Source organism: Lithobates pipiens, unplaced genomic scaffold (assembly GCF_037356315.1).
Source record: "Lithobates pipiens isolate NorthernLeopardFrog02 unplaced genomic scaffold, aLitPip1_a1.2 Scaffold_16, whole genome shotgun sequence".
Taxonomy (NCBI): Eukaryota; Metazoa; Chordata; class Amphibia; order Anura; family Ranidae; genus Lithobates; species Lithobates pipiens.
Window position 1 is genome coordinate 213,368,140 of NW_027507748.1, and position 144,179 is coordinate 213,512,318.

Below are 144,179 nucleotides of genomic sequence, written 5' to 3' on the forward strand. Positions count from 1 at the left end.
GCCATGCTGTAGCTGTCATTCAGCTATAGCGCTGTCATTCAGCAACTTGATATTTAATAGAATTTAGAAAAAAGTGCGGAAGCTAAATCTGCTTTAAGATTTTTTATTGTATAACATTATTGGCAATGATTTCTTAAGAAAATTGCTCTATTCAAATAGGAGGCAACTGCATAAGTCAACAGGGAGGGATATAACCTCCGTCAGTTTTTTTTTTTTTTTGCCATCTGTTCCCCATAGGAGAGAAATCCCTTCACTTCCTGTCCTATACCCAAAACAGGATGTGAGAGGAAATCCCTCCAAAGTGGTGCAATCCCCAGTTGTTCCTATTGGAAGATTTCCACTCTTAAGCCTCGTACACCCGATCCGATTTTCCACAGACAAAACATCAGACTTTTGTTTGAAGGGTGTTGGCCAGGAACTTGTCTTGCATACAAACGGCAAGGAATTGACGGCCAACAAACACGAATGTAGTGATGTATTAGACGTACTATGAGACTACAAAGAGGAAGTTCAATTGTCATGTGCCACCCTTTGGGCTCCTTCTGCTAATTTTGTGTTAGTAGAAGTTTGGTGAGTGTTTATTCGGGCTTTTCATTTCACGCTTTTTATTTTGCGCTTTTCAGTTCATTTCTGAACGGCTGTTCGTCAACCAGACATGTTGTGGAATCGGAGGAGATAACATGTTATTTATTATTGGCCTTGGAGTTATTGCTTTGAGCCAAGTCCAGTCCAGAAACAGGAGGAGGAGGATTTCTTGGACCAAAAATTGGTTGCTTTATCAATCGTGACCAATTGTCATATGCCTTTGCTGCGGGAGCTCCAGGAGAATAAGCTGGATGATTTTCGGAAATTATCTCCGGATGACAGCCCCCTGCTTTCACCAACTCTTGGCATTGCTGACCCCATATTAAGAATCAGGACACACGCATGAGGCTTTTATTTTATTTTCTGGTTGAATAATGATTTGATTTGGTAAATGTTCTATATTTTTGGATGCATAAAATGCACTTTTTGGTTAAGTTCTATTGGCAGATAGCATGTTTAATTTTCTTTGTTTTCTTTTTATAATGCACAATAAAAAAAATTGTGGAGAATAATACTTGGCTATGTGTTTTACTTTGGGAGTAAGCAGTTACATTTTAAAAAATACAATGTAAAATTAACACCAACATAGTTGTATCTTTGATGTTCAAAACTACGGGATAATGATGTTGTGGTAATTTGAACCCAAAAAAATAAAATAACAAGCATAATAATATTTTTAATATTCTTGATATCACTAGAAAAAAAGCCTTTGAAAATGAATTTGCCATAACTCCATCAGTATCACCAGCAAAGCAGCTTGATTATTATCCCATTAAAGAACAAGAGAATATGCGCTGCATTTCAAGATTTCATAATTTGCTGTGTCACAAATGTTAATTCTCCATTACAAACGCTAGTTTACAAGACCGACCGCTTCTGGCTTGTCCTTGCTTCCGAGCATGCGTGTTTGTACTTTGGACTTTTGTCTGATGGATTTGTGTACACGCGATCGGAAAATCTGACAACAGACATTTGTCCGCGAAAAATGTATAAGCCTGCCATAGTTACATTGTTAGTCAGGTTGAAAAAAGACACAAGTCCCTCTAGTTCAACCACAAAAAAATAAATAATAATAATAATAATATCATACAATCCCATATACCCAATTCTATACCCACAGTTGATTCAGGGGAAGGCAAAAAACCCCAGCAGAACATGATCCAATTTGCTAAAGCAGGGAAAAAAATTCCTTCCTGATCCCCCGAGAGGCAATCGGATTTTCCCCGGATCAACTTTACCTATAAATGTTAGTACCCAGTTATATTATGTACACTTAGGAAATAATCCAGGCCCTTTTTAAAGCAATTCACTGAGCTGGCCTAGAACCGCCTCTGCAGGGAGCCTATTCCACATTTTCGCAGCTCTTACTGTGAAGAAACCTTTCCGTATTTGGAGATGAAATCTCCTTTCTTCTAGACATAAAGAGTGCCCCCTTGTCCTCTTTGTAGACTGTAAAGTGAATAACTGGACACCAAGTTCACTATATGGACCCCTTATATATTTGTACAACATTTCTCTGCGGAAAATCTGACAATTGTCTGATGGAGCGTACAAATGGTCGAATTTTAGGCCAAAAGTCTGTCACCACACAATACCCAGCAGAAAATCTGATCGTGTCTACGAGGCTTTACTGTTCTGATGTCAATCCAAAATTTGAGATTTTCTTTCACTTTCACTTTCAATTATAATGCTAAACAGGACAAATAGAGGATGAATCTCCCTTATGGGGGCAGAGGCAGCAATAAAGACTGACGTGTTCTAATCTCTCTCCACCCTGTCCAAAACGGAGAAAAAAATGCTTAGGTATACATTAATTATCCACTTCAGCCCCGGAGGGATTTACCCACTTCCTGACCAGGCCATTTTTTGTGATACGCCACTGCGTTATTTTAACTGACAATTGCACAGTCATGCAACGCTGTACCCAAGGTATTTTATCACCTCTGTGGTTTTAATTTTTTGCACTATAAACCAAAAAAGACTGACAATTTTGAAAAAAAACAACAATATTTTTTAATATTTGCTTTAATAAATATCCAAATTAAAAATGTGAAAAAAAAATAAAAATTCTTCTTCTCAATTTACGTCAATATGTATTCTTCTACATATTTTTGGTTAAAAAAATTCCCAATTACTGATTGACTGGGTATCCTGACTATGAACCGAACACCCCCCAGTTCGGTTCGCACCAGAACTTTCGAACGGACCCCAAATTCATACGAACGTTAGAACCCCATTGAAGTCTGTGGGACTCGAACGTTCGAAATTAAAAGTGTTAATTTTAACGGCTAATATGCAAGATACTGTCCTAAAAAGGGTTTAGGGACCTGGCTCCTGCCCCAGGGGACATGGGTCACTGCAAAAAATACTTTTAAAAACGGCCGTTTTGGCGGGAGCACTGATTTTAATGACGATTAAAATGAAAAAAAAAAGTGAAATATTCCTTTAAATATGGTGCCTGGGGGGTGTCTGTAGTATGCCCGTGAAGTGCCACGTGTTTCTGGTGTTTAGAACAGTCCCTGCACAAAATGACATTTAACGGAAATAACGTCATTTAAAGCTGCTTGCGGTTTTAATGTTATATCTGGTTCCTGCAATATGGTTGAAAATCAATGAGAAAAATGGCATGGGTAGCCCTCCCTGCCCATTACCAGCCCCTTTGGGTCTTGTACGCATATTAAGGGGAACCCCGTACCCATATTAAAAAAAGGAAATACGTGTGGCCCCCAGGCCCTATATACTCAGAACAGCAGTATACAGGCGGTGCAAACAAGACAGGGACTGTGTAGGTTTGTTGTGTTAAGTTGAATCGGTTTGTAATTTTCAACTGGTACATTTTTAAAGTGTAGCTCCAGTCAAAAAAACTATTTTTAAGCTTTTTGGAAAACATAGGGAAGGGTTATCACCCCTGTATAATTTGTTTTGCCGTCCATCTTTTTCAGAGCACGCAGACAGCACGCACAATCTCCTAACACTGACTGAGAGCTCTATTTAAAACGAGCAAGATATTTAGCTAGATAGGTGGATATAGCAGTGTATACTGTGTTTGGAGCACGCAGACAGCATGCACAATCTCCTAACACTGACTGAGAGCTCTATTTAAAACGAGCAAGATATTTAGCTAGATAGGTGGATATAGCGGTGTATACTGCGTTCAGAGCACGCAGACAGCATGCACAATCTCCTAACACTGACTGAGAGCTCTATTTAAAACGAGCAAGATATTTAGCTAGATAGGTGGATATAGCGGTGTATACTGCGTTCAGAGCATGCAAACAGCATGCACAATCTCCTAACACTGACTGAGAGCTCTATTTAAAACGAGCAAGATATTTAGCTAGATAGGTGGATATAGCGGTGTATACTGCGTTCAGAGCACGCAGACAGCACGCACAATCTCCTAACACTGACTGACAGCTCTATTATAAAAGATAGATATATCGCTAGATATATAGGTGAATATAGCGGTGTATACTGCGGTCAGGGCACGCAGACAACAACCACTACAGAAGAGCAAGAACGAAAAATCGGCCGATAACGATCGGTGTATACTGTGTTGAAGGTACACAGAACACCCATTAACTGCTACAGATGCCAACACACTACACAAGGCCGCCGCGCTGGCGGCCTTATATAGTGTGGGGCGTGTACTACACAGCCTGAGCTATGATTGGCCACAGGCATCCTGCCTGTGGCCAATCATGGCTCTCCTCGCTGCCGGCGCTGTGATTGGCCAAGCATGCGGGGTCACAGTGCATGCTTGGCCAATCATGAACCAGCAATGCACTGCGCCATCGCAGTGCATTTTGGGCCGTGAGCGCCACACGAATTTGGTGCGAACGGCCCTTAACGTTCGGAATTCGCCAAACGGGCGAACAGCCGATGTTCGAGTCGAACGTATGTTCGACTCGAACACGAAGCTCATCCCTAATCTTGACACACACATAAGGTCCTTTTCACATTGCCCTGCTGCGGTTTAACCGCAACGCAGGTGCAGCGCAGTACACCTACAGTTTTTGTACAGGTTATCTGTGGTTTCTCATAGACTTCTATTAACCTGCATTTTTGGTGCATATTCTGAAAGCACACAAGTCCTGCATGCTACATTTTTAATAGAAGTCTATTAAATAGAACATAATACAGTAGAAGGCTATGGAAAACCATGAGAACACTGCACTGTACTGATAGTGATATGTCCTCTTTAATCAGATATGGTCTATTTGCCATTCAACCTTTGAATCTACAAATATAGGGCTTTATATTACTACTTGTAATTCAAAGAATCTCAACTATAGGTAAGGGAAGATCAATTTTTATTTACTCATGCATTTGTCAGACATAAATATTATATATGTACACAAATATTATTGTAGAAATTCTGTCAAAATGTGTAACTGCTAATAAATTATTTCCACCCTGCGTTTTATTGTCACTGTGATGCGATGATAACATTAATCTTAAGGCTTCATGCACAATTTAACTTGACAGATAGTAACCCACATTTAAAACGTCAGTTTTTCCACGTTTACATGCCACGTTTAGCAGCGTTTTTCTGCGTTTAGAAGCCTTTCTAAATGGGCAAAAATGAAAAACGCGGCTAAACACGGGTTACCACGTTTAGCCGCGTTTAGTCGAGTTTGGCGTCTGAACTCATTTTTTTGCTTTAGAAGAAACGCTGTTAAGCGCAACTGCCTAAAAACGCTAATAAGCGAGACTGTGTTCATGGTCACATAGGATAACATTGAATGAGTTCAGGGGCAGTTGAAAACCGCGACCAACTGCCTCTGAATGTGTGCTTAGCAGCGTCCCGTGTACATGAGGCCTAAAGAGGTGTTAAACCCAAACCAAACATTTTACATATTGCAACTTACCAATCAGTAGATGAGGTGGCTGCAATAGTTTTTTCCCCCCCTCTGTTTCACCTGGTGATCTGGCCAGTTACATACTTCATGTTTTGGGGGGCCCCACTCTGTATGACAGAGCATCAGAAACATCTCTCATTGGTTGAACTAGATGGACCTGTGTCTTTTTTCAACCAGACTATGTAACCATTGGATAGACAGCATTGGTAATCTGGGGGAAGGGAGTGTTAGATTTACTATTAGATTTAAATACACTAACAAATTAAAGCCGCGCTGTATTTTGCACTTTTTAAGCAGTTACAGCAAACAGTTTTTTTTTTTCCTCTTGGGATAAAGGTTTTACATAAATATATAAAAGTTAATCATTGTAAGCACCCTGGTCCATGGTAAATGGTTTGTCTCATCTCTTTAACTGCTACATCTGCAGGACAGTTTGTTCTTTTGAAAAACAACAGCCTTACTGGCTGGATCACCAAGTGCAAATAAAGGAAAGAAAGCCTAAAAAAGAAAACGAATGTAGCCATCACATCTAAGAATTGCTAAGCTGCAATATATTAAATATTAGCTTTTTGGTTTATTACTGCTTTAATACAGCAGGATAAACTGTGGCTAGGACGCCAGTAAATGGATAACACCATCAAGGGTGCTAATGGGCTTAGAGATGCACAAAGTTATGTAAGGGGCAATCAATGTGAAAGACACACAATATGGGAAAACATACACAGCTTTATAATGTGCTCACAGCACTGAAAGACAAAAACAACTATATAGTACAAACATTTCCATATGATGTATGCAGTAAAATATATATTTTGAAAAAGTTTACAAGGTTATTATCCTGACTTTAACAGTTTTAGCTATTAGATACAAGTATGTTTGCTTGATATGAATGGAAGACAGAAAATCGGAATAAAAATACAAAACGACATGACTATTTAAGAAAAAAAAAAAAAGAGAGGCGACATTACAGCTATTTGTACAGAATATAAAACAGATAATATTTAAAATAGACGTGGAACATGCTTGGAATGTGTTTAAGAACCGTCTGGAAAAAGACCCTTATTATTTTTTGTTACAAACTGTGCCCTATCTGGGCACTATATAAATAAATGGTAGTGGAAATATTCAAGCAATATCAATGTTTACTACTCTCGAAGTCCCATGCCAAAAGGTAGATTATTACTGTGACGATGACGGAGGTTGCTGATTATCATCACGATAAAATCTCCCTCTGGAAATTCCACCTGAAATCATAAGACCCAACAAAACATGCTGCATCAAGAAAATTAGTATTATAATTTAAAATATTATCTCTCCCTGAAATCCTCTGAATTCTTTCTATGCGCTAAATCAGGCTTTTTCAACCTTTTAACCCTAGAGGAACCCCAAAAATTATTTTCATGTCTCGAGGAACCCTTACTAAAACCCAATCATCAGAGCTCAATAGGAACAATGCTCCTTATAGCGGTCCCCCTTAAAGTGGTGTTCAGATTGCCACCCTTAAACACAGCTAAAAAGATATTTGGTGCCATGCTGCTGGCTTTTCTAAGTGGTGCTGAACCTTGAACTCTGTAGGCACCATAAAATAGGTGGTTCATCAGCCACAGCTCAAGGAACCCTTAGCAACCTATGGAGGTAACCCTGGTTGAGAATGGCTGCTCTAAATGATTGTACTATTCTAAATCCCTCTTGTACATACTGATGTTGATTACACAAAAAGTAATAGGCTGTTGCCTATAGTCATCCATCCATGTTCTACCTTGTAAAGCTGGAAGATGGAACCTGATTGGCTGGTATGGGCAATACCCTCCACTTTTCTTGGGTGCAGTTGTTACATAAGTTGTCTTAGGAACAGAGTTGATTTACTTAAGGCAGATAGACTGTTTAATTTGCAAATGCAGTTGCACTGTGCAAGGCCATTTTCCCCGAGATTAGTAAATGAGCAGAAGCTTCGCTGACTTCCATCATCCATTCATGTGCAAGCAAAAATTTAGTTTTTTTGTAAATATTTCTTGCATGTGATTGCATATTCCTTCACTTCATTTACTAACCTCAGGAGCAAGCTCCCTTGCAGACTTGGAAAGTGAACAGTCTATTTGCCTTGTGTAAATCAGTCCCAATATATTTCCTTTGACAACGCCCTTTTTGTTTCTTGCTGTGCTGTCACATCTGTAAAATTCATTCCAGGTACCTGGGTGTCCATCCACCCACAGAAGTAGAGGCTTACCTTGTGCTGAACTTTCCATGTTTTGGGAGCATCTCACCCTCCTATAGGACTTTACTCCATCCGTGCTGCAATATGAAGACACCGGTATTGTTTAAAGCTAAAGTTTAATCTACTTTTACAACCCCAATTCCAAAAATGTTGGGATGATGCATAAAATCTAAATATACAAACAGTATGCAATGATTTACAAATCTCATGAACCCATATTTTATTCACAATAGAAAATAGAAAACATATCAAATGTTTGAAGGTCATTTTGAAATTGATGCCAACAACATGTCTCAAACGTTAGGACAGGGCAACAAAATGCTGCCAAACTAAGTAGTACCAACAAGGAAGAGCTGGAAGAACATTTAGTAATTAATTAGGTTAACTGATAACAGGTCAGTAATATGAATGGGTAAAAAAGGGCACCTTAGGGCTCTTTTACACGAACGATCTGTTGAGGTCCGCCTGTCAGTTTTTTAGGCGGACCTGAACGGATGCTCCATAGACCTCTATGGCGCATCGGATGTCAGCAGTGACATGTCTGCTGGCATTTGACCCGCTCCGATCCGAAAAATTGTGATGGAGGAAAAACCTACTTTCTATCGGCCTACGGATCGGATCTCCCATAGAGGAGACCGGCGCTCTGACAGGTCCGTCCCTGCACAGTGTGCAGAGACGGACCTGTTATCTTCCTGCTCAGCAGGGATCGACGGAGCGATACCCGCTGAACAAGCGGATGTCCATGCGGTGGATCAGCACAGATCCTCCCCATGTGAAATAGCCCTTAGAGAGTCAAAGGGGTTGATTTACTAAAGCTGGGGCATAAGAAATCTGGTGCAGCTGTGCATGGTAGCCAATCAGCTTCTAACTTCAGCTGGTTCAATTAAGCTTTATCAAAAAAAACTGGAAGCTGAAAGATATACCCAGGTTTTAAAGCAGCATATGCTCACATCCAGATGACGTCTTTTTCAAGGAAAGCCTTGCATATTTCAGTAGGACAATTTTAAACTACATACTGTGTCTATGACAACAGCATGGCTTGGTGGTAGAAAAGTCTGGGTGTTTAACTGGCCTGCCTGCTGTCAAGACCTTTCACCAACTGAAAATATTTGGTGCATATGATGTACTGAAAAATACAACAAAGAAACCCCAGGACTGTTGAGCAGTTACAATCCTATGTCAGTCAAGCATAGGACAACATTTCTCTCCCAAAACTCCAGCAACTGGAGTGTTGTTAAAAGTAGAGGGGGAGCTACAATCTGGTAAACATGGCTTTGTCCCAACTTTTTTGAGATGTGTTACTGCCATCAACTTCAAAGTTAGGTTTTTCTTAAATGGTACATTTTCTCAAATATGTTTTCTATTGTGAATAAAACATGGATTTATGAGATTTGCAAATCATTGCATTCTTTTTTATGTAGATTTTACACCGCATCCCAACTTTCACACAGCATTCCTCCACCACCACAACCCTCCTTACTAACATGATAGATACTTTTTTAAAACCTTTATGTTTTCATTGCATACTTCATTTTTGACCCAGTGGTATCATCATGTGTACTCTGTGCTTCTCTTTGCATTGCAGGTAGATCATGATATACACAACTTTCTGGAAATATAACAGCACCTTATCTTAGGAAATGAGTTGTGTCTGACTTGCTGCCACTTCTAATGCACACCGTGAGAAGCTCATATGGTAAACAATGTCAGTACAGGAAAGGAGCCTGTAGAACCGTGAAAGACTTAGGTAAGGTAAGGCTAAGTCAGTTTCGAGTAGATGCCAATGAGTCCAACCTGCCACTGGCAGTTCCCAGCTCCATCCATCTGCCATGCCATCATGAGAAGATCTGAGGCTGGGTTCACAACAGTGCAAATTGAATGCAGGTTTCCCCACATCCAATTTGCATGTCAGGAGATTGTGACCAGCTCTCTATGGAGCCGGTTCACACATCTCTGGAGCGGCTCCGGTGCGAACTGCACAGTAGTCCTGTACATTTTCTGGTCCGTCTCAAGTCCGAATTTGGCCAAAAGTTCAGGCTGAAATAGGTCCTGAAACGATGAAAGGAGGTGCACCGGACCCCTGCTGTGAGCCGCTCCATTCCGTAGTGTGAACCCAGCTTTACTTTTGCTACAATCTTCTGTTTATTTTAAGCCATAAAGAAAGCATCAAGGGAGTGAGAATTATAGCTAAATTCAGTCATTCTACTCGGGAAGTCTAACCACTGGAACCATACAGATACAGAAGATGCTAGAAGTGAGTCAAATCAGGAATATAGGAATATTCATACAAAAATGAAACATCAGTTTTGGCTGGATTTCGATTTTAAAGTTGACCTGATGTCAGTAAACACATAAAAGACATATAAAAAGAGTAAGCCTTATGAATTGCATTCTCACCTAAACTGTCCATGACTATGACTATTTTCAGCATTATAGCGAGTAGGTTCAGATGATCTTCGCTGTAATCCTGCATCGGAAACTCCCTCCCAGTCCTCTCTGGTTGGGGAGTAAGAGGAAGTACTTAGTGGTCTCTCCAAACTGCCAGTTACAGGGCAAGTCAATTCATGACCTTCTAGACAGGATGAGAAATAAGCTTGTCAGTTGTGTCATCAATTGGGAGTGCAACTTGTACTTATTTGACATCACATTAACCAATTCTGCCACCATAGGCAAATAGGCCTTTTATGCTAAAATCCGTTCATGTTTACTTTGCAGTAAAATCGAGCATGGTGGGTCCTCCTGGGAATAATTGGTGAATCATTGATAAAATAAACAATTTGCCATATGAAAAGGGTGAATATTTTAAAACAACCGGTGCTAAAAAATGTAACTTTGGCTATATTGGAAATAATGCAAATATTACTGGGCCCCAGAAATCACATGCAAGAGTGAGATGTTGGGGTACAACAATGAGCTTGATTAACAGGGGGAACACACCGTGTATGGACGAGTTAGGCTGGGTTCACACTAGTGTGAATTGGATGCAGGTTTCCCGTATCCAATTTGCATGATAAGAGAGTGTGACTGGCTCTCAATGGAGCCGGTTCACACATCTCTGTGGTGGCTGCGGAGCAGATTGTGCAAGGGTCCTGTGCATCTTTGGCTCAGTTTCAGGTCCCAATTCAGGCAAAAATGTGGGCCTAAGGTGGCGGGCAGGTGCGTTACATCAGAGGGTGGCGGGGTCACCCATACATCACTGGGGAACCCCACGGGTTCCCTCATCAGCGTCAGAGGGGCGGGGTCAGGTGACGGGTGGCCCCGTCCTCCTAATATAAGAAACGTCAGCGCTGGGATCCCCGCAGTGTCTCCGCAGTGGAGACAGAAGACGGATGTATGGACAGCGCTGGACTGAAAATCACCCGTCGCTGGATCAGATCAGCCATCGCTGGACCCCGGAGAGATTATCATCCGTTGCTGGATAGCAAGAGTGGATTACCACCGCTGGAATCTTTTTTTTTTTTTTTTTAATATAGGGATTTTTCAAAAGTGTGTTTGTCTTATTTAACCATTTTTACACTTTCTTTGTGAAATGGTAGGGGTACTTTTGTACCCCCTTACCATTTCAAACAGGGGGGGGGGGGGCGGGATCTGGGGGTCCCCTTGTTAAAGGGGGCTTCCAGATTCTGATAAGCCCCCTGCCCGCAGACCCCCACAACCACCGGCCAGGGTTGTGGGGATGAGGCCCTTCTCCACATCAACATGGGGACATGGTGCTTTGAGGGGTCACAGACCCCCAAAGCATCCTCCCAATTTTAAGGGCATGTGGCCTGGTACGGTTCAGGAGGGGGGGCTCTCTCGCCCCCCCTCTTTTCCTGCTGCGTTGCGTGCTCGGATAAAGGGTCTGGTATGGATTTTCAGGGTGACCCCCACGTCAATTGTTTTTTTATTTGATGCGGGGTTCCCCTTAATATCCATGCCAGACCTGAAGGGTCTGGTATGGATATTTAGGGGGACCCCCACGTCAATTTTTTTTTTAATTTGACACGGGGTTCCCTTTAATATCCATACCAGACCTGAAGGGCCTGGTAATTGAATTTAGGGGAACCCCCACGCTTTTTTTTTTTTTTTATCAATGAATGAATTGTTGGCTAATACAGAGAACACTCATTGAGTGTTCTCTGTATTACGGGAGCCGACAATGGAAAGTGATTTTAAAAGACTTTTTTTCCTTGCGAAATGACACTTTGTGCAGGGACAGTTCTAAGCACGGGAAACATGCGCCCCTTCACAGGCATATTATAGACACCCCCCCAGGTACGAAATTTAAAGGAATATTACACTTTTATTGTTTCACTTTAATCATTATTAAAATCACAGCTCCTGAAAAAACTGACGTTTTTAAAACTTTTTTTTGCATTGATCCATGTCCCCTGGGGCAGGACCCAGGTCCCCAAACACTTTTTAGGACAGTAACTTGCATATTAGCCTTTAAAATTAGCACTTTAGATTTCTCCCATAGACTTGTATAGGGTGTTCCAGCTTTTCGAATTTGCCGAGAACAGCCCAAATTGTTCACTGTTCGCTGAACAGGCGAACAGGCAATGTTCGAGTCAAACATGAGTTTGACTCGAACTCCAAGCTCATCCCTAATCCTGACTAACAAAAGTGAAATTCATGCTTGTACTGAAAGACATCAAAACAAGACACATGGAAGAACCACTGCTTTTAGTTAAAAGGACAAAATTCACCCTTGCTAACATGTTTCCTCTCCTGCTCGGCGATCCAAACCCTCTATGTGACAGCAGTTACTTCTTGAAACGAGCCATTTGCTACGAAACAGGTTTGATTCCAACTGATTTCTTGTGCTGCAGACCTATCAGTCACCCCCCTCCTTCTTTAAACTGGCAAACTGGTCAGCTGACCCTTCTTTCTGGGCATAGAGTCTGCCTATCTAAGCTCATAAACTGGGGAATTCAGCACCTATATCACTATTCTGCAGTATAAATATGGCTATTAAAGTGGTTGTAAACCCTTACAAACCACTTTGACCTACAGGTAAGCCTAGATTAAGGCTTACCTGTAGGTCCAAGAAATATCTCCTAAACCTATACGGTTTAGGAGATATTTGCCCGAAGACAGGCACCGCTGTCTACGGTGCATGCGCCGTAGACAGCGGCGCGCAGGCGCACTGAGCGTGGCTTTGTCAATGACGAAGATGCCGCGCGATGCCGCGAGTGTCGGCTCCTGTGCGCATGCGCGGGAGGGACGTCATCGCTGCTCCGGCGAATCACAGCGCCGGAGAAGTGAGACCCACGGAGACCCACCAAGAAGATGGACGCTCGGAACTACAGGGGACAGCGGTGACTTTGCTGGCTCCTGTGTCAGGTAAGTGACACATAATGGACTACTATGCGATGCATAGTAGTCCATTATGCTTTGCCTTTGCAGGGAATGAAAGAGGAAATAAACCCATCAGGGTTTACTTCCTCTTTAAATCCCTCCTATACAGTGCGGTGATTCAAACAGGAAAAATCACCATGAAAGAACAATTTGCGGTATTAAGAACTATTTTATAGCTGTTTTTAAAATCCTCAGAAATCTAGGAGACCACAGTTTATTCTGGTGTTGCCCAGAATTTAGATTGAAGCAAAGTGTTTGTCAGGTTTAAATAAACCACTGAAATCAGAAATTAACTTTAATTAGTGAGCATATTATGTGCTGTTAAAACGTGAAAAATAAGATAGGTAAGACATGCTTACTGCGGCTGTGGGTTTTGGCAGGTAAAGGTGGTGGATTCTCCACACTTTGAGATCTTTGAGTTGGTGGAACTCTTGCAGGCATAACAAAAGTCTCATAAGTCTTGTTACTGATGTCCAGTCCCAGCGTGCCCTGCCTGGAATAATGCCTGATTGAAGATGACAACACAGGATTCTGGGACAGTGATAATGGGCTCAGCTGAAAATGGGAAAAAAAGAAATGACAGAATGTAAAAAGCCGACTTTTATGGTGTAAACGTAACATTAAAACTGATCACATGAGCAAATTTCTGCTACAATTTAATTTTATTGAGAAATTTAAGAACATGCAGAACAAGAGACCACCCACACAATGGGTTGCTATTGGTTGTACATAGTCTGCCAATGAAGGTGGGTTCATGTACAGTTTAACAGTAAACAACATTTTGGGGATTAGATTACATGACCTTGCGATGCAAACCGTGGGCCTAAAATACTGACTGAGACAAGAGATAGCCAAGATTCCCATACTTTTAAGAATTCGGAATGGGAATCATGTAAAATGCTGGACATCTTTTCCTTAATCATCATAGCAGCCAGGCAGTCCTGCACTGCTGCTAATGAAACAGTGGGTTTCTTCCAAGCCTTGGCTAAAATACGTTTCCAGCTTCTGTTGATATGAGAACAGGTCCTGGATAGGACATTGTAATAAATCAAATTTTGCATCTTTACGGATGGGTACATGAAATAGAGTGCGCAAAAGTCTAAAGACCTGAGACCAGAATCCAGTTAGATGTGGGTATGTTCACTAGATGCAAATGACATTAGCCACAGCCCCTAAAACATCTGTCGCTGTGAAAAAGATTTGTGTATGCTATATGGGCCAGATCCCAATACTATATATATATATATATATATATATATATATATATATATATATATACAGGGCCAGATTAAGAACATCATGGGCCTGGTGCTGAGGATTTTGGTGGGGCCTTTTATAAACAATAAATAAATAAAAATGCAAACTATTTTTTGTGATAACAAATTAAATTAAAGAGAGAGAGGGAGGATGAGAGAGAGAGAGAGAGAGAGAGAGAAAGGGGGTGAAAGAGGTGTGAGGGGTAAGGGAGGGAGGATGTGAGAGAAAGGGGGGGTGAGAGAGAGAGGATGCACATGAGCATGTGTGGGAATGACATCAACGCAGCCTGGCCAAGGCAAGTGACGGAAGGCACAGAACCCAGAAGGAAGACCGGGTGAAGATGGAAGTGCGCGGGGCCCCGCCGGTTGATCACAGCACAGCACTGGAGGGCTCAGTCTGACAATTTAAGTGTACCCTAATGTGCTAATATGCTGTGCATACTTGTACATTATGGCATAACCTACCCCAGGGCCTCTAAAAAGTAGTAATGTTAGAAAAGTTTACTACCGCTTTAATATCACGAGCTTCTCATGGGGCCCCCTACTGACCCTGTGGCCCTTGGGCAGTGCCTAAGTGCATAGTTGTCAACATTTCAAAAATATTTTCAGGGACGCTTTTCTTTACAAGTGCTATATTTATAATAGCTGACATCCCCCATGTTCCTCTATACATCACAATAGTAATTACAAAATGAAATAAGTACTAATAATGGGGCAGAACAAATATGAGGACTGTGAGGTTTCCTTTAGTTGAACTGACAAAGGTGCCCATTCTAGAGCTGGTAACATTGAGGATATTCAGTATAATTTTAAAGAACAGTTTTTGTGGGTAAGAGGCATAGGGGAGGAGTATGGATGGTATACAAGTGGGAAGTATGTGCAGGTGAGGGAGAGGAATGTGGAGGGTCTAACAGTGGGCACTATGTACATGAGAGGAGTGCAGAGGGTATGGCAGAAGGCACTTTGTACAGGAGAGGAGTGTGAAGGGTATGACAGTGGGCAGTATGCACAGCAGAGGAGTGTAGAGGGTATGACATTGGGCACTATGTATAAGAGAAGAGTGTGGAGGGTATGACAGTGAACTATATGTACAGGAGTGTGGAGGGCATGACAGTGGGCACTATGTACAGGAGAGAAGTGTGGAGAGTAGGACAGTAAGCAGTAATTACAGGAGAAGAGTGTGGAGGGAGGGTATGACGTGGGCACTATGTATAGGAGAGGAGTATGGAGGGTATGACAGTGAGTAGTATGTACAGGAGAGGAGTGTGGAGAGTATGACAGTGGGCGCTATGTATAGGAGAGAAGTGTTGGAGGTATGACAGTGGGCACTATGTATAGGAGAGAAGTATGGAGGGTATGACAGTGAATAGTATGTACAGGAGAGGAGTGCGGAGGGTATGACAGTGGGTAGTATGTACAGGAGAGGAGTGCGGAGGGTATGACAGTGGGTGCTATGCATAGGAGAGAAGTGTTGGAGGTATGACAGTGGGCACTATGTATAGGAGAGGAGTATGGAGGGTATGACAGTGAGTAGTATGTATAGGAGAGGAGTATGGAGGGTATGACAGTGGGCAATATGTACAGGAGAGAAGTGTATGACAGTGGGCACTATTTACAAGAGAGGAGGAGTGTGTAGGATATGACAGCGGGCGTTATGTATAGGAGAGGAGTGTGTAGGATATGACAGTGAGCAGTATGTACAGGAGAGAAGTGTGGAGAGTATGACAGCGGGCACTATGTATAGGAGAGAAGTGTAGAGAGTATGACAGCAGGCACTATGTATAGGAGAGAAGTGTGGAGAGTATGACAGTGGGCACTATGTATAGGAGAGGAGGATGAAGTAATCTGGGAAGGAAAAATGTAAAGGTTTGTGGAAGGATGTTTAGGGACTGCATAGTGGTTAAGTGGGCCAGACATGGATTGAAATTACACCAATTAAGCAGAGACCAGCCATAGTCGATCTATGTATGGGCTAGCTGGTTTTACACAAGTCAACCTATTAACCGACTTGAGTACAACCAGCCTGTCAGGTTTTCCCCAAAACAATCAGTGCTGCCAGCTATAGTTGGCAACATTAATCATTGTATTGACTGGCAGAACACAATAACACTGCGGGAGTGATTGCCCTATTCACAGGTCAGCGGGTGAGAGGGTGTGTGGGGACAGGCTGGGGAGAGATACTAGTCAGTCCCTGGGTAGGCACTGGTTAGTATCAGAGTCAGATACACACAGGTTCCATATGCTATGATTGTTAGAGCGAGAACAATAATTCTAGCACTAGACCTCCTCTGTAACTCTAAACATGTAACCTGTAAAAAATGTAAAGCAAAATCGTGCTAACTTTAGTGGTTTTTTTTATGAATGAAACTGTTTCTTTCCAAATAAAAATTAGAAAAATTGCTGCGCAAATATCGTATAACATAAAAAGTTGCAAAGACCACCATTTTATTCCATAGGGTGTTTGCTAAAACAATATATAATGTTTGAGGGTTCTGAGTAATTTTCTAGCATAAAAAAAAAGATGATTTTTACATGTAGGAGAGAAGTCTCAGAATGGGCCTGGGTGGCAAGGGGTTAATTATCATAAGTTATCTACAAATAATTATTATAAGCACTGTGAGTTCATCCTCTCCGTTTGCTGCAGAGTGTTCCAGCTTGTATTTATACTGCCGCTCTGTATGCAGCTTCTGACAGGCTGCGCAAGGAGCCCTGTATCTCAGGAACCATAGATGATAGCAGCCCCATATTTGAACCAGTGCTGGAGTGGGTCTTTAGCTACCTACCCCCCAAAGGTGGAGTCTCTGTGACTCCTGATCGCCGAGCTACAATTCTCGAAGTCGATCTTTTTTTTTTTTTTTGGCAAATGGGCCTATCTTGAGAAAGGGGCCTGGAGCTGCAGCTCCAATAGCCCCTATGTTAATCGGCCCTGTATATATATATATATATATATATATATATATATATATATATATTGTGGTAGTGAGGTACCCCACCAGTGTTTGGATAGAGGATTCTCAACCAGGCAGGTTGAGGGGCTCCAGTTCATATGCTTATTTGGGAGGAAACTGGCTTTTCAGTTTCCTCATTGTTTACTAAGATCCGTTTTGGGATCTGGAGCCTGGGGATTTCGTAGCGATCCGGGTGGAATGAAATCCCCAGTCCTGGGTCCAGGTTTTGAGATCCACCAGCATACTGATTGTTCAGGTGTGTGCTGGGTTATTTGTAGACACCTGACCATGGTTCTGGGCTCCACCTGCCCGAGGAGTCCAGGCAAGCAAGGGAGAAGTGTGCATGTCTGCACAGGTTGGTCTGTCAGAGCAGACAGAGGGTCCAAGCTTGTGGGCTGAAAAAGGAAGCTGGAAAAGAGTGCTGTGGTACTGGGTGTACAGGAAGTTATAGACCCGAGAGGGCTGAAGCATAAGTCTGAGCAGCAGTGCTGCTAAAGAGAGACAGGTGGCTTGGTATTTTTGGTTTTACTTACATTGTTGCTGTGGAAAGCGGAAACCCCTATGTGGGCAACACTTCTGTTATCGGACATTTTCTTTCTTTAATAAAAGTGGGCCTACAAGCCTTTAAAATGGCATATCTGGCGTGGACTCAGCTCAGTGGTAAGCTCTACCCTTAAGCTAAAACAACCCCCAATGTTAAAATATACATATATATATATATATTCTAACAGTACCTGTTAAGGTTTCTATACACTTAATATTTTGCTCATGTCATAGCTACAGTAGGAAAATAATTGACTCAAATTGCCTTAAAAAGTATGTCTGTGATCAGTCTGCCCAGTTAGAATTACTGTTCTTTTTCTGTTGGTTATTGGAGGTCAGCCAATAGAAAAAACTATGCCAGGACATGGGGAAAAGTTGGATTTAATATGGTAAAGTTAAAAAATACTACAATGGTCAAACTCACATTGGGTGAAGACAGATACAACATAAGGCCTTTCACTGTGGCCACACTCCTATAATCACCTAAAGATCCTGACAGGGGAAGGGGGAGGCGGTGAACGTTCAACCAAGCTCCCCGGAACTTGGCAGCACATCCGAGGCTGTCCACCACCATGCTCGACATGCAGATCCTAATGCATCCTGTTCAGCCAGATGACCCGAGGAAGGAGGCCATGCCTCTGAAACGCATTGTCATGGAAACTGTGTGACATCCTCACTCTCTTTCCGCCATGTATCCTGCTTGTGTGTGTCCCTGTGCGCATGCGTCCGGCTGGAGCAGACTCATGCACATTAGGATCTGCACATTGAGCGTGGTGGTGGATAGCCTTGGATGTGCTGCCAGGATCCGAGCAGCTAGGTTGAAAGTCCACGGCTCCCCCTTCCCCTGTTGGGGTCTTGAGGTGGTTATAGGAGTGCGACCACAGTGGAATCCTTATGCTGTATCTATCTTCACACAATGTGAGTTTGACCATTGTAGTGTTTTTAAACTTTACCATATTAAAGCCAAGTTACACTAGGGCAGCTTTGCGCTCTCTTCTTTTGTGTTTTGTCTAGATGTGTTCCTGCCACACAGAGGATCCATAGAGAGCAGCAGCACCCTTTGACTTGTCTAATTATTACCAATAGCCAGCTGGAGGGCTATACCAAACTGTTTATTAGCGCACCTGCTAGTTTTTTTCTTTTGTGTGTGTATTTTTTGTAAAGATGTTTTATCACACAGAGAGAGAACATGGAATTTTCCATCATTCTAGGGGCTATATTGTAGATGACTTGTATGTAGTTGTTTAAATCATGAATGTGAGGCAATACTTTTTCTGATGTTGTTTGATGAACACTGTTGGTTTAATAATATGGTTTAAATAAAGATTATAACTTGTTATTATTTCCGCAGTTTCCATATTTCTTTGTAATAGACCTGGCATTCACTTTCCACACCTATTTTTACTTATGTGGGTCATATGATATGCATAATGCCATCAACTACTATAACCTTGTAGACCATCTTGTCAGATGCTGGTGTACATCTTTTTTGACTGGTAAATCCAAAATGACCTTGTTACCTGATATTTAGGATGAACATATGCATCTTTAGGTATAACCTGTGCTTAAACAGGATGCAGACAAATTCAAGGTGTCTAATGGAGCCCTGGATTGTACACTTTTCAGCCCATCACATAGGCCTTCATTCATGCTTGTACCACCAGCAGAAGCTGGCACAACCCTCTACTGAACTGCTCTCATCATTAGGTAACAGTACTGAAACCTGAAAACTGGGCTCCCGGTGGCCAGAGTGCAGCCAGTGAATTGTAAGTAAATGTATGCAGATACTGGTGGTATGTAGACTTTTAGAAGGGACCATAAGTTGGTGCAATAAACAAACGTTACAGTTTAAAATATGAGCTGTGTTGCTGAAGGGTTAACAATAAAGGTTTCTGAAATCTGTTAACAAAAAAAAGTCCCATTTACAAATCGTACTTTATTTAGAGTATAGAAGAACTGCTGATTACAGCTCACCTTTTCTGCATCCTCTTCATCACTATTGCTTATTTCCTCTTCTTGATGGAACCAATCAAAATCCAGTTCAGCATTAAAATTCCCTTCTCCAGCTTTTTCCAACTGTGGCCAATTAAAAATGAAATATTATAAAATGCCTTACTGTAAGGTAATATTAAAGAAGAACTCCATCTAGAACGATATTTCAGTTTTGTATTATTGTCAGTGAGCTGAATCACATGCCCATGTCTAAGATCTCTTGGGGATTCCCAGTTCTGCCAATGTGATTACAAAGCCTAATAAGGGTGTCAGGCTTTCCCGATGACACCATAGTATAGTAGTAGAATATACAAATAATTTGGGTAAAGCATCTTTGAGGGTGACACTGAGAGATAAATTGGGACTTACCAGTGAAGTGAGAGAGAGATTAAAGACATTTGCTGCTGATTCAACTCACCAATAGTCACCAACAACTGAAATATCATGATGGTGTTCTTAATCCGCTCCTAAACTACATACCAATTCTTCACATTCAACATGTTTCAGGCTTTGAGCTAGCATCAAAGGGGTTAATCCTGCATGGGTCACTGTTAAAAGAGAGAAGGTATCAGGTTAACCTAGGCTGGTTGTCTTGTAGGCCACTGCAATGTCGATACTCCAATAATGTAAAAGCAAAAAGCCAAACGCAAAACCTCTGAGGGGTTCTCACTCAGCTAATTAGTTTGACAATCCATGATCAAATCAAACAATAGTGAAATCCCTAATGACAAGCACAATCACTGAGATGAGCTTTAAAACCATTTACATTGGATCCCAACAGAACAGACTAATTTCATGGTTTTATCTTGAAAATATGTCACTCTGTCCATTAATGTCAATGAATAAAGAGAATCAGCCTGTATTGTAAACAAGAACAGAGATAGCTGATATGTGGAATGAATGTTAAGCCCACCATACAGTGGATATAGAAAAGAATGACCCCCCACATTTTGGTGCTTTGCAGCCTGAAATGAAGACCGACAGACGCTGGTTTTGTTTTATCCAGCTATATTTACTCAGTGCAACTTGTAACATCCAAGTGAAAGATATAAAACCAACATGTGAGAGAAAAATATAAAAAAAAAAAAAATATATATATTTTGTTGAACCACTTCAATTACAGCCTTTAGTTTGTTGGGATATGTCTCTATTAACTTTGCACACCTAGACTTTGCAATATTTGCCCGCTCTTCTTTGCATAACTGCTCAAGTTCAGTTAAATTTGATGGCAACCATTTGTGGACTGCAGTCTTCAAGTCATTTTACAGATTTTCAAGGGGGTTTAAGTCTGGGCTCTGACTAGGCCATGCAAGGACATTCACCTTTTTATCCTTCAACAACTGCGTGGTCATTTTTGCTGTGTACTTTGGGTCATTGTCATGTTGGAAGGTAACACTTCTTCCCAATGACATCTTTCTGGCAGAGGGCAGCAGAGTTTCCTCAAGAATTTGATGGTATTTTTCCCCATCCATTTGTCCTCCTATCCTGACAAGTGTTCCAGTCCCTGCTGCAGACAAACATCCCCATCACAGGATATTACCACCTCCATAATTTACTGTAGGAATGATGCTATTTGGATGGTGAGCTGTATTGGATTTCCACCAGACATATCGTTTGGTGTTAATTCCCAATAAACCAATTTTATTCTCATCTGATCTTAACACCTTTTTCCATGTGAGAATCTTCAAGGTGCGTTTTGGCAAAGCTCAGTCATGACTGTATGTGGCCTTTCTTGAGGAGTAGCTTTTTTCTTGCAACTCTCCCATACAAGCCACATTTGTGGAGAATTTGTGATAAGATTGTCACATGTACACTCTTTGTCATAAATTTCTGTAACTGCTTCAGAGTTGCTTTCGACCGCTTGGCAGCCTCTCTGACCAGTTTCCTCCTGGCTCTTTCATCCAGTTTGGAGCAACGTCCTAAACCAGGGAGGGTTTATGTTGTACCAAATACCTTCCACTTCTTAATAATAGACTATACTCTGCTTCTAGGCATTTATAAAACCTTTGAATTTTTTTGTATCGATCTCCTGACTTGTGCCTCTCCACAACTTTATCCCAGAGATCTTTTGACAGTGGCTTGCCACTCATATTGTTTGCTTCAGTTGCAACTATAATGCTCCAGGAAAGGTCTTTTCATGCTAAGATAATCAAAATGACCACAACAGATCACAGTTGCAAGTCTAATGGCTGTGTGTGCCATTGAGAAGGCGATTTGCTACACCTGATTAGGTTTACAAGTGTTTTTTTAGGGGGGTGATTCTTTTCTATACCCACTGTACAAGGATCGAAATTCGGATGGTTCAACAGGGACCAGCCAAAATTAGATCCATGTGTGACCACAATGGTTGAACAGACGTCAATCTACCCATCAACTTCTGTTCAACCTCCCTGTCTGATAAAAGCTTCTCCATCAGCACTGTGGGCAATAAGATGCAGCACTGATCTGTGTATTCTCACAGCGGGGAGACTCCCCCAACAGTGCAGTGGGAATGATTCCCCCATCCACCTCGAATGTGTGGATTGGGGAATCGGTTGAGTTTTTTTTTTCGTTCAGACCGCTGGCTTAACAGAAAAAAAAAAATGAATCATGTATAGCCAATTTTAGAAGAATTTGGAGCAATTCATGAAGGCCTGATAGACTGTTTATCATAGAATGTTGGAATTCCATATTTTTAGAAAACTCCAATTTTGCTAGATACAGTATTGACTGTAATATATATTTTTGCTAAAGAAGCCATTTTGTAATTTGATGTTATTACAATTGTTCCATCTGTTTCATCCTGCAGATGATTTAACTTTATAAAATGGATATAAAATTGAACAATGCATCCTTTCCAGCATGTACAATGTTGGTGTACAAAATACCCCAAGAAGTTTCATTCCCTGCTTGTGTGATTGGCTGATGGCTTGTTCCAAACATCCGCACTGAGGCATCTCTGCAATAGGGGTGTCATTCTTTTTTCTTTTATCCAAAACTGTTTTCATTAGTAATGGGCATCAATGCTGACAATGACATTAACCTACAGTATGTTGTACATATTCTGTCAAAGGAATAGACAAGACAGGGTCCATAGCATAAAGAGAAGGAATGTATTACATCCAACGAGGAGTTACATAAGGATTACATAAGGAGTGCTGTTCTTGTTAAAATATTCTTTAAGGCTGGCCATACATGGATCATTTTTTTATCGATTAGGCCAGCGGGCTGACTGAAAAAAACAAACAGATTCCCTAATGCACAAAAGCAAGGTGAATCAAAGACTTCTCCCACCTGTGCTATTGTATTCTGACAATGGGGACTCCTCTGCTGTCAGAATACAGAATAGCGATGCAGCTGATTGGCTGAAGGCACTGATCAAATGAAAATGTTGAAACATTCCCGTGTGAGAGAAGCTGATCATTAAATCTCCTTCTCTCAAGCCACAGATGGATTGAACAGCCATAGATGTCCCTGACAGTCCCTGACAAATTTCGATCCATGGATGGCCAACGTAATGGCAGCCATAGACGGTTTGAATCAGTAGGAAATGGCCGAGATTCGAACTGTGTATGGGCAGGCTTAATGTACCAAGTTGATCGATCGATCAATCAACTTTGGTTCCACCAGCTTGAAGGATTTTACTTGCGATTATCACTAGCGGTTGATATAGCTGCTCGCAATAATCACTGTCTTCTCCTAGAGGAGATGGCTTCCACCGCCGGGAGAAGACAGTGGCCCGGCAGAAAAGATTCCCGCATCAACCGATGATTGCAGGAAATAAATTTGCACCGTGTATGGCCTGCCTTAGGCTCACGCACTTCTACAGGAGTACATTTTCTCATTATAATACAAGGTGGTTATGATAAAGACTGACATACCGATTCAGAAATCTCACATAAAGTAGGACACCTGCAAAACATTTCTTGAAATCCTTGCAGTGCATATAGTTTACTTAGAGGGAAATGTTGTTTTTTCCTCTACAAAATCTACACTGAAGGAATATGGAGATGGCTACTGCTGATCTCTCCATCCTAAATGTATAGATAAACTCCAGGCAAACAACTAACTACACAAATGAAACACATAAAAATAAGTTATTTTACCTGCTAAATGATTTGCATTTCTTTACCCCCATTCCTGAGATTTACACAATTCTGCCACCCAGCACAACCTTGTCTGCCAGAACAGGAGACCCCATTCTTCTCTGCTGCACCTAAGTATCACTAAGTGACGGTTCACACCAGGGCGGTGTCAGACATCACATTTGATTCGCACCACACTGCTGTGCAGATCACATGCAATGTCTGTGCGATGCAAATTCAGCCATACAGATAGTATGGCTGAATTTGCATCGCATTCGGACCAAACTCGCACAGGACCCTTTTTTTTAAAATCTGCACCAGAATCGAATCGCATGGGTGTTTCCACCCATGTGATCCGATTCCTGTCCGAATTCACCATTCGCACTGCGATATGCAAAACCAATCTGGAGGTGTCATTAACTTTCACCCGCAGCGGTTTGTATAGGGCAGTGTGAACCGCCTAAGAGTTCTATGTGATGCGGGATCCGGCACTGGAATCTCGCTGGTTTCCGCATCGCATATGTGTGAACCAGCACTTAAAGGTCTTGTCCCTCCCTCAGCATGTGACTGTGTACATGTGTACAACTAACAGGCTCCTAATGCTGCTTCTCCCTCCTCTAGTCTGAGCTCTGCTGGCGCTGCTACAGGGGACCACAAGAAACAGATATCAAATCAAATGCAGGTACTTGGACTGCAGTAAAATACATTCACTGATGTAATAATGAATCCAGAGCTGAATTTATTTTTCTCTTATATGTGATATATATATATATATATATATATATATATATATATATATATATATATATATATATATATATATTATACATCTATTTATCTATCTATATATTTTATACAGCCTGGAGTTCAGTTTTAAAATTATATATATATATATATATATATACATATACACATACACACACACACACACAGTATATATCCATTTATCTATTGAATTTATTTTTGTCGTTTATATATATATATATATATATATATATATATATAATGTATTTTTGTCTTTTATATATTAAAACTGAACTCCAGGCTGTATAAAATATATAGATAGACAGATAGATAAAAAGATGGATATATATATATATATATTTATCTATCTATATATTTGATACAGCCTGGAGTTCAGTTTTAATACTTTCTGAGACACAGACCTGAAAAAAAATTCAGATTAGAATTGCACTGTAACCTTCTAATCTGTATGATGGTTCCAGGTCCATAGTAGGGCCAAACACAGCTGGCTGATCAGCTTGCAAAGTCCCAACTAGTAGCCCCCCGATTTTTTCCAGTACATGTTTCCTTTAAATATAAATAGATTTTTTTTGTACAGTAATAAAAATACATTTGATTATAGTGAAATCTTGATGTTCTCTATGCACTCGGAAATAGTAAGTAATGTTTCTAGGCATAAGGTGGGAGTGAGAGACATGTGGTTACCAGTATTCACAGATGCCTTTGCTCTCAGGAGAAGTCGTACACAATCTGGTTTGTTATATCTGACCCCATAGTGCAGAGCTGTCTGTCCATCTGCTGTTACTTTTTCCAGAGTTCCCCTGTGAAAGCAGAGTTATCCATCCAGTAAAACAGAGCATCTCAATATGTCCAACAGTATATGTAGTTGTGCTCTAGGCAATTCTCTACTAATCATGCATAGGCAAATGTACGAACCCATTCTGGATCAAGAAATCCACCAGCGGGAGGCAGTTCCTCTCACACAGAGAAACAGCGAGGTGAAGTGGAGACTCGCAGAGATCCTGCAGGGGAAGTAGGCAGAACATGTGTCAGACGGACACAGGTAACATAGAGAGTGCTGTGTGACTTTATAGTACAAGAAGAGGATACCTGATGGAGTGGTTTGCTCAGATCTGTCCCATTCGCCATGCACTGCAGCAGTGCCATCAGGTCATGCCTCTGAATAGCATCTCTGAGCCCATGAAGACCACTGCTTTTATCTCTGTTCACGAACCTGTGCTCCACATACTTGGCCACAATATAATCCTTCCTGGTATTCCTATTGATACACAGAGATCCCTGTATAAATTACAACTTAAAGCTGACAACATGTAAAGGCATTGATCAGTGGGTGTCCAACATGTCAACATTTTACTGACATATAATCACACACATAGGTTGGACTTGATGGACTCGTGTCTTTTTTTACCTCACCTACTATGTCAAAATATCTGCTTCTCCAAATGATCATCCAGCCAACCAAAACAGGAAGCAACTATTTATTTGCAATAAAATAATCATTCAACATGCATGCTTCTTGGCAAACCAATATCCATTTCCTGAACAACAAAATTATTATTTCAGAGGTCTAAACAGGGGGAATCTGCGCCACACGGGGGAATTAGGGTGTGTCGAGGCACCCCTGGCACATCCTGTGTGCACGCCTATGGACAGGACTTTGGAGGCACCAGTGTGACTAAGTGTCCTTTGGTGCCTCCAAAGTCCTGTCCTATTTCTTCTTTTGTGTTCTACACAGGAGCGGACTGACCATTCGGGCACTCGGGCACTGTCCGAGGGCCCCATGCCAGTAAGGGGCCCCATCAGGGTTGCCAGGCTCAATAAAACTAGTGACAGTATGTAAAAATCTGTGTTTTTAAAAAAATCCCAAGATTATAGCTGCCCCGCCTCTCCAGTACCTTTTCAGTGTGTGTATGTGTATTCTGTGTGTGTATATTGTGTGTGTGTGTGTGTGTGTGTGTGTATACTGTGTGTGTGTGTGTGTGTGTGTGTGTGTGTGTGTGTGTGTGTGTGTGTGTATACTGTGTGGCCCCATAATCTATTGCCTGGGGGGCCCCATAATCTCCTATTGCCTGGGGGCCCCATAATCGCTGATTGCCCGGGAGCCCAATAATCTTCTCCTTTTGCCCGGGGGCCCCATGAGTTGTCAGTCCACCCCTGTTTCTACATGTATGATGTTAGTATGATAGAATGCTGGCAGATATTTGCCTACAGTGCAGATGTACTCCACTATAAAACTGCTTGCTTATGACTGATAATCATCCAGTTGATTATTACAAGAGAGACACAAAATATAATTTACATTAGCCTAAAAAATATCCTATACATTAGCCAAAAATCCCATGCGTGTCTCCTGGGCATATGGCATGCTTTAGTTGAAATATTTGCATTAGGAAATAAACAAATCATTACAATACCCTCATTGAAGCTGAAAACAACACTGCAAGTGTTCAAAAACACTCAACAAAAATATGCATGCCTAATACTTTGTAATTGCTCTTGCACATGTCATGCATTCAGATACTCCTACAATATGATTACATTTTTCTGACTGTCTGAGATGGTTTTTGAGGACTTGCTTAAGGATCTGTTTCTTCTTCTATTATTCTTACTTATCTCATGAAAAGTAACAATAAATTATAGTTCTTATCTTTCTTTGTAAATCCGAACTATGTTAAACCCCAAAACAATAAAATATTTAAACAAAAAATGCATAATGCCAAAAAAACGCTGCTAAACACGGCTAAACAATGTAACAAGCTTTTAGCCATGTGTACCCGCTTTTGGCGTTTTTACATTATAGGCAAAGTTTTTACTGTAAAAATGCCATAAAAACACTAACGCCCAAAAAATGTGCATAAACGCTACTCAAAAAAACATGATTAACGCATGTTTTTACAGCTGCTTTTTTCTGGCAGCAGCGTTGGCATTTTTTAAACTTCCCGTGTGCATGAGCCCTAAAGCCAGACTGTCGCTTTGCCTTGAAAAGGCATTTACATGCTTACTTTTCACCCAACTCCAGTCACATCTTTTTTACTACTAAAAAGAGTGGTGAAGAGTTAATATTCTGCTAGGTTTTATTGCTGTCCTCAATTCACTAAACACCCTGTGACATTAGAATACAAATATGCAGTGTCACCAAGCCAGGAAAGCAAAGACAACCTTTACAATCTTGCCAATAGAGAGTTACAAATAGCAATAAAAATACAGAAAGACATTCTATCCCTCCTTCAATTTACTTCAAGGCTAAAAAAAAAGGTTTTGGTGGAAGTAGGCTTTAATATGCTTGTCCTCATTGCCTTTAACAATAAATAAGATCCATCCGTTTTCACAGAAATTCCAGGGACTCCAGGTACTATTACTTTTTTAAATATAATATATTTTCTCTGCTCCGTACATTGTGCATTCATTTACCTATAATCTAATATGTCTGTGAAAATGCTAACAGGAGGGGAGAGCATAGAGATGCCTTGAAGAGTGTGCTGCTGCTCCTTCACTGTCCAATCAGCAGCCTGTGTGTGCAGCCTTGACCAAGCTGTACTGCTCAATTGCCTGACTTGCCTTGATTACAAGGTTTGCTGAAAAGAAATACACATCTTTTGACAGCTAAAACCATTTTTGTATCTAAGCTGAGTTTTTAGGCTTCATGTACACAGGACGTTTTTACAACCTCTGCTGAACGATTTAACTTGACAGATAGTAACTCACATTTAAAAAGTCCGTTTGCAATATTTACATGCCACGTTTAGCAGCATTTTGCAGCGTTTTGCCGCGTTTGGGTTTAGAAGTGTTTCGGGAAAAAAAAGCGACTAAACGCGGGTTACCACGTTTAGCCGCGTTTAGATGCGTATGAGGTCTGAAACCTTGGAAACTTTGGCGTCTGAACTAATTTTTTGTACCTTAAAAAAAAGGCCTATAAGCGCAACTGCCTAAAAACTACAGTAAACGAACCTGTGTACATATACACATAAGATAACATTGAATGAGTTCAGGGACAGTTGAAAAAAAGTGTTCAACTGTCTCCGAACATTTAGAGGCAGCAGTGTACATGGGGCCTAAGCTGTCGCTTGACCTTTAGCTTTACATGTTTGATGTGGTGCATTCAAATCGGAAAAAATAGTGAATGAGATTTTAGATTTTTCCACCATATCACCCCCATCATTGGATAAAGTTTCAACTTATACCCTAAATCAGAGGTCTCCAAGCTTACTAAGTAAAGGGCCAGTTTATTGTCCTTCAGGCTTTAGGGAGGCCAGACTATGGCCAGTGGGAGTAGAAAATGCCCCAGCATTAGTGCCCCATTTTAATGGAAGAAAAAGTGCCCCATTCTTGGTATGAGTGGCACAATAGCATAGCTCCCAACTGTTCCTGATTTTGAGGGACTGTCCCTGATTTGGAGCAATGTCCCTCAGTCCCTTTTTCCCCTCATTTGTCCCTAATTTTGGTCTGATCTATATAGTATATAAAATGCACTTTTTATCTTTCAAAAAGTGTTTCCCAGTGCTCAACCTTTTATCAAATTTCTTGGATATTGCTACATTAGTAAAATTTATAAGCCAATATAAAGGAATAATAGTGGTATAAAAAAGGCCTTGTGGATTTAATTAACCTTTTTTTCAGTTAATTCTCCTTCAAGGAGGTGTGGCAGGGGGTGTGTCCTATACCTACATACATTTGCAAGTAGGTGTCCTTCATTCCCATCTCAAAATGTTGGGAGGTATGCAATAGTGCCCCATTGATGGTGTCAGTTGGAGGAATGGTGCCCCATCATTTGTGTCAGTTGGTGAAATAGTGCCCCAAGGATCATATAAAACCAAGCAAAGGGCCACATCCGGCCCCTGGGCTGCAGTTTGCGTACTGCTCTAAATATACAGTATATGTCCCATTACATTGTTGTCTTGCATGCAGTCGTCATAATTCACAATCTATACCTTGGTCATCCACACAAAGACTTACATATCACTGCTAGATGTGGGCTTTGGATTTGACGTAGGAAGTGCAGCTTCAAAAACCTCATTCAGTTTGGCGTTCCCAATTGAAACTGCAAGCTTTAAAGACAGGAAAATGCCTGGGTATGTGAATTGCATATATAGAATCAGACAGGCTTAAATATGAACAACAAAACACCTACCAGCAATTCAGATGTGCTTAGCAAATCCAGAGTTAAAGACTGGACCCGTGAGTGCCGCACCCCAAGATCACGATGAATCCCAGAACACTCAATGCAGATGAGAACGCCTAGGTTTGTAGACACCCAAGAGGGATCTGCCACAAGAACAAAACAGATACAAAACAAATTAGGCAAATAGGCAAGATGGGTAACAGTTCAAAGTATTAAATGGAAGATGGAATTCGCAAGAAATAACAAGACATAACAAAGACAACATTGAGTGTCGGAGAAAAAAAAAAGTGAAATTCAAGGAAGGCATTTATCAACCATTTGGGGACCTTAGGCGTAGGAGATGTGCCCTTAAAAAAAAGTCAACAATGTTATTTGGTCTGGTCGTATCTCCTATCAGCGGTTACTGGCTATCAAAATAATGTGTTTTACACAGCAGTAGTGACAGTCAAAATGCAGCTGTCTGTGTAAAATGACACTTCCAGTGCAAATGTCAATAAGTAATACAGTCTAACAATGTACTGATACATTATATTCACGCTTTCATTCATATTGCAGATCAAAGGTGCAATCTTTGCTCTTTATACAATATTAGTTAACCTCCCTGGTGGTATAATTATGTCGGTACAATGTTTTGCATGGAAATTTGGCGTTTTATATTGTAGGCCTGTAATTTTCAGTAATAACACACTTAAATCTGTCCAAACAAGAGTCTAGTAGATATCCCGGGGTATGATAAAGTTTGAAACACAAAATCATAAATTATTATATAATAATTATAACAATATAATAATAATAAAATGTATTCAATAATGTAATCAAATCAAAAACACTGAAATTTGCTCAGTTGCTGAATTGCCTGTTGTCACTTTCAGTGTTAGATGATGAATTTCCCCACGATTCACTGTCGCTCAATTCTGCGAGTGATTCTAATTTATTATCGCTGTTTTCTAGCTGGTCTAAAACCACTTTTGACGTAAAGGGGCACTTTTTAGTTGCTATGGACAGTCTCAAATTTCCAGGCAGGAAGAACAGTATATATAATATAAAACTGCATGCAGGGCACTGGACAAAGCATTAGGGACAAAAGGGATATGAAATAATTTGATACAGTAATGTATTCTGTAATATTGCAGTGTACTTTATGTATTGTGTGTTTTTCACTTTTTGAATTTGGCGCCGGGCTCCGTCCCCGTGCGGCACTGTGATAGATTGAGTGGAGACACGGCTCACACATACAGCAGAGGGACATCGCAGGATCTTGGGGATAAGGTAAGCAAGCTGTACATGAATCCTGCTATGCAATCCCAAGTGTGGCTCGGAGTTACCGCTTTTGGTACAGAAAATTCACACCGCCAGGGAGGTTAAATTGTTTGTAAGCCTAAACATTTTTTACCAAAATACATTCCATACATTAAGGTAAAAAATGTTTAGGTGTCAGGATCCCCCCTCGCCTCCCCCCCCCCCCCGCTTTTACTTACCTGAGCCCTCATTTGATCTAGTGCCATGTACATCTACAGCTCCTCTCTCCCCTCACTTCCGGGTCTCTTTGGCTTTGCTGGGGCACTGGGCAGTCCCGGTGCTGTCAATCAAAGCCAGTGATGAGGGAGCGGGGGGCAGGGCCAAGACCTGCTGTTTGTGTCAATGGAAGCAGCAGCGGGGCTCTGGAGCGAGCATGCAAATGTGCCCCCATGGGAAGCTGCTTCACTGGACAGAGGGGAGGAGCACTGGTGGGGGACCCAAAAAGAGGAGGTTTGCTGCTGCTCTGTGAAATTCCATTGCATAGAGCAGGCAAGTATAGACATGTTTGTTATAAAAAATAAAAAAAACCTTTACAATCACTTTAACCACTTGCTGTACACCGTATAGTAAAATGATGGCGGAGTGGTGTGGCTCTTGTTTTGGAACACCGTCATATGACGGTGCCCAGTTTGATCTGTTCCTGGTACACGGCATGACCCCGCTCTCTGCAAAGAGCCACGTCGGCTCTTTACCCATGTGATCAGCTGTGTCCAATCACAGCCGATCATACGTAAACAAGGAAGTACTGTTTATTGTCTCCCCTCACCTCCTTCTGACAGAGTGTGAGACAAAGAGAGCTGACCAGCGGCATCTCCTCAGAGGGAAGATGTGTAAAGGTAATTAGGGCACTGATTATCAGTGCCCTGATTACAATGCAGCCCCAACAGTGCCCATCAGTGATGCCACCAGTCTGTGCCCATTAATGCCACCAGTATGTGCCCATCAGTGACACCAGTCTGTGCCCATTAATGAGGCCAATCTGTGCCCATCAGTTATGCCAATCAGTGCTGCCTTTCAGTGCCCATCAGTGCCTGCCCATCAGTGCCACCCATCAGTGCCTGCCCATCAGTGCCACCCATCAGTTCTAATCAGTGTTGCCCATCAGTGCCATCTATCATTGCTCATAAGTGCTGCCTATCAGTGCCCATCAGTGCCACCTATCAGTGCCCATCAGTGCTGCATATTAGTGCCTCTCCATCAGTGTCACCCCATCAGTGCCACCCCATCAGTGCAGCCTATCACTGCCCATAAGTACCACCTATTAGTGCCCATTAGTACTGCCTATCAAAGCACATCAGTGCTGCATATCAGTTCCACCTATCAGTACCCATCAGTGCTGCATATTAGTGCCTCCTCATCAGTGCTCTTCAGTGCTGCCCCATCAGTGCAGCCTCATCAGCGCACACCAATGAAGAAGAAAAATTACTTATGTACAAAAAATTTTAACAAAAACTAAGAAAAACATTTTTTTTCTCCAAAATTTGGGATATTTTTTTGTGTTCAAAGACCCCTTACAAGTAATTTATTTAAACCCTCATTACCCCTAGTTAACCAAAACCACCTCTCTTTAAATCATTCCTTCCCTTCTCTCCTTAGCTACTATATTTCTTACATTCATTGTGTTTAATAATTTTTTCAGTGTTGCATAAAAACAAAGGTGCAAAATAAAAAAAAATAAAACATTTTCATTTCCAAATATATTGGCCATGCTTTGTAACAGAAACATCAAAAGGTATACTTTTTATTTACTGTATCACTGCTTATTTTAAAACTTAGGGCTCCTTCACACAGACGTGTCCGTGTACGGAGCCCGCTCTGCTCAGCGGGGGATCGCTCCGTTGATCCCCGCTGAGCAGGAAGATGACAGATTCATCTCTGTACACTGTGCAGGGATGGGCCTGTCAGAGCGCCGCTCTCCCCTATGGGGGATTGGATGAGGATGGACCGTAGAGTCCGTGGTCACCCCATCCGATCTGCAGACAGATGGAAAAGTAGGTTTTTCCTCCGTCACACTTTTTCGGATCGGAGCGGGTCGGAAGTGAGCGGACATGTCACCACTGACATCCGACGATCCATAGAGGTCTATGGAGCGTCCGTTCAGGTCCACCTAAAAAAACTGACAGGCGGACCTGAATGGATCGTCTGTGTGAAAGAGGCCTTAGCCCTTGTACACATGATCGGACATTCCAACGGAAAATGTCCTATCGGACCGTGTTGTTGGATAATCCGACTGTGTGTGGGCTCCATCGGACTGTTTGCGTCGGAATATCCGACGCACAAAGTTTTAGAGCTGGGCTATAAAACTTTCCGACAACATGATCCGATCGGACTTTGTCCGATTGTGTGTAGAGAATTCCGATTGGACAAAGTGCCACGCATGCTCAGATCAAATTCCTAGACCAAAGCTATTGGCTACTAGCCTGAATGTAGTCCTGTCGTAATGAAATAACGCCATCACGTTACGTACGATCAGATTTTCCGACAACTCTGTCCGACCGTGTGTATGCAACACCAGTTTCGGACAAAATCCATCAGACAAAATCTGACGGATTTTGTTGTTGGAATGTCCGACCGTCTGTACAAGGGCTTAGACGGGTCAAAATGAAAACAATTCGTTTTTCTGTCTTTAGAACATATAAAACATAAATAAGTTCTGCAATACACTGTTGCCAACTAAAAAGTCTAGTTTGTCAACAAAATAACATATATGTATTATTTTCTTTTCTTTTTTTTATGTTTACAAACTTTTATTGAGGTTAAATTGTGGTACAATAAGAGGTTTCAATTACAGTAAAAATAACATCTAAAAAGGTTATTCAGTTATATAGTTATTGAAAAATTGACAAGTAGAAAATATATATTGATACAATCTATCAAGGGTATTGTACAAATAAATGTTTGTACAGTAGTGTAAAGAATATATATATGATGAAAAAATAAATACTAAAAGAGCCAATGAATTGCTACACATATGGTGTGAACCAGTCTCATATGAGGTATAGATAGTCCTTTGATTTTAGTGAATACAGGTATACCCCACTTTTAAGTACACAATGAGGTTTATTTACTAAAGCTAGAAAGTGCAAAATCAGGCTCACTTCTGCATAGAAACCAATGAGCTTCCAGGTTTTATTACCAAAGCTTAATGGAACAATCTGGGGTTAGAAGCTCATTGGTTTCTATGAAGAAGTGAGCCTGATTTTGCACTTTCCAGCTTTAGTAAATAAACTCCATTGTGTACTTAAAAGTGGGGTATGCCTGTAATAGACAGTTATGAAGTGTGGGATGTATTGAAGAACCTGATATCGATGTTGCAAAATTACTTAATTGATTCCATATTTGTGAGACAAAATTCCCAGAATATGTAGGAAAATGAACCAAGTAAGTTCCAACCTCTAAAGCACACACAATTTTCTCTACGGTATTATTTTGTTTTCTTAAAGTGTTATTAAACCCACAACAGTAAAATCAGTCTGTATATGCAGTAAAGCATGCTTGTTATACTCACTCACAGAACCTAAGGGGTTAGTCCTTCGTATTTTGTAAAAAAGGCTGTTTGTTCCTATTTTCTCTGATCCTCCCCTTTTTCCACAGTCCCCAATCCATCTCCTGATAGAGCAGAGCCCTGAGAGTAATCTGCACATGCTCAGTTTGGTGTGTAATGCTAGAGAGTTCTTTTTTTTTTTCTTAGGAGGGTGCATGTGATCGGCACAGGGCTAATCAGCACTGTCCAGACAGAGGGTCAGGAGTCCTGCAGCCTCATAGGACAGTCAGAAGAAGAAAACAAAATCTTCCTACAAGCTTTAGCCAGACACAAGAAGTCACAAGACTGCTATATACTGCTGATGACAAAAGGTATTTAGCAATTTATATTTCCTAAAATAATTGCATTTCCATGTTCTGTGTACTGTGAGAGACCAGATATAATGAATGCAGGGTCCTGGGTTTAGTAACACTTTAAGTAATGACAAAGCTATAGCCAAATAAACAGTCCCATAGTGGAAATGTAAAAATTGCTCAAGTCCGTAGGGGGTATATAGGTATGAGAGCTGAAGTGGTTAATAAAGCTCACCGGGGGCTCCGCAGTCACAGCATACTTGGTTCCCAGGTAAGGACCTGATCTCATTAATGATCTGCTTTGTTAGTTGTTGGGAGCTGTCACTGGAGCTTCCATCCCCACCAAAGGCTGCATTCAGCGATTCATCTTTACTGTTCTGCAGTACAGATATCCACCTTCGCAAATAAAATAAAAAAGAGGAGTTTAGAAAAACATTTTAAGCAGAAGATGAGGAATTAGAAGAAAAATAGATTTCATAATACTCACACGAATGCCTCGGATTCATCCTCAGCTTGAAAGTGATAAGTTCTGTTATCTAAAAGTGCAGACACAAGTGCTTTAGGGTTATTTATTCATACAATCCTGAAGATGTTTTCAACCAATACCAAAAATAAAAAGTCACTGTAAGGCTCACCATATATGTTACAATCTCACCATATAATCTCTGTAGAATAAATATTAGATCAATCACTGTTACTATCGCTAAATATTATACATTTGTACTTGTCCCTCTGGCTTATGAAAAACACCAATATGATACTTGTACTAAAGAAATATCTCCAAAATATGGAAAATATCTGTTTCCAGTAGCAGAGTCTGGCTCTGTGAAAATTAGCATTTCCTGGTCACCACTAGAGGGTGCTGTTTGGAGATGTATTGAGATGAATGAGCCAATCATCTGTTGGGAGCCAGGAGGCTGCAGGTAGTATTACAAGAAACAGGATTTCAGTAACCAATCATAATGGTGTTGCTTTCAAAGGCTGTTAAAATGATTATTTGATGGAAGTGCAGATTTACTTTAGGCTAGACGTTAAATGTACAGTATTGCAGCAGCATGACTCCAATGTCCAGAATGTTACAGATATCACTATTACAATGACAGCTACATTCAACTTCACAGTCATTCTTGTTGATTATCTGTGAAAGAGAAGGGAAGGAAGTGAGACAGCACGTGCCCACTCTGGTGTAGTAACCACAATGTCTGTTCTTCCTATGTCTGTCTTCTATCAATTCTAGCTTTGTCACGATAACTGGTTTCAATAGCCAAAGTTGAAAAAACAGCAAACTGTGGTCTATGCACATACTTAGTCCAGTAATGGTTTTACATTGGCAGTGGTGGTAGTATATAAACACTACTGCTTCATTAGGCTTGGTACAATGTGGACAAGCCATTAAATGTCAGGACTGTCTAGCCAAGTCCAGACCTGAATCTTAGGTGAGAAGTGTTCATGTTCCAAGGATCTTTCACATTCCCAGGAATTTAACCAGTTCGGCTCCAGAGCAATTTTGTTTATTTGTCACATATTTGTAAAAATCTTAATCCTTGGCTATAAAATTACTTAATCCCCCAGAACATTATATGTTGCCTGAAAGCAGAGGCCCTGTAGAAAAAAAAGACGTAAATTGTAATTGTAAGTTGTAAATTTCTATGTCACATTTGTTTGCAACTGTTTATTAAACGCCAATTTTCAGGAAAAAAATATAATAAAATGAATTTTAGGGCAAAACAACACCATATAATACCTATTTTGGTTAAAATATAAAAGATGAGGTTGCATCGAGTAAATAGATACCAAATATTCCATGTCTTAAAATTGCGTGCGCCCGCAATAGTGCCAAAAATGATGGTGCCTAAAAATCCCTATAGGTGACGCTTTAAAAGCCTTTACAGCTCATCAGTTTAGTGTTAACTAGGAGCTCTTGTGCTAGAATTATTGTTCTCACTCTGACGTATGCGGCAATATGTCACACACGCAACTGTGGTTTACATATGCGTGTACACCCTGAGCTTATGTTTGCAATGAGGGGTTTTCGACAATTTCTTTTATATTTTAAAATATTTTATTATTATTTTTTTCTTTCTTTCTTTTTTTTTTTTTTTTACTTGATTGCTATCACAAGCGGTTAATAAACTCCTATGTGATAGCATTGAGCAGGTGACTGGTACTCTTTATGGAGACATTAGAGGACTAACAGACCCCAATGTCTCTCACTCTCACTCTTTGGACGTACATGGTACGTCCAAAGAGATGACCTAGATAGCTTTGACACAGACTTCAAAACTAAAACAATTGTATAATATTACCATTAATAAAAGGCAATACACTAGGACACATATGTCAAATCCAGCCTGCCAGGCCTTGTTATGTCGCCTTCCCACCCAGTTTTGAAGCCTGGAACATAGCAGAACTCCATTCCACCACCTCCAGCTCTCACCCTCCACTCCTTCTCCCTGCTGTCACTTGTAAACACAGAAGCCTTCAGTGTTTACAAGGGACAACTTTGCTTTCAGCGGCTTCCGGATGTAACAGATCCCTCACTACTGGGACAGCTCTCCAGAATGTGAGAGCAAGAACAATCCTCCTGCAAGGCAGTGCCGCCTACACTTGAAGTATAATAGAGCCAAATACACGGTTAGTAGAGAGAGCTGCCTACATAGGAACGGTACTAAAGCCGCCTACATAGGGAGTTACTGGAGCAAGGCAAGGTAGGAAGGGAGGGGGAAGCTAGGTTTTGCAATCTGTGCAAAGCGCACCCCAAAACCCTTCACTCTGTCCAGAGCATACCCCAGAACTCTGCACTCTGTAGGTAGCGAACCCCTCAACTCTGCTTACAGAGTAGTAACATCCTGAACACTGCACTCTGTATGTAACACACTCCTGAACGCTGCTCTTTGTACGTAATGCACTCTGGAACTCTGCCCTCTGTATGTAGCATAATTCTGAACTCTGCACTTTGTACGTAACGCATTCCTGAATACTGCACTCTGTACGTAACACCCTCCTGAACTCTGAACTCTGTATAGTGTAATCTTGAACTCTTGCACTCTTGAACACTGCACTCTGTACATAGTGTAATTCTGAACAATGCCCTCTATACATAGTGTAATCCTGAACTCTGCACTCTGTAAGTAATGCACTCCTGAACTCTGCACTCTGTACATAACCGACTCCTGAACTCTGCACTCTGTACGTAATGCACTCCTGAACAGTGCACTCTGTACATAGCATAATCCTGCACACTGCACTCTGTACGCAACACACTCCTGAACGCAGCTCTTTGTACGTAACGCACTCCCGAACCCTGCCCTCTGTATGTAGCATAATCCTGAACTCTGCACTTTGTACGTAACACACTCCTGAACTCTGCACTCTGTACATTGCCTACCCCAAATGCAACCGGCCCTTTGAGGGCAAACATACTACTGATGTGCCCTGCGATGAAATTGAGTTTGACACCCCTGCACTAGGCAATTGAATGGCATGTATGAAACAGCTCTGGGGTTTTTATATATTAGGGCTCACGCACACATGACATTTTTTGACTTCCCTGGATGAAAATGAAGGCTTAAAAAAACGCGCCTAAAGCCGCCCGTTCATGTGTTTGGTAGTAATGCATTTTATTGCCCAGAATATTCATTTATTCTGGTTATTAAAATACTTTAACGTGCAAATGTGACCAAACGCGTCTAACAGTAAAGCCTGTTTATGCGACCAAACACTTTTCTTCAGAATGTACAAGTGGTGAGGTTTTTTTTCCTGCCTCTAAATGCCTGCAAACGCCTATGTGTACATGGACACACATGGGGGGATTTATTAAAATTGGTGCACACAGAATCTGGTACAGCTGTGCATAGCAACAAATCAGCTTCTAACTTCAGCTTGTTCACGTAAGCTTTGACAATAAAACCTGGAAGCTGGTTGGTTACTATGCACAGTTGCACCAGATTCTGCGTGTACCAGTTTTAGTAAATCTTCCTTATACACTAGTGGTTAGTGGGTATAGGAGGGTAGAGGCAGAAAAAAAAAAGACCTGTAAAAACAGCATTTTTGATGTCCCATGTGCATTACACTCTAAACATCTCCATCTCTTTAGTGTTGACACACTATAGAGCAGTGATGGCGAACCTTGGCACCGCAGATGTTTTGGAACTACATTTCCCATAATGCTTATGCATTCTGCAGTGTAGTGGAGCATCATGCGAAATGTAGTTTCAAAACATCTGGGGTGCCAAGGTTCGCCATCACTGCTATAGAGGATTGCTGTGTTAACAAGGAGAGACAGCAGAAAGGACAATAAACAGCTGTGTACACAACACTAGTTATAGGAACCTGTGATTTTCCAAGGCAGGGCAAAGTAAACAGGTTCACTTAACTTCCGCCCCCCAAAGCTGCACATATTCACCTTTCTCTACAGCTGGCCATACACATAAAGATCATTTTCATGCAGCATGCAGGCGAAACAGAAAAAATAAGAGATTCCTCCATTTAGGCTTGGATGGACAAATCTCCCACTGCTGCTATTTTATTCCAACACCTGGCCCAACCAGCTGTCAGAATTAATTAACTGTACCACTAAGCATTCTCTGAATGGCCCTATGTCAAGCAGCCAAACTCCTCTATTCAGAATGCATTAGGCTGGCCACTTAGCTTGGGACCCACAAGCAAATGAAGCTCGATGGAGTATCTGTGTCTACTTCAGTTTTTCCAGCTTCCAGGGGCATAAAACCAGGTATGGTGTTTACATTGTTAAACTGGTCCAAGTTGGATCAATGTAACTATGAAAAAATACACTCACTGGATACTTTATTAAGTACACCTTGCTAGTACCGGGTTGGACCCCCTTTTGCCTTCAGAACCACCTTAATTCTTCATGGCATAGATTCAACAAGGTCTTGGAAACATTCCTCAGAGATTTTGGTCCAAATTGACATGATAGCATCACACAGTTGCTGCAGATTTGTCGGCTGCACATCCATGATGTGAACTCCCCGTTCCACCACATCCCAAAGGTGCTCTATTGAATTGAGGCCATTGGAGAACAGTGAGCTCATTGTCATGTCCAAGAAACCAGCGGTGAGATGATTTGAGCTTTGTGACATGGTACATTATCCTGCTGTAAGAAACCATCAGAAGATGGGTACACTGTAGTCATAAAGGGATGGACATGGTCAGCAACAATACTCAGGTAGACCTTGGCGTTTAAATGATGCTCAATTGTAACTAAGGAGCTCAATGTATCCCAAGAAAATGTCCCCCACACCATTGCACCACCACCAGCATGAACCGTAGATGCAAGGCAGGATGGATCCATGCTTTCCTGTTTACACCAAATTCTGACCCTACAATCTGAATGTCACAGCTGAAATCAAGACTCATCAGACCAGGCAACGTTTTTCCTATCTTCTATTGTTCAATTTTGGTGAGTCTGTGCAAATTGTAGCCTCAGTTTCCTGTTCTTAGCTACCAGGAGTGGCACCCGGTGTGGTCTTCTGCTGCCGTAGACCATCTTTTACAAGGTTCGGTGTGTTGTGCTTCCAGAGATGGTATCCTGCTTACCTTGGTTGTAACGAGTCGTTATTTGAGTTACTGTTGCCTTTCTATCATCTCAAACCAGTCTGCCCCTTCTCCTCTGACCTATGACATCAACAAGACATCTTGGTCCATACAACTGCTGCTCACTGGATATTTTTTATTTTTCGGACCATTTTCTGTAAACCCCAGAGATGGCTGTGTGTGAAAATCCGTCTGGCACCAACAACCATGCCACATTCAAAGTCACTTAAAGAGGAACTGCAGTCTGCTCACATAATTTGTAATAAAAACATCTTTACCATTCTGAAGCTTCCCTCCAACCACTTTGCATATTATTTCATATATACTGTGATTCTGTACTTGCCAGATATGCTGCAGAAATCTCCCTCCACTGAATCTGACTGCATCTATTTTAACTGTCGGCGGCTGAAGCTGCTGCCTGTTCACTTCTTGGATTTATACAGACACACAGAGGCACACCTCTAGCTCTGCAGCCCTGCAGCTTTCAATGGACCTCTTATGACTCATCCCCCCTCCCTTTCTGGCAAACTCTCACGAGATTGAGAGAGAGAGAGCTGTGCATGATGTCATAAGCCTAGGCTAATGACCAGACAAGAAACAGGAAGTGGGCCGTATAAATTATTTACTGGCAGAAAAAAAAGTTTTACTATCCAAAGTTAAAACAAGGGCAGAAGATTTAATAGATGGAAAGTTGAAAAAACGAATAAAGATCTGCTTTAAATTCTTGCCCATTCTAATGCTTGGTTTGAACTTCAGCAAATCATCTTCACTACGTCTAGATGCCTAAAGGCATTGAGTTGCTGCCATGCGATTGGCTGATTAGCAATTTGCGTTACCAGGCAATTGAACAGGTGTACCTGATAAAGTGGCCCGGTGAATGTATACCAAACCTGGAATTCTTCTTTAGCATCAGAGTTTCCTCCTCTTCTAGCAGAATAAAAATAACTTTTCCTGTAGCTTAGCAGAAATGTTTAGCTTTTCTCACAGGTCTAAACACGTCTACGTGGACAACCTGTCTCTCCACAACTCACGTGTGATTAAATAGAAGCTGCGCTTGTCTTCTGGATTTGGTCGCACCTGGCACGTCAGTAATTTAATTTTCACCGGAGGCCGATTAATCTAAATAAAACAAAAAGCATGAAATGTAATAAAAATATGCAAGAACACACAGCACAAATACCACATTTGAAATGTAGTAGAGGAAAATACATATTTCTTTATTCAAATGGATTTTCAGAAAACATGACAACTGAGATTGTAGCTCCCAGTTGCTCTGTACTTTACCAAGCAGTGGCCCAATTCCCTTTAATAAAAAGAATTTTAAGATGGCCACACAGAATTTTGTTCAAATGTTTTTGTTTTAAAAATGTTCGTTTGATTTTCAATCGCAGTGAGAAGAAAATTAAAAGGAACAAGATGGAATTTTTTTCTTGAACAAACAAATTTCTAACAGTGTATGTGGTTTTTGTTCAGGTTATTACCTTCATTCCAAAGCTGAAAGATAAAGCAAACAACATTTTGAAGTACTTTCGAATGACATTCGTAAAGTCATCGAATGTATTGAGAATTATCTTATAAATGTGTATATGATTATTCGCACAGACATTTGTTTCAAAATCTACTAGTGTGTGGTCAGCATTGATGAGGAATTTTAGCCAAAACTCTTTTGAAGCTAAACACTGGTCAAAATTTATTTTATATTTATATTATATTTTATATTATCTCCTTGCTTACTTTAGTCTTTTTATTAGTTTGATGAATCTTATCTAATGCAGCCTCAAGCTTCCCATAAATATTGCTAAAGAGCAGCAGTTTGTGAAACATAAGACTAGACACCTCTGCCCGTCTCCTTGAGTGGGGCTACAGTTCTGTAACTGCCCCCTTGTCATTCTTAGAAGGCAGCGCGGATGTCCTTATGTCAGCGCTGCCTGCAGTGGGGGATGCAGTCTGTCTATAATCCCAAAACCCTCCCCCTGAAGCACCCTTACAGTAGAACTATAGGCAACATTTTTTTTACATTTTGGAGTAAGGGAGGGTTATAACCCCTGTAAGGTTTATTTTTGTCATCTTTGTGTCATTGCAGAGATTCCCTTTCACTTCCTGTCCCATGGCCAAACGGGAAGTGAGAGGAAATCCCTGCAAATAAAGGAAATCTCTTGAGGAACCAAAGGTCATCAGAACTAGGGTCTCCACTGGATGATTTACCCTCTATTACTTTTCTAGGGACAACCCATTGTCAGGACTATTGAGGTTAAAAATAATTAATTCCTAAGGCATATACATAGAATTCCTAAGGCATATACATATACATACATATCGTATACTTTTCATATATATTTTATGAACTCAGAAGCCATCTTGTTCCTTTATTTTTTTTTTTAAGAGGCTAACTTAAGTTCATTGTCTTTAAAACTAATAAACCCTCACAAGAAGGTTTTAAGTGTCTTATTTTATGTTCTCTCAGATCATAAATTCTATTTCTGTCAGCCAGAAGAGATAAAAAGAAGGCCCATGGCCAGTGTTTAGACTTGACATTCATTTTTCAAATGAGCTGACAGGCGTATTTTTTTTCTTGCCTCCTGTGCACGGGACGTTATTCAACCTCTCCTGAACAATTTAACTTGACAGCTGGAAACCGGCATCTAAAAACAGCTGGTTAGCCACGTTTACATGTCGCGTTTACCTGCGTTTAGCTGCATTTGCATCTAGAAGCATTTGAAAAAAAAATTATATATATATATATATATATATATATATATATATATATATATATATTATTATTATTTTTTTTATAGAATATAATTTTTCAAAATAACCAAAAATGGCTGTAATCAAAATGCGGCTAAACGTGAGTTACCGTGTTTAGCCATGTTTGGTGTTTGAAATGCCTCTAAACACAGCTTCTGAACGCATTTTTTTTGGGTTCCAAAAAAAGCCTCTAAACGCAACTGCCTAGAAATGACTATAAACGAACATGTGTACATGTACTGATACAATAACATAAGAGTTCAGGAGCAGTTGAAAAAAAATGCCCAACTGCTCCTAAACGACCATTTACCAGCAACAGTATACATAAGGCCTTAAAGGAGAGAAATTATTTTACAAAAAAGCTGTACCTAAAATGTGTTGCAATTTTCATTAGCCATAAATTCCTACTATATATTATTACATTATAATAGAGCAAGTATATGCTACACATTATATATATACTGTATATATATATATATAGATATATATATAGATATATACACACACACACACACTATCTATTGTTGAATATATACTGGAAATAGTTGTTTAGATATTATAGTGAATAGAGCATGATTGTAACATTATGAATATTTTTAAGTGTATGAAGTTTCTGGGAGTAAGAATTCTCCTGAAATAATACATGGAGGTTTTTAAGTACTCCATTAATTGCCGCAAGGAATTTAAAGTATAAGGTAATTTATGTGGGCTAAACTATATTTCTGAGTTTTAGCCAATAGGTCTAGGAAGTTGACTTCAGCGGGGGGCATCGATTGTTTCAAAAAATTATTAGATAAGCACAAGCACAGCGAAACATACAGGAATATACAATGTAATACTGACATATAATCACACACATAGGTTGGACTTGATGGACTTGTGTCATTTTTTCAACCCCACTTACACCTACAGTTTTTGATATTTTATGTTCTTTTTCTTAGCTTAAGTAAAAAGGTTATTCAGGAATTAAATAAAGTACATTTTCTATACAATTTTGCCACCAATTGGACACTGTGAATAAAAATTTGATATTGCACCTATAGATTTTTGGGCAGGAAATAAAGTGTTTGGTGTCACTTCCGACATGAAAGGCATTTCCACGCCCATTCCTGGGGGGACATAGATTGAAGACACATAGCCAAAGGGGATCTTGAGGACGGGGAGATAAGAGGAGAAAAACAGAGCGGAGAGAAGTAAGAAAGAGGGTAAAAGATATGCTTTGGGACACCCAGCTGATATCCCTCAAAACAAAAGAGTCTTACTCTCTGGTAAAGTATTCATTTATATTTTTACCTTTTCAGTAATTGAAGTTGTTTGAGCATATGCTTAACTAACCCAATCAATGTTGGTTGTGTCAGTTTTGAAATGAATTGAATTCTAACTGCAGTACGAATGTTTCACTTTTAAACAAAGATACATATCTTGTTATATCTCAACAAAACTGACTTCAAATTCTTAGAATTGGATTAGTTGTAGTATGTGTTGAACCAGATTCAGCCTAAATTTATCTTTATTTAAAATAAGTTTTGGTTAAATTACCAGTTTTATATGGTTAACAAAATTGTCCATATACTGTAAAAGAGTTTTAGGCTCCTTTCACAGGGACGGACCGTTCAGGTCTGCCTGTCAGTTTTTTAGGCACACCTGAACGGATGCTCCATGAGGTCTATGGAGCGACGGATGTCATCGGTGACCATATCCGCTGGCATCCGATCCACTCTGATCTGCTAAAATCAGATGTGTGGCGATACGTTCATATCCATCCTGGCAGATCGGATGAGATCTGATGAAAACAGACATGCTGTCCATTTTCATCCGATCCCTCCATAGGAATCAGTAGTGCTCTGATAGGCCCCTCCGCGATCAGTGAGCAGAGACGGACCTCCCAGTGGAGATCAATGGAGAGATCTTCTGCTGTGCTGGCGGACTCTGCTGAGCGGATCTGCCTCGTGTGAATGAGGCCTTAAGCTTGAAGGTCTTTGTTTTGAGAAAAAAACACGTGTTAAATTCAACACCTAGTTTGTTTTCATAAGTCTGTAAAGCCACAGAATAAGCCATTGTGAAATGTAGACATGGTATTTTGTAACGAGAGCTTGTGGTAAAATTTTTCATCATCTGTATTACCCATACATTTGATATTTGAAGTAATATTTTTTGTATTATCATAAATTATATTTGATATTATTTTACACTGAATTTTTATTCAATATATATTTTTTAGCACATCGATGTATTCATTCTTGTCTTCAAACTAGCATGGATAAAACAAATTTGAATTAATTTGTTTGATTTGGAAAGAAGTGAAAATCTCCTAAACCATAGATTTTTTGCATAATTCCATAAATATAATATTGTTAATATTTCAGTATGAACATCTGACACCATAATTTGGGATTTTCTTTTACTTTCACTTTCAATGATAATGGCAAACAGGACAAATAGAGAGGGTGAATTTCCTTAACGTGGGCACAGACAGCAATAGAGACTGACAGGGGTTCTAATTCCTCTCCACTCCACTAAAACTTAAAAAAATGTTTTGCCATTAGTTATACTTTAAATAGAGTAGGTGAATCTAGTCTATCACCATGATCTGTTCCTGCTTATAACCCTTCTTCCAGTGGCCAGAAAACACAGAGGGCTAAATAGAATCCAACAAAGTCACACGGAAATAAACTTATGAATGTATAGCCACAAGAGTTTTCAAGTGTTTAAGGGTTGGTTCCCACCAGAACACATTGGTGCGTTCCATGTGCCTTTTCTGCACCATGTTCAAAATGCACTGCCTTTGCGAGCTGCTGTGGGTGAAAATACATTAACGGTATCCCAAACACAGATCGCAAACACAGTGCGTTTGCGGGCACCAGATCCCATGGTACTGCAATACCATGTGATTTGGTGCATTTTACAAAAAAACAATGCATGAACTACTTTTTGTGCAGTCTGGTGCAGGGGCAGACTGACAGCTCATGGGGCCATGGCCAAAGTAAGATCATGGGGCCCCCTGAGTGCCCGCTCACAGTCAAGTCCCAGAGAGAGAGGGGGGAGGGGAGAGAGGGTGAGGGGGTAGGAGAGAGAGGGGCGAGGGGAGGGGGAAGAGAGAGAAGGAGGGTAAGAGAAAGGGGGGATGGAAGTAAGGGTGAGAGAGAGAGAGAGGGGGATTAGAAAAAGAGGGGGTAAGGGGTGAGGGGGTGTGAGAGAGAGGGTGAAAGAGAGGAGGAGGGGTAAAAGAGGAAGTGAGAGAGGGTGGTGCCTCCATTTGCAAGGCCTGCCACTCGGCGTTTTGAGATGGTACTCGGAGCTGGGTGCTGTCATCCTGCCCGCGCTCTGAGGCCTTTGCTGTCCGCTTATGGTCACAATACCATACCATACTACGTCTCTATGTTATGCATAGTAGTGGAGGAGTGGGGTTCTATAGTCCTATCTTGTTTCTGTGTTGTCCTGGTACAGAATGGTGAGTATGTTTTCAGCCCAGGGGAAAACTTTGCAATAAGAAAACATATGCAGCCATCATATCCGGTAAGGAGCAATATAATATATTTTTGGTTTTGGGCATATATACTCCTTAAAGTTTTGTATATAATTTGGAAAGATTATACCTTCTAGCAGGTTTTCATTGCTGTCACTTCCTGTTCCAGTGACCACCTGGGCATTGCTGTGTTTGCTCTTTCTCCTCTCAGGAGTGATACAGTTATATCCTTATGAAGAATCCACTAAAACTTGGTAGCAGGGCCAGTAGTTCCTGTGGACTCACCATTGAAATACATTTACAATAGATTTCAAAGCTAGGAAACAGTTCAACTCTAACCCATGCCTTAGGGCCCCTTCACACTGATAGTGTCATTACCTTGCAAGATAAACACAGAAAAAATGTTTCCCTTTAAATCCTATGGGACTTTTCATACCACTGCGTTACAGGTGCGGTGCATTTTGAAAAGTTCTGCAGCGCACTAAGATGGCCACGAGGTAATGACGCTCATCCACTACTAACCACATCGGCCGTAATAAAGCCACCTGGTGAGCTCTTCTCCCTGCCTTCAGCGGGCATAGCATCCTCTGTCCCCGTCCCCCCCCCCCCGGATCGGATGGGGCGCAGAAAGGGCGCACGACACGGAGCTCCATCACGAAGCACGCTGCACGCACAAATTCCACGGCCTTCCCATCAGACGTCCTGCCTTGAGATACAGGCCTCTGACATGGAGCCCTCACTCCCATCACTATCAGGTGAGCCAGATGCTTGCTCAGACACAGAGAGCCTGCATGGGGCCCAGCAGCCTTATCCAACACCAGCACTGAGAGATGCAAACCTGCTGGCCAGTTTTAAAACCATGCTTCAGTGTGAATTATCTGCTGCCACCTCAAAGCTGGCTACACACCTAACAAAAGAGATCCGGGAGCTAGGCAGTTGCACAAATGCTCTAGAAAACAGAATGGATGCTGCAGTGACTGTGATAGACCACCATGAGCAGGATCTGCAGGACCTTCGTAAGCAACTGGACGCAGCCCTTTTGGAATTGGAGGAATATGAGAATAGGTCCCGATGGGGGAATCTCAGCCTGCAGGCCTCCCAGAAACCATTGATGACCTAACCTCCATTGCCACTGCCCTGTTCCAGGAACTGGTTCCAGCCATCCCTATAGAGCGTATGGAGTTTGATCGCATCCACAGGGCTCTGGGGCCAAGGAGAGACATTATCATCAACTTCACATACTTTTGCACCAAGGAGACCCTCCTTAAGGCAGCATGCGACAAGCCTGATTTATGCTTCCAAGGGCACGAGTACCAGCTCTTCACAGCCAGGTGAGGGCCTTGGGTCCCCAGCCTTCCTCCAAGCAGTTGGGCTGTGAGTGGGAGTTAGTCGGCTGCCGTAAATGGGCCCTTCCTATCACCCCACCGCCTTCAAGATCCCCTCGCTCCGACCCAGGATGAATGATGGAACGGGTGAGCCAGCCTGCTACTCCTCTTCTGCGAAGCTGACTAATGCCACGTACACACGACTGGACTTTTCGAGGGACTAGGTCCGACAGACTTTTGACAGAGTTCTGACGGAGTTCTGACAGAGTTCTGACGGACTTTCCAAATGAACGGACTTGGCCACACACAATCACACCAAAGTCCGACGGATTCGAACGTGATGACGTACAACCGGACTAGAATAAGGAAGTTCATAGCCAGCAGCAAATAGCTGCCCTCGAGTCGGTTTTTGTCCGTCGGACTAGCATACACACGAGCGGATTTCTCGGTAGGAACTGGGTCCGGCGGAAAAATTTGAAACATGTTCCATTTCTAAAGTCTGTCGGATTTTTGCAAATCAAAAGTCCGCTGCAGCCCACACACGATCGAATGGTCTGCCAGAATTGTTCCCTGTTGGACCTTTGATTTTGAAAAGTCCGGTCGTGTGTACGCGGCATTACTCGCTCCCCAGATGTGGTTTACCCCTGTTGAGCAGACGTTTCCTGCTTGACTTGCAATGACTGTACCCCTTTTTTTCCCCCTTTTTATCTATTTACTTTTTATTTTTTTTGTATAGCACTAATGACCAATTTAGCAGGTCCTATATATTCCTTTGTTGGCCTGTTGCTTTACTAGTGGACTGGCCCTCCCAGGACTAATGTTATTACTCAGGTCCTTCCTGATGAATCTAGGGTCTTGACTTGGGTCTTATTACTACCTTTTACCCTGGCTCCAGGCACCTGGGAGGTTGGATGGGAGCTGTACCTCAGGTGGCATCTGAGCCTCTTTGGAGGCCTAAGCCGAGAACTTTCACATGCACTATTTTTATCCTTGTATAACTTAGCTGAAAGATCTGCTGTATCAGTGATATCAGTGCTGTGCCCATATCAGTGGTCTTCCAGTTGGATTATTGCCCTGTGCCTCGGTGGGCCCTCACCCCCCGCTGGGGGTAGTTCGTGTCACTGGAGGCTCCGTGGCGCCCCTGAGTGGGAGCCATGGTTGGGGACCACTACTATTGACCTCCCTCAGGTGTTCTTCGTGGTGATTGTGTACTAAAAACCATGCTTTTCTCTCATCTTTCCTCCCACTCTTTCTTTCTCTTCTACCCCCCTCTTTTCCCTTCTCCTCTCGGACTCAAAGGGCCTCATCAGGAGATCAGGGTAGGTATTTGGCAAGTGCAATTTTCTATGATTATATGATTTCTGTCTCTCCCAAAAGATGGCGCACAATGTGTTGAAACTATTCTCACAAATTATCCATGGGTTTAATTCTCCCATCAAACAGTTAAAGGTCTTCCGCCACTTAAAATCTCAATTCATAGATGTAGTCTGTCTGCAGGAAACCAGGTTCTCCCAATCCTCATCTCCCAGGTATTTGTCCTCCCATTATCCAGTGTTTTACATGGTCTCCGCTTCCGAGACGCACAGAGGGATGCTGATGGTGTTTTGGCGTAATCTCCCATTGAAGTTCTCTACGGAGATAGCGGACCCTAGGGGTAGATATCTGCTCTTCAAAGGCACCCTGTGGGATCAAGAGGTCACCATGGTGGGTTATTACGCCCCTGCTTCAAGCTGCTACCAGGCACTGTGTCTTCAATTCTACTCTAGACAGGCAAAGCTCCAGGGAAGTACCTCCACCCCACAATGCCTCTCAAGAACAAGCTCTGTGCACTCTCTTTCAATCATATGGCCTGGTGGACGTGCGGTGCGAGCAAAATACGTCTTCTCGGGAATTCACCTTTTTCTCTAATCCTCATCTCAGAGTTTTTGCAGAATAGATCATGTGTTCCTGCATCTTAGCTCCCTGCCACTGGTGCACAAGATTATCATTTCAGTTCTCTAGTTTGGCTTCCTTTCTGTCGTCCCTATACAGCAGACCTGCCTCTTTTGATCTGGGCAAGGCTGAGAGCTTTTTCAAACATTTAGTCTTCCTTTGTTGTCCTTGATGGCCCAAGACACACTGAACGCACCCATCTCTTAGCAGGAGGTCGCCCAAGATATCAAATCTCTTAAGCCATCCAAGGCCCGGATGAATTCACCGGTCTGTATTACAAAACATTTGCAACCTTACTCACACCCTACCTGACCTCTTATTTCAACTCATGGCATGATGGAGCATGACCTTCACCAGGCTCACTTAAGGCTCACATCTCTATGATCCCCAAATCATCTTAGGAGGCCACTGACTCACAATCTTTTTGTCCTATTTCTCTGTTTAATGTTGACCTGAAGGCTTTGGGGAAAATTCTAAGCACACGAGTCAACAAATACCTTCAGATTCTCATCATAGGGGCCAGGTGGGTTTTGTGCCTGGATGTCAAGCAGGAGATAACGTCTGCAAAGTAATCCACCTTCTCCATATCCTCTGTCAGTGTAAAAATCCCAGGCGTTTTGCTCTCTCTGGATATTTATAAAGCATTCTTGGGACTACCTCCAATATGTTCTGATTTGGTGGGGATTTGGGACACACTTCCTATCGTGGATCCAAGCCCTCTATTCCTCAACGTCAGCATCTGTAAAATATGCAGGCTTCTTCTCCAACTCATCTCCTATATTTCAGGGTACTAGGCAGGGCTGCCCCCTGTCCCCAGCACTTTTTATCTTGGTGCTGTCCATTTTTCACAGGTGCAGGCAACCCAAGAATGCACCAGAAACGCATCTGAAACACATCCAAATCGCAGTAAAAATGCATATGTGTTTGTACCACAATTTTGCTACAGAGGAGTGTGAAAGGGCCCCAAGTGGTCATCAAGAAGTAAGGGAAAATCTTCCCAATGCAGATACAAATACTAACAGATGCAAAGACTTTAGTCCTACTCCACTCAATCTAAAAATAAAAAATAAATGTCTTTAGTAGAAATCAACTTTAAACTATACCAGGAGTCTCCAAACTTTCTAAACAAAGGACCAGTTTATTACCCTTCAGACTTTAGGGGGCTGGATCATGGCCACTGGGGATTCCAAAATGTCCCAGTATCAGTGGGAGTAAACAATACCCCATGACTGGTGTCAGTGGGAGGAATTGTGCCCCATCATTGATGTCACTGGGAGGAATTGTTCCCCATCATTGGTGTCATTTGGAGGAATTGTGCCCTATCATTGGGAGGAATAGTGCACCATCATTGGTAGGAATTGTTCCCCTTCATTGGTGTCATTGGGAGGAATAGTTCCCCATCATTTGGAGGAATCATGCCCCATCATTGGTGACATTGGGATGAATTGTGCCCAATCATTGGGAGGAATAGTGCACCATCATTGGTGTCATTGGGAGGAATTGTCCATCATTATTGGTGTCATGGGGAGGAACTGTGCCCCATCATTGGTGACATTGGTAGGAATTGCACCCCATCGTTTGTCTTTGAGAGGAACTGTATCCTTCATTGGTGTCAGTGAATAAAACAGTGCCCCAAGGGCCAAATAAAAGCAAGCAAAGGGGTGCATCTGGCCCCTGGGCCGCCACCTGGAGACCACTGAACTTTACAATCAATATATAGGAACAAAAAATGTGACCATGCTATTGTCTGTTTAAACAAAAAATAAATGTAAGGAGGATATAAAAACATGTTTTACTACTGAGAGTCAAATCACTTTTTATTTTTAGATCAAGCTTGACATCTGTACATGATAAACTTTACTCCTAAACAAGAAATGTTCAAAGCAAAACTTGTTTCCTAAATCCATGGGGTACGGTGCATGACACACATAATGAATTAATTTAATGGTATGTTGGAATTGTGCATTCAGGATCTATGAAAAGATGAATTATTGCTGTAAGGCACTAAATGAAATCCTCCATGCACTGAATCCCATCCCTCATAATCTTCCTTAGGCCAGGCACAGCGCATAAAGCTGCATTTTCCGAGGCTTTTCTGGTTTAGTGGGTTAATTATAAAATACAAGCATTTCTAAAGAAAACATTTAGGATTTGTATAGAAATATTAAAGCATGTATGGTCTCGCCAGCTTGATGTTAGTTATCTTATTAATGAGTGTTTAACCTAAAATAAAAACGTGTATACTATATATATATATATATATATATATATATATATATATATATATATATATATATATATATATAGTGGAAACCTTATATGCTCATTAAAGTGAACAAAATCCAAGAACAAAACTGTAATATACAATAGATGTAGGGACTGCATTATTTTTCTTTAGGCTTCATGCACACGAGACGCAGATGCAAACTCTGCTGGACACATGTTTTTAAAAGCTGAAACCGGCGTTTAGAAATGCGTGTTTTGCCGCCATTTTTTAACCGCGATTTAGCGGCGTTTTACCGCGTTTGCGTCTAGAAGCGTTTAGTTAAGCTAACATCATAGACCCTCCCCAGCTCAAAAAACAGTATTATTAACTATTTCAGCAATTTTGTGAGACCAGAGTGAGTAGCAGCAGCTGTGAGAGCTGCAGTGTACTTGTATTTAGCGTGTCACTTGCCACGGCACCTACCACAAGTTGTGGATTGTCCACTTGCCACGTGACTTGCCACATCACCTGCCACGTCACTTGCCACGTCATCTGCCACAAGTTGTGGATTGTCCAACTGCCACGTCACCTGCCACAAGTTGTGGATTGTCCACTTGCCACATCACCTGCCACGTCACTTGCCACGTCACCTGCCACAAGTTTTGGATTGTCCACTTGCCACGTCACTTGCCACGTCACTTGCCACAAGTTGGGGATTGTCCACTTGGCACATCACCTGCCACGTCACCTGCCACAAGTTGTGGATTGTCCACTTGCCACGTCACTTGCCACATCATCTGCCACGTCCCTTGCCACGAGATGTGGATTGTCCACTTTCCACGTCACCTGCCATGCCACCTGCCACAAGTTGTGGATTGTCCACTTGCCACGTCACCAGCCACATCACCTGCCACAAGTTGTGGATTGTCCACTTGCCACGTGACTTGCCACATCACCTGCCACGTCACTTGCCACATCACCTGCCACAAGTTGTGGATTGTCTACTTGCCACGTCACTTGCCACATCACCTGCCACGTCACTTGTCACAAGATGTGGATTGGCTACTTGCCACGTCACCTGCCACGTCACTTGCCACAAGTTGTGGATTGTCCACTTGCCACGTCACCTGCCACAAGTTGTGGATTGTCCACTTGCCACGTCACCAGCCACATCACCTGCCACAAGTTGTGGATTTCCACTTGCCACGTGACTTGCCACATCACCTGCCACGTCACTTGCCACGTCACCTGTCACAAGTTGTGTATTGTCCACTTGCCACATCACTTGCCACCTGCCATGTCACTTGCCACAAGTTGTGGATTGTCCACTTGCCACGTCACTTGCCATGTCACCTGCCACAAGTTGTGGATTGTCCACTTGCCACGTCACCTGCCACATCACCTGCCACAAGTTTTGGATTGTCCACTTGCCACGTCACTTGCCACGTCAGCTGCTACGTCACTTGCCACAAGATCTGGATTGTCCACTTGGCACATCACTTGCCACATCACTTGCCACATCACCTGCCACGTCACCTGCCACAAGTTGTGGATTGTCCACTTGCTACATCACTTGCCACATCACCTGCCACGTCACTTGCCACAAGATGTGGATTGTCCACTTTCCACGTCACCTGCCATGCCACCTGCCACAAGTTGTGGATTGTCCACTTGCCACGTCACCAGCCACATCACCTGCCACAAGATGTGGATTGTCCACTTGCCACATCACTTTCCACTTCACCTGCCATGTCACCTGCCACAAGTTGTGGATTGTCCACTTGCCACGTCACTTCCCACGTCCCCTGCCACGTCACCTGCCACGTCACCTGCCACAAGTGGATTGTCCACTTGCCACATCACTTGCCACATCACCTGCCACAAGTTGTGGATTGTCCACTTGCCACGTCACTTGCCACGTCACCTGACACAAGTTGTGGATTGTCCACTTGCCACGTCACTTGCCACATCCCCTGCCCCAAGTGGATTGTCCACTTGCCACGTCACTTGCCACGCCCCTGCCACAAGTGGATTGTCCACTTGCCATGTCACTTGCCACGTCACCTGCCACAAGTTATGGATTGTCCACTTGCCACGTCACTTGCCACGTCAGCTGCCACGTCACTTGCCACAAGATGTGGATTGTCCACTTGGCACATCACCTGCCACGTCACTTGCCACATCACCTGCCACGTCACCTGCCACAAGTTGTGGATTGTCCACTTGCTACGTCACTTGCCACATCCCCTGCCACGTCACTTGCCACAAGATGTGGATTGTCCACTTTCCACGTCACCTGCCATGCCAACTGCCACAAGTTGTGGATTGTCCACTTGCCACGTCACCAGCCACATCACCTGCCACAAGTTGTGGATTGTCCACTTGCCACATCACTTTCCACTTCACCTGCCACGTCACCTGCAGCAAGTTGTGGATTGTCCACTTGCCATGTTACCAGCCACATCACTTGCCACAAGTTGTGGATTGTCCACTTGCCACATCACTTTCCACGTCACCTGCCACGTCACCTGCCACAAGTTGTGGATTGTCCACTTGCCACGTCACTTGCCACGTCCCCTGCCACGTCACCTGCCACAAGTGGATTGTCCACTTGCCACATCACTTGCCACAAGTTGTGGATTGTCCACTTGCCACGTCACTTGCCACGTCACCTGACACAAGTTGTGGATTGTCCACTTGCCACGTCACTTGCCACGTCCCCTGCCACAAGTGGATTGTCCACTTGCCACGTCACTTGCCACGTCACCTGCCACAAGTTATGGATTGTCCACTTGCCACGTCACATGCCAGTCACCTGCCACAAGTTGTGGATTTTACAGTTGCCACGTCACCTGCCAGGTCACTTGCCGCGTCACCTGCCAGGTCACTTGCCACGTCACCTGCCACAAGTTGTGGATTGTCCACTTTCCACGTCACTTGCCACTTCACCTGCCACGTCACTTGCCACAAGTTGTGGATTGTCCACTTGCCACACCACTTGCCACCTGCCATGTCACTTGCCACAAGTTGTGGATTGTCCACTTGCCACGTCACTTGCCACCTGCCATGTCACTTGCCACAAGTTGTGGATTGTCCACTTGCAATTGTAATTGTTTAAAATATTTTTCTAATGGTTTTTCATCATTTGCAATCATTTCTGAGATTTTTAATGTAAAAAAAAAGGTCACCTTTAAAAACGCTTATAAACGAAAACGCGGCAAAACGCGGTAGCGGCGTTTTGCCGCGTTTTACCGCGTTTTGCCGCGTTTTGCGTCTCAAACGTGGAAACTTTTGCGTCTGAACCCATTTTTTTGCTTCTGGAAAAACGAGGTTAAACGCAACTGCATAAAAACGGCAAAAAACGAGACTGTGTGCATGGACACATAGGATAACATTGAATGAGTTTAGGAGCAGTTGAAAAAAGTGTCCAACTGCCTCTGAACACGCGTTTAACTGCGTCTCGTGTGCATGAGGCCTTAGGGTCCTTTCACACGGGGCGGATCAGTTCTGATCCGCCCCGTGGATATCCGTTTGCTCAGCGGGGATCCACGCTGAGCAGGGAGAGGACAGGTCTGTCTCTGCTCACTGTGCAGGGACGGACCTGTCACAGCGCCGCTCTCCCCTATGGGAGATCGGATGACGACGGACCGCAGTGCCCGTCGTCACCCGATCCGATCCGCAGACGGATGGAAAAATAGCTTTTTCCTCCATCACACTTTTTCGGATCGGAGCGGGTCGGATGTCAGCGGACATGTCACCGCTGACATCCGACGCTCCATAGAGCTCTATGGAGCACCCGTTCAGGTCCGCCTGAAAAACTGACAGGCGGGCCTGAACAGAACGTCAGTGTGAAAGGGGCCTAAGGCTTTGTTCCTTAATTTTTACCCAGTGATCCTGAGTGTAACACACTTAGCAGGGAGAGTTACTAAAATTGGTGCACACAGAATCTTGTGCAACTGTGCATAGTAACCAATCAGCTTCTAACTTCACTTTGTTCCATTAAGCTTTAACAACAAACCTGGAAGCTGATTGGTTACTATGCACAGTTGCACCAGATTCTGTGTGCCCCAGTTTTAGTAAATCTCCCCCCCATTATTGTTCTAGTATGAAAACGCTCACCTGCTCCACTTTTTTCTATGGAGGAGCAGCATTGTCACCCTGGGATAGGAACTGTTAGAACTGCAGAATTCCCCCTCTTCTTAATCCCCATAATATAAAGGGGAATTATGCTCACTGATAAGAATGCAGCAGATGCAGAGGAAGTATCAAGATTTCTGCCAGGTCAACAGGAATTTTTTTTCTATACTGAACAGATATACTGTAGCAAAACACTTTCAGTTGTACTTTTAACAGACCAAAGGGAAGCTAATAAGAGAAGTTTATTATTAGGGTTTACATATACAGTAAAACGTTGGTTTCAGAGTGTTTTGTACGACAAGCAAAATTTTTTTTTTTAATTTTGACTTGATATACAAGCGATGTCTTGATATATACAAGTAGCGTCACGTCTAAAATAAAACAGCATAAAACAGAAGAGAGGCGCTTCTAAGTGAAGCAATATGGTTCCATTTAACCACTTCAGCCCCAAGCATTTTTTGCGATTCGGCACTGCATCGCTTTAACTGACAATTGCGCGGTCGTGCGACGCGGCTCCTAAACAAAATTGGCGTCCTTTTTTTCCAACAAATAGAGCTTTCTTTTGGTGGTACTTGATCACCTCTGCGGTTTTTTTTTGGGCTATAAACAAAAAAATAGCAACAATTTTGAAAAAAACACATTATTTTTTACTTTTGCTATAATAAATACCCCCAAAAAAGATATAAAATAAAAAATGTTTTCCCTCACTTTAGGCCGATACGTATTCTTCTACATAACTAAGTATTTATTGATTGGTGCGAAAGTTACAGCGTCTACAAAACAGGGGATAGATTTATAGCATTTTTATTAGAATTTTTTTTACTAGTAACAGTGGCAATCAGCAATTTTTATCGTGACTGCGACATTATGGCGGACAGATTGGACACTTCTGGCACTATTTGGGACCATTCACATATATACAGCGATCAGTGCGATTAAAAATGTATTGATTACTGTGTAAATGTTACTGGCAGTGAAAGGGTTAACCACTAGGGGGCGCTGTAGGGGTTAAGTGTGTCCTAGGGAGTTACACTAACTGTGGGGGGGAGGGGCTATGTGTGACATGACACTGATCACTGCTCCCGATCACAGGGAGCTGTGATTAGGGTCACTGTCACTAGGCGGAATGGAGAAATGCTTGTTTACATTCCCCGTTCTTCCTCTCCGTGGTATCCCCGCAGACATCAAGTCCGCAGGACCCACGATCACACTCACGGAGCTTGTGGTGGGCATGCTCGCAAGCTGCTTCTTAAAGGGCAACGTACAGGTACGTTAATATGCCTGTATGTGCCCTTCTGCCGACGCATATCGGCTTGAGACGGCCGGCAAGCAGTTAATGAAGGTACAAGAGGCTGAGTGCGATCATAAACGCAAACAGCGCAGCTCGGCCCCACCCCCTCCTCACAGGATTTGATTGACAGGAGCCCCCGCGGCTGTCTCCATGTCCTGTGAGGAGAGAGAGGAGAAGGCGTCTGCACATGGGCACAGTGCTTGATTGAATTAGGACTCATGTAAGTATAAGCGGGTTGAGGGAGCGATACAACTGATGGGACATTTTTTACCTTAATATAAGGAATGCATTAACGTAAAAAATGTCCTGCATTTACAATCACTTTAAAGTGGAGCTAAAGGTAGGAATACTTCCTTTGGCTCCAGCAGTCTGACGACCACAAGCTCCCTCATTAGCATCTTCTTCCCAGCTTCCTCCAGGTGCTGACCTTGAGCTATCATGATTGGATGATACAGGATGATGTCACTCCCACCCATGCGTGAGCATTATTAATGCCAGCACCCTGGCATCAAGCCAGAAATTTAAACTGTGTATACAAATGTGACTAAGGAAGACATCACGTATGACGAAACATGTAGGGCGGTGTTATGCACTGACATCATTACGCCCCACATGACCTCGGATGTACGGGTGTTCACGTTTTTTTTAAGCTTGCCGGCTGTTTTTATGTTGTCCGCTCTGTTTTAGCAATAGGCTATCGATTTTTTTAAACCATATTACACTATTGGAGTGTATTTTGTCCCTTCGCACTGGTGACTTGTGTCACAGTGCACTCCACAGACCAGACTTTCCATTCCCAATCAGGACATCACGGAGGATTCTCGCTGCATTTGGAGTGCTCCAAGAGGACAGAGGCTCCTTAGACCCTGCAGAGGGCTAAATTTGCTGTCGCATTAGACCTTGCTCTTTAGGGGGTCCACCAGTTCGAGTAAGGGTCCCCACACACCGAGTGGTTTTTGGTCTTCTGATCTTAGGATTTCCCTCCCCCTATTCCTGTCTCATCCTCTTTCTGTTCTCGGGTGAAGGTTGAAGGATTCTTGGACTTTTTACTTTTACTTTTGGAATCATACTGTAATTTTTGTTCCTGCCAAGGACTCAATTACTACTATTTTCACTGTTGATAAAGATTTTTTCATATAGACTTTCATATTCAGATTCTTCACGTTTTGTTCACTCAGAATTTGTTTTTCGTTGCAATAGTGCACCTTTTGTGTTTTCTTATTTGTCACACAGGATCACTTATGTTACAAGCGTAACTTATTTGTATACACATTTTTGCACTATAGAGATATTTGATTTTTGTTGCAGCTATATATATATATATATATATATATATATATATATATATATATATATATAGAGAGAGAGAGAGAGAGAGAGAGAGAGATAGATATATATATATACATATATACACTTGAAACTCTAGCACAGTATTTACCTTATATTTTTTCACTTTTAAAAATTTAAACTGAGCTGCACATGCACAACTCAGGGTACATTCTGTATAAAATCGTGAGCAGGCAGACAAGATTATTTTATTGCTAAAAAGACTTTGCATGTCTCTTCTGCAATAAAGTCCCTGTCTGTTCATAAAAAATGTATTTTCCTTTAGTACTGCTTTAAGCAATGCTGAGCATGCAGTAATATTCGAAAGCAATATGACTTACCGTACTGTGAGATATTGTGAGATACCCATACTTTACACCACATTTCCTTTTCTGCCAGACTTTACGTATGCTAAAAAATAAATGACAAGACAAGAATAAAAGTAGTCTAATGTGAAAGCGTTATGCTGACAGCAAAGAGATGACAGGCATTTTCATGTGGGAGATTACGGTATCAAGCAGTAACAAAAGCTTAAGAAAGCTACCATTCAGTAATATGGGTCCATGCACACTGGGCTTAAAAAAAAATGCCAGTTCCCTTGGCAGAAAAAAACCCTTCATATTGCGCATTTTTTGTACACGCATTAAGCTTCTTTTTTTTTTTTTTTACCAGAAAACTCCTCTCAAATACGCAAACCAGAAGAGTTTTTTTTTCACCAAGGGTTTAAATACTGAGCTTAAAATATGTCTCTACACATCCTAATGTGCATGGACGCATAGGATGACATTGAGATTCCTCTACAGTAAAAGTGCAAACCTCCTGTAGAAGCAGAGTAAAGTGCCTATCTTATACAGTTGTGTTCATAAGTTTACATACCCTAGCAGAATTTATGATTTCCTGGCCATTTTTCAGAGAATATGAATAAATCGCAGGTTTTGGCGATCTGAAATACTTTGAAGTGCAAAGGAGGGATTTGGGGTCTTTTAGACCCCTGATCCCTCCATAAGGAGTACCTGTCACCACCTATTACTGTCACGAGGATTCACATTCCTTGTGACAGCAATAAAAGTGATCAACGTTTTTTTTTTTTCCAGAGACAATGTAGAAAAAAAAGAAAAAAAAAATGAAAAAAAATGTTTTAAAGCTCCCCCCGTCCCCGCGAGCTTGCGCAACAAAGAAAACGCATACGTAAGTCACCCCCCGCATATGTAAACGGTGTTCAAATCACACATGTGAGGTATTGCCGCGATCATCAGAGCGAGAGCAATAATTCTAGCACCAGACCTACTCTGTAACTCTAACCTGGTAACCGCAAAAAAAGCGTTGCCTATGGATATTTTGATGTAGTTTGTCGCCATTCCACAAGTGTGCGCAATTTCAAAGCATGACATGTTAGGTATTTATTTACTTGGCATAACATCATCTTTCACATTATAGAAAAAAATTGGGCTAACTTTACGGTTTCGTTTTTTTTTTTAAATCATGAAAGTGTCTTCTTTCCCAAAAAAATTGCGCTTGAAAGATCGCTGCAAAAATACCATGTGACATAAAATATTGCAACAATCGCCATTTTATTCTCTAGGGTCTATGCTAAATAAAATATATATATCTAATATGTGGGGGTTCTAAGTAATTTTCTAGCAAAGAATACGGATTTTATCTTGCAAGCAACAAATGTCAGAAATAGGCTTAGCCATGAAAGGGTTAAGATTTGAAAAGCGTAAACACAGTTGATTGATAATAAATGGCTTCAGCCAAACATTATGAGTGAAAGAAACGTTTTTGCGTTATCATTCATAATCTCTGAAAAATGGCCAAGAAATCATAAATTCTGTCAGGGTATGTAAACTTATGAGCACAACTGTATATACACATTTTCAGACCCAGTGTCCTCCATTCGTTTAAATGTGTAGGACCCTACATGTACTGACCAATGATGGAATACTTTTTGCAGCAAATACAGTAGCTACATTTAGGACAAGAGAACAAAAGGGTGAAACACACCAGGTGGTGCACTGAAGAAAACGCCCTCCTCAAAGTGGAAGGGGCAGGCTCAGCACGAGCAATATTGAAGTGGATTCTGACAGCCGCACTCCGACGAAAGCCTTTATTGTAATGAATAGTCAACGTTCATATGACCACAGAAGCAGGACACACATCTGACGCGTTTCACAACATCATTGTTGCTTAGTCATAGCTAAATGACCACATATTGTTTGACAAATAAATACCAGATTCAAACATGTCACATGATGCATTCAATGATTTTAACTTGCAAACACATGTGGCCAAAAAAAGGGGGGGGGGGGGGGGGGAGAGATACATACACACATGCAAAGCCCCTGAGAAAACATGTAAAAAATGGAAAACATGGAAATATACCACAAAACGAGATGGTTAACAAAAAGAAAAAAAGAAAAAGGGATTGCTATATACACATGTACATATCAAAGATATGCATATATAAGAAAATCCAATATCTCAAAATGGTCAAAAAAGTAAAAACAACATAATGAAGACATAGTAAACCACCACCATGTATAATACAGGGGTAAACGCATGAACCTGTGTACATCGGCTATCTCCTCAAAGGAACATGGAGGCAGCAGCAGAGGCCGTTTGCTCCTGCTCCTGCCAATCAACTCTTGTAAGTAGGGGGTGGGGCCGAGCTGCGCTGTGTGTGTTTATGGATGCACACAGCCTGGCTCGGCAGTGAGTCCGCAGGTGTGCCACCATATGAAGCAACTTCCTTTAGGGGGGCACAGAGAAGAGGAGGACCAGAGAGCGTGGTTGGGGCCCTGCGAGAGAGCAAAATGTGCATATGCGGGGCCTGGAAAAAGGACAGTGCTCCTGTACTGCTAGGGGGTGCTCATCATAAAGACTGGGCCATCCATGAGAAGAGGACAGGACAGAGCTGTAAAAAATATCAGAAGCATTTGGAGCAGGTTTCACATGGTGCACAAATGTTCTACAGGTATGGGAGGTGTGTAAATGCATATTTTCAAAATTGGATTAGATTAGAATTATGTAATGGTGTTTGTGGACTGCATAGTTGTTTTTTTTATAAAGATAAACAAAACCTTTAATAAAAAAAAATATCTTCTGAATTTGCTTGTCAGACTATTTTACAGCTCTGACAGCTCAAAGCAAACCATGTTTAATTGGGATCTAGGTAATGCCTAACACGGTGCGTGCTCGCTCCCGAGTCCCGCTACTGCGTCCATTGACCCAGAAATTTGGCCCCGCCCCATGTCACAGTCTTTGATTGACAGCAGCCAATGGCGCCTGCTGCTATCAACCTGTCAAATGAGGAGAGCTACAGCTGCTGGAGCTGCTGCGCTCATGCACATCGCTGGATCATGCTCAGGTAAGAAAAAGGGGGGGGATCATGGGGGCCAGCCCCAGCACAGAAGGTTTTTCACCTTAATGCATAGAATGCATTAAAGTGAAAACCTAGAGACTTTACAACCACTTTAACTTTAGTACGGTACATATACAAATCCTTGTCTGCAGTGTATACAAAGTATCATTGAGTATTTCCTAAATATGCAGTGCATGGAATAGAAATCAATTAAGCCGTACCCTTCACTCTTCTTATATAGAAAACCAGACTTCTCTGTTCCATGCTGTTTGTCCCCTTGCTGTTGGTGCAAGTTGTATCCAGAATCTTTTCTATTTAATCCATCCTAAAAATAGAGCAAGTGCAATATTAAACTGAGGGCTGTGTATTAAAGAAATGTTCCAATATGACAAAACGTCTTCTGAAGAAATGTCTATCACATTCTTTTCCATTGTTAACGTTTATCAGTTACGTGTTTAATTCTAATGAGCTCCTTACCTCTTTAGCTTCTAATTGTAGTTGCTTCTGAAGATTTTCTCTAGTTTCTGAAAGTTTTTTTAGCTCTTCATCCTGAGTCTGGTGAGTCTACAAGTACATCACAAAGCATTCCCTTTAGTAAATGAAACAAGCACAAAAGGTATGGCAATACCCTTTATCAAAGAAAATGCCCTACAGAACTCCTTTGAGAATGATACTCACAGTATGCAAAGAAGTAGATAATTTCTCAATGAAAGGAAGGAGACTTTGTGTAGCATTTAATCCATCCTGAAAAAAGCTAAATCCAAAATTATTATTACAGTGTCATGTAAAGCCTTAATTAGAGAGCAGATCAAAGCAAACACTACACACACTGATGGGGAAGAAGCAATACCATATGACATAAAGGAGAATCAGGAGCAATACATTTTGGTACGCCATGTAGATGCAAGAAGCTCCTTACATGTAAACAGCAGGTCTGGGGGATTTTCCCTGTTATACCAGAATTTGTCTTAGGTTGTTACTGGCAGCAGAAGGCTCACAGAATTGCACCCTGGGCCATGAGGGGAACTTCACAGTGCAAGAAGGTATCAGTGAGGATATGCCATGGTTGCTCTGCGAGGGTGGAGGCAGCTCTTGAAAGGCAAGCTTGATGAGATGGGGAGGAGAGGGTGAGCTGTGGACGAGAGGAGAAAAGATAACCTATGGATGGCGGGGGGGGGGGGGGGGGATGAGCTCTGGACAGGGGGAGGGTGAGCTCTGGACAGGGGGGAGGGTGGGCTGTGGATAGGGGGAGAGGGCAAGCTGCTGTGAACAAGATGAGAGAAGATGACCCGTGGATGGGGGGGGGGGGGGGGGGTGAGCTGTTAATAGGGGAGGAGAGGGTGAGCTGTGAGCTGTGGACGAGAGTCGGTAGAGGAAGTTTTGCAGTCGTCCAAAGGGACTGTGAAGACTCTGAGGTTGTTCTGCAGAGGCCAGAGCAGGGGGGGGGGGGGGGGGAGTGTAGATTGTGCAAAGTGACAGCTGTGGGCAGGGACATTTTTAAAAAAACAAGAGAGCTATGGGGGGCGCTGGGGGTGCAGAGGTGATAGATGAGGGTTGCAGAGGTTGAGAGCTGTGGATTGGGGTGAGCTGTACATAGGGGTTCGAACGTGAAATGTGGATGGGGTGCAGAGGTAATTGTGGACTGGAGGTGCAAGCTGTGGACAGAGGGGTGTGCAGAGGTGACATGCTGATAGAGGGTAAAAAGGAGAGTTGTGGATGGGGGAAGGGGGGAGTCATGCTAAGGTGAATTGTGGAATGTGGGGGAGAAGGTAAGCTGTGGATGGGGAGGGAGAAGGTGAGTATTTGACAGTGGGGAGAGGGTGAACTGTGGACAAGAGTAGAAAAGGTAACCTGTGGATGGGAGGGGGGGGTGAGCTGTGAATGGGGGAGGAGAGGGTGAGCTGTGGAGGGAGAGGGCGAGCTGAGGACAGGGGGAGATTGTGAGCTGCAGAGGGAGAGGGCGAGCTGTGGACAAGAGGAGAGAAGGTGTCATGTGGATGGTGGGGTGGTGAGCTGTAGATAGGGGGGAAAGGGTGAACTGTGAACAGGGGGAGAGGGTGAACTGTGGACAAGAGGAGGTGACCTGTGGATGGGGGGGGGGGGGGGGGTGAGCTTTGGATAGGGGGAACAGGGTGAGCTGTGGACGGGGCGGGAGGGTGAACTGTGGGCAAGATGAAAGAAGGTGACCTGTGGATGGGAGGGTGAGCTCTGAATGGGGGGAAGAGGGTGAGCTGTGGATGGGGGGAGAGGTTAAACTGTGGACGGGAGGAGAGAAGGTGACCTGTGGATTGGGGGTGAGCCATTGTACCAACAATCCGATGTTAGTACAGTGATCTCCCCTGCTGTTCTATTGTGTTCTGAACACTCCAGTCAGCGCTCTTAGCCATTGGCTGAGAGCGCTGACTGGGAGCCGGTAGGCAGACCTTTGTCAGCCATGCTCCTTCGTTCATCCAGCTTCTGATGGACCTCCTGCCGTACACATTGGCTGAATGTCGGTTTCTATTGAACCGGCCAACTCCGACAACACTCGGGCCATGTGTACTAGGCTTAAGGCAGATTCATATTTTTTTTAAATAAAAATAAAATAACCCGATTCCCCCATCCACACATTCGAGGTGGATGGGGGAATCCTCCCGCTGTGCTATTGTATTCTGAAAGCAAGGAGACTACCCCACCTTCACAATACACCAATCAGTGCTGCCGGCAATAATCGAACTGAAATTTTCCAATAGAGTAGTTGTACAGAAGTCGATCGGTAGATGGACTTCTGTACAACCACCTTGCCTATACATGGATTGAAAATTCATCCGGTTCTCTGCTGACCTGGCAGAATATCGATCTACGTATGGCCTACGTATGGACTGTACAAGTATTTGATCTGTGGATAATAGCTTTCTATTTCTGGGTTAAGTCTGCAAAGACCACTGTGCGCGTATCTTTTCTTCTGTGTTATCTCGTGTGATGGTTGCAGTAGACACCGAGTCTGAGTGTGTGGGGGTGTCATATACCAGATGTCAACCGATGGTACCTAATCATATACCTCAACATCTATTCTCACATTATACCTAAAACATAACGTTTTTCTCATGATCCTGGATGACAAAGCAGGGGGGAAAGATACTATCTAGTTAAAATAAACATATGGTATAAAATAGTATTTTACTTTTTCCCATCCCACACACAGCGTTAGGCTGCTTCCCATTCAATATACTTCATAGGGCTGGAACCTGGAAGTGACACTTGCGGCACTGAGTGGTCCTTGTAGAGAAGCTAACACAAGATAAGGTGGAAATGCTATTAGCTGTCATTTTGTGCCATACTTACTTTCGCTGGGCATGGAAAGCTTTGATAAGACACTCTAAGAAATCAGGGCCTTGTTTCAATTGCAGCTCTCCTAATTTGAGAAGATACTGGGAAAAGAGCATAATAAAGAAAAAGAGCAATATAAGAAGGGGCAATATATTTTCAAGGACACAGAAGCGGCAGGCTATTTACAGCCTGTCTATCCCTGCCTAACCTTGCTGCCTATTTTGTGCATTGCTCACCTCACACGAGTGAAGCTGAAAGAGTTTTCTCTCCCTGTCGGCATCCTCTGTGCTGTCTGATTCTGCACGAGACCCCCCTGAGCGAGCTTTCTTTGTCCTGCAGGGAGAGAAGGAGATTTGTAGATTTTAGTCCAGCCTTATCATTCCTATCACATGCAAAGAGAGTGGAATGTTCTACAATCGCCCAAGAAGCATTGTGCCATGAAAGTAGCAGTGGTTAGGAAGGAAAGAATATGGAGATTCTGTGTGTTCTCAACTCTATCTGTTTTATAAGAGCAGAAAAAAGCAAAAATATGGAAGACCTTACACCATAGCTCCCAACTGTCCCTGATTTCGAGGGACTGTCCCTGATTTGGAGCAATGTCCCTCTGTCCCTCTTTCCTCCTCATTTGTTTCTCATTTTGATCTGATCTGTATAGTTGTATATAAAATTCACTTTTTATCTATCAAAAAGTGTTTCCCAGTGCTAAACCTTCATCTGATTTCTAAATTGCTGCATTTGTAAATTCCAAACGCCAGTATAAAGGAATAGTAGTGGTAAAAAAAGCACTTGTGTGTTTAACCAATCTTGTTTTCTGTACAATTCCCCTTTAAGTGGGGCGTTGCACGAGGTATGTCTTATGCCTGCCTACTTTTGCTGATGGGAGGTATGCCTTATGCCCCATAGACACAATGGGACTATCTGGCGGACAATCCGGGCGTCTGTGTGCGCCGGACTTTTGAAATGAACGGACTTGCCCGCACACGGAGGAAAGTCCATTCATTTTGAACGCGGCTCCAGGTAGACGGGACTAGCAAAGGAGGTCAATGTCGCCGCCTCCATCGGCGAAATTGACACGTCGCCAGCCCCGTCTCCTTGTATGGACTTATAGGGGAAGCCCTAAGCCGAAAAAACAGCATGGGGGTCCCCCCAAAGTCCATATCAGACCCTTATCCGAGCACGCAGCCCGGCCAGTCAGGAAAGGGGGTAGGGACGAGCGAGCACCCCCCCTCCTTAGCCATACCAGGGCGCGTGCCCTCAACATGGGGGGTGCTTTGGGGAAGGGGGGGTGGCCGTTGGTTGTTTGGGTCTGCGGGCGGGGGGCTTATGGGAATCCGGGAGCCCGGAGCTGTGGAATAGATTATTTTAAAACCTTGTGTTTTGTTTTATTTACACTTTTTTCACAAGGTGAATGGGTAGGGGTACATTGTACCCCATACTCATTTACATAGGGTGGGGGGCCGGTATCTGGGCCCCCCTTATTAAAGGGGCTCCTGGATTCCGATAAGCCCCCTGCCGGCAGACCCCGACAACCAACGGCCAGGGTTGTCGGGAAGAGGCCCTTGTTCTCATCAAAATGGGGACAAGGAGCTTTGGGGTGGGGGGCCGCAGGGCCCCCCCCTTCTCCAAAGCACCCCCCCCCATGTTGAGGGCATGTGGCCTGGTACAGCTCAGGAGGGGGGGGGCGCTCGCTCGTCCCCACCCCCTTTCCTGACCGGCCAGGCTGCATGCTCGGATAAGGGTCTGATATGGACCTGGGGGGGGGGCCACGCCGTTTTTATGGCGTAGAGCTTCCCCTTTAAGTCCATACCAGGTCACGGGGCCAGCGAGGTGTCAATCTCGCCGCCAAAGCTAGTCCCGTCTACCTGGAGCCGCATTCAAAATGAACGGACTTTCCTCTGTGTGGACAAGTCCGTTCATTTCAAAGGTCTGATCATAGTCCAGCGGTTTGTCCGCCGCACCTAGTCCGGTCGTGTGTGGGCAGGTCCGCTCATTCTGAAAGTCCGGTGGACCTCCTCTTCAAAGTCCGGAGGTTTGTTCGCTGGACTAAGTCCACTAGATAGTGCGATCATGTGTACGCGGCATTACCCAGAGAAACAAATCCTATTTGTCTTTTCTAGATATAAGACAAACCAAATCAATTTTCAATGCCCAGGTCCAGTCACAATTTTTTCTTTAACCGCTTCCCGACCACCCCATAGCAGATTTACTGCCACATGGTGGCTGCTAGAATTATATATATATATATATATATATATATACACAATCTCCGCCAGGACTCACTGATCGTTTATTACACTGACCGAATGCCAGTCTGCCTAAGTAAACAAGGCAGATTGTCATTCTGTGAGTGCATAAGACGTTGGATCCTGTGTTTCTGTGAAGCAGAAACACTGATCCATGTCTTCCACAAGTAAAAGCACCTCCCCTCACTACACTGAAATATTAGCTAGGCATGCAGTTAATCCTTTGATTGTCCCCGATGTTGAAGTGTTACTAAACTCTAAACAACAGTAAAATCAGTCTGTATATGCAGCATAACATGCTTGTGTTTTTAGGATGCATTAAGGTGAAAAAACTTCAGACAGTGAACAGCCCCCCGTTTTACTCACCTGAGTCCTGTAATTTCCACGCTCTTCCTCTCTGTCTGGGGTTCTCGGCTCTTGATTGGATAGATTGATAGCAGCGCAGCCACTGGCTCCCACTGCTGTCAATCAAATCCAATGACGCGGGCGCCGGGGGCTGAGTCCTACATTCTATGGATGCAAATGCTGGACTCAGAAGGGGGCAAGGTAAACCTCCGGGACAGCGCTTCTCCTAGGGGGTTATACGATGCAAGGAGGAGCTGATAGCGCTGCCGAGGGACCCCAGAAGAGGAGGACTGGGGCCACTCTGTGCAAAACGAACTGTACAGCGGAGGTAAGTATGACGTGTTTGTTATTTAAAAAAATAAAAATAATAAAAATAACAAGCTTTACAATCACTTTAAGGGGTTAATCCTCTGCATTGTGTAAAAAGGGTGTTTTATCCTGTATGTATAGATCCTCCCCTCCCTGCACTGTCTATCTGGGGAAGGCCAGCTAACACAGGCTGAGTAGTCAACCTACACATGCTCAGTTGTGTCTTTTATGCTGGAGAGAATAATTACTTGTTCTCAGAGATCAGGTCACGTGATAATTGGCATCACACATGTGAGCGTGTATACAGGCTGAAGTGGAAGTCTCCTCCTAGGTGAACTCTCAGCATTGGAGAAACTCTGCGGTTTATCACTGACCATGGTATACAGATCAGCCAAAAAGGCATATATTTATTGTCATATGTCTGTCTATCGCAGATTTTTATTTTTGCTCTAAAAATGAAAACAAAAAAGAGAAACAACAAAAAAAAAAGAAAATGTACTTTCTGCTATAAACCCCCCCCCCCCCCCCCCACCCCCAAAAAATGTAAATACACCAATTTTTTCAGGAATTTAGGCCAATATGTATTCTGCTACATATATTTGGTTAAAAAAAATCCCAATAAGCGTATATTATTATTATTATACAGGATTTATATTGCGCCAACAGTTTGCGTTTCGCTTTACAACATGAGGGCAGACAGTACACTTACAATACAAATCAATACAGGAGGGATCAGCTGCTTGTTAGAGATTACAATCTAGAATATATTGATTCGTTTGCACAAAATTTATTGCATCTACAAAATAGGGGATAGATTTATGGCCTTTTTATTACCACGTGATCAGCCGTGTCCAATCACGACTGATCACGATGTAAACAGAAAGACCCGTTGATGGGCTTTTCCTCACTGACTTCTGACAGACGCGAGTAGAGGAGAGCTGATCGGCTGCTCTCCTGACAGGTGGGGTCTGTGCTGATTGTTTATCAGCGCAGCCCCCCCCCTCGGATGTAAACCCAGGTCCACCAGGATTCCACCACACTGAACCACCATTTATGCCATCCTAAACCACCAGGGAAATGCCAATCAGTGCCTAGGCAGCTACCAATCAGTGCCCATCCCCAATGCCTGCCAGTGCCATAGGTGATGCCTATCAATGCCATCAGTGACACATATCAGTGCCCATCAGTGTCAGGTATCAGTACCCAGCAGTGCCGCCTATCAGTGCCCAGCAGTGCCACCTATCAGTGCCACCCATAAGTACTCATCAGTGCAGCCTTTCAGTGCCTATGAGTGTTGCCTATGAGTGCCCATCAGTGCTGCCTATAAATGCCCAGTCCTGCATATCAGTGTCGCCTACCAGTGCTCATCGTCAGTGCCACCTCATTGGTGCTGCCTCATCGGTGCCCCCTTATCAGTGCCCATCAGTGCCGCCTGATCAGTGCCCATCAGTGAAGGAGAAAACATACTTATTTACAAAATTTTATAACAGAAACAAAAAGAAAAACGTTTTTTTTCACAATTTTAGGTCTTTTTTTTATTTGTTTAGCAAAAAATAAAAACCACAGACGTGATCAAATACCACCATAAGAAAGCTCTATTTGTGGGAATAAAATTATAAAAATTCTGTTTGGGTACCGTGTAGCATGACCGCGCAATTGTCATTTAAACAGTGATGAAAGCTGAAAATTGCCCTGGGCAGGAAGGGGGTGTATGTGCCCTGTATTGAAGTAGTTAAAGAGGCACACCAATTCTTTTGTTTATTTTAGTATTTCAGCTACATACAGATTTTAGTTTTTTATGCGTTATAGAACAGTCTACACAGAAAAATGTGTGGTCATAAGGAGGACACTGGAAAACTATCCAGAACTGAAATGTGGCCCTTCGTAGAGCGCAAACAACCATCAGGGAACTTTCAAAGGGCCAACACGCCTGAAATGACTTCTTAAACAACCTTTTCTGTACCTTTCCACTCTAATAACATTTCTTGGTTGAGTTCATCTTTTATGGCCACAGCTGGGAGGGAGGAACTGCTTTAGATTACTTTACACAGGATGTTTTGTGTAAATATCACCCTTGCATAGGAACATTTCCGACTCCATTATCCCCTCTCAGAAGCTTTAGTAACTTTGCATCTTCTTTTATAAAAGCCAGTCTGTATTTTAGGGCTCATGCAAACTGGGCTTAAAAAAAATGCTGCTTTATCTCTGCCTGAAAACGCACCTCTGTGTTAGTCTATGGGGGAGATTTACTAAAGCTGGTGCAGCTGTGCATCAAACCAAAATAAGCTTCTAATGTCAGCTTGTTCAATTAACATCTTCAGCACCAGAAGATTACCCCCCCCCCATGACCAGGCAATTTTTTTGCAATACGGCACTGCGTCACTTTAACTGACAATTGCGCGGTCATGCGACGTGGCTCCCAAACAAAATCAATATATTTTTTTCCCCACAAATAGAGCTTTCTTTTGGTGGTATTTGATCACCTCTGCGGTTTTTATTTTTTGTGCTATAAACAAAAAAATAGCGACGATTTTGAAAAAAAAAAAAACACATTATTTTTTACTTTTTGCTATAATAAATATCCTCAAAAAAAATGTAAAAAAAAACATTTTTTTTCCTCAGTTTAGGCCGATACGTATTCTTCTACATATTTTTGGTAAAAGAAATCGCAGTAAGCTTTTATTGATTGGTTTGTGCAAAAGTTATAGCGTCTAAAAATAGGGGATAGTTTTATGGCATTTTTAATAGCAGCGATCAGCAATTTTTATCATGACTGCGACATTATGGCGGACATATTGGACAAATTTGACACATTTTTGGGACCATTGGCATTGATACAGCGATCCATGCTAAAAAATTGCATTGATTACGGTAAAAATTTCACTGGCAGTGAAGGGGTTAACCACTAGGTGGTGCTGTAGGGGTTAAGTGTATCCTAGGGAGTGATTCTAACTGTGGGGGGGGGGGGGGGGGGGCTGTGTGTGACACGTCACTGATCTCTGCTCCCAATTACAGAGAGAGCTGATCAGTGACAGTGTCACTAGGCAGAATGGGGAGATGCTTGTTTACATTAGCATCTCCCCATTCTTCCTCACTGTGAGACGATCGCGGGTATCCCCGCGGACATCGGGTCTGCAGGACCCGTGATCATGGTCACAGAGCTCCCGGTGGGCACGCGCGCCTGCAAGCCGCCTCTTAAAGGGCAACATACAAGTAAGTTAATCTGCCTGTACGTGCCCTTCTGCCTCAGTATATCTGCATGAGTCTGTCGGGAAGCGGTTAATGCATCCTATGACTTAAGGAAAAAAAACACCTGGCAGTGACCGGCTACCCAGTCCCCCCATTTTACTTACCTGAGCCCTGGAATTTCCCACGGCGAGGATGCGCTATCCCTCTGCCCGGGGTTCTCGGCACTTGATTGGATAGATTGATAACAGAACAGCCACTGTCTGCCGCTGCTTTCAATCAAATCCAATTATGTCTGGGCTGAGACATACATTCAGCGCCTATGGACCCGAATGATGGACCCAGGAGCGCACCCGCAGGGTAAGCCCCGGGGGAGCGCTTCTCCTAGGGGTTTATCTGATGCAAAGAGGAGCCCAGAAGAGAAGGATCGGGCCACTCTGTGCAAAACAAACTTCACAGTGGAGGTATGGCATGTTTGTTATTTAAAAAAAAAAAAAAAGCTTTTCAATCATTTTAAGTTAAGTTATTATTAGTTTAATTATTATTTCACATTTTAGAATTTTTTGGGTTTTTTTTTGGCTCTTGGAATTTCGAATTTCCAAATATTCTGAAAAATTTGTTAAATGGGTTATCGTTAATTCGGAAATATTCAAATTAACGATAACTCGTTTAACAAATTTGTTGAAAAACTAATTTGGAACAAACGTGTCTACTGAAACACTTTTCACGCCTAAACATGTGTGCAAAATGTGGCTTTAGCAATGTTTTTTTAAGCAGCTTCTTCCTGCCAAAAGTAAAAGATGTTCAGAGGAGAAACTCAAAAGCCCAGCATGCCTTACATTTACTGATCCTAAAAAACTCTTCAGCCGTCGCCAGGCTAACCATTCATTGACAGATGATGTCACTTCTCTATAAAGACTGTAGGTGACCCAAATTTCAATTAATTGAGATTGTGTACAAAATGCCCCTTATCGTACATGGAACGGAAGAAGTAAACTTGCATTCACTGCAATCATTTTTTTATAAATAAGGAGGTTTTATTCTCTCTGAATGTAGTGGTATCCTATATACAGTAAGAAGTAATTCATGCAAAGTCTAAACTTACCATTCTATGCAGATAATCTGTATGTGTATAGGAATCTAGGTCATAGACACTACAAATGCAATAGAGATTGCATTATTTAGCCTTAAACCTGCTCCTCAAAGCCTCCTTTGTAGCAATACTTACCTTAAATCTCCTACAGTACTTCCTTTCTGTCACCAGATGTCCTCAGTCTTCTTGAATGATGGCCAGCATCATCCAACCTTAGTTCTACTGAGTCGCGGGGTTTCTTGTCCCCGCCCCCAGCCTGTGACTGGACACTGGGAAAGCTGCACAGTGATAGGCTCATCTCTCTATCACTCTGCTCTCTCCTCCTATCAGCATGCTTTGTGGCAGCTCTTTGTAGTATTTTTTCCCCGCAGCCTCTGAGCTCTGCTGTACAGAGAATGCAAGAGGCTGATACACGGTCAGATTCAAGCATTCAAAAAACAATTTAAAAAAATTGAACGATGTATTAATGAATACAGAGCTGCAATGATTTGCGTCCTTTATACCAACCTAGAGTTTAGAGTTAAAGCAATTTTATTCTGTCCTTTCCTTTCTTACATGGTTTTCCCTTTATATATTTGCTGCTGTTCCAACTCTTGGTCAGGGTACTGTGCCCACATTGGTTATACAGTATGTATTTCTGTAGTGCAGCCTTGGATTATAGACACTGTGGTGACAATACTGGTTGTGATTATTGGATGTCAGCATTAATATAAAAAATGTAAGCCGCACTCCAAAACTCAGCTCTTCTTTCTGTGTTTAATAATTCAAAAAAGTCTGCATACAATAATGTCTCCACCCAAAACCAACCTTTTTGACGCGTTTCACCGCTGCTGGCTTGCTCACAAGGATAGGGGAGGTCCTCCCCTATTTCTTGTGAGCAAGCAAGCTAATAGTATACCCAGGAATAGAACTGAAGAATGTAGGTCCAAACTAGTGTGACTATATATCATTTCTCTATCAGTTCATAGTACAAAATTTGAAAATGTGCACAAATATGGAAAACGCCATTATCATATTGTGGGCAAGCAATCAGTGATGAAACACGTCCAGGAAGGTTGGTTTCAGGTGGAGACATTATTGTATGCAGTCTTTTTTTTTAACAATTATTAAACACGGAAAGAAGAGCTACGTTTTAGAGTGCGGCTTACATTTTTATATTTTTGACAAAGAGTGGCAACCAGCACCTGGGCTATCCGTGTGTGACAAAAGGAGTAAGTCTTGAGCAGAGCCATGGGTTTGGGTATGTCACTGTGTCAGAATTGTTACCCTATACAAAAAGATTACATGCAGGTATGGCTTCTGGCAGGATCAACAGGTATGTTTTACTATGATTTCATCCATATAGTGCTGGAGGTGAGACGGGGGAGCAGAGAGATGAGATCATCTCTCAGTGCCCCCCCCCCATCAACGCTGTTCACTCTCAATACTCCAGGCTTGCCTCTGAAAGCGCACGCCTATGCTGCCACCACTACAGTGACGATCTTCATGTGGTGGCAGGTGGCAATTCACATTTGGTGGCAGGTGACGTGGCAATGACAAATCCCATCTGGTGGTAGGTGATGTGGCAGGTGACAAAACACATCTGGTGGCAGGCGACGTGGCAAGTGACAAAACGCATCTGGTGGCAGGCGACGTGGCAAGTGACAAAACACATCTGGCGGCAGGTGATGTGGCAAGGGACACTCCACATGTAGTGGCAGGTAAAGTGGCAAGTGACACTCCACATCTGGTGGCAGGTGACATGGCAAGGGACAAAACGCATCTGGTGGCAAGTGGCACTGAGCATCTGGTGGCAGACAACGTGGGAAGGGACAAACTGCATCTGGTGACAGGCGATGTGGGAAGGGATAAACCGCATCTGGTGGCAGGCGACGTGGCAAGTAACAAACCGCATCTGGTGACAGGCGATGTGGGAAGGGACAAACCGCATCTGGTGACAGGCGACGTGGCAAGTAACAAACCGCATCTGGTGACAGGCAACGTGGCAAGTAACAAACCGCATCTGGTGACAGGCGACGTGGCAAGTAACAAACCGCATCTGGTGACAGGCGATGTGGGAAGGGACAAACCGCATCTGGTGACAGGCGACGTGGCAAGTAACAAACCGCATCTGGTGACAGGCGACCTGGCAAGTAACAAACCGCATCTGGTGACAGGCGACGTGGCAAGTAACAAACCGCATCTGGTGACAGGCGATGTGGGAAGGGACAAACCACATCTGATGGTAGGCGACGTGGCAACTAATAAACTGCATCTGGTGACAGGCAACGTGGGAGGGGACAAACCGCATCTGGTGGCAGGCAACGTGGCAAGTAACACTCTGCATCTGGTGGCACATTCTGCATTACAGGCATACCCCACTTTTAAGTACACAATAGGGTTTATTTACTAAAGCTGAAAAGTGCAAAATCAGGCTCACTTCTGCATAGAAACCAATGATGATTGAAGCGCTAACACCAGCCATTGCCCCGATAAATTGCCCACCAAAAGCCGCATACACCCCCTGGGCCTTGGCAAAAAGGTTTGGGGCCACTGCCATAGACAACAATGCAACTGTGTTTAAATCAGTAAAACCTGTGACAATTTTTTTTAAATCCGCACCAAAATTGTACAGGACCCTTTTTTTTGGTTGCACAAGAACGTAAACACCGATGCAATCCGATTCTGCATATCGCACTGCGTTTTGCAAACCGATTTCAGGGTGTCCTTAACTTAACATACACACCCGCAGTGGTTCGCATGAATGGGGTGCGATTTGGATGCGGGGCGGAATTCGCAGAGCACAAGTGTGAACCAGCACTGAAAGAAGGAATCACAACTGGCATCTTCCAGGTTTTTCTCAGCACATATTATCTTTAGCACTTCCTATTACCATGTACCGTGTTCCTGCTTGCCCTTACTACCCACCACACATAGGCAATCTACTACAAGCAGTAATCTTACGCTCTTATCTCACATTCCTTCCAGCTCTTGTCTGCCTGTTTCCTCAGTTCCTGCACAGACATAAAAAGAGGTGTTAGGAAAGCAAATAGCTAAAAAAAAAAACACAATCTGATCTTATATTATTCCAACAATGAGAAAGACTTTAACGTACCATTCGCCCATCTTTTGAATCTACTCGCAATAACGAGTCCAAAGGAAATGAGAGGATGCTGTTCAGGTTCTGGATCTAAAAGATTACATTGAAATGCAAAATTCTCGGTTAATATTTCAAATCATTTCCATATGCCTGATGGTGCACTTTGTAAAAGCAGCAATTAGCACATTCCCAGGGCTAAATCTGTCCTTTGCTTATAGCTGCGAACATGTTAATAGACTCCCAGTAGCCAGACAGCTGCTTGCCAACCCTGCCTGCATCTTATGATTAACGTTTGGGCTTTTAGAAATGCTGATATCGGCAAAATGAGGAGAATGTGGACAGAATGTGGATTTGACAACCAGCTGCTGGTTAGGGCAGGCAAATTCTTTTGTTAACCAAGAATTGACAGCCAGGAAGTCTGCGGAGTGTGAGTGTGGTTACAGATCTATGGGGGGGGGGCATGCTGTGCAACGCAAAAATGCATTTATAACACAACTAAAGAGAATAAAAAGTATAGGTGTACCTACCACCACAGCAGGCCACAATAGAGGCTAGAGGGCTCATTGTGCCTGAAGGCTTCCATTCCTATACAAGACATGAAACATTAGTACTATGTGAATTGGAGGCCTGCCATCTGAACAGGGAGAGGTGGAAGTGAGGCACTCGACTTAAAATGTTAAAAAAAATAAAAAAGCAACAAATGGTTGGCCTGATGGCTTGGGATCAGCAGCTCTCCAAAACAGCAGAGAGTAGGGTTCCCACCCAGACAGTCCGGGTTTTTAAATCCTGTGACCGAGTGTCAGTCCATCTGAAGCCCAGACACATCAGTGGAAGCCCTGCAGCACCAGTCCTATCCCACTCTCCCCTCCTGCCAGCTTCCAGTGCTTTTAATTATATTAGTGGGGGGAGGCGCTTTAATTGGGATATAGACTGGCCTGGGGAGAGATTATACTGGGGGACAGACTAACCAAGAAGGGATTATATTGGATGACAGACTGACCTGGTGGGTGTACTGGGCGACAGACTGACCAAGGAGGGATTATACTGGGGTACAGACTGACCTGGGGGGGGACTGTACTGGGGGACAGACTGACCTGGGGGGGACTGTACTGGGGGACAGACTGACCAAGGAGGGATTATACTGGGGTACAGACTGACCTGGGGGGGGACTGTACTGGGGGACAGACTGACCTGGGGGGAACTGTACTGGGGGACAGACTGACCAGGGGGGGATGTACTGAGGGACAAACTGGCCAAGGAGGGATTATAAGGGGGTACAGACTGACCTGGGGGGCTGTACTAGGGACAGACTAACCTTGTTTGATTCCTTAACCACATGCCGACCAGCCGGCGCAGTTGTACTGCGGCAGAATGGCTGTGCTGGGCGAAACAACGTTAAGTAACGTCGCTTCGCCCTGTGGCCACTAGGGGGTGTGTGTGTGTCCCCCCCCCCCCCCCCCCAGCCAATGCAAGTGCCCAGCGGTGATCAAGACTCTTGCGATAGCTGCGGAGTCACGGAGAGCCTGGAACTCTGTGTGTAAACACACAGTTTCCGGTTCTCTGACGGGAGAAGTGACAGATCGTCTGTTCATACAGAGTATGAACAGAAAATCTGTTATCTCCCCAACACAGTCCCCATCCCCCTTCAGTTAGAACACGTACTAGGACAAGCGTAACCCCTTCACTGCCCCCTAGTGTTAACCCCTTCACTTCCAGTGACATTTTTAATCGCACTGATCGCTGTATTAATGCCAATGGTCCCATAAATGTGTCAAAATTGTCCGTGTCTGCCATAATATCGCAGTCACGATAAAAATCGCATATTGCCGCCATTACTAGTAAAAAAAAAAAATGATAATAAAAATGCTATAAATCTATCCCTATTTTGTAGACGCTATAACTTTTGCGCAAACCAATCAATATACGCTTATTGCGTTTTTTTTTTATATATTTTTGGGGGGTATTTATTATAGCAAAAAGTAAAAAATAATTTTTCAAAATTGTCGCTATTTTTGTTTATAGAGCAGAAAATAAAACTCACAGAGGTGATCAAATACCACCAAAAGAAAGCTCTATTTGTGGGAAAAAAAGGACGTCAATTTTGTTTGGATGCCACGTCTCACAACCACGCAATTGACAGTTAAAGCGACGCAGTGCCAAATCGCAAAAAGTGCTATGGTCAGGAAGGGGGTAGAATCTTCCAGGGCTGAAGCGGTTAACCTTCTCCCATTAATAACACAAATTGACCACACCCACTGTTCATCACAGATGCTAAATGCGCGGCAGTACTACTCTTATTGGGGCACTCAAAGGTGTCCCAGGTCTTTTACAATCCTATAGTGTAAACTGCAAAAAATAATTGCTGTGCGCCACTAAAGTGGTCAGGTTTGGCTTGATGAAAAGGTGGCAGCCCTAGCAGAGCAGAGAGCCCCCACAAGACAAAGTGGTCACCCAAATTAAAAAATCTGCATATAAGTGAACACAAAAATAGTGGCCCAAATAACAGAAAACCAAAAGCATCCAACGCATTTTAGGGGTGTAAAAGCTCCTCCCTCAGGTTAAAGAGGCCTTCCAGTCTGGGGAAAAAATAAAAGTATTTGTTGCTGCTGACTTTTAATATAAGGACACTTACCTGTCCAAGGAGCCTGCGATCCGTCCATTGGCTCCGGGTGCAGGCGCCAACATGTTCACTAAGGGAAACAGGAAGTTTCCTACTGCGCATGTGTGATTTAAGCTGCGCTTTTTGGTCCTGCTGTCTTCTGGGACCTGTGTGCCAGAAGTGGGAGCTGGTACCTGGTTTTGACAGGTTTGACTCCCCCCCACCCCGAAAGGTAGCAGAGGGCGGGAGGAAGCAAACAAGCGGAGCTTTCCTTTTGGGTTGAGCTCCCCCAACAGGCCATATTTGCAGGTTTTCCTTTATCTTGCACAGGAGCTTTAAATCAAATGGCTTGGTATTTTGGACAGCTATTTTATCTGATGCCGTGTACACACGATCGGAATTTCGGCCAGCAAAAGACCGATGAGAGCTTTTCATCGGAAAATGCGACTGTGTGTATGCTCCATCGGAATTTAGCTGGCCGAATTCCCGCCAGCAAAAATTTTGAGAGCATGTTCTCAATTTTCCCGATGGAAATTCCGATCGTGTGTATGCAATTAGGACGCGCAAAAACTCATGCATGCTCAGATTCAACTATGAGATGGAAGCTATTGGCTACTAGTTATTGAACTTCCTTTGTTTAGTCCCGTCGTACGTGTTGTACGTCACCGCGTTCTTGGCGGTCGGAATTTGCTGTCACCGTGTGTATGCAAGACAGCTTGAGTGGAATTCCGTTGGGAAAACCATCAGACTCTTTTCCGACCATAATTCTGATTGTGTGTACGCGGCATAGGAGAAATGGGGATACTTGAGGACCGGGTTGAGAACCACTGCATTAAACTATTGTTGGACTCACTTTGGGTTGATTTACTAACACTGGCAAGATCTGGTGCAGCTGTGCACGGTAGCCAATCAGCACCTAACGTCAGCTTCTTCAAATTTGGCAAAAAAATATAAAAAATCTGGAAGCTGATTGGTTTCTATGCAGAGCTGCAACAGATTTTGCACTCCCCAGTTTTAGTAAATCAACCCCTTGATGTCTAAAAATACTTACAAAGCCGTTAAAGTCCAGGCATTTTTGAGGCGAGATTACTTTTGGGTCCAGATGGGGGTAATGGAAGAGATGGGTCCACGAATCTTTGGCTGCATTTTGCTTTCCTGTTATGTTGGACAAGAATAAAGGACTTTTTGAAGTCAGTTATCTTGGTCATTTTTAGTTGCTGATCTGACCTGTTTGTGGGCAGGGCCTCCTGCGCTCCGTGCACTCGGGGTAACACTTGCGTGGAGTGCACTCATCAATGCCTGAGACCAGGCGGAGATTGCGGCCATTTTTTTGGCCCTCTTTTGGTTCCATTTGTCAGGCTATCTCATTCCCCTATAATTCAGATACACATGGCAACCAAGTGGTTAGTATACTAACCTTGCATCTCTTGGGTCCTTATTCAATATCCACCAAGGGCCAGGTGGGCGGCGTCTCAAAGTAATAAATGTAAAGCCAAACTATTGACATTTTCAGAAGCAGTTCACAGCCTCCTTTTTCCTCTCTGTTCATATTTATGTAGATAAACTCCACAAACTGTATATTTTATTACATATGCTGGAAGATGCTGGGAGATCAGGAACTCCCATGAACTTCTATGGGGCCAACTACTTTATTCCAACCTGCAGGGCAGCAGAGGGATCAGAACAACAAAGGGACTGGATTTTTAAAACAGGCTACCTACTGAAAGAAGCCAAAAATCTGACTGCAACTTACACCATATACTCCCCCTTCCAAAATCTACACATATACACTTTGTAGAGTATAATTAAAGTCATATTAAAACAAGATGGATTCTGATTGATTGTTAAAGGTTTTCTGTCTTTTAACTTTGCTACTGATTTATTGAATAAGATCATACGTGTCCTTTATCTTGTACAATATCTAGCTGTGGAAACAATCAGAATTTAAAGTAGTTTAAAAACCTTCTGGGCTGCAGCTCCCCCCCCCCCCCCTTTTTCTTACCTGAGCCTGATCCGATCCAGCGATGTGCATGACAGCAGTAACTCCATTGGTTCCCGCTGCTGTCAATCAAATGCAGTGACACGGGGAGGCCCGAGTCCCTCACGCTGGCCCCATGGAAAGCGGCTTTCTGTGGGGTCCCCTGATAAAGAAGAGGGGCCTGGAGCGCTGGCGGGGCTCCCCAGAAGAAGATTGCACAGAGTAAGTAAGTATAACATGTTTTCTATTTAAAAAAAAACAAAAACAAGGGTTTACAACCCCTTTAGGAAGCAAACTTCCTATTTAGATTATATAAGCTACTTTGCAAAGATTAGTTGGCTTCTGTTTAAATTGGCTCTAGTATGTGTATGTATGAATGTGATTTAGGGACCTTAGATTGTAACATATGCATGCGCACAGGATGTGCCAGGGCACACCTCAATCACCCTGTGCTGCGCAGATACTCCCTGCTGCTTTGCTGCATAGAAAGGGACTAGGGATTCTCTGTACTCAGTTCCTTTCTCTCTCTCAAAAAAAAAGTGAGACATCAGGGGTCTGTTTAGACCCCCCGAATGGGCTCCTAAAAAGTTGTAAAAAAATAAATAAAAAGTTTTCATTAAAAATATTTTTTTTTAAATAATAAAAAAATTAAATTGTAAAAATAAAAAAAATAATAAAAATAAACTGCTGACACCAATCTCTGCTCTACTGACACTGTCCATTGTTGCCCTACTGCTATAAATACTACTGTGTACTGCATATATATATATATATATATATATATATATATATATATATATATATATATATATATATATATATATATATATATATATATATACAGTGGTGTGAAAAAGTGAGGAAGTCATTTCCTGTTCCTTTGCATGTTTGTCACACTTAAGTGTTTCGGAACATCAAACCAATTTAAACAATAGTCAAGGACAACACAAGTAAACACAAACTGCAATTTGTAAATGAAGGTGTTTATTATTAAAGGTGAAAAAAAATCCAAACCATCATGGCCCTGTGTGAAAAAGTGATTGCCCCCTAAACCTAATAACTGGTTGGGCCACCCTTAGCAGCAACAACTGCAACCAAGCGTTTGCGATAACGTGCAATGAGGCTTTTACAGCGTCCCGGAGGAATTTTGGCCCACTCATCTTTGCAGAACTGTCCTAATTCAGTTACATTAGAGGGTTTTCGAGCATGAACGGCCTTTTTAAGGTCATACCACAACATCTCAATAGGATTCAGGTCAGGACTTTGGCTAGGCCACTCCAAAGTCTTCATTTTGTTTTTCTTCAGCCATTCGGTGGTGGACTTGCTGGTGTGTTTAGGATCATTGTCCTGCTGCAGAACCCAAGTTCGTTTCAGCTTGAGTACACAAACAGATGGTCGGACATTCTCCTTCAGGATCTCTTGGTAGACAGCAGAATTCATAGTTCCTTTTATCACGGCAAGTCTTCCAGGTCCTGAAGCAGCAAAACAGCCCCAGACCATCACACTACCACCACCATATTTTACTGTTGGTATAATGTTCTTTTTATGAAATGCAGTGTTCCTTCTACGCCAGATATACTTGGACACACACCTTCCAAAGAGTTCCACTTTTGTCTCATCGGTCCACAGAATGTTGTCCCAAAAGTCTTGGGGATCATCAAGATGTGTTGTGGAGAAATTGAGACGAGCTTTGATGTTCTTTTTGCTCAGCAGTGGTTTTCTCCTTGGAACTCTGCCATGCAGGCCATTTTTGCCCAGTCTTTTCCTGATGGTGGAGGCATGAACGCTGACCTTAACTGAGGCAAGTGAGGCCTGCAGTTCCTTGGACGTTGTTGTGGGGTCTTTTGTGACCTCTTGGATGAGTCGTCGCTGCGCTCTTGGGGTAATTTTGGGCGGCCAGCCACTCCTGGGAAGGTTCACCACTGTTCCATGTCTTCGCCATTTGTGGATAATGGCTCTCACTGTGGTTCGCTGGATTCCCAAAGCTTTGGAAATGGCTTTATAACCCTTTCCAGACGGATAGATCTCAATTACTTTCTTTCTCAATTGTTCCTGAATTTCTTTTGGTCTCGGCATGATGTGTAGCTTTTAAGGATCTTCTGGTGGACCTTACTGTGTCAAGCAGCTCCTATTTAAGTGATGCCTTGATTGTGAACAGGTGTGGCAATAATCAGGCCTGGGTGTGGCTAGAGAAATTTAACTCAGGTGTGGACAACCACAGTTATAGTATGTTATAACAAGGGGGGCAATCACTTTTTCACACAGGGCCATGATGGTTTGGATTTTTTTTCACCTTTAATAATAAACACCTTCATTTACCAATTGCATTTTGTGTTTACTTGTGTAGTCCTTGACTATTGTTTAAATTGGTTTGATGTTCCGAAACACTTAAGTGTGACAAACATGCAAAGGAACAGGAAATGAGGAAGGGGGCAAACACTTTTTCACACCACTGTATACACACACACACACACACATACACATACACACACACACACACACGCAAGTGTGTTTGAGCTTTGGGGTGAACACCTTAATGCAATAGGCTGCCCACACCTATGGATTGTAAGCTCCTTGAGCCCAAGGACTGATGTGAGTGTATAATATACTGTATATGTAAAGTGCTGCATACATTGAAAGCACTAGTACCTGTAATAATGGGTGGCATAGTATTAATGAATTTGTCATATTACTGAACATATAAAAATGTAGCATACTTAGGCCTCATGTACACTGCTGCTGGTAAACGGACGTTTAGGTCCCTTTTACACTGGGGCGGTGCAGGCGTCGGCGGTAAAGCGCAGCTTTTTGTAGCGGAGCTTTACCGTCGTTTTATCGGTGGTATGCGGCTGCTAGCAGCAATGGTTTTAACCCCCGCTAGTACCCAAAAAAGGGTTACAACCGCCTCTTCAGCGGCGCTTTGCCGGCGGTATAGTCGCGCTGCCCCATTGATTTCAATGGGTACGAGCAGTTTAGGAGCAGTGAATACATCGCTCCTTCACAGCTCCAAAAATGCGGCTAGCAGGACTTTTTTCACCGTCCAGCCAGCGCACCGCTCCAGTGTGAAAGGGGCCTAATGAGCAGTTGGGCATTTTTTTCAGAAGCTGAGTTTAGAGGCGTTTCAAGCACCAAACGCTTCTAAACGCTTCTAAACACTCGCGTTTAGCCACGTTTCATTTACATGCGCTTTTCATTTTTGGCTATTTTGAAAAAATATATACATTTTTTTAAAAAGCTTCTAAACACAAATGCGGCAAAACACCGCTAAACGTTGCAAGTAAACAAGACAAAACAGACGTTTTAAATGTGGGTTACTATCTGTCAAGTTAAATTGTTCAGGAGAGGTTGTAAAAACATCCCGTTTACATGAAGCCTTAAGCCTCGTACACATGATCAGATTGTTGGACAACAAAGAGTTATGCCGCGTACACACGATCGGAATTCCGGCCAGAAAAAGCCAGATGAGAGCTTTTCATCGGAAAATACGACCGTGTGTATGCTCCATCGGAATTTAGCTGTCCGAATTTCCGCCAGCAAAATATTGATAGCATTTTCTCAATTTTCCCGATGGATAAACTTTCTATCAGTAATTCCGATCGTGTGTATGCAATTCCGAGATGCCAAAAATCACGCATGCTCAGATTCAACTACGAGACAGAAGCTATTGGCTACTGGCTATTGAACCTCCTTTTTCTAGTCCCGACGTACGTGTTGTACGTCACCGCGTTATAAACGATCGGAATTTGATGTGACCGTGTGTAGGCGAAACAGCTTGAGCCAAATTCTGTCGGAATTTCGTTGGGAAAACCATCAGAGCTTTTTCCGACGAGAATTCCGATCGTGTGTACGTGGCATTAGACTTTTGTCCGACGGGCGTGTGCCAGGAACTTGCCTTGCATACAAATGGTACACAATTGTCGGTCAATAAACACGAACGTAGTGCTAATGTCAGGTTTGGTGAGCATTGATTCCGAGCATGTGTGTTTAAACTTTCAACTTTTGTGTGACGGACTTGTGTACAGACGATATGAAATTCTGAAAACAGACCATTGTCTGGTGAAAATTTACTAGCCTGCCATCCAACATTTGTTGGCGGAAAGTTGGACAATAATTGTCTGATGGAGCATACTAACAGTCGGATTTTAGGCCAACAGTCTGTGATCACACAATTCCCTGCCGAAAATCCGATCGTGTGTACGAGGCTTTAGGCCTCATTCATGTGGACAATTACGCCAGCTGGGTTTACGGATGGTCATGGATCTGTACAATGTAGTTACAGGATACCAACGGCCACGGCTCTCCACAGTTGTTTGGATCTCTACAATTAACCCCTTCTTTGTGAAACGGGAGAGGATTTTGGTGGGACTACGCTACTTCCTAGCTACCTTTAAAAAAACATTCCATTGACCGTTGCTGGACTGCAGCTCTTTTTGTTTGTGGTATACACGTGAAGCAGGGAAAGGCTCCTGGGATTGTCTGTGAGATCTTCTAATGATGCTCAGATCTAATCACACATGGAGCAATTACCTGTGGTTAGGGATGGATGATCGGCCCAGTGGCGATCATCTGTCCAGGTAACTTCTTCATGTCCAATCACAGCCTCGGACAGCTGCGGCCACTGTTAGCCGGTCATTGCTACGCAACTATTTGCAACCACCTGAGAATACAGTAATATTCTGGATTCTTGCCGCAGCTGGCACAAATTGCACACGTGAATGAGGCCTTACAAGGAGATATTGTATTCAGACATCTATTCTGAGTTAGTAACACATTCTTTTGGCGTAAATCCCCCTTTTCTATTTCATTCCCTCACCCCCTAAACATCAGTACACACACTCCCACAAGTTCTCTGGGTGTTTAATTGGAGCCATATGAAGAGGAAATTATTCTGTCAGTGCTGCAATATCACATACAGTCAGAAAGGCATAGGGGGTGGGGAACAAAAGGAAACATTTCAGAAAGAGATTAATGGAGTGAGAGGTACAGAGAGAGGTGAAGGTGGAGAGACGGTTGTGTCTGAAGACCACACAAGCCCTCTCACCATGTTGCTGAAGAGGGCACATAGCTCCCTGGAGAGAACAGACAAGTTCAGAAATCCGGTGGTCAGTTCATGGTTGCTTGATGATAGCTGGTTTGAGCCCAGGGACTGCAAGGCTTCCACGTAGCTCTCCTGAGCATTCACAAAAGCTAGGGGGTGAAAATACACAAAAAGATGATTAACGTGACAGACAGTGACTGCACACTACATGTAGACAAGGCCAGAAAAGGGAGAGGCTCTACAAAGCGAGTGTGCTGTTAACAGCTGGCCATACGCATTGACTTTTCTTTCTTCAGGCTGCAGGCTAAATAGAAAGAATCTAGCAGATTCCTCCAAACACTCTACACAGCACCAATGGACACATCTGCCAAAGTGGCTATTGCATTTTGACAAGTGTCCCAGCTGCATAAGACTGGACATAGTGATTGTTTGGCTGTGTCCATCAAGGGATATCGGGCAGGAGGTGGCTGACTGGGCCACCCACTAATCAAATTTCAGCTGGTTTATCAGGAGCTATCCAAAATTCAAACAGTGTATGGCCAGCTTAAAGTGATTGTAAGGGTTTGTTTTTTGTTTTTTTAATTTAAAATAACAAACATATACTTACCTCCACTGTACAGCTCATTTTGCACAGAGTGGCCCCAATCATCCTCTTCTGGGGTCCCCAGGCGGCTCTTGCAGCTCCTCCCTGCATCAGATAACCCCCTAGGGGAAGCGCATCCTCGAGGGGGTTACCTTGCGGGTGCCGAACTGCCGAATGTATGACTCGGCCCCGCCCCCCCCCCGCGCGCTGCATCATTAGATTTGATTGACCACAGCGGGAGCCAATGGCTGCGCTGCTATCCATCTATCCAATCAGGACAGGAGACACTGGCCAGAGCTCAGAAAAGTATAAAGGGGACTCGGAGGCGCTGCTGCTTGAAAAAAAATTTCACCTTAATACGTAGAATGCAAGTAAAGTTCCACTTTAAAAATATACTGGATTGCATCTAGTGTGAACTAATATGAACTTTATTGAAATGTCTAAGGGAAAGTTAAATCATTCCTATGCCCAGAAAAAATGGACTGTCACTTCAGGTGCACTCCAAAGCACTGCATAAAATCTGTCTGCAGCTATGCAGTGTAAACAGGGCTCATACAATTGTAGCCAGTGCTTCATAGGACTTTAGGCTTGATTCACACTTATGCATTTTTTGTGCTTTTTGCATTTTGGTGATTTTCACTACAGTCCAATTTAAATGGTTTCCTGTGGAACAACTTTCGTAGTGCAAATCTGCAAAATGCACTAAAAATGCCATAGATGTGAATCAAGCCTTAGGCCTGATTCACACCTACTGTATGCATTTTTGGTGCTTTTTGCATTTTGCAGATTTGCACTACAGAACGTGTTCCATTTAAAATGGACTGTAGTGAAAATCTGCAAAATGTAAAAAGCACTAAAAATGCATAGATGTGAATCAGGTCTTAGGACGTGTTCCTCCCTTTGTGCTGTGACTGCCATTTTCAAGCATGTGATCAACACCAGTTATAGCAAGGGCAAATAGAAAACAAAAAAACATAGAAATCCAGATTGTACACTCTTCTGGATTCTACCCTCATAGTGTGGATGTGGCCTCATAATGCACTGCTGGCTCCAATTGTCCAGCAGACTCGAAGCAGCCCCTGGGAATTTTCCCACACCCGTGCAGCAGCAGCTGGACAAAGATCGAACTCAAAAGTGAATAGGATTTAGGAATTTACAATAAGAAAGGGAGAAAGATGTTAAACGTTAAAGGGCCAGTCACCCAATACTCATATTTCAGTTTTTGGTGGATGAAGGAGAGATAAACAGGCTCACAGTTTATTTTACCTGATGGAACTCCACTTGAGTTCCTGGGTCTGTACACCTACTGTGGTCACTATGAGGGGTTCCTACTTTGTTTGTTTTGTTTTTTTGCTTATTACATATTACAGAAAATAAAACAGGAGGATATGAAACAAAGGTGGTCAGTAATGCTAAAAACCCCAAGGTAGCTAAGGACAGGTTTGGATTTATGGCAGGAAGGTCTTACTGTTGGAATGTCTAAGACAGGGTTTCTCAACCAGGGTTCCGTGGAACCCTTGGGTTCCTCAAGAGGTTGCTAGGGGTTCCCTGAGCAATGGTCAGTTTCTGCCTCTCAGGTAAGTTCTCAAGGACACCATTGATCTTTTTAGTTATCTGTAAGGGGGTAATTCTTCCCAATAACCACAAGTGTAAGAAGCATCCTTCGCATTGACCATCACACTAATGTATGATGAGTTGTAGATTTTCCATTTTTAGCATGGGTTCCCCAGGACCGGACAATTATTTCCAGGGTTCCTCTGTGTTGAAAAGGTTGAGAAAGGCTGGTCTAAGACATCATAAAATAAGTCAGGGTCTCCTTCCACCCCCTCACCACTTATGACTAATATGTATCTTATGGGCAGACTGATTCTTCAAATCAAATTTATATCGCACTCCTAAAATATACATATTAAGCTGACTTGGCCATAAAACAGTAAGCCCCTTGCACACTGGGCTGTTCAGCTGCTGTGTGTCCCTCCCGTGTTTCAATGTGCCTGTGAGGGACAAGTGCAGGGTCCGGCCTCACTGCCTGTGGCCGATCAGAGTCAACTGCGGGCTACGGCTGGACAAGGCTGAACACTGAACCCTGTACCAAGTGGTAGTCCATTTAAAACCCTATGCATTCAAGAATGAATGTCCTGAATGCTGAAGACCTACACTCCAGGCATTTGGCCCAGAACGCATAGGGCCCTAAATGCGAATACCACTCAGTACAATGTTCAGCTTCATCCAGCTGCAGCCTGCCATAGACTTTGACAGACTGTAGGCATTGGGGCACCTGTCCCTATTGGGCACATTAAAACACCGGGAAGGACGCAAAGCAGCTAGACAGTCCCATGTGCAAGGGGCCTATAACACATATATAGTAAGAGCCATGCCATCGATGTTCATTTCCAAAGTTACCATAACCCAGGCCATCCTTATTCATTTATACCGTGTTTGCTCCCATCTCTAACTATAACTATGACCATCTATTAAAGCTGAGTGCAAGGCAAGGCATATTGCAGCTCTGCTGAATGTTTCAAAGTTGAAGCTCAGAAATATGCTCGCTACACCATCCTAAGATACCTTGAACCTTCCTCTAAGTATCTGATACTCACAGAGACCTGCTGTATAGATGGATCGTACGCTCTTCCGGATTGTACCCAAAACTTGGAGATCCGATTCTAAACTCTGCAAAGAAAAATAAAACATGGCAAACACAGGATTACTAGGAGGGGTCGTGTAAAGGAACAGTTACAATAACGCTTTAAATTTATTTAATAATTATAGGTACTTATATAGCTCCGTCAATTTATGCAGTGTTTTACATTGTACATTGTTCATTCACATCAGTCCCTTACCCCAAGGAGCTTACAATCTAAGGTCTCTAACTCACATACATGCACATACTAGGGCCAATTTAGACAGGAGCTAATTAACCACTTATGGACCGCCCACCGCATATATACTGCGGCAGGGCAGCCCTATTGCTTCAAGTGACGTATCGGTATGTCGTTTCATGCACAAGTCACTGTGGGCGAGCGCACGCGCCCGCTGCACAGCAGGGAAGCCGATTTGCAGGTCCAGTGGCCGCGATGCCTGCCAACCATCAGCAATCGCTCCTCAGAGAGGCAGAAGGGGGATCTGCCAGTGTAAACAAAGCAGATCCCCGTTCTGACAGGGGAGTACAGTGTGATCGTCTGCTCCTAGTGATCAGGAATAGAGATCTCTCTGTACTCCCAGTCAGTCCCCACCCCCCACAGTTAGGAACACCTCCCTAGGACACACTTAACCCCTTGATTGCCCCCTAGTGTTAACCCCTTCCCTGCCAGTGTCATTTATACAGTGATCAGTGGATATTTTTATTTCTGATCATTGTAATAATGTCACTGGTCCCAAAAAAGTGTTAAAAGTGTCCGCTGCAATGTCGAAGTTCTGCTAAAAATCACTGATCGCCGCCATTGCTAGTAAAAAAAAAAAAATAATAAAAATTCCATATATCTTTCCTCTATTTTGTAGACGCTATTACTTTTGCGCAAACAACTCAATATACGCTTATTGAGATTTTTTTTTACCAAAAATATGTAGAAGAATACATATTGGCCTAAACTGATGAATAAAATTGTTATTTTACAGGTTTTTTTTTTGGGGGGGGGGGGGGGGGATATTTATTATAGCAAAAAGTAAACAATATTGTTTTTTTGTTTTCAAATTTGGCAGTCTTTTTTTTTGGTTATAGTGCAAAAAAGAAAAACCGCAGGGGTGATCAAATACCACCAAAAAAAGCTATAATTGTGGGAAAAAAAGTACATCAATTTTGTTTGGGTACAACATCGCATGACCACGCAATTATCAGTTAAAAGGATATATCGCAAAAAAACACCTGGTCGTTAAGGGGATAAATACTTCCGGTCCTTAAGTGGTTAACCTACCAACGTGTCTTTATGTGGAAACAGGAATACCCAGAGGAAACCCGTTCAGGCACGGGGAGAACATGCAAACTTCAGGCAGATAGTGTCATGGTTTGGATTTGAATTTGAGTAATCACAGCAACAAGGGTCCCTATTGGAACATATCCCTTCTATTCAAGTTCTGGTGACAACTTTAACATTCTGGAGGTCCACTCAGTTTCTCTTCCAGAGGACCAATTGTAAGGTTGGATCTTCTCAAAGGGGACACAAACAACAGTAAAAACCTGGCAAAGCTTCTAATTAGGGATGAGCTTCGTGTTCGAGTCGAACGTACGTTCGACTCGAACATTGGCTGTTCGTGCGTTCGGCGAATTCCGAACGTTTTGGCCGTTCGCGTCAAAATTCGAGTGACGCGCGCGCGGACCACAATGCACTGCGTTGGCGCAGTGCATTGCTGTCCGATGATTGGCCAAGCATGCACTGTGACCCCGCATGCTTGGCCAATCGCAGCGCCGGCAGCGAGGAGAGCCATGATTGGCCACAGGCAGGATGCCTGTGGCCAATCATAGCTCAGACTGTGTAGTGCACGCCCCACACTATATAAGGCCGCCTTTAAGGCGGCCTCCTGTAGTGTGTTACTTTGCATCTGAAGCAGTGGGTGTTCTGTGTACCTTCAACACAGTACACACCAATCATTTTTGGCTGATTTCCTATCTTGCTGCTGTGTAGTGGTTGTTGTCTGTGCCCTGACTGCAGTATACACCACTATATTCACCTCACCTATATAGCTAGTGATCTAGCTTTAACCACTTAACAACTGCCCATTGCCGATTAACGGCTTCAGGGCGGTTGTTTAACTCAGAGAGGCCGTTAATTAACGGCCTCCCAGAATTCTGCTCTCGCGTGCCCCGAGGTGTGCGCACTCGAGAGCATCCGTGACCGCCGGGTCCATAGGACCCGGCGCATTACGGTAAACGGCCGCTCATAGCGGCCGTTTACCACGTGATTGCTCCGTCAAATGACGGAGTGATCACTTGGAAACAAACCGGCGTCATGTTATGACGCCTGTTCCTCCCTCCCCTTTCTGTACCGATCGGTACAGCGGAGGGGAAAGAGATCGGTGTCAGCAGCGATGTGGGCTGCATCTGCAGTGCCCACATCGCTGCTCACCGAATTTAACCCCTCAATTCCCTGCCAATACTCTGCAATACCAGTGCATACTCTGCAGTACCCTGCCATTACTCTGCAGTACCCCGCCATTACTCTGCAGTGTACCCCGCCATTACTCTGCAGTGCAGTACCCTGCCATTACTCTGCAGTGCAGTACCCTGCCATTACTCTGCACTACCCCGCCATTACTCTGCAGTACCCCGCCATTACTCTGCAGTGCAGTACCCCGCCATTACTCTGCAGTGCAGAACCCCGTCATTACTCTGCAGTGCAGTACCCTGCCATTACTCTGCAGTGCAGTACCCTGCCATTACTCTGCAGTGCAGTACCCTGCCATTACTCTGCAGTACCCTGCCATTACTCTGCAGTACCCCGCCATTACTCTGCAGTACCCCCCATTACTCTGCAGTAACCCCCATTACTCTGCAGTACCCCCCAATACTCTGCAGTACCCGCCAATACTCTGCAGTACCCTGCTATTACTCTGTAGTACCCCGCCAATACTCTGTAATACCCTGCCATAAATTGCCATACCCAGCCATACTCAGAGATACCCAGCCATACTCGGTGATACCCTGAAGTACCCAGCCATAGACGCCTCCCACCCCTCACCGCCCTCCGGTGCTTCTACCAACTCGCCAGTACGATCAAAGCCAGAATCTTTTTTTTAATTTTTTATTTCAGGCTTCCCAGCCTAGAGGTGAGATGTGGGGTCATATTGACCCCCCAGATTTCACTGTAAAGAGGACCTGTCACCCCATATTCCTATTACAAGGGATGTTTACATTTCTTGTAATAGGAATAAAAGTGATCAAAAATATATTTTTGGGAAAAAAAATGTCAAACTAAAATAAATAGTAAATGAACAATAAAAAAATAAAATAAAAATTAAAGCGCCCATGTCCCCATGTGCTCGCATGTGCCACACATGTGAGGTATCGCCGAGAATGTTAGAGCGAGAGCAATAATTCTAGTCCTAGACCTCCTCTGCAACTCAAAACATGTAACCAGTAAAAAAAAATTTAAAGCGTCGCCTATGGGGATTTTTTAAGTAGCGACGTTTGGCGCCATTCCACGGGCATGTGCAATTTTGAAGAGTGACATGTTTGATATCTATTTACTCAGCATAACTTCATCTTTCACTTTATGCAAACATTGGGCTAACAAGTGGTTAATAATAGAGCTTGCAGTCAGTAGTGTTAGGAGATAGTGCGTGCTGTCTGCGTGCTCTGTACCCAGTACATACCGCTATAATATAGGGCAGGCCCCTACTTTCAAACATCCAACTTACAAACATCTCCTACTTGCAAATGCAAGGAGACAGCAGCAAGTGAGATGAAAAAAGATGGACGACAAAACAAATTATACAGGGCTGATAACCCTTCCCTATGTTTTCCAAAAAGCTTAAAGATATTTTTTTGGACTGGAGCTACACTTTAAAAATGTACCGGTTGAAAATGACAAACAGATTCAACTTAACACAACAAACCTACACAGTCCCTGTCTTGTTTGCACCGCCTGTATACTGCTGTTCTGAGTATATAGGGCCTGGGGGCCACACGCATTTCCTTTTTTTAATATGGGTACGGGGTTCCCCTTAATATGTGTACAAGACCCAAATAGGCTGGTAATGGGCAGGGAGGGCTACCCATGCCATTTTTCTGAATGATTTTCAACCATATTGCAGGAACCAGATATAACATTAAAACCGCAAGCAGTTTTAAATGGTGTTATTTCCGTTTAATGTCATTTTGTGCAGGGACTGTTCTAAACACGGGAAACATGTGGCACTTCACAGGCATACTATAGACACCCCCCAGGCACCATATTTAAAGGAATATTTCACTTTTTTTTTTCACTTTAATCGTCATTAAAATCAGTGCTCCCGCCAAAACGGTAGTTTTTAAAACTTTTTTTTGCAGTGACCCATGTCCCCTGAGGCAGGAGGCAGGTCGCCAAACCCTTTTTAGCACACTATCTTGCATATTAGCCGTTAAAATTAGCACTTTCCAATTCAAACGTTCGAGTCCCATAGACTTCAATGGGGTTCTAACGTTCGTACCGAACGCGGGGGTCGTTCGCAAGTTCTGGTGCGAACCGAACCGGGGGGTGTTCGGCTCATCCCTACTTCTAATCCTTCTCCACTCTATTCTTAAAAGTTTTAAATGGAGTTATACTTTAAGATGTTGTGCACAAGAGACACAATGAGCACAACGTGGATTCCACGATGTAAAACATAAACCCTTGAGACTAGTGTACACTGGCATGATATCAGGCATCCAATAGTGTCAAACAGCAGCAACCAACACAAGTAGCATAAAGTTTTAAACAAGCAACACATTTTAGCTTCCTTTTTTATAGTGGCCACTTTCAAATTTAAAGTGGTTGTAAACCTCAGACATAAAATATGAACAAAGCATATCCCTTTGTAGTACTTGTTTCAATTAAGAGCACTAATGCCGCGTACACACGATCAACACGATCAGACTATCGACAAACCACCGGAAAGTCCGCCAAATTTCCGAACGAGCGGACCTGCCCACACACTGAACTTTTCCGGCGGACTATACCGCCGGACTATCCTGCCGTACTTTTGAAATGAACGGACTTGCCCACACACGGAGGAAAGTCCGTTCATTTTGAACACGGCTCCAGGTAGCCGGGACTAGCAAAGGAAGTTAATGTTGCCGCCTTCGGTCATCACCTGGTATGGACTTAAAGGGGAAGCCCTACGCCAAAAAAACGGCGTGGGGGTCCCCCCAGGTCCATATCAGACCCTTATCTGAGCACGCTACCCGGCCGGTCAGGAAAGGGGGTGGGGACGAGCTTTCTTCTTCATTGCTGCCACTCGGGGGTCTTCTTCTGACTTCAGGGGTCTTGTCCCCCTCTTCGGTTCTTCTTGCCGGGCCTCCGCACCTTCTTCCAGCTCTTTTACAAGCGGTGACCCGGTCTTCTGTCGCCGCTGTCTTCACCGCCTTCTGTTCTTCTCTTCTTTTTCCTATAGATGTTGACTCGTCGCTGTCTCTGGCCGTAATGACAGGGACGTGTTGCGCGGCGACTTATATAGGGACAATGGGCGAGGTCACCGGGTGATGTCCCCGCCCATTATGATGTCACAGTCCCAGCATCCTCTGGGACTGTGACATCATAATAAGCGGGGACATCACCCGGCGATGTCCCTATATAAGTCGCCGCACGCCGAGTCCCTGTCATTGTGGCCAGAGAGAGCGTTGAGTCAACATCTCAAGGAAGAAGAACAAGAAGAACAAGAAAAAGAGAAGGCGGCGGCCATAGAAGACCGGGCCACCGCTCGTAAAAGAGCTGGAAGAAGGCGCGGAGGCGGGCGACATTGACTTCCTTCGCTAGTCCCGTCTACCTGGAGCCGTGCTCAAAATGAACGAACTTCTCTCCGTGCACACACACGGCCGTATTGTCCGCCGGAATGCGAGTCTGGCGGACAGTTTTTGAGTCAAGTCTGACTTTTGGGTAAAAAAAGTCCGCCGGAGCCCAAACACAGGTGGATTGTCCAGCGGATTCTGGTCCGCCGGACTTTTTCACCGGATAGTTTGATCGTGTGTACACGGCATAAGTGTCATTTCTGTCTGCTGCTTCATTCCTCTGCTATTAGCATGAATCACCTCTGACAAGTTTTTCTGACACCAAGAGAAAAAAGGTGACAGAAGGGACCTCTAGCCGATTGTCAGCCTCAGCTCTGTTCCTGTGGGTTGTGTGAAGGGGGGTGTGTCTTCCCTCCAATCAGCTCTCAGAGCTCTCCTCACTGATGTAACTTCAGCTTTCTGCCCCCTGCTTTTCAGAGCTGAGAGATGGTGTGTAAATTCTGCACTTTGAATAGATGTAGGGGAAAGATCGCTGCAGATAAACAGGTACAATTGATATAAGATGATTTGTTTCAGGCCAGTCACTTCACTGGGTATATGTGAAGGTTTACAACCACTTTAGGCTAGGTATACACAAGTCCGGTTTTAAAAGGAGTCCCTTGCAGCTTTGTTTACCGGTTTAGTTGCGATTCAGGTGCGATTTTTTTATTTGAATTCACACCTGAACCAGATCTAAAATCACACAGGACAGGACTCTTTTAAAAAAGATACTCTAGAGGTTATGGGGGTAGGCCCCCAGAATGATACAATGGATTAAAGCATTATATAACGAGCCCACAGCAAGGGTGAAGGTAAATGGGTCTGTTTCAGAACCTTTTGAGATGCATAACGGCACTAGGCAGGGTTGTCCCCTGTCCCCCTGTTGTTTGTGCTGTCAATAGAACCGCTACTAGCGGGCATTCTACAGAATGTAAACATCAGGGGGATTAAAATAGGAGAGGAGGAACATAAACTCACGGCTTATGCCGACGATATCCTGTTTTTTATAACTAAGCCTAGGATAACCTTGCCCAACTTAGTGAAATTTAGAAAATTATATGGAGAAATATTCCATTTCAAAATGAACACGGCCAAATTCGAGATCCTAAATATTAATGTGCCAAAACAGGAGGAGCAGGTGTTTCAAGAAGAGTTCCCATTTATTTGGTGGGAAAAAGAGTTCAAATATTTGGGAGATAGATAACAACATCCTCGAAGATGCTTTACCATGCGAATTTCATACCACTGCTGAACGAGATTAAATTAGACCTAAACAAAATCACATCAAGACACGTGTCATGGTTAGGAAGAATTAACATCTTTAAAATGAGTATCCTACCGAAGATTATGTATAAGATGCAAATGTTACCGATCCCTCTCCTACAGGTATATTTTAAAACATTTAAAACCCTATTCCTAGGGTTTATCCCGGAAAAAAAGAAGGTGTGGGTTAGTTTGGCAAGGGTCAGAGGGGTTTGGGGGTACCAGATCTCAACAACTATTATAACACTGTTCTCCTCTCTCGAGTGAAAGAATGGGCTAAAAACAGCAAAGAAAAAAGATGGGTGGAAATAGAAAGTTCGATCAGTAAGGTTCTGCTCGGAAAATGTGGATATCTGCACGTTTGAAGAAAATGGATGAGAACACACATAAGATAACACAGAAAGCACTAGAGATATGGGATTGGACACATAAAAAGGAAAAATGGGGTTATAATTCACCACTTTTACTACTAAAAGATTCTGATTATTTTCCACCTGGGATAGAGTGTTTGGTTGGAAATTGGATTAAGATAGATAAAGCACAATTAAAATATGTAATGGTGAAAGGTAAAATATGCACGTTTCAGGAGCTAAATTGTAAAAAAAACTTGTTGGTGATAGATACATGGTGGTATTCCCAGCTGAAACACTTTACTGGGACATTGCCACAACCAATACGGTCCATAGAGGACCTACTCCCTTTTGAGCCGTTATGCCTCATACACACGGTCGGACATTCCGACCACAAAATCCGTCTGATTTTTTCCGACGGATTTTGGCCGAAACTTATGTTGCATACACACGGTCGTGGAAAATCCGATTGTTCTGAACGAGGTGACATCAAACACGTACATCGGGACTATAAATGGGCCAGTAGCCAATAGCTTTCATCTCTTAGTTTATTTTGAGCATGTGTGGCACTTTGTCCGTCGGAATTGTCTACACAAGATCGAAATTTATGCGATCCGATTTTGTTGTCGGGTAAAATTTTAGCTCCAGCTCTCAAACTTTGTGCGTCGGAAAATCAGACGGAAAATGTATCTTCTACGTTTAACATTAAACATACATGGACAATGCTTTGAAACACTTCTTTGCGGTTCCAAATCCTGGGCACACAATACGTTTTGCTGAAAAGATGGGAGTATAATGAAGGGGAGAAGAAAAGAGATTGGGAAAAGTTGATAATGTGAAATGGATGAGCTAAGTCCAGAGAGGAGAGGAGAGGGAGGGGGGTGGGATGGGATATAACATATTTTTGTAATACATGATGTAATGTCGAGAAGTGAGTCTCGACTTTTTTTTTTTATATATATATAATATACAGAAAATCAATAAAGAGAGTGAAAAAAATATATAAAATAAAATAAAAGACATGCTACTTTAAAAATAAAAAAATAAAATCACACGAGACAGGACTTTTTTAAAAAATGGACCGCGACCGCCCCGGACATGTGTGAACCCGCTCCATTCTAAGCTGGTCCAGTTCACATGTTATGCAAATCGGATGAAGTCCAAAATGCATCCAATTCGCATATATGTGAACCGAGCCTCAATGAATTGTCTGTCTCTATATTTTTCAAGCTTAGAAATGATCTGACCAGCACTGGGTGGTACTAATATACCTACACTTTGCTAGGTCAACAATCTCTACTCCAAGTCAACACCACTGACTTTGAATGAGTATGCAGTTGGTATAGTTAGAACTCCTTTTTGGTTCAGTGACTTAGAAAGCAATGGGGTCATTGGATAAGCATTTTCAAATGGAAAATTTAGCAATTTCATCCAACATATTTTTACTCTACAAGTTTACTTTAAAGTGACTCTGTCTGTCTCAAAATTGAAAGTGCCCACCTGCAAGTAAATACTTATCTTTCCCATCACCTGTGCAACTGAACACCACTCTGATCCAGAGAGATCCCCAGCTAAATTATTCTGCAGAAACCAACACTTGGAGGCGACTTCCATTGAAATCAATGGGTACAAGTTGCCTAGAAGTTGGATTGAAGTAGTACAGGAACCTTCTTTGAAGTCGGAGCGACTGCTGTAGTGTACATTAAGACGGCTCCATTAACTAACATTGATTTTCTCAACAGCGTGACTTGGGGCGACCTGAAGTCGGATCCCGAGTTGCCCCTGTGTGAACAGGCTCTTAGTGGTGTTGATCTTCTGGTCCCCCACAGCACACATTGGTTACTCCTGCCAACCTGTAAGTCACTACCATGTACCCTAGTGACATTGAGGTCAACAGGAAGAATGCTGAATGCTGTGGAGAAGCAAGAGATCTATACCCCCAATCTTCTAGACTAGAAAGAAAAATTCTGGAACTAGTCTCTTAGACCAGCCAGCTAACAATTTTAAAAAGCCCACTAAAAAGGTTGTTCGATATAATAATATATGTGCATGTGGTCATACAACAGTTCACTGTTCCCTGCACAATTCTGACGTTATAGGCCCCCAGATGTTCTACATTTAACATTAAAACATACATGAACAATGCTTTTAAACACTTCTTTCCAGTTCCAAATCCTGGGTCAACTGGTCTGGCCATTCAACCTAACCATTACTTCCATGTATATGCCAGATTACACACAAACACTAAAGCCAAATATCTGGATCAAAAGAAACCATTCAAAGACTACAAGTATTGAGAGTCAGGGTCGATGCCCAACCACATGAACCACTTGTTATTCAACATCTGAGCTGCAAAAAAAAAAAAAAAAACTGTCTTTGTACTGCCCCTTTTATATTAGAGGGTTACAAATAAGAATTCACTATAATTTATTAATGTATAGCACATCGTTTCTCAACCTTTTTACCCCAAAGGAGCCCTTAAAATAATATTTCGATTTCAAAGTACCCGCTAAAATTCAATTTTTGGGTTTCCTTTTGAAATAAATGCCCCTTACATTGCTGCTCAGTGGGAATAATGTCCCCCTTATTTTGGTGGTCAGTGGAAAGAATCCTCCCCTTACATTGGTGGTTACTGAAAAGAATCCTCCCCTTACATTGGTGATCAGTGGAAAGAGTCCTCCCATAACATTGGTGGTTCGTGGGAAGAATGCCCCCTACAGTAGTGGTCAATGGGAAGAATGCCCACTTACATTGCAGGTCGCTGAGAATAATGCCCCTTATATTGGCGAACGGTTGGAAGAATGTTCTTTAAATTGGTGGTCAGTAGGATGAATGCCCTTTACATTGGTGGTCAGTGAGAAGAATTCCCTTTACTTTGGTGGTCAGTGGGAAGATTGCCCTCTTACATTGAAGGTCAGTGGGAAGACTGCCTCCTTACACTGGAGATCAGTGGGATGATTGCCCCCTTAGATTGAAGATCAGTGGTAAGATTGCCCCCTTACATTGAAGGTCAGTGGCAAGATTGCCTCCTTACATTGAAGGTCAGTGGGAAAATTGCCCCTTTACATTGACGGTCGCTAAGAAGATTGCCCCCTTACATTGGAGGTCAGTAGGAAGATTGCCCCCTTACATTAGAGGTCGTGGGAAGACTGCCTCCTTACACTGGAGGTCAGTTGGAAGATTGCCCCCTTACATTGAAGGCCAGTTGTAAGATTGCCCCCTTACATTGAAGGTCAGTGGCAAGATTGCCTCGTTACATTGAAGGTCAGTGGGAAAATTGCCTCTTTACATTAAGAAGATTGCCCCCTTACATTGGAGGTCAGTAGGAAGATTGCCTCCTTACATTGAAGGTCAGTGGGAAAATTGCCCCTTTACATTGAAGGTTGGTAAGAAGATTGCCCCCTTACTTTGGCGGTCGGCGGGAAGAATCCCCCTTTACTTTGGTGGTCAGTGGGAAGAATGCCCCTTACATTGGTAGTCAGTGGGAAGAATGCCCCCCCCCCTTACATTAGTGGCCAGAATGTCCCCTTCTTTTCTCTGCCAAGTGCCACTGGACCGAAAACTATGCAGATACCATCAGGTGGGAAGTCAGTCAGCTACAGCTCAACTAAAAAACTTCTGAATGAACCCTAGAGTTCCACTAAACCTTGGTTGAGAATACTCTGGTATACGGCATTGTTAAACCTGCTGTAACTACTACCAACAAATTGAAATGTATTTGTCACTGCATATAACTGCACTGTAAACTGCTGCAATGCAACACTGCTTTACAGATTTCATTATGAAAGTCACATTTTGCATATTATGAGGCCCAGTCACTAAACGCCACTGGGGCCCCTCTAATTACTCACTAGATCCCACTGTTTCTGTCACGGGATGCTCACCACCATGCTACTTGCATTTTCTCTCCCTCTTACTTGGCCAAGTAGCAGAAATGACAAGGTAGCACAGGCAGATAGGGATGAGCCGAACACCCCCCGGTTCGGTTCGCACCAGAACTTTCAAACGGACCCCAAATTCGAACGAACTTTAGAACCCCATTGAAGTCTATGGGACTCGAACGTTCGAAATGAAAAGTGCTAATTTTAACGGCTAATATGCAAGATACTGTCCTAAAAAAGGTTTGGGGATCTGGCTCCTGTCCCAGGGGACATGGGTCAATGCCTAAAATGTTTTTAAAAATGGCCGTTTTGGCGGGAGCACTGATTTTAATGACGATTAAAGTGAAAAAAAAAGTGAAATATTCCTTTAAATATGGTGCCTGGGGGGTGTCTGTAGTATGCCTGTGAAGTGCCACGTGTTTCCCGTGTTTAGAACAGTCCCTGCACAAAATGACATTAAACGGAAATAACACCATTTAAAACTGCTTGCGATATGGTTGCAATATGGTTGAAAATCATTGAGAAAAATGGCATGGGTAGCCCTCCCTGCCCATTACCAGCCTATTTGGGTCTTGTACGCATATTAAGGGGAACCCTGTACCCATATTAAAAAAAGGAAATGCGTGTGGCCCCCAGGCCCTATATACTCAGAACAGCAGAATACAGGCGGTGCAAACAAGACAGGGACTGTGTAGGTTTGTTGTGTTAAGTTGAATCTGTTTGTAATTTTCAACTGGTACATTTTTAAAGTGTAGCTCCAGTCAAAAAAACTATTTTTAAGCTTTTTGGAAAACATAGGGAAGGGTTATCACCCCTGTATAATTTGTTTTGTCGTCCATCTTTTTTCATCTCACTTGCTGTTGTCTCCTTCCGTTTGCAAGTAGGAGATGTTTGTAAATTGGATGTTTGAAAGTAGGGGCCTGCCCTATATGCTCTGCAGAAATGGCGGAACAAGGTGTTGGTTTTGCCACAACATTGTAAGCCCTCAAAGTGACTCTTGGTGGGCGCTGGAGCGCCCTGCTGTGAACGATTATATCAAGAATTGTAATTACATGCCATTGTTGAACAGTGGTAGAAAAATTGACCTTTGGTGGTTGTGGTGCTGGTGCCACAACACTATAAGTCCTCACCGTTACTCTGGGTGGGCACAGGAAGGGGCCCTCCTGTGAAATATTATATCAAGAATTGTAATTACATGTCCCTGTTAAACAGGGGCAGAAAAATTTGGCCTTAGGCACTGGTGCTGGTGCCACCACACTGCAACCTCTCCCATATACTCTAGTTTTATTGCAGGAATTAGCCCTGCTGCAGAGTATTGCATCAAAAATTGTAATTAAACGCCCCTGTTAAACAGGGGCAGAAAAATTGGGCCTTAGGCACTGGTGCTGGTGCCACCACACTGCAACCTCTGCCATATACTCTAGTTTTATTGCAGGAATTAGCCCTGCTGCAAAGCATTGCATCAAAAATTGTACTTAAAGCGGGAGTCCACCGGGACTCCACGTTTTTTTTTTTTTTTTTAAAAGCCAGCAGCTACAAATACTGCAGCTGCTGACTTTTAAAATAGTGACACTTACCTGTCCAGCGCGCCCGCAATGTCGGCACCCGAAGCCGATCTGTAGATCGTATCTCGGGTGCTGCCGCCGCCATCTTGGGTATGGGAATCAGGAAATGGAGCCTTTCGGCTTCATTTCCCGGTTCCCTACTGCGCATGCGCGAGCCGCGCTGCGCAATAAGGACGGTCCCCGCTGCCTCTGGGATCTGTGTGTTTTCCCAGCAGGCAGCGGGGCACTTGCGGTAATATACGCCCCTTTCCGCAGAGAGCTATCCCGGAAGTGGGTACAGATACCTGTACTGTACATGTATCTGCACCCCCCTCCCCCCTGAAAGGTGCCAATTGTGGCGCCAGAGGGGGGGAGGGTTCCGATGAGCGGAGGTCCACTTTAGGGTGGACCTCCGCTTTAAACGCCCCTGTTGAACAGGGGCAGAAAAATTGGGCCTTAGGCACTGGTGCTGGTGCCACCACACTGCAACCTCTCCCATATACTCTAGTTTTATTGCAGGAATTAGCCCTGCTGCAGAGTATTGCATCAAAAATTGTAATTAAACGCCCCTGTTAAACAGGGGCAGAAAAATTGGGCCTTAGGCACTGGTGCTGGTGCCACCACACTGCAACCTCTGCCATATACTCTAGTTTTATTGCAGGAATTAGCCCTGCTGCAAAGCATTGCATCAAAAATTGTAATTAAACGCCCCTGTTAAACAGGGGCAGAAAAATTGGGCCTTAGGCACTGGTGCTGGTGCCACCACACTGCAACCTCTCCCATATACCCTTGTTTGATTGCAGGAATTAGCCCTGCTGCAAAGCATTGCATCAAAAATTGTACTTAAACGCCCCTGTTAAACAGGGGCAGAAATATTGGGCTGATGGCATCAACCAGAACCAGAAATGTTCTTCCAACATATCAGCGGAGGAGGAAGAGGATAGACAATCAACATAACAGGACAGTCACTCAGCATCAGCATAGGCAGTCTTGAAGGGATGTGATATTTAAAAAAAAATTATTCTGTTACATCAGCTTCAGGTGCTTGGTAGCGGTGGGTGATCCAAGACTGATTCATCTTGATGAAGGTCAGTCGATCAACTGATTCGGTGGACAGGCGCACCCTGTGATCGGTAACAAAGCCACCAGCAGCACTGAAGGTGCGTTCCGAAAGAACGCTGGATGCAGGACAGGCCAGTAGCTCAATTGCATACTGTGCAAGCTCTGGCCAGTGATCCATCCTCAAGACCCAGTAAGCCAGAGGATTTTTGGTGGGAAAGGTGTCCAAGTCTGACCTTGCCCCTAGGTATTCCTGCACCATGTAAATCAGACGCTGGCGATGGGTGCTGGAACCGATCATACCTTGGGGCTGCGGACTAAAAAATTGTCTGAAAGCATCAGTCAGACGGTCACCTTCTCCACCGCTCCTTCTGACCGATGCCTCAGCAACACGTTGTCCAGGACCAGGAGTTTGTAACCTCCCAGTCTCTGGGAACGCGTTGCACAGACCTTTCTGCAAGGCCTCCCGGAGATGTCTCATCCTCTGCTCCCTCTGCGATGGCAAGATAAGGTCGGCAACCTTACCCTTGTACCGTGGATCAAGGAGAGTGGCCAGCCAGTAATGGTCCCTCTCCTTGATCCGAAGAATACGAGGATCCTTCCGCAGGCTTTGCAGGATCAGGGAGGCCATGCAGCGTAGGTTAGCTGAGGCATTCGGTCCGGAGTCCTCTGGGTCACTAAGGACAACATGATCCGCAGCTACCTCCTCCCAGCCACGTACAAGTCCACGTGTTTCTTGGGACTGTAAATCATCCCTACAAGACTGCTGCTGCTGCTGCTGATGCTGAGTGCCAGCCTCCACCTCCATGCTGACACAATCATCCTCCTCCTCCTCTTCCTCCTCCTCATCCTCTTCCTGTGTGATGGGTGGCACAGCAGGAACACTGTCTGGATAAAGGGGGCCTTGAGAGGCAAGGAAGTCCTCCTCTTCCTGCCTCTGTTCTGCCTCAAGTGCCCTGTCCATTATTCCACGCAGCGTATGCTCCAAGAGGTGGACAAGAGGTACAGTGTCACTGATGCATGCACTGTCACTGCTCACCATCCTTGTGGCCTCCTCAAACGGTGACAGGACAGTGCATGCATCCCTGATCATGCCCCACTGGCGTGGTGAGAAAAAACCGAGCTCCCCTGACCCTGTCCTGGTGCCGTAGTCGCACAGGTACTCATTGATGGCCCTCTGCTGCGTGTGCAGCCACTGCAGCATGGCCAATGTTGAGTTCCATCTGGTGGGCATGTCACATATAAGGCGGTTCTTGGGCAGGTTCAACTCCTTTTGGAGCTCAGCCAGCCGAGCACAGGCATTAAATGATCGGCGGAAATGCACACAGACTTTCCTGGCCTGCTTCAGGACATCCTGTAAGCCGGGGTACCTGCCCAAGAACCGCTGCACCACCAGGTTAAGGACGTGAGCTACACAGGGCACATGGGTCAGTTGTCCCTGTCGGAGGGCGGAGAGGAGGTTGGTGCCATTGTCGCAAACCACCATTCCTGGCTTAAGCTGGCATGGCGTCAACCACCTCTCGGCCTGCCCCTGCAGAGCTGACAAAACATCCGCCCCAGTGTGGCTCCTTTCCCCCAAACAAACCAGCGCAAGCACGGCATGGCATCGTTTTGCCTGCGTACTTGCATAGCCCCTGGAACATAGTTAGTTAGTCAGGTTGAAAAAAGACACAAGTCCATCCAGTTCAACCAAAAAAAATAAAATAAAAAAAAATAAAATAAAATATACTATACATATATATACACATATACACACATACATATACCAGCCCATATACCCAATTCTATACCCACAGTTGATCCAGAGGAAGGCAAAAAAACCCCAGCAGAGCATGATCCAATTTGCTAAAGCAGGGGAAAAAAATTCCTTCCTGATCCCCCGAGAGGCAATCGGATTTTCCCCGGATCAACTTTACCTATAAATTTTAGTACCCAGTTATATTACGTACACTTAGGAAATAATCCAGGCCTTTCTTAAAGCAATCCACTGAGCTGGCCATAACCACCTCTGCAGGGAGTCTATTCCACATTTTCACAGCTCTTACTGTGAAGAAACCTTTCTGTATTTGGAGATGAAATCTCTTCTCCTCTAGACGTAAAGAGTGCCCCCTTGTCCTCTTTGTTGACTTTAAAGTGAATAACTCGACACCAAGTTCCCTATATGGACCCCTTATATATTTGTACATGTTGATCAAATCCCCCCTTAATCTCCTCTTATCAAGAGTGAATAAATTCAGTTCCTCTAATCTTTCCTCATAGCTGAGTTGCTCCATGCCTCTTATCAGTTTGGTTGCCCTTCTCTGCACTTTCTCCAGTTCCCCGATATCCTTTTTGAGAACTGGTGCCCAAAACTGAACGGCATATTCCAGATGAGGTCTTACTAATGATTTGAACAGGGGCAAAATGATATCTCTCTCTCTGGAGTACATACCTCTCTTAATACAAGAAAGGACTTTGCTCGCTTTGGAAACCGCAGCTTGGCATTGCATGCTATTATTGAGCTTATGATCTACCAAAACCCCCAGATCCTTCTCCACTATGGATTCCCCCAGTTGTACTCCCCCTAGCGTGTATGATGCATGCATATTCTTAGCCCCCAAGTGCATAACCTTACATTTCTCAACATTAAACCTCATCTGCCACGTAGTCGCCCAATTAGACAGAGCATTGAGGTCTGCTTGTAAATTGGAGACATCCTGTAAGGACGTTATTGCACCACATAGCTTGGTGTCATCTGCAAAGACGGAAATGTTACTCTTGATCCCAGACCCAATATCATTTATAAAGATATTAAAAAGTAAGGGTCCCAGCACTGAACCTTGGGGTACACCACTCATAACCTTAGACCATTCAGAGTAAGAATCATTAACCACTACTCTCTGAATTCTGTCTTTTAGCCAGTTTTCTATCCATCTACAAACTGATGTTTCCAAACCTGTAGACTTTACCTTACACATGAGCCGTGTGTGCGGAACAGTATCGAATGCTTTTGCAAAATCCAAATATATCACATCCACCGCCACCCCTCTGTCCAAGGTTTTACTTACCACCTCATAAAAAGAAATCAGGTTTGTCTGACAACTCCTGTCTTTCATGAATCCATGCTGTCTGTTGCTCAAAATATTTTTTTCCTGCAAGAACTCATCTATGTGGTCTTTTATTAATCCCTCCAGTATCTTCCCAACTATAGAAGTTAAACTAACGGGTCTATAATTACTTGGTAAGGACTTTGTTCCCTTTTTAAATATAGGCACCACATTGGCCCTGCGCCAATCCAGTGGTACTATTCCTGTCATTAATGAGTCCCTAAAAATTAGATACAGTGGCTTTGAAATTACAGAGCTCAATTCTTTTAGGATCCGTGGGTGGATGCCATCAGGTCCAGGTGCTTTCTCCACCTTTATTCTGTCCAAATATTTCTGGACCATATCACTTATGAGCCATTGTGGATTAGGGGCTGCGTCAGTACCACCCCCATTGTGGACATGAGCTCCCCCATGCTCCTTTGTATACACAGAGCTGAAGAAAGTATTTAATAAGTTAGCCTTCTCTTTGTCCCCAGTCACCCACTCCAGATTATTTTGCAAAGGGCCTACATGCTCAGACTTAACCTTTTTACTATTAATATATTTGAAGAATTTTTTGGGGTTTGTCCTACTGTCTTTTGCAATTTGTCTTTCATTTTGAATTTTTGCATCCTTGATTTCCTTTTTACATATTCTGTTAAATTCCTTGTAACATTTAAATGACACTAGTGTTCCTTCATTTTTATATTTTTTGAAAGCTCTTTTTTTTATAGTTTATAGCTTTTTTAACTTTGGCCGTGAGCCACATCGGCTTTATTTTTAACCTTTTAAACGTATTGCCCATGGGAATATACTTTGCCGTGAGATCACAAACAAGCTTTTTGAAGAATTCCCATTTCTGTTCTGTGCCCATTGGTGCCAATATTCTCTCCCAGTCTAAGTCCTGGAGAGCAGCCCTCATCCTTGGAAAATTTGCTCTCTTGAAATTAAGTGTTTTTATCTTTCCCGTATGTGATTTTTGCTTACAGCTAACATCAAATGAAATCATGTTATGGTCACTGCTACCCAGATGTTCCTTTATCTGAACATTAGTAATACGTTCTGCATGGTTTGAGATTACCAGGTCCAACAGAGCATCATTCCTAGTTGGGGCCTCAATAAACTGTACCATAAAATTGTCCTGTAATAGGTTTACAAATTTTTGCCCTTTAACTGTCCCAGCAGTGCCATTACCCCAGTCAATTTCTGGGTAGTTAAAATCCCCCATTATTATCACTGTCCCAGCCCTTGCAGCCCTTTCTATCTGTGCAAGGAGCTGAGTCTCCACCTCTTCGTTAGGAACGCCTACGGAGCACCGCTGGTTCTGAGGACAGAGCACTGGAAGAGGCCATGGAGGAAGAAGAAGAGGGGGTGGAGGAGAGAGGTGTGTCACAACCAATAGTAGCATTTTGGAGGCGTGGTGGCGGAACAACCTCCAACACTACTGCACCTTGTCCTGCATCCTTCCCAGCTGCCAGAAGAGTGACCCAATGGGCCGTAAAAGACAGGTAACGTCCCTGTCCATGCCTGCTGGACCATGAGTCATTGCCTTCCACATGCCGGTAGAGAGCCGGAATCGCCTTCCGTGAGAAAAAGTGGCGTTTGGGGACCTGCCATTGAGGAACCGCACATTGTACAAACTCACGGAAGGGGGCCGAGTCTACCAACTAAAAAGGCAGCAGTTGAAGTGCTAGCAATTTAGCCAAGCTAGCATTCAACCGCTGGGCATGTGGATGGCTGGGAGTGAACTTCTTTCGCCGGTCCAGCAGCTGGGGCAGGGACATTTGCCTGTATAATCGGACGTGGGTGTACCGCTAGCAGAGTTCCCGGAAGCACTTGGCTGTGACACACCTAATTCTACACCTTCATTCCTCTCAGAGCAGGTTTCAGAGAGGACTGAAGGTCTAGTGGGGTTGGAGATGCCAGCTGATGAGGAGCAAGGAGAGGTCCGCTTTGTTCTTTGGTGTGGGTCTTTGAGGTACGCTTGCCAACGAGCTGCATGGCAGGTCAACATATGTCTGGTCAAGCATGTGGTGCCCAAGCGGCTGATGTTTTGGCCACGTGAGATACGCTTGAGACATATGTTGCAAATAGCAGCGGTGCGATCTGATGCACTCGTCTCAAAAAAGGCCCACACCAAAGAACTTTTAGAATAACGCGCAGAGGCAGCGCTCTGCACAGGCGGAGCTCTGCGGTGTGATTCAGTCGGTGTGCTGCCCCTAAGCTGGCCCCCGGAGGGCATCCTGCCTCGTTGGACATGTGCCTCCTCCTCCTCCTCCTCCTCCTCTCTCCTTCCAGGCACCCACATGGAGTCAGTGCCCTCATCATCCCCTCCCTCTTCATCGCTGTAGCAAACCTGGCAGTATGCTGCAGCTTGTGGAACATGACTGCCAGATTGCTGTCCTTCTTGAGCATCCCCTCTCTCTGCGCTCACGCTACTGCCTTCCTCTAGCTGAGTGTCATCATCAGAGCCCACAAAACACTGGGCATCCTCCTGGAGCATGTACCCAACACTGTGCTCAAAGAGTTCAGGAGACTCCTCAGGAGGACGTGGTGGGTCTAGGGAAGGAGTCACTGATGATGACATTGAGAGGAGGGAAGACGATGCGTTGGCAGCTGCTTTGCTAGTACCCTGAGCCTGGGTGAGAGAGGATGAGGAGGATGAAGAGGGCTTGGTCATCCACTCTACCAAGTCGTTGGCATGTTGCGGCTCAACATGTCCAGATGCCGAAAAGAAGGACAAGCGTGTCCCATGGCCACGTGCTGATGACAATGCACCGTGTCCACGACCAGCACTGTTGTCTCTAGACACAGAGCCTGCTTGCCCTCTTTTATCAGCTCGCGCCTGTCTGCCTCTCCTTGCTGGCCTTCCAGACATGGTAATGGCCTGAAGGGAGTTGGGTAAAAAAGCAGTTGGGTAGTGTATATTGTGCTAGAGGCACACAACACCCACTAACTCCTGCAGATGCCTTTATTATAGAACACCAGAGATAAAGGGGTATATACAGATGTATACTGTGCTGTGCTGGAGGCACACACAACTTCCAATAACTCCTGCAGATGGCAAGTGGTCTCAAATAGAGAAGAGCTATGTAGGTGGATATAGCGGTATGTACTGGGTACAGAGCACGCAGACAGCACGCACTAGCTCCTAACACTACTGACTGCAAGCTCTATTATAAAAGATAGATCACTAGCTATATAGGTGAGGTGAATATAGCGGTGTATACTGCGGTCAGGGCACACAGACAACAACCACTACACAACAGCAAGATTGAAAATCGTCCGAAAACGATCGGTGTGTACTGTGTTGAAGGTACACAGAACACCCACTAACTCCTGCAGATGCCTTTATTATAGAACACCAGAGATAAAGGGGTATATACAGATGTATACTGTGCTGTGCTGGAAGCACACACAACTTCCAATAACTCCTGCAGATGGCAAGTGGGCTCAAATAGAGAACAGCTATGTAGGTGGATATAGCGGTATGTACTGGGTACAGAGCACGCAGACAGCACGCACTAGCTCCTAACACTACTGACTGCAAGCTCTATTATAAAAGATAGATCACTAGCTATATAGGTGAGGTGAATATAGCGGTGTATACTGCGGTCAGGGCACGCAGACAATAACCACTACACAACAGCAAGATCGAAAATCGGCCGAAAACGATCGGTGTGTACTGTGTTGAAGGTACACAGAACACCCACTGCTTCAGACGCCAACACACTACACAAGGCCGCCGCTCTGGCGGCCTTATATAGTTTGGGGCGTGCAGTACACAGCCTGAGCTATGATTGGCCACAGGCATCCTGCCTGTGGCCAATCATGGCTCTCCTCGCTGCTGGCGCTGCGATTGGCCAAGCATGCGGGGTCACAGTGCATGCTTGGCCAATCATGAGCCAGCAATGCACTGCGCCATCGCAGTGCATTGTGGGCCGTGAGCGCCACACGAATTTGGCGCGAACGGACCAAAATGTTCGGACTTCGCCGAACGGACGAACAGCCAATGTTCGATTCGAACGTATGTTCGACTCGAACACGAAGCTCATCCCTACAGGCAGAGACAGGCAATAAATTATTATCATAGTGCAGTACCATGGGCATACTGTAAGTCCACAATTGAGGGGTCTGGTGGTCATTTTGGAAAAGTCTGCAACTCAGTGATATAGAACGCTCTCCAGAGAAAAGAAATGGGGAGCAATTCTGGTAATCCACAAAGTCCTACAAATAGCACTACATCAGCAAACCAATTAAGAAATGAATTTATATATTATAGGTATTTAGTTTACAGTATATAGCACACTCAAACTGTACAGAGAACATTTTAAAATAATGTACAGTATATAACAAACAATATGCAAATACAAATCTTGAAGAATGCAATAATCATTAAAAAAACTAAACAGAGGGACTTGATTAGAAGTTTTTGTCTCAATCTTTTTTCTTTTTTTTTTTAATACTTTATCCTCTTGCAATTCCTCTCTTTGATCATCATTGCTCTTTGAAATACCTTTCATTTTGAAAGTGCTGCCATTGCACCAGAAGGAACAAAAAACTTACATGCAGGATTTTTTCTGACCCAGCGTACGCCAACGCAAGCAGTGCTGGATTTTTATCTCAGGAGCCTATAGGGAGAGAATTCTGAAGTGCCCCTGATCACATTCCAGCTCCATCCACCCCCCCCCCCCCCCGATCCTATTTGGCTCCATTCACCATGATCCCATTCCTGCTCCAACCATCCCTCCAATCCCATACTAGCTCCATCCACCTCCGATCCTATTCTGGCCCCATCCACCACCCCGATCCCATCCTGGCTCTATCCACCACCCCGATCCCATCCCTGCTCCACCCATTCCTCCTATCCCATCCCGGCTCCATTCCCCACCCCAATCCCATCCCTGCTCCAACCATCCCTGCTCCATTCACCACCCCGATCCCATCCCTACTCCAATCATCCCTCCTATCCCATGCTGGCTCCATTCACCACCCTGATCCCATCCCTGCTCCAACCATCCCTCCAAACCCATCCTGGCTCCACCCACCACCCTGATCCCATGCCGGCTCCATCCATCACCCCAATCCTATCACAGGTCGATCCATCACCCTGATCCCATCCTGGCTCCACCCATCATCCCAATCCCATCAAGCCTCCATCCACTACCCTGGTCCCATCCCAGGTCCATCCATCACCACAATCTCATCCCGGCTCCATCCATCACCCTGATCCCATCCTGGCTCCATTCATCACCCCAATCTCATCCTAACTCCATCCATCCCCTGATCCCATCCCTGCTTCCTCCAGCACAAGTGCAGGGAGGGGATTCGGTTATGTCTATCGGGGGGGGGGGGCAGCACACAGCTCAGACAGGAGACCCCACCAGTCCCATCATGGCCTGGTCCTTGGAAAATATTAGGCAGTGTATGCCATGGATCCGGTACTAGACGGAGAATGGAGAGGATGGGTGTGAGCACCGGACACCCCTCAACACCAAGATGAGTCCCTAATATACCGCACCAATCCACATTGAGATGTATCCGCTCCTCATACCCCATTTATAGAGACCAGGAGCCAGGACATCCCAGGTCCGATCACTGCAGGAAACCCCACTACACTACATACCGCCGATCTAAAGTCTTCTCTCCCCAGGACCCCTCTGTGTGTATAAATAAAGGAATCTTCTACAGACTGAATCTCATCCAAGAATTATAATATCCCCCATCTAAAGTCTGTGCTCTGTGCATATCCCAATCAGTCTGTACATAGAGAGATTAAAAAAAACACATACAGACGGGTGCCTCTCTAGGAAGGACGTGCCTACAGTGTCTGTTGGGAAATTTGGCCCTGAATGGAAGGTAGTTGGAGCTGCATTACCCTAGTGTGTTGGAGTACCACTTAAAATGAAAAGCACCACAGTGTGCTAAAAATGTGAGTTTTGACTCTTAATGCAGAACTTTACCCATAACAACTTGATAAAAGGAAGCAAGGAACATACATTCATTCCATGAGTGTGTGCTGTAAATTGCCTCCAACATTGCTTCTGTTCTTGCTGGAGGCTGCCATTTTTCTGAAGCTCAGAGCCCCTGAGCAGCAGTAAATCTTTAGGCTATCAGCAGATCGGCCTCTACATTTTAGGCACAGTGCCAAAAAATAGAGAGCAACTGAGCATGTGCATGTTTTACATAGCTACGCCTACAAAAGGGGCCAACCTGACGTGGTCTAGCAGGGCTTAATTCTCTGACTAAAGTTCCACTTTAAGCCTGCCATAAACAGCTCAAATTTTGGATAATTCCTGTTGAATCAGCCAAAATTTGTGCAATGGATCACGCTGTCGACGCCATCCAACACAAAAAAAGTAGATTTTTTAATCAGCTTTTGCTAAAGGAGCTGGGTGAAAAATTGCTGACTAACCGGTGACTGCACCCAGTCATGTATTCTGACAACTACAGGTGCCATCTGTCAGAATAGAATAGCCAAAAGGACAGATCTTCTGTCTACACTGTTTAGCACTCATGGGGAAATCTAATCATTTGCTCTTGTTTGGCCTATGGACTGAACAAGAGAAATCTGTATGTGTTTGGCTAGCTTTAAAAAGTAGGGCTGTTACTGATTAAAAATGTTGTGTTCGATTAATCGATTTTTTTTAATCGATTAATCGACTAATTTTGATTAATTATAACACACATACAGATCCAACTACTTTTAGCTGATCTCCTTGCATTGCAACTCTGCATAAGTCAGTGGTAAATGTGGTATACACTATATACAATCACCTGACACTAGTTAGTTTCCACAATCCATGACTTAACTTCACAGTTCACACAAATATGTTTTAAATTCAAATGTAGCACTGACGTAAGTCATTTTTTTTTTCCACAGTAGTGTGACAATCCCTCCACCTCCGGTCTAACTAATCACTCTTACCTTATGGCATGGACCCCTGTGCAAACAGGTGGTCATGCAAGCGGGTATCAAAAGGGTTAACATGGACCATAAAAGTGCTCACCTTTTAAGTATAAGATTTCGTTTTTGTGTTCAAACACAAACTACTTACATAAAGATGATAAAAACACAGCATGTAAAGCCGTCAATCTTGTTAGTTCTGTAGGGCACCAGCGGGTGGCGTCATGCATAGCTCCTCCCCGTACACGTTATGTTCAATCAGAAACTTCAACGTCACCGGACTCCTCCCCCCTTCCCTTTGTTAGCAGACGGAGGCACTTGGGGAAGGGGGGAGGAGTCCGGTGATGTCACCGGATCTCCGGCGGAACTCCCTGGAGACCCGGGAAGTCGGCGGAGAGGTGAGTACCGGTCAAAATAATTTTTTGATCGATCAAAAAAATTAACGATTAATCGAGGAATTAATCTTTAATTTTCACAGCCCTATTAAAAAGTAACTCCACTTTCGTTGAAAAAACATTCCCCTCTGGGTGTTTAACCACTTAAGGACCGCCGATATACGTTGGCAGAATGGCACAGCTGGGCACAATCACGTACCGGCACGTGATTCTATAAGTGCCCAGCCAAAATGGTATAAAACTATCCCCTATTTTGTAAACGCTATAACTTTTGTGTAAACCAATCAATAATCGCTAATAGCGATTTTTTTTTTTTTTCCAAAAATATGTAGAAGAATACGTATCGGCCTAAACTAAGGAAAAAAAAATGTTTGATATTTTTTGGGGATATTTATTATCGCAAAAAGTAAAAAATATTGCATTGTTTTCAAAATTCCCGCTTTATTTTTGTTTATAGCACAAAAAACAAAAAAAAACGCAGGGGTGATCAAAAAGAAAGCTCTATTTGTGGGAAAAAAGGACGCCAATTTTGTTTGGGAGCCACGTCGTACGACCGCGCAATTGTCAGTTAAAGCGACGCAATGCCGAATTGCAAAAAGGGGCCTGGTCCTTTGGCTGTAAATTGGTCCGGGGCTTAAGTGGTTAATGTACATTGCAAGGATTTTAACAAACTTTGTTGCAGATTCCTACCTTTTGTTATTCTGAAGAAATAGCCGTGTGCTTGTCTGTGTCCATGTACATCTGTATAGGAGTGATTTTATAAGTATCAGTCAGCTGCTGCACCTGCAGATTTCCCTTTAAGAATGTCTCACCAAAAATTATATTTTTGTTGCAAGGGATGCTCAAAATCTGATTTATATCTTAGTGCAGACTTCTGGGAAAATCTGTAAGCCAATCACACAAGCAGGACATTTTCTGGGGCGTTCTGCACACCATATGTGTACAGAATGCCTCCAGGTTGCCATAGTGCATTGCATTTTACAGAAAATTACAATGCTGCAGACTCAAAAAGGAAGGCTCATTTTTAATAAAATTCAGTTACAATATGACTTGTGTAGCAATTGTATATGCTACATTTTTTTTTTTTTATTTGCAAATTTTTTTCCCCCGAAGAGGAGTTACCTTTTAAGCTGGCCATACACTGTTAGATTGCACTTGTTAAAACTATAGGCTGAACAAAAGAAGTTTAAGCCCTTGTACACACGGTCAGACATTCCGACAACAAAATCCATCGATTTTGTCCAACGGATTTTGTCCGAAACTGGTGTTGCACACACACGGTCGGACAAAGTTGTCAGAAAATCCGATCGTTTGGAACGTGATGACGTTATTTAGTTACGACAGGACTACATTCAAGCTTGTAACCAATAGCTTTGGTCTAGGAATTTGATATGAGCATGCGTGGCACTTTGTCCGATCAGAATGCTCTACAAACGATCGGGCAAAGTCCGATCGGATCATGTTATCGGAAAATTTTTATATCCAGCTCTCAAACTTTGTCAGTCGGACATTCCGACGGAAAAAGTCAGATGAAGCCCACACATGGTCCGATCGGCCATTTTCCGTCGGAATGTCCGACCGTGTGTACAAGGGCTAACAGATTCCTTGATCCACACTAACAGCACAAATGGACAACCCTCTGCTGGGCAGAATAACCAAACAGCAGCTGCATCTGCTTGGACCACCAAAAGAAAGCTCTATTTTTGGGAAAAAGAGGACATAAATTTTGTTTGGGAGCCATGTCAAACGACCATGCAATTGTCAGTTAAAGCAACGCAGTGCCGAATCGCAAAAAGTGCTCTTGTCAGGAAGGGAGTAAAATCTTCCAGGGCTGAAGCAGTTAAAGCAGAAATAAACCCTTCAATGCAATGGTTTCAAAAAGCAGTTACATTACAGGCACATGCCAGAAATGTTAGCTGTCACATTTGCTTGTACTCTCAACCAAACTGTCAAACTATCAAATGGCTGGTGTCATAACTGATCACATGTGCAGCTCCATGGCAACTGCAGATCAAACAGAGGCTAAGATGGCAGCTTCTGTGGCTGAAAAGGTTAATATTCTATAAAAGCATGGGGCTGACTGTAACAACTAATGCCGCGTACACACGACCGGACTTTTCGAGGGACAAGGTCTTTCGACGGAGTTCTGACAGAGTTCTGACGGACTTTGCGAATGAACGGACTTGGCCACACATAATCACACCAAAGTCCGACGGATTTGAACGTGATGACATACGACTGGACTAGAATAAGGAAGTTCATAGCCAGTAGCCAATAGCTGCCCTCTCGTCGGTTTTTGTCTGTCGGACTAGCATACACACGAGCGGATTTCTCGGTAGGAACTGGGTCCGGCGGAGTTCTGGCGGAAAAATTTGAAACATGTTCCATTTCTAAAGTCTGTCAGACTTTTGCAAATCAAAAGTCCGCTGCAGCCCACACATGATCGAATGGTCTGCTGGAATTGTTCCGTCGGACTTTTGATGTTGAAAAGTCTAGTCGTGTGTACGCGGCATAAACAGACTTCAACTGTCACTTTTTTAGGTTTGAAAATGCACAGAATACAACGGACTTTGTCAGAACCATGCTTTTTTTTTTTTTTTTTTTCACTTTTTTGCAAGTTTTCTATTTCAAAAGTAGTGGAAAATTTTGTTGAAATTGATTTGTACCCGCATCATGATCATGAAAGCGGGACTAAACCCATCCAGTTAACAACTTACAAAAACAGGCCTCATGCACACTGGATGTTTTTACAGCTGCTGTTTTTGGCTTCAGCCAGTAAAATACCCAGCACGTTACCCTATGTGTCCATGCACACATAGGCTTTTATCCGCATTTTTTGGCAACAGCATTTTCTGACTGGAAAAAAACCCAAGAACTAGTGGGTTGAAGAGGAGTTTTTCAGCTGATGTGGCCTTCTTGTCCACATCAGTGCCTGACCTCACAAATGCGCTTCTTGAAGAATGGTCAAACAGTCCCATAGACACACCCCTAAACTTTGTGGACGGCCTTCTCAGAAGAGTTGAAGTTGTTATAGCTGCAAAGAGTGGGCCAACTCAATATTGAACCCTACGGACTAAGACTGAGATGCCATTAAATTTCATGTGCGTGTAAAGGCAAGCATCCCAATACTTTTGGTAATATAGTGTATAGACTGTATAGAGCTGCATTCTGGCAAAAATGAGAATCACTATTTTTTTGCTTAGGATGAAAAGATCACGATTCTCGCGGCGTAAAATCTTTCACATTATACAAAAAAAAATGGGCTAACTTTACTGGTAAGTATTTTTTTAATTCATTAAAGTGTAATTTTTTTCCAAATAAATTGCATTTGAACAACTGCTGCGCAAATACAGTATGACATAAAATATTGCAACAACCACCATTTTATTATCAAGGGTCTCTACTAAAAAAATATATACATATAATGCTTGGGGATTCTGAGTAATTTTATAGCAAAAAAAAAAAAAAAAAGATTTAACTTGAAACCAACAAATGTCAGAAAAAGGTTTAGTGTTTTAGTGGTTAAACTTCCTTCATTTACACATCAAATTGTATTCCTTTGATCTAAAGGACAAATTGTTACAATGTTTATACTTAAATTCCACTGCTAAAGAATGTTGTTATTCTTGGCAGACTGCCCGTTTTTTTTTTTTGTTTTGTTTTGTTTTATTTCTTTTCTTTTCATTTGATGGCTGTCAGCTTTAGCAGAGCAGAGAGAATTCTTTGCATAGAAAGAATCGGGAAATACTTTGTCAAGATCGCAATGAGGAAAAAAATTACGATAACAATTCTTAACAATTAATCATGCAGCTCTAATACAGTGCATCCGGAAAGTATTCACAGCATTTCACTTTTTCCACATTTTGTTATGTTACAGCATTATTCCAAAATGGGTTAAATTCAATATTTTCCTCAAAATTTTACAAACAATACCCATAGTGGCAACGCAAAAGAAGTTTGTTTAAAATCTTTGCAAATTTATTAAAAATAAAAAAACGAAAAAAAATCCAATGTACATAAGTATTCACAGCCTTTGCTCAATACTTTCTTGAAGCACCTTTGGCACCAATTACAGCTTTAAGTCTCTTGGATTATGATGCTACAAGCTTGGCACACCTATTTTTGGGCAGTTTCTCCTATTCTTTGCAGGACTTCTCAAGTTCCATCAGGTTGGATGGGGAGCATCGGTGCACAGACATTTTCAGATATCTCCAGGGATGTTCAGTCAGGTTCAATTCTGGGCTCTGGCTGGGCCACTCAAGGACATTCACAAAGTTGTCCTGTAGCCACTCCTTTGCTATCTTGGCTGTGTGCTTAGGGTCGTTGTCCTGTTGGAAGATAAACCTTTGCCCCAGTCTGAGGTCCAGAGCTCTCTGGCGTAGGTTTTAATCAAGGATGCCTCTGTACATTGCTTCATTCATCTTTCCCTCCATCCTGACTAGTCTCCCAGTTCCTGCTGTGGAAAAACATCCCCACAGTATGATGCTGCCACCACCATGCTTCACTGTATGGATGGTATTGGCCAGGTGATGACCGATGCCTGGTTTCCTCCATTCATGACGCTTGCCATTCAGGCCAAAGAGTTCAACCTTTGTTTCACCAGACCAAAGAATTTTGTTTCTCATGGTCTGAGAGTCCTTTAGGTGCCTTTTTGGCAAACTCCAGGTGGGCTGTCATGTGTCTTTTACTGAGGAGTGACTCTATTTGGCCACTCTACCATACAGGCATGATTGGTGGAGTGCTGCAGAGTTGGTTGTTCTTCTGGAAGGTTCTCCTCTCTCCACAGAAAAATGCTGGAGCTCTGTCAGAGTGATCATCAGGTTTTTGGTCACCTCCCTAAAGCCATTCTCCCCCAATCGCTAAGTTTGGCTCAGGCGGCCCTCTCTAGGAAGAGTCCTGGTGGTTCCAAACTTCTTCCATTTATGGATGATGGAGGCCACTGTGCTCATTGGGATCTTCAATGCTGCAGAAAATGTTCTGTACCCTTCCCCAGATCTTGTCTCGGAGGTCTACAGACAATTCGTTGGACTTCACGGTTTGGTTTGTGCTCTGACTGACATACACTGTTAACTGTGGGACCTGATATAGACAGATGTGTGCTTTTCCAAAACATGTCCAATCAACTGAAATTACCACAGGTGGACTCCAATAAAGTTGAAGAAACATCTCAAAGATGATCAGTGGAAACAGGATGCACCTAAGCTCAATTTTGAGTGTCATGGCAAAGGCTTTGAATACTTATGTACATGTGATTTTTTTTTCTTTTTTCTTTTTATTAAATTTGCAAAGATTTCAAACAAAACTCCTTTTACATTGTCATTATGGTGTACTCTTTGTAGAATTTTTAGGGAAATAATGAATTTAATCCATTTTGGAATAAGGCTGTAACATAACAAAATGTGAAAAATGTGAAGCGCTACTTTCCCGGATGCACGGTATACCATAGTTTGTGGACTCTATAACTTTCCTACAGTCCAGAGCTGCATGATTAATAGTTAACAATCGAGATTGCGTTTTTTTTCCCCCTTGCAATCTTAACAAAGCTGTTTCCTGATTCTTTCTATGCAGAGAATTTTCTGCTCAAGCCGACAGCTGTCAATAAAAAAAAAAACAGGCAGTTTGCCAAGTTTCACAACATTCCTCAGCCCTGAGCTAACTATATACATTGTAATGTTTTGTTCTTTAGATCAAAGGAATGAACTGTTCCGTCTGTAAATTAGGGAAGTTTGACCACTTAAAGCGGAGTTCCTTCCAAAAGTGGAACTTCCGCTAATTTGTCTCCTCTCCCCCTCCGGTGTCACAATTGCCACCTTTCGGGGGGGGACAGGATACCTGTCTTTGACAGGTATCCTGTTCCCACTTCTGGGAGTCTGGGCTGCAGCTCGTGATATGACCCCGGGGCTCCCTCCTCCTTCCACCTCCTCTCCCTGACACCGGGCCAGTAGGAAAGAGGAGCTGGGCCTCCTGCATGCACAGTAGGGTTCCTGGCGTGAAGCCGTAAGGCCAGTAGGAGAGAGGAGCGGAGCTTCACGCATGCACAGTAGGGTTACCGGCATGAAGCCGTAAGGCCAGTAGGAGAGTGGAGCGGGGCTTCGTGCATGTGCAGTAGGGTTCCTGGTGTGAAGCCGTAAGACCAGTAGGAAAGAGGAGCGGGGCCTCACGCATCTGCACTAGGGTTCCCGGCAAGCGAAGCCGTAAGGCTACACTGCCGGGTTCCCTTACCCACAATAGAGGCAGCATGCACCCGACAGCTGGTGAAAATATCAGCTGCAGTGCTGACATTGCGGGACTCCAGGACAGGTAAATGTCCTATTGTTAAAAGCCAGCAGCTGCAGTATATGTAGCTGCTGGCTTTTAATAGTTTTTTTTCTGTAACACCGCTTTACAGACTAAACCTTTTTCTGACACTTGTTGGTTTCAAGTTAAAATCATTATTTTGTGCTAGAAAATTACTATATATATATATATATATATATATATATATATTTTATTTTTTTTTATTTATTTTTTTTGCAGAGACCCTAGAGAATAAAATGTTGGTTTTTTGCAATATTTTATGTCACACTGTATTTGCGCAGCAGTCTTTCACAAAAAAAAATACCCTTTAATGAATGAAAAAAAAACTAAACAGTAAAGTTAACCCAATTTTTATTTTTTATTTTTTGTATAATGTGAAAGATGAAGTTACTCTGCGAGAATCGTGATCTTTATTCTGAGCAAAAAAAAATTGTGATTCTCATTTTGGCCAGAATCGTGCAGCTCTACGACAGACTAAATAATATACACTGATTTGGGTGATTTTCACCAAAGACATGTAGCAGAATACATTTTGGGTTAAATTGGGTTAAATTTATGAAGAACAATTATTGTTCTTTTATATAATTGTTATTATAACTGTTGCAAAACAGAAACAAGGAAAAACGTGTAAATAAATAAATAAATCAGTATTCTTTTTTGTTTATTTAGCAAGTGATAAAAAAGAAAAACAGTGATCAGTAAATACCACCAAAAGAAAGCTCTAGTTGTGTGAACAAAATGATACAAAATGTAGTGTTGCATGACTGCGCAATTGTCATTCAAATTGCGACAGCTGAGAATTGTCCTGGGCAGGAAGGGGGTGAAGATGGGCAGTATTGAAGTGGTTAAGGAGAAGGAGAAAAGAGAAGAGGGTATGTAATAGGTGATGGGGGGAGAAGGAGGGGTCTGTGGGAAGGAGAAAGAAAGAGTCGCTTCTAGTTACTGGTATGCGGAAATAAAGAAGCTCCTTTGATTTCCAGCATCTCCAGCACTCCATCCAGCACTCCTCCCATCACCTCACCCTCTGCTCCCCACAAGGTGTGACAATGACATCCACACATGTCACCAGCACAACATCAACAAATAAGAGGAGCACTGATGTCACAAAAGTCTGCACACAGGACAATGAGCACTTACCTCCTCCAGAGCTGTCACTCCCTGTCTACACTTGTGTGCCTTGCTGAGAAAGTTGGGTAGGGGTCCCTCAGAGCTGATCTCCTGGAAGAGGCTGAGTGCTGTGGCGTCTGGCATGGTGCTCACCTCCTTCTTCATCACTACATAGGAGATCGCTGGCTACACACCATCTGCTGACATGGCGATCCCCAACATCTCACTCCTCATTCAGATGATGATCCCCTTTCACTTTTACAAGGTCCGTCATGGAAAATGATTGCTAATCATTGCTTCTCCATGGTGGACCTGATCTCCTTCTTGGGCAGGACACTAAGGATGGACTTGCAGGCAAAGTTTATTTGTTGATGGGATGGCCCGATCTGTGTGCTGTCAGCAGCTCCTCTGTAGTCAAGAAAGTTGTAGGGGGATCAGGAGTCCCAGGTTGGTTTCACTGGGGAGGAGGAGGAGGAGGAGGAGGAGGGGGATCTCCTGCTGCTCTGCCTCCCTCCTCCTGGCCGATCCCAGTCACGTGACGGCTCCGGAGCAGAGAGCGAAGTCTCGGCACGTTGGCTGTACATTTCTCCTCTACAAGTATGTGACCTGCAAAGTGCCGAGTACAAGGTGACAACACTGACACAGCAAAGCAGGGGACACTCATCTGGAGCTCATCCCTTCACATGTCAGCTTTTCTTCTCTAAAGTAGTAATAAACCTGCACACTGAACACAATACAATAAACATTCCCTAGTATCCCCAGGACTAGCCTATCAGATCTGGGAGTGCAGTATAAAAAGTCAGGGGGTATAAATAAGGTCAGCAGTATGACAGAGATGTAGGGGACCAGCATTACCCCATCACGCAGCCCTGGTGCACACTTCGTTTTAAGCCAAAATTGCTTAAAAAACCTTATCTAAATGCATTTTCATATGTTTCCATTGAAGTATGGCCTACGAAATCGCACTGAAGTAGAACAGGACCCAACCCTATAAGTCACATCACAGTTGCATTTCATTGATGTGCATGGCCACCATTGACAACAATGTTATTTCTATTGTCATGCAATTCTGTGCAACTCAAGTTGCATTGGAAATCGCACTAGTGGGAACGTGTCAGTGCGCTTCACTAGTGAGAGTCACGCAGTGCTGTCAATAGATTAGAATGAATAAAAATAACCTGTGTCTCCTGATATCAGGTGTCCCCATTAGAGTGCCCCCTTTCATCAATCAAAGTACCTCCTTACTATTCACACCAGAATGCCCCCTTACATCAACTGTTCCTATCAGAGTGACTCTTGCTTCACAATTCCTCCTTACATCAACTTTCTCCATCAAAGCCCTCACTTTCATCAATTGTCCTCATCAGAGTCCCCCTTTCATCAACTGTTCACATCATCAGAGTGCCCCCTTACATCAAATGTTTCCATCGGAGTGTCCCCTTAGATAAGATGTCTCCATCAGAATGCCATCGTACATCAGGTATCCTGATCAGAATGCCCTATTGCATCAATTAGAGTATCTCCTTACATCAACTATCCACATTAGAGTATCCCTTTACAGAAACTGACCCATCAGAGTGCCCCCTTACTTAAAAGGTCCCTATCAGAGACCCCCTTGCATAAAATGTCCCCATCAGAGTGCCCCCTTATATCAACTGTACCCATCAGCGCCCGTACATCAACTGTGCCCATCAGAGTGCCCCCTTACATCAACTGTCCCCCTCAGAGTGCCCCCTTACATCAACTGTACCCATCAGGATGCCCCCTTACATTAACTGTACCGGTCAGCATGCCCACTAAACTGTGCCCATCAGAGTGGCCCCTTACATCAACTGTACCCATTAGAGTGCCCCCTTACATCAAATGTCCTCATCAGAGTGCCTCCTTACATCAGTTCTCCCCATCAGAGTTACCCCTTACATCAGTTGCCCCATCAGAGTGCCCCCTTACATCAACTGTCCCCAACAGAGTGCCCCCTCACATCAATTGTGCCCATCAGAGTGCCCCTTACATCAACTGCCCCCATCAGAGTGCCCCCTTACATCAACTGTACCCATCAGGGTGCCCCCTTACATTAACTGTACCCATCAGAGTGCCCCCTTACATCAACTGTCCCCATTAGAGTGCCCCCTTACATCAAATGTCCTCATCAGAGTGCCCCCTTACATCAGTTGTCCCCATCAGAGTTCCACCTTACATCAGTTGTCCCCATCAGAGTGCCCCCTCACATCAACTGTCCCCAACAGAGAGCCCCCTCACATCAATTGTCAACATCAGAGTCTCTCTTACATCAACTGTCCCCAAAAGAGTGCCCACTTACATCAGTTGTCCCCATCAGAGTCCCTCTTATATCAACTGTTCCAATCAGACTACTCCTTACATCAAATTTTCCCATCAGATTGCCCCCTTACATCAAGTGTCCCCATCTGAGTGCCTCTGTACATCAAGTGTCCTCATCAGAGTGCCCCCTGCATCAATCACAGTACCTTATTATATTAACTATCCACATTAGAGTGCCCTTTTACAAAAACTGACCCATCAGAGTGCCCCTTACTTCAAAATGTCCCCATCTGAGTGCCCCCTTACATCAAAAGTCCCCATCGCAGTGCCCCTTTACATCCAATTTCCCCATCAGAGTGCCCCCTTACATATATTGTCCCCATTAGAGACCCCCTTACATAAAATGCCCCCATCAGAGTGCTCCCTTACATCAGTTGTCCCCATAAGAGTCCCCCATACATCAACTACCCCCATCAGAGTGGCCTCTTACATGAGTTGTCCCCATCAGAGTCCTCCTTACATCAACTTCCCTATCAGACTACTCCTTACATCAAATGTCCCCATCACATTGCCCCCGTACATCGGGTATCCTCATCAGAGTGGCTCCTGCATCAATAAGAGTACTTCCTTACGTCAACTATCCACATCAGAGTGCCCCTTTACATAAACTAAACCAACCGAGTGCCCGCTTACTTCAAATGTCCCCATCAGAGTGCCCCCTTACAACAAAAGTGGCCATTGCAGTGCCCCTTTACATCCAATGTCCCTGTAAGCGTGCCCCCTTACTTAGATTGTCCCCATCAGAGTCCCTCTTACAACAACTGTCCCCATCAAACTACTCCGAGTCCTTACATCAAATGTCCCCATCAAAGTGCCCCCTTAAATCAAGTGTCCCCATCGGAGTGCCCCCGTACATTAGGTGTCCCCATCGCAGTGCCCCTTTACATGCAATTTCCCCATCAGAGTGCCCCCTTACATAGATTGTCCCCATCAGAGTGCCCCTTACATCAGCTGTCCCAATCAGAGTGCCCCTTATATCAAATGTCTCCATCAGAATTCCCCGTTACATAAGCTGTTCCCAACAGAGTGCCCCGTCACACCAATTGTCCCCATCAGAGTCCCCCTTACATGAACTGTCCCCATCAAAGTCTCCTTTACACTAAATGTCCTCATCAGAGTGCCCCCTTGCATCAATCAGAGTACTTCCTTACATCAACTATCCACATTAGCATGCCCCTTTACATCAAATGTCCCCTTCAGAGTGCCACCTTACATCAGTTGTTTCCATCAGAGTGCCCCCTTACATCAGTTGTCCCCATTAGAGTGCCCCCTTACATCAACTGCCTCCATCAGAGTGCCCCTTATATCAACTGTACCCATCAGAGTGCCCCCTTACATCACCTGTACCCATTAGAGTGCACCCTTACATCAAATGTCCCCATCAGAGTGCCCCCTTACATCAGTTGTCCCCATCAGAGATCCCCCTTACATCAGTTGCCCCCATCAGAGTGCCCCCTTACATCAACTGTCCCCAACAGAGTGCCCCCTCACATCAATTGTCAAGATTAGAGTCCCCCTTACATCAACTGTCCCCATTAGAGTGCCTCCTTACATCAAATATCCCCATCAGGGTGCCCCCTTACATCAATTGTCCCCATCAGAATGCCCCCATAAATCAGTTGCCCCCATCAGAATGCCCCCTTACATCAACTGTCCCAGAAAGAATGCCCCCTTACATCAGTTGTCCCCATCAGATTCCCCCTTACACCAACTGTTCCTATCAGACTACTCCTTACATCAAATGTCCACATCACAGTGTCCCCTTACATCAAGTGTCCTCATCAGAGTGGCCCCTGCATCAATAAGAGTACTTACTTACATCAACTATCCACATCAGAGTGGCCCTTTACATAAACGAAACCACCCGAGTTCCCCCTTACTTCAAATGTCCCCATCAGAGTGCCCCCTTACAACAAAAGTGGCCATTGCAGTGCTTCTTTACATCCAATGTCCCCATCAGTGTGCCCCCTTACTTAGATTGTCCCCATCAGAGTCCCTTAAAACAACTGTCCCCATCAAACTACTCCGAGTCCTTACATCAAATGTCCCCATCAGAGTGCCCCCTTACATCAAGTGTCTCCATCGGAGTGCCCCCTTACATCAAATGTCCCCATCAGAGTGCCCCCTTACATAAGTTTTCCTAATTAGAGTCCCCCTTACATCAACTATCCACATTAGAGTGCCCCTTTACATAAACTGACCCATCAGAGTGCCCCTTACATCAACTTTACCCATCAGGGTGACCGCTTACAAAAACTGTGCCCATCAGAGTACCCCCTTACATCAACTGTCCCAATCAGAGTCCCCCTTACATCAAATGTCCCCATCAGAGTGCCCCCTTACATCAGTTGTCCCCATCAGATTGCCCCCTTACATCAACTGTCCCCAAAAGAGTGCCCCCTTACATCAGTTGTCCCCATCAGATTCGCCCTTACATCAACTGTTCCTATCGGACTACTCCTTACATCAAATGTCCCCACCACAGTGCCCCCTTACATCAAGTGTCCCCATCGGAGTGCCCCTTAAAATCAGGTGTCCTCATCAGAGTGCCCCCTGCATCAATAAGAGTACTTCCTTACATCAACTATCCACATCAGAGTACCCCTTTACATAAACAAACCCATCAGAGTGCCCCCTTACTTCAAATGTCCCCATTAGAGTGCCCCCTTACATCAAAAGTCTCCATTGCTGTGCCCCTTTACATCCAATGTCCCCATCAGAGTGCCCCCTTACATAGATTGTCCCCATCAGAGTCCCCCTTGCATCAAATGCTCCCATCAGAGTGCCTCCTTACATCAAATGTCCCATAAGAGTGCTCCCTTACATCAGTTGTCCCTATCAGAGTCCCCCTTACATCAACTATCCCCACATTAGAGTGTTCCCTTACATCAGTTGTGCCCATCAGAGTTCCCCTTACATCAACTGTTCCCATCAGAGTGCCCCCTTACATAAAATGTCCCCATCAGCGTGCCCCCTTACGTCAAATGTCGCCATCAGAGTGCAATGTCCCCATCAAAGTGCCCCCTTACATCAACTGTCCCCAACAGAGTGCCTCATGGATCAGTGGATTCACTCATAGAGACCTAAGGTGGCACAACTGAAATCTGGGGGAGTACAGCCCTCCCCAGCAGCCCACATGTTCTCTAGTAGTGTTGAGAAAACGGTTTGGGCTGAGCAAGCGGTTAAAGCGGTTGTATACCCTTTTTTGCTATTTTTACCTACAGATAAGCCTATAATACGGTTTAGGAGATATTTACTTTGCATGTAGCCACTAACATCAGCTGCGCATGCGCTGTGAAGGCCCAGCTGAATGTCCCGCAGACGCTGCCGGACCTTGCCGGGAAGAAGACTCCTGCATGAAACTCCCGGAAGAAACGCAGAGGGAGCATGTCAGCTCCCTCAGTGTGAACCGTGATCAGATGCCTTTGCCTTACAGGTTTTAAAAAAATTATAATTTTCAGCACAGGTATACAACCACTTTAAAAACAGATGAGTCATCAGCTGTTAGCGGGCTTCCCGACAACCTGGTGGGGTGGTTGTAGGGTTCAGCAGGAAGGTTTTTTTTTTTCGAAACTGTCAAAAATAAAAACACTAGACAAGTTTTTGACAAGTCCTTCAATAAAAAAATAAATAAAAAAACAATGTCCCGATGTAGATCCATCATCATTTACGACGCCCGGTGCTGGGTCGGTGACGTCACAAGAGATGGGCCACCAGGTAACGTCACGAGGTGGCCCCACTCCTTACCTATTTAAGAACTGTCATCTGGCAGAGGAGGCATTCGGGCGTAACGATTGATTATGGATCGGGGGAATATTGTTTTTTTATTTTTTATTTTTTTTTTTAAATAATGGACTTGTCAAAAACTTGTCTAGTGTTTTTTAAATTTTTGATAGCTTTTATGGTGAATGAGTAGGGGTATAATGTACCAAATTCTCATTCACATGGGGGGAATGGGATGTTAAAGGAGGCTTCCAGATTCTGATAAGCCCCTTGCCCACAAACAACCACAACCCAGGATTGTCAGCAGAGCCCCCCTGCCCCAAAGCACCCAACCCATCCCCATGTTGAGGGCATGTGGGCTGGTATGGTTCAGGGGGTGGGGGCTGCTTTCTTATCCCCCCTTTCCTGGCCTGCCAGGCTGCATGCTTGGATAAGGGTCTGGTATGGATCTTGGGGGGTACCACATGCCGTTTTTCAAAATATTTTGGTGTGGGTTGCCCCCTTGTTAAAGGGGGCTTCCATATTTCGATACGCCCCCTGCCCATGAACCCCCACAACCACCACCCAGGGTTGTTGGGAAGAGGCCCTTGTCCCCATCAACATGGGGGCAAGGTGCTTAGGGGTGGGGGGGAGAGCCCTCTTGTCCCAAGGCACTCAACTCCCCCCCCATGTTGAGGGCATGTGGCTTGGTATGGGTCAGGGGTAGCTCGCTTGTCCCTTTTTTGGTGAATGGGTAGGGGTAATATGTACACAAAACTCATTCACATGGGGATCTGGGAGCCCACAGGGCAACGGCCACAGTTATGGGGCCCTTGTCCCCATCAATATGGAGACAAGGTGCTTTGGGTGTGGGGGCAAAGCACTGCCCCAAAGCACCCCCCCCCCCCCAGGGCTGGTGCAAGGATTTTTGACACCCTAGGCGAAACTTAATTTTGCTGCCCCCCCCCCCGGCTGACTCCACCCCCTGTTCCTTGCCCCTGTAAATCCCACCTTTTTAATAAAGTGCCCATCAAATGCAACCTTACCAGCGCCCATCAAATGTAGCCTCACCAGCGCCCATCAAATGTAACCTCACCATTGCCCATCAAATGTGGCCTCACCAGCACCCATCAAATGTAGCCTCACCAGTGCCCATCAAATGTAGCCTCACCTGCACCCATCAAATGTAGCCTCACCAATGCCCATCAAATGCAGCCTCACCAGCGCCCATCAAATGTAACTTCACCAGCGCCCATCAAATGTAGCCTCACCAGCGCCCATCAAATGTAGCCTCACCAGCGCCCATCAAATGTAGCCTCACCAGTGCTGCGCCTCTGACACTATGTGTGAATGGAGCAGTGGTTGCCTGCTGATGCTGAGACTTAGTTGCTTACTGCAGAGAGAAGAGAGTAGGAAAACCAGTTGCCGGGTGCCCTAGGTAGCATCGGCCCTGCACCCCCCATAATTAAGACCTGGTATGGTATCGTTCAGGAGAGGTGGGGCCTTGCTGCCCACTCGTGCCCCCCCATTTTCTGGCCTTCCAGGCTGCATGCTCAGATAAGGGTCTGGTAGGGATTTGGGGGATTTTGCTTTTTTTACATGGGGTTAAAATCTCCCTTAAAATCTGCCTTAAAATCCATACCATTTTTTTGTTTAATTTTGGCATGGGGTTCCCCTTAAAATCCATATCAGACCTAAGGGTCTGGTATAGATTTTGGGGGAGACGCTACACTGTTTATTTGTTTTTTGACATGGGGTTCCCCTTAAAATCCATGCCAGACCCAAAGGGCCTGATGTGGACTTGGGGGGGGGGGGTAAACGCAGTTTTCTTCTTTTTTTTTTTTTTTTATTGCGGGCTGGCAATTGCAACCACAAATCAATTTAGATGTGATTTGACTCATTTTTTTTTTTTCTATAGAAATTAAATTTTTTCTGCAGCAGGTTCTATACATGGTACAGATGTGCCACTTGGCAGGCTGACTCCCCCCCCCCCGGCACTCTATTTAAAGGAATTTTTCATTTTTATTGTTTCACTTTAAGCATTATTAAAATCACTGCTCCTTTGAAATTTATCGTTTTTAAAAAAATATACATGTCCCCCAGGGAAGTACCTGGTCCCCCATACCCTTTTAATTGCCAATAACTCGCATATAAAACTTCAAAATGGGGACTTCAACTTTTTTCCTGTTTTGGAGTTCTGGTGCAAACCGAACCAGGAGGTGCTCCACCCAACTCTATTCTCTAGTAAAAATTCTTACCCCCGCACTTGCAGTCTACAACTTTCAATGCTGCTGCCTCCTGTTCTGTCAGTGCTGCTTCCCTAAACTTCTGGTCTTCGCAGGAAAAAAGTTTTAAGTGATATTAAAAGCTAATTATAACAAAAAAAAATAATAATAGGTATTGCACACCTGCTCTGTGCAATATTATTGCACAGAAATGTTTCTTTCCTCTTCTTCTTGCAATCTCCATATCTTCTTCTTGCAATCTCCATACCTTCTTGCAATCTCCCTCCCTCCCTCGGGTGCCTCCTGTAGCAAGTTGAGTGCTATGGAGTCACTTGTGCATGTGCACTCTCATTGGATCCAGCGCTCAGCTGTGTGTGTGTGTCTACAGAGACACACAGCATCGGTAATCCACACCCCTGCACTATCTTCACATGAGTCTGACTGATGGCAGCTAATGCAAAACTGTCCTTAGTTTCTCCTCGGGAAGTAAGAAGTGAGATAAGTGATGCTGGAGCAAACAAAATTGCTGGAGAGGTGGAGCCAGGTAAGTGTTGAAGGGGAGGGGTAGGACAGGTAGTGGGACATTTTCTACCTTTAGGCCACTTTCACACTGAGGCGCTTTACAGGCATTTTAGCGCTAAAAATAGCGCCTGCAAAGCGCTTGTAAAGCGCCTCTCCTGTCACTCCAGTGTGAAAGCCTGAGTGCTTTCACACTGGAGCGGTGCGCATGCGGGACATTAAAAAAAGTCCTACAAGCAGCATCTTTGGGGCCGTTTAGGAGCTCTCTATACACCATCCTAAAACGCTCTTCCCATTAAGATCAATTTTTTGGTGGGACGGGGCTTTTTTCTGTTTTTACCTGGTCATCAGCCAGTAACTCACCCTTGTATAAGGCCCTTTTCAGACGTTCAGGCATTCAGACCAAGTCCGGCGTCTAGCGTTTTTTCAGGCAGACCTGATCGCAAGATCCATGCAGCCCTATGCATACCTCCCAACCGTCCCAGATTCGCCGGGACCGCCCCGAGATTTCAAGTAAATCCCAGTGTTCTGCGAATCCGGACTGAATCTCACAGCGGACCTCAGTGCCGGAACTTGACTCCACCGGTCAGTGTGCGCCGCACAGTACCCCCACCTCCCCGTCTGCCAGGTCCCCCGCTCGCTTCACAGAATGGGAGAGGATCTGCTCCACCTCCTCCCCATGTGCCCTCCCACAAACACCGGTGTGAAACCAATCCTGTGGCTGTGAAGGCGTTGTGTGGGTGGGAATTTTGAAGTAGTGCACATGATGTCACTGCCTGAGCCTTGGGAGAACAGCCGGGCTTTGATGAGTGAAAGTCTGTGACTGAAATCACCCCCTCTCTCCTCCTTCCTTCCTTGTGCCTTAGTATCGTTCCTTCCGGTCTTTATGATCCTTCCTGTCTCCCATGTGCCTTTGTGATCCTTCCTTTCTGCCTTCCATGTGCCACAGTAATCCTTGCTGCCTTCTATATGCCATAGTGATCCTTGCTGCCTTCCATGTGCCATAGTGATCCTTCCTGCCTTCCATGTGCCACAGTGATCCTTTACAGCTTCTATGTGCCATAGTGATCCTTCCCATCTTTCATGTGTCACAGTGATCCTTCCCGCCTCACCATGTGCCATAGTGATCCTTCCTTCCTGCCTTCCATGTGCCATAGTGATCCTTCCTGATTTCCATGGGTCATAGTGATCCTTCCTTTCATGTTCCATAGTGATCCTTGCTGCCTTCCATGTGCCATAGTGATCCTTCCTGCCTACCATGGGCCATAGTGATCCTTCCTGCCTTCCATGGGCCATAGTGATCCTTCCTGCCTTCCTGATTTCCATGGGCCATAGTGATCCTTCCTTCCTGCCTTTCATGTGCCATAATGATCCTTCCTTCCTGCCTTCCATGTGCCATAGTGATCCTTCCCACCTTCTATGTGCCATAGTGATCCTTCCCACCTTTCATGTGTCATAATGATCCTTCCCACCTTCCATGTGCCATAATGATCCTTCCCACCTTCTATGTGCTATAGTGATCCTTCTCACCTTTCATGTGTCATAATGATCCTTCCTGCCTTCCATGTGCCATAGTGACCCTTGCTGCCTTCCATGTGCCATAGTGATCATCCCTGCCTACTTTTCATGTGCCATAATGATCCTTCCTTCCTGTCTTCCATGTGCCCTAGTGACCCTTCCCACCTTCTACGTGCCATAGTGATCCTTCCCAGCTTTCATGTGTCATAGTGATGCTCCCCACCTTCCATGTGCCATAGTGATCCTTCCTTTCTGCCTTCCATGTGCCATAGTGATCCTTCCTGTCTTCCATGGGCCATAGTGGTCCTTCTTTCCTTCCTGATTTCCATGGGCAATAGTGATCCTTCCCTCCTTCCATGAGCCATAGTGATCCTGCCTGCCTTCCATGTGCCATAGTGATCCTTCCTTCTTGCCTTTCATGTGCCATAGTGATCCTTCCCACCTTCTATGTGCCATAATGATCCTTACCACCTTCTATGTGGCATAGTGATCCTTCCTGCCTTCTATGGGCCATGGTGATACTTCTTTCCTGCCTTCCATGTGCCATAGTAATCCTTCGTGCCCTCCGTGTACCAAAGTGATCATTCCTGCCTTTCATGTGCCATAGTGATCCTTCCTGCCTTCTGTGTGCCATAATGATCCTGCCTGATTTCTATATGCCATAGTGATCCTTCCTTCCTGCCTTCCATGTGCCATAGTGATCCCTCCCACATTCTATCTGCGATAGGGATCCTTCCCACCTTCTGTGTGTCATAGTGATCCTTACCACCTTCCATGTGCCATAGTGATCCTTCCTACTTTCCATGTGCCATAGTGATCCTTCCTGCCTTCCATGTGCCATAATGATCCTTCCTGCCTTCCATGTGCCATAGTGATCCTTCCTGCCTTCCATGGGGCTATCAGGGTTTACTTACTCTTTAAATGGTTTGTCTCAACCCTCTAACTGCTACAGTTTTTTCTGTTGATAAACGCCAAACATACTGGCAGGATCACCAGGTGAAAATAAAGTACAGAAAGCCTTAATGCAGCCACCACATCTAAGAAGTAAGCTGCAGTATAACAAATGCCTGCTTTTGGGTTTATTAGGTTTAATGGGTTTTAAGGTTTAAAAATTTAGACTTTAGTACGATGACTTTAAAAGTGGACAGCACAGTCTCCAGCTAGCCTGTTAGCTTGGAGAAAGGAAGGGGGAAGAGCAGGGGAGTGTCTTTCCATCCTAGGCTATAGGGCTGTGTGTGGATGCATTCACACAATGTAGGGAGTAGGGATGAGCTTCGTGTTCGAGTCGAACATACGTTCGACTCGAACATCGGCTGTTCGCCCGTTCGGCGAATTCCAAACGTTATGGGCCGTTCGCGCCAAATTCGTGTGGCGCTCACGGCCCACAATGCACTGCGATGGCGCAGTGCATTGCTGGCTCATGATTGGCCATGCATGCACTGTGACCCCGCATGCTTGGCCAATCACAGCGCCGGCAGCGAGGAGAGCCATGATTGGCCACAGGCAGGATGCCTGTGGCCAATCATAGCTCAGGCTGTGTAGTACACGCCCCACACTATATAAGGCCGCCAGCGCGGCGGCCTTGTGTAGTGTGTTGGCGTCTGAAGCAGTTAGTGGGTGTTCTGTGTACCTTCAACACAGTATACACCGATCATTATCGGCCGATTTTTCGATCTTGCTCTTCTGTAGTGGTTGTTGTCTGCGTGGCCTGACCGCAGTATACACCGCTATATTCACCTCACCTATATAGCTAGCGATATATCTATCTTTTATAACAGAGCTTGCAGTCAGTGTTAGGAGCTTGTGCGTGCTGTCTGCGTGCTCTGTACCCAGTACACACCGCTATATCCACCTACATAGCTCTTCTCTATTTGAGTCATCTGCCATCTGCAGGAGTTATTGGAAGTTGTGTGTGCCTCCAGCACAGCACAGTATACATCTGTATTTACCCTTTATTGCTGGTGTTCTATAATAAAGGCATCTGCAGGAGTTAGTTGGTGTTGTGTGCCTCCACCTGTATCTACCCTTTATTGCTGTTCTCTAATAGAGCCATCTGCAGGGCTTAGTGGGTGTTGTGTGCCTCCAGTACAGTATACCCCTTTATCTACCCTTTATTGCTGGTGTTCTATAATAAAGGCATCTGCAGGAGTTAGTGGGTGTTGTGTGCCTCCAGCACAATATACACCTGTATCTACCCTTTATTGCTGTTCTCTAATAGAGCCATCTGCAGGGCTTAGTGGGTGTTGTGTGCCTCCAGTACAGTATACCCCTTTATCTACCCTTTATTGCTGGTGTTCTATAATAAAGGCATCTGCAGGAGTTAGTGGGTGTTGTGTGCCTCCAGCACAATATACACTACCCAATTGCTGTTTTACCCAACTCCCTTCAGGCCATTACCATGTCTGGAAGGCCAGCAAGGAGAGGCAGACAGGCGCAAGCCGATAAAAGAGGGCAAGCAGGCTCTGTGTCTAGAGACAACAGTGCTGGTCGTGGACACGGTGCATCGTCATCATCAGCACGTGGCCATGGGACACGCTTGTCCTTCTTTTCGGCAGCTGGACATGTTGAGCCGCAACATGCCAACGACTTGGTAGAGTGGATGACCAAGCCCTCTTCATCCTCCTCATCCTCTCTCACCCAGTCTCAGGGTACTAGCAAAGGAGCTGCCAACGCATCGTCTTCCCTCGTCTCAATGTCATCATCAGTGACTCCTTCCCTAGACCCACCACATCCTCCTGAGGAGTCTCCTGAACTCTTTGAGCACAGTGTTGGGTACATGCTCCAGGAGGATGCCCAGTGTTTTGTAGGCTCTGATGATGATACTCAGCTAGAGGAAGGCAGTAGCGTGAATGCAGAGATAGGGGATGCTCAAGAAGGACAGCAATCTGGCAGTCATGTTCCACAAGCTGCAGCATGCTGCCAGGTTTGCTACAGTGATGAAGAGGGAGGGGATGATGAGGGGACTGACTCCACGTGGGTGCCTGGTAGGAGAGAGGAGGAGAAGGAGGAGGAGGAGGAGGAGGCACATGTCCAACGAGGCAGGATGCCCTCCGGGGGCCAGCTTAGGGGCAGCACACCGACTGAATCACACCGCAGAGCTCCGCCTGTGCAGGGCGCTGCCTCTGCGCGTTATTCTAAAAGTTCTTTGGTGTGGGCCTTTTTTGAGACGAGTGCATCAGATCGCACCGCTGCTATTTGCAACATATGTCTCAAGCGTATCTCGCGTGGCCAAAACATCAGCCGCTTGGGCACCACATGCTTGACCAGACATATGTTGACCTGCCATGCAGCTCATTGGCAAGCGTACCTCAAAGACCCACACCAAAGAACAAAGCGGACCTCTCCTTGCTCCTCATCAGCTGGCATCTCCAACCCCACTAGACCTTCAGTCCTCTCTGAAACCTGCTCTGAGAGGAATGAAGGTGTAGAATTAGGTGTGTCACAGCCAAGTGCTTCTGGGCACTCTGCTAGCAGTACACCCACGTCCGATTATAGCAGGCAAATGTCCCTGCCCCAGCAGCTGTACCGGCGAAAGAAGTTCCTTCCCAGCCATCCACATGCCCAGCGGTTGAATGCTAGCTTGGCTAAATTGCTAGCACTTCAACTGCTGCCTTTTCAGTTGGTAGACTCGGCCCCCTTCCGTGAGTTTGTACAATGTGCGGTTCCTCAGTGGCAGGTCCCCAAACGCCACTTTTTCTCATGGAAGGCGATTCCGGCTCTCTACCGGCATGTGGAAGGCAATGTCCTTGCCTCGCTGGACAGGGCGGTCAGCGGTAAGGTGCATATTACCGCTAACTCATGGTCCAGCAGGCATGGACAGGGACGTTACCTGTCTTTCACGGCCCATTTGGGTCACTCTTCTGGCAGTTGGGAAGGATGCAGGACAAGGTGCAGTAGAGTTGGAGGTTGTTCCGCCACCACGCCTCCAAAATGCTACTATTGGTTGTGACACACCTCTCTCCTCCACCCCCTCCTCTTCTTCTTCCTCCATGGCCTCTTCCAGTGCTCTGTCCTCAGAACCAGCGGTCCTCCGTAGGCATTCCAGGGGCTACGCAAGTACGCAGGCAAAACAATGCCATGCCTTTCTTGCGCTGGTTTGTTTGGGGGACAGGAGCCACACTGGGGAGGATGTTTTGTCAGCTCTGCAGGGGCAGGCCGAGAGGTGGTTGACGCCACGCCAGCTTAAGCCAGGAATGGTGGTTTGCGACAATGGCACCAACCTCCTCTCCGCCCTCCGACAGGGACAACTGACCCATGTGCCCTGTGTAGCTCACGTCCTTAACCTGGTGGTGCAGCGGTTCTTGGGCAGGTACCCGGGCTTACAGGATGTCCTGAAGCAGGCCAGGAAAGTCTGTGTGCATTTCCGCCGATCATTTAATGCCTGTGCTCGGCTGGCTGAGCTCCAAAAGGAGTTGAACCTACCCAAGAACCGCCTTATATGTGACATGTCCACCAGGTGGAACTCAACGTTGGCCATGCTGCAGCGGCTGCACACGCAGCAGAGGGCCATCAATGAGTACCTGTGCGACTACGGCACCAGGACAGGGTCAGGGGAGCTTGGTTTTTTCTCACCACGCCAGTGGGGCATGATCAGGGATGCATGCACTGTCCTGTCACCGTTTGAGGAGGCCACAAGGATGGTGAGCAGTGACAGTGCATGCATCAGTGACACTGTACCTCTTGGAGAATACGCTGCATGGAATAATGGACAGGGCACTTGAGGCAGAACAGAGGCAGGAAGAGGAGGACTTCCTTGCCTCTCAAGGCCCCCTTTATCCAGACAGTGTTCCTGCTGTGCCACCTATCACACAGGAAGAGGATGAGGAGGAGGAAGAGCAGGAGGATGATTGTGTCAGCATGGAGGTGGAGGCTGGCACTCAGCATCAGCAGCAGCAGCAGTCTTGTAGGGATGATTTACAGTCCCAAGAAACCTGTGGACTTGTACATGGCTGGGAGGAGGTAGCTCCGGACCGAATGCCTCAGCTAACCTACGCTGCATGGCCTCCCTGATCCTGCAAAGCCTGCAGAAGGATCCTCGTATTCTTCGGATCAAGGAGAGGGACCATTACTGGCTGGCCACTCTCCTTGATCCACGGTACAAGGGTAAGGTTTCTGACCTTATCTTGCCATCGCAGAGGGAGCAGAGGGTGAGACATCTCCGGGAGGCCGAGCAGAAAGGTCTGTGCAATGCGTTCCCAGAGACTGGGAGGTTACAAACTCCTGGTCCTGGACAACGTGTTGCTGAGGCATGGGTCAGAAGGAGCGGTGGAGAAGGTGGCTGTCTGACTGATGCTTTCAGACAATTTTTTAGCCCGCAGCCCCAAGGTATAATCAGTTCCAGCAACCATCACCAGCGTCTGATTTACATGGTGCAGGAATACCTAGGGGCAAGGTCAGACTTGGACACCTTTCCCACCGAAAATCCTCTGGCTTACAGGGTCTTGAGGATGGATCACTGGCCAGAGCTTGCACAGTATGCAATTGAGCTACTGGCCTGTCCTGCATCCAGCGTTCTTTCGGAACGCACCTTCAGTGCTGCTGGTGGCTTTGTTACCGATCACAGGGTGCGCCTGTCCACCGAATCAGTTGATCGACTGACCTTCATCAAGATGAATCAGTCTTGGATAACCCACAGCTACCAAGCACCTGAAGCTGATGTAACCGAATAATTTTTTTTGAAATATCACATCCCTTCAAGACTGCCTATGCTGAGTGACTGTCCTGTTATGTTGATTGTCTATCCTCTTCCTCCTCCGCTGATATGTTGGAAGAACATTTCTGGTTCTGGGTGATGCCATCAGCCCAATTTTTCTGCCCCTGTTTAACAGGGGCATTTAATTAAAATTTTTGATGCAATGCTTTGCAGCAGGGCTAATTCCTGCAATAAAACTAGAGTATATGGGAGAGGTTGCAGTGTCGTGGCACCAGCACCAGTGCCTAAGGCCCAATTTTTCTGCCCCTGTTTAACAGGGGCGTTTAATTACAATTTTTGATGCAATGCTTTGCAGCAGGGCTAATTCCTGCAATAAAACTAGAGTATATGGGAGAGGTTGCAGTGTCGTGGCACCAGTACCAGTGCCTAAGGCCCAATTTTTCTGCCTCTGTTTACCAGGGGCATTTAATTACAATTTTTGATGCAATGCTTAGCAGCAGGGCTAATTCCTGCAATAAAACTAGAGTATATGGGAGAGGTTGCAGTGTCGTGGCACCAGCAGCAGTGCCTAAGGCCCAATTTTTCTGCCCCTGTTTAACAGGGACATGTAATTACAATTCTTGATATAATATTTCACAGGAGGGCCCCTTCCTGTGCCCACCCAGAGTAACTGTGAGGACTTATAGTGTTGTGGCACCAGCACCACAACCACCAAAGGTCAATTTTTCTACCACTGTTCAACAATGGCATGTAATTACAATTCTTGATATAATCGTTCACAGCAGGGCGCTCCAGCGCCCACCAAGAGTCACTTTGAGGGCTTACAATGTTGTGGCAAAACCAACACCTTGTTCCGCCATTTCTGCAGAGCATATAGGGCAGGCCCCTACTTTCAAACATCCAACTTACAAACATCTCCTACTTGCAAACGGAAGGAGACAACAGCAAGTGAGATGAAAAAAGATGGACGACAAAACAAATTATACAGGGGTGATAACCCTTTCCTATGTTTTCCAAAAAGCTTAAAAATTGTTTTTTTGACTGGAGCTACACTTTAACCACTTGCTTACTGGGCACTTAAACACCCTTCCCGACCAGACCAATTTTCAGCTTTTGGTGCTCTCACACTTTGAATGAAAATTACTCAGTCATGCAACACTGTACCCAAATGAATTTTGTGTCCTTTTTTTTACCACAAATAGAGCTTTCTTTTGGTGGTATTTGATCACCTCTGGGGTTTTTATTTTTTGCGCTATAAATGAAAAAAGACCGAAAATTTTGAAAAAAAACGCATATTTCTTTGTTTCTGTGATAACATTTTGCAAATTATAATTTTTTTTTCATAAATTTTGGCCACAATTTATACTGCTACATATCTTTGGTAAAAATAACCCAAATTAGTGGATATTATTTGGTCTTTGTGAAAGTTAGAGAGTCTACAAGCTGTGGTGCGAATCGCACAAAATTGATCACACCTGATGTACTGGTGGCCTATCTCATTTCTTGCGACCCGAACAAGTCAGGAAAGTACAAATACCCCCCAAATGACCCCTTTTTTGAAAGTAGACATTCCAAGGTATTTACTAAGATGCATGGTGAGGTTTTTGATGTTGTCATCTTTTTCCCACAATTCTTTGCAAAATGAAGATTTTTTTTTTTTTTTTTCTCACAAAATTTTCAATGTAATAGGTTATTTCTCTCACATAGCATGTGTATACCACAAATGACACCCCAAAATACGTTCTGCTACTCCTTCTGAGTATTACGATACCAAATGTGTGAGACTTTTACACAGCCTGGCCACATACAGAGGCCCAATATTGAAATAGCACCATCAGGCGTTCTAGGAGCATAAATTACACATCTTATTTCTCAACCACCTATTACAGTTTTGAAGGCCCTGGAGCACCAGAACAATGGAAATGCTCACAAAGTGACCCCATTTTGGAAAGCTAACACCCCAACGTATAATCTATGAGGCATAATGAGTCGTTTGAATGGTTCATTTTTTTTCCATAAGTTTTGGGAAAATGTGGAAAAAAATGAAAACGCATTTTTTTTACGCAAAGTTGTCCATTTATAAGATATTTCCAACACATAGCATGTACATAGCAAAAATGACACCCCAAAATACATTCTACTACTCCTCCTGAGTATTACGATACCAAATGTGTGAGACTTTTACACAGCCTGACCACATACAGAGGCCCAATATTGAAATAGCACCATCAGGCGTTCTAGGAGCATAAATTACACATCTTATTTCTCAACCACCTATTACAGTTTTGAAGGCCCTGGAGCACCAGGACAATGGAAATGCCCACAAAGTGACCCCACGTGGCACTGACGACACGTGGCACTGACAGATGGCACTGGAGGCAGATGGCACTGGAGGCAGATGGGGCTGGCAGATGGGGCTGACAGATGGGGCTGACAGATGGGGCTGACAGATGGGGCTGGCAGATGGGGCTGGCAGATGGGGTTGGCAGATGTCGCTGGCAGATGGGGCTGGGGCTGGGGCTGGCACTGGGGCTGGCACTGGCAGATGGCACTGGCAGATGGTGCTGGCTATTTGCTCTGGCTAATTGCTCTGGCAAATGGGGCTGGCAGATGGCACTGCGGCTGGCAGATTGCACTGGCGCTGGCAGGTGGCGCTGGCAGGTGGCACTGGCAGGTGGCACTGGGGCTGGCGGCACTGGGGCTGACGGATGGCACTGGCACTGGTGCTGGCAGGTGGCACTGGCGCTGGCAGATGGCACTGGCAGGTGGCACTGGCGCTGGCAGGTGGCACTGGCAGGTGGCACTGGCAGGTGGCACTGGCACTGGGGCTGGCGGCACTGGGGCTGACAGCACTGGGGCTGACGGATGGCACTGGCGCTGGCAGGTGGCACTGGCGCTGGCAGGTGGCACTGGCAGGTGGCAGGTGGCACTAGCAAGTGGCACTGGCGGCACTGGTGGTGGCACTGGCAGGTGGCACTGGCGGCACTGGCACTGGGGCTGACGGATGGCACTGGCGCTGGCAGGTGGCACTGGCGCTGGCGGGTGGCACTGGCGCTGGCAGGTGGCACTTGCACTGGCGGCACTGACGGCACTGGGGCTGACGGCACTGGGGCTGACGGATGGCACTGGCAGGTGGCACTGGCAGGTGGCACTGGTGCTGGCAGGTGGTACTGGGGCTGACGGCACTGGCGACACTGGGGCTGACGGCACTGACGGCACTGGGGCTGACGGACGGCACTGGGGCTGACGGACGGCACTGGGGCTGACGGACGGCACTGGGGCTGACGGGCGGCACTGGGGCTGACGGGCGGCACTGGGGCTGGCAGGCGGCACTGGCGCTGGCGGCACGGGCTGACGGCACTGGGGCTGACGGCACTGGGGCTGACGGCAGGCGCTGGCAGGTGGCACTGGCGGCACTGGCACTACTGGCAGATGGCACTGGGCTGACAGATGGCACTGGTCTGACAGATGGCACTGGCACTGGGGCTGACAGATGGCACTGGGGCTGACACTGGCACTGGGGCTGACACTGGCACTGGGGCTGACACAGGCACTGGGCTGACACAGGCACTGGGGCTGAGACTGGCACTGGGGCTGAGACTGGCACTGGGGCTGAGACAGGCACTGGGGCTGAGACAGGCACTGGGGCTGAGACTGGCACTGGGGCTGCACTGGGGCTGACACTTAGATCGCTCTCCCTCCTCACACGCTGTCTCTGTGTGAGGAGGGAGAGACACGGCAATGGGAGATGATCTCATATGTTTACATATGAGATCATCTCCCATTGGCAGCTGCGATCGCGCTGTGAACGGCCGCTTTGATTGGCCGTTCACGGCGATCTGTATTTGCCTGTCTCCGGGAGACACGGCAAATACAATACTTCCGCGATGCGCGCCCCCGGCCACCAGGCCGTCCAGGGATGGCCAGGCGAAGGAAGCCGCCCGCTCTAAGGCCGTCATTCGGCCATAGGGCGGGTGGGAAGCGGTTAAAAATGTACCAGTTGAAAATTACAAACAGATTCAACTTAACACAACAAACCTACACAGTCCCTGTTTTGTTTGCACCGTCTGTATACTGCTGTTCTGAGTATATAGGGCCTGGGGGCCACACGCATTTCCTTTTTTTAATATGGGTACGGGGTTCCCCTTAATATGCGTACAAGACCCAAAGGGGCTGGTAATGGGCAGGGAGGGCTACCCATGCCATTTTTCTCAATGATTTTCAACCATATTGCAGGAACCAGATATAACATTAAAACCGCAAGCAGTTTTAAATGATGTTATTTCCGTTTAATGTCATTTTGTGCAGGGACTGTTCTAAACACGGGAAACACGTGGCACTTCACAGGCATACTACAGACACCCCCCGCACGATATTTAAAGGAATATTTCACTTTTTTTTTCACTTTAATCATCATTAAAATCAGTGCTCCCGCCAAAACTGCCATTTTTAAAAACATTTTAGGCACTGACCCATGTCCCCTGGGGCAGGAGCCAGGTCCCCAAACCCTTTTTAGGACAGCATCTTGCATATTAGCAATTAAAATGATCACTTTTAATTTCGAATGTTCGAGTCCCATGGACTTCAATGGGGTTCTAACGTTCGTACGAATTTGGGGTCCGTTCGAAAGTTCTGGTGCGAACCGAACCGGGGGGTGTTCGGCTCATCCCTAGTAGGGAGACACATTTCTAGTCCCTGCATGCAAGGGTGGCTCCACAGGATGCTGCAAGAGACAGGAGCCACCCTGAAAGAGGAAACCCAGGACAGTGATAATGGAACATAGGCAAGGATTGACCACTTTAAGCTTTTTCTGACACTTTTTGTTTACAAGTTTAACCGCTTGCTGACCAGCCGCAGTCATTATACTGCGGCAGGTCAGCACGTTCCCACGAACTGTTGTAGCTGTACATCGGCCCTTTAAGCGGGGACAGCAGGCATGCGCGCACTGCACTGTGGGGGTGCCAATGCGCGTGGCCGGCTGTCGCAGAGACCAACAGCCACGCGCTATTGCAGGCACGAGACACAGAACAGGGATGTGCGTGTGTCCCGAAATCCCAGTTCTGTGTGGAGAGTAGAGACAGATCGTGTGTTCCTACTAACTAGGAACAACGATCTGTCATCTCCTCTAGTCAGTCCCACCCCCATATAGTTAGAATACACATGAGAGGGAACACAGTTAACCCCTCGATTGACCCCTAGTGTTAACTCCTTCCCTGCCAGTGACATTTACACAGTAATCAGTGCATTTTTATAGCATGGATCGCTGTATAACTGTCAAATCGTCCCAAAAATGTTTTAAAAGTATCCGATAATGTCGCAGTCCCGATAAAAGTCGCTGATCACCGCCATTACTTTTTTATTTTGTAGATGCTATAACTTTTGCGCAAACCAATCAATATACGCTTATTGTGATTTTTATTACCAAAAATATGTAGAAGAATACATATTAGCCTAAACTGAGGAAAAAATTTGCTTTTTTTAAAAAAAATTGGGAATATTTATTATAGCAAAAAGTACAAAATATTGTGTTTTTTTTCAAAATTGTCGCTCTTTTTTTGTTTATAACGCAAAAAATAAAAACCAAAGAGATGATTAAATACCACCAAAAGAAAGCTCTATTTATTGGAAGAAAGGACATCAATTTTGTTTGGGTACAGCGTCACACAACCGCGCAATTGTCATTTAAAGCGACGCAGTGCCGTATCACAAAAAATGGCCTGGTCTTTGAGCAGCCAATCTTCCGGGGGTAAAGTGGTTAAATCAGTATCTTTTGCTAGAAATTTTTTTAGAACCACTTTAATGAATTCAATTGGTATATAAAGTGTAGCGCTAAATATGATAGTCTGGCTGGAAAGTGCCAAGACCACCTAACTTGCAAAAGTGCAAAGAAATATTTATATAATAAAACTGGTGACATATACTAGAGTGGTATCAAATATAAAAGATACAAAAAATAAATGTAATATCAAATTCAAAGATACAAAAGATGTGGCCAGTGCAAGAAATAAAAAATTTGTATCAAATTTAAAAGATACAAAGAATGTAACCAGTGTAGGCATTAACATCTCACATATATAAACCTAGAATAGGCTAGTAGTGAACTTGCACAAAAAAACGAATTATTGCAACATAAATAAATATAAAACGTACAAAAAAGTCTTTAAGTGGATAAGTCCAACATGCAAAAATCCCACGTGGTTTGATTTGGGCGTTCCTCGGGACACCAAGCAATATATGTTGACACGCAATCACTAATGTGACAGTACCACCAACTATTAGACATGTGCGATTCGTTTCATAGGAATCTCAAATTCGTACGAATTTCCCTAAATTCGTAAGTTCGGGAGGATCCAAAATACGAATTGCCATGCGTCCGAATTTTGTACGAAATACATACTTTTGTTTACGAATCCCCAGGAGGAAGTCAGCACAGCACAGGGATGGTGGGAGCCCCTCATCTAACGAAAATTCGTATTTCGGATAGGAAATTCTTCAACGGAATTTTGTATTTTGGATAAAAACCAAACTTCCATCAGCATCAACTGTCATATTGAGGTATATTTTTGCCTTTAAATTCATTGTAACCAACGTTCGTACGTTATTATCGTACGAATTGAAATTGAATTTCGGACACGAAATACGAAGTACGAATTAATTTTAATACGAACCAAAACGGAACAGAACAAAACAAATTTATTGACGGCACCCATGTCTACCACCTATAAAGATATGAGCTTACCAGATAGCTCAGACCCAAAAGAACCTACGTTCTGTGAGTCAATAGAGCCTAGAAGTGTCAGTTGCCAACATAGGATGCGATTTCTGGAACTGCATCCCAAAACTTTTAGAGAAGGTCCGTCAGAATCTACAGGTTGTGCTATCTGATAACATGTAAACTTAAACCTTGTGCAATGATTTTGCACAGAACTGCCTCAATCCTCTTCTCGAGTGGTCTGTTCTTCCTCTCTGCTGACTGGCCACAAAGCAAGCCGCTTTTATTTATTCATGCAAAACATGCTAGTTACAAGACATTGACTTCAAAAGTCCTGAACAAGAAAGTCTTGCATCTTCAATAAACAAGCCAGCAGTGGTGGCTCCAATATTTTACTGCAATTGGTTCTTTTCAAAGTGTATTTTCAGCCAACTAGTGTTGGATAGACTGGTGAAGATCTAGAATTCTTGTCAGGATTTTTCTGACATACAGAGCTCTCTTGCTCTTACAGCACGGCACTTTAATGAGTTAAAAAAAAATTAATTAACCACTTTCAGACCGGACCATTTTGCTGGTAAATGACCAGAGGTCTTTTTACACTTTGGCACTGCGCTGCTTTAACTGGTAATTGCGCGGTCATGCAATGTTGTACCCAAACAAAATTTGCGTCCTTTTCTTCCCACAAATAGAGCTTTCTTTTGATGGTATTTGATTGCCTCTGCGATTTTTATTTTTTGCGATATAAACGTAAAAAGACCGCAAATTTTGAAAAAAAATGATATTTTCTACTTTTTGTTATTAGAAAAATCCAATAAACTCAATTTTAGTCATACATTTAGGCCAAAATGTATTCAGCCACATGTCTTTGGTAAAAAAAAAGTCAATAATTGTATATTTATTGGTTTGCGCAAAAGTTGTCACATCTACAAACTAAGGTACGTTTTCTGCAATTTACGCAGCTTTTAGTTTACGACTGCCTATCTCATTTCTTGAGGTGCTAAAATGGCAGGGCAGTACAAAACCCCCCCAAATGACCCCATTTTGGAAAGTAGACCCCCTAAGGAAATTGATAAGAGGCATGTTGAGCCCATTGAATATTTTATTTTTTTGCCTCAAGCGATTGAATAATGACAAAAAAAAAAATTTTTTTTTTTTTTTACACAAAGTTGTCACTAAATGATATATTGCTCACACATGCTATGGGCGTATGTGAAATAACACCCCAAAATAAATTCTGCTGCTTCTCCTGAGTACGGGGATACCACAT

The 144,179-nt window shown here is 44.1% G+C and overlaps 1 protein-coding gene across 1 annotated transcript; it reads right to left on the bottom strand.

The window, feature by feature from the left end:
• Positions 1–6,154: 6,154 nt before the first annotated feature.
• LOC143982350 (arf-GAP with SH3 domain, ANK repeat and PH domain-containing protein 3-like) lies at positions 6,155–120,723 on the bottom strand. The gene is made up of 25 exons (XM_077480988.1): positions 120,274–120,723; positions 88,536–88,608; positions 85,356–85,501; positions 75,753–75,827; positions 75,602–75,651; positions 65,719–65,815; positions 65,498–65,583; positions 62,852–62,927; positions 62,651–62,737; positions 62,395–62,498; positions 59,154–59,223; positions 41,413–41,500; positions 35,313–35,361; positions 35,061–35,221; positions 29,699–29,832; positions 29,524–29,615; positions 25,660–25,828; positions 25,486–25,571; positions 25,255–25,370; positions 20,222–20,289; positions 19,724–19,825; positions 13,362–13,557; positions 10,060–10,234; positions 7,675–7,739; positions 6,155–6,691 (listed from the first exon to the last, which is right to left on the bottom strand). The coding sequence occupies exons 1-25, from the start codon at positions 120,406–120,408 to the stop codon at positions 6,627–6,629; spliced, it is 2,565 nt and encodes an 854-aa protein (XP_077337114.1). The 5' UTR covers positions 120,409–120,723; the 3' UTR covers positions 6,155–6,626.
• Positions 120,724–144,179: the final 23,456 nt, after the last annotated feature.

What these genes read in the sequence shown, in the direction of transcription:
- LOC143982350 (XM_077480988.1), bottom strand. Translation starts at nt 120,408, where the DNA reads ATGAAGAAGGAGGTGAGCACCATGCCAGACGCCACAGCACTCAGCCTC. An exon ending in CATCTATACAGCAGGTCTCT is followed by an intron (nt 85,502 to 88,535) that starts GTGAGTATCAGA and finishes TTCACCCCCTAG; the next exon opens with CTTTTGTGAATGCTCAGGAG. An exon ending in AAAGGCATCTGTGAATACTG is followed by an intron (nt 20,290 to 25,254) that starts GTAACCACATGT and finishes CTCTTTTAACAG; the next exon opens with TGACCCATGCAGGATTAACC.